The sequence below is a fragment of the Hylobates moloch genome, unplaced genomic scaffold, assembly GCF_009828535.3.
Source record: "Hylobates moloch isolate HMO894 unplaced genomic scaffold, HMol_V3 SCAFFOLD_5, whole genome shotgun sequence".
NCBI lineage: Eukaryota > Metazoa > Chordata > Mammalia > Primates > Hylobatidae > Hylobates > Hylobates moloch.
In genome coordinates, this window is record NW_026652280.1 from 15,882,550 (window position 1) to 16,026,728 (window position 144,179).

Sequence of the window (144,179 nt, forward strand, 5' to 3'; positions counted from 1 at the left end):
AAATACCTTCCATCTCTCTTCAAATGAACTGTTTCCTCACCATAATTATGCCTCCCTTTCCCTTTTGTCTCTTACTTTCTTGTACATGTTCACACTATCCCCATTCCTAAAGTACCCAGTGCCATGTGACCCACCCACCCCACCCCACCATGCAAACTGCATGCACATCTTTTGGAAGTTCAGTTTTCCTTCCACTCTGGCAACATCTTCTCAGACTATCAGCCCCCTTTGTTCCAGCGAAGATGAATAAAATTTTATGGAATCTCTCTGTGTGAGTGTGTGAGAGTGTGTGTGTGTGTGTGTGTGTGTGTGTGTATGTGCACATGTGCAGACTAGAAATAAAATAAGGTAAGGTTGTAAAAGATTTAAACAACATAGTCATTATGTTAAATATGAATATATTGAATTCTATACCCTAATAGTAGAGAACACATTCATCTCAAATGCCCATGGTTGATGCATAGAAATTCATCTCATATAAGTCACAAAGAAAATATCAGTAACTTTAACAAAGGAATAATATTACAAACAATACTCTCTGATCATATTCAATAAAACTAGAGTTTACTATCAACAACAGCAGAAAAACTCACAACATTTTCTTTCACATGGATAGTAAAAATCCTGTCATAAATTCCTGAGTAAAAGATAAAATAGAAACTGAAATTACAAGAATTTAATAATAATAATAATGACAATAGCTTCCAGTTTGGGTCAAGATATGAAAAACACACTCCACCATATTCTTTCCTGTTAATTACAACTAAAACTTCTGGACAAAAGCCATAGAGTAACTATGAGAAAACTCTAAAAGGGGAAGAAAAGAAGGAAGACTGGCTAGGAATCTCAGGACTTGAGGGGTCACCTAGTTTTACATTTCTTGTTGTTGTTGTTGTTGTTTTCCTTTACATTCCAGCCTAGGTGCCATTGCGAACCACACCCTGCAGCTATAATACTGATAGGGGCAGGGATAAAATCTCTCTAACCAGAGGTCCAGGAAGAAGAAGAATCCTTTGGATGATAATCACCGCACTACAAGCAGATGCCGCAAGAGAAGCAACACCTCTATCCTCCCCACTGGCCTGGTTGCTGTAAAAACTGTAGGGTAGAACCATAATGACAATCCCACTCTACACTAAGCAAACACAAGCAGAAGCAGCAGTGTCCTGCCTCCATCCTTTGATGGTGAGTGACTGCAGACACAGATAACAAAGCCCTTCCCCTTCCACTCACACTATGTGCACAAAGTCGTGAGGTGGGATCCTGTCAACTACCACCCTGAAGAAAGTAGACACTAGCAAAAATGTAGCACCCCTTCCCCTCCCAGGTAGAGGGTTTGAGGACAATCATAAAGAAGTGAGAGATGGAGAAAAGAATGATTTAAATTTGCATATGAAGTCCTGAGTTCACCACTGTTCTATTAATCTGTGAAAATGAACAGAATCAATAGAGCAAAAGCTTTGTTGACTAAATTATGATATAGTTTCAGATTGACTGCTGGGTAGTGCAAAAACAGGGCAGATGAGAGTAGGACTACAAAGATTTTGACAATTAAATTGCCATTAAAACCAGAACTCACCGATTATCATTAAAACCATTGCTGTCTGTTTAAAAAGTAGATTTAAACAGGAGCCAGAGTCTCATTATATAATACTCAAAATGTCCAGGACATAATACAAAATACTTGTCAAACAAAAACCAGGAAAATCTCAATTCAGATGGCAAAAGACAATCAGCAGATGTCAACACCAAGATGAGACAGATTTTAGAATTATCTGACAAGGATTTTAAAGCAACTATTATAAAAAGGCTCTAACAAGTGGTTTCAGACACTTTTATAAAAAGTGGGAAAACAGAAAATAGGTAGTAATAGCAAATAGAAATTTTAGAATTAAAAATACAGTAATAAAAATCAAAATGTACTAATGAAAATGATGGAAAAAATAAAGAAACTTTTAGAGAGATCAACAGAAATTTTTCAATCAATTTTTCTTTTTCATTTAATTTCAAATTTTCTGTTCATCTCTCTTCAAGGGCTTGTGAGACACCAATAAAACATCTAACATTATGTCATTGAGGTGTAATCCAAGTTATTTTCCCAAGGAAAAAGAAAGATTATTTGCACAAAAGTGCTTGTACATAAGTGTTACAGTAGCTTCATTCATTCACAATAGCTAACAACTTGAAACAAACCAAATATTCCTCAACAGGTGTTAAATAAAATAAAAATAAATTGTGGTATATCCAAACAATGGAATACTAGTCCTTTTTTTAAAAGAGCAAATTACTGATACACTCAAAACTGTAGATGAATCTCAAAATCCCTAAAACAAAACCATAATCTGATTTATGGTAACAAAGAGCTTAGTAGTAGATTGGGGCCAGGGCTGGAGGGAGGACAGATGGCAAACGGACCTTGGGGAGTTTTGGGGGTGATGGAAACACTCTATGAATCGATGGTGGCAGTGGTTTCCTGGGTGTGGCAATGTTTTTTTGCATTTGTCAGAGCTCATTGAATTACATTTTAAATGGATGCAATTTATTATGCATAATTGTAGTTCAATAAAGCTGACTTTTCAAAATCTTAATAGGAAGAAAGACAAGCAAAATGTAACATAAAGATCTAATTATATTACAAATATATGAAACAAACTCACTGAAAGGGAAAAGGCATGAACCTAAGTGACTTTGGAAATGAGTGGAGTTTGTAAGACTAAAGGCAAAAGAAACTGCACATAAGCACTGTGGTCCTGTCACAGGAGTATAGGTAAATAATTCTGATATCATTATACATGTACAGTGGAATGGAATGATTAAATAAATGGATGAAAGATGGTGCAAGTCAAATTTTCTCACTATTGGATCAGAAGGTTATAGATAAGCAAGAAAAAAAGGGTAGAATGATCCACAGAATAAAAATAATGAATAACAGTCTCAAACCAATAATCTATACTTTCACTTAAAGAAACTAGGACAAGAGCAAAATAAACCACAAACAAACAGAAACAAGAAAATCATAAAGAAAAGAGCAGTAATCAATAAAAACAATACAGAAAATCAATTAATCCAAAAGATAATTTCCTAAATTAATCAATAAGATTTAACCCCTAACAAGACTGTCACTAAAAAGAAAGAGAACATATAAATTCTCAATATCAGGAAGGAAAGAGACCTTCAGACTTCACAGACCTCACAGATATTAAAAGAATTTTTTTAAAACACTAAGAATAAATTTAAGCACATAAATTTAACAACTAGAAAAGCTAGACCAAAGCTGTGGAAAACCTCAAATTACCAAAACTCACCCAATATTAAACAAATAACCTGAATAGTTCTATACCTATCAAAAATTAAATGTGTAGTTTTAAACCTTCCAAAAATAGAAATCTCAAGTCCCAGATGGTTTTCTTAGAGAATTCTACCAAATATTCAGAGAAGAGACAACACCAATATTACACAATCTTTTCCAGAAAATGAGAAATAACACTTTCCAACTCATTTATGAGGCCGGCATTACCCTAACACTATAATCAGACAGAATACAAAATGAAAACTAGAGAAAAATATCCCTGATGAATATAAAGGAAAAATCCTCAATAAAATATTAGTAAATCAAACCTAGCAATATATAAAAATTATAATACATCACAACCAAGAAGGATTTATGTTAGTAAAGCAAGGCTGGTTCAATATTAGAAAGCCTGTTAGTATAATCCATTAACTCTCCAAGGAAAAGGTGAGGGAGGAAACAGTCTTTCTTTTATTTCCCACGGACTCAACTATGAGACCTAGACAGAATATGTAGATGGATATTTGAAAACTCTAAAAAGTAAATATCAACAGACTGATATGGGAAGAACAGAATTCAAAATAGAAACAAGATAATAGTGGGTTTAAGTTTTTTCCCCTCTATTATTCCCATCCTGAATAAATACATTTATTTATTTAACTCAGCCCACCCTAGAACTCTGAATTGAGTATTGTGAAGCAGACAGAGTGAAATCCAGGAGAAGCCCTCTGGTTCTGGCTTGAGTAGCAGAAAAGAGAGCTCTAAAAAGTTCGGTGGGGCCGGGCATGGTGGCTCAAGCCTGTAATCCTAGCACTTTGGGAGGCCGAGGCAGGTGGATCACGAGGTCAGGAGATCGAGACCATCCTGGCTAACACGGTGAAACCTCGTCTCTACTAAATATACAAAAAATTAGCCGGGCGTTGTGGCGGGCGCCTGTAGTCCCAGATACTTGGGAGGCTGAGGCAGGAGAATGGTGTGAACCCAAGAGGCGGAGCTTGCAGTGAGCAGAGATCCCGCCATTGCACTCCAGCCTGGGGGACAGAGCGAGACTCCGTCTCAAAAAAAAAAAAAAAAAAGTTCAGTGAATGTGGGGGAAATCTCTGCATATTTTTTTTTCTCCATTGCCTCTATGCTTTCACATCACAGTCCCCAACTGGACTTGTGTAGGTCCATGGTTATCCAGCAAGAGTGGCCTGGAATGACAGCCTCTACTCTTATTCAGCACAGGACAGGAGAAGGCTAACCATGCTGTGAACAGAGATGTAGCAGTGGAGATAGAGAAAAGTAATGGATTTATGCAAAGTTGAAAATGTGTTTAGCAGAACTTGCTGATTGGATGTGGAAGGTAATGAAAGAAGTAGAAAAAAGAATCACTTCAAGATTCTTTGGTTTATATAACTAAGTAGATGCTTTGCTTTTTACCAAAATGCAGATGACTAGAGGGAATTGAAAGTTGTTTTGATAATGTTATGTTTGAGCAGCCTTTAGATGGTAATGTCAGACAGATGGTTTTATCCAGTTCAGGAAAGAGGTTGGGGCTGGGTTGGGAAGGTAGCAATCAGCATATAGATATATCTTTTTAAGTTGGGAGATAATGAGTCATCTTGTTTGCTTTGGGAATCATCTAGTGGAAGACTAATAAATGGTGAAGGAGAAAGAGAAAGATAATTTCAGAAGAACATTCCTGCAAAATGATCCCCAAGGGCATGAGCAAAAGTTTAGCCTTCAGTGCAAACTAGACCACCTCAACATAGCATCCCTGAACTGGAAAGTTCAGGAAGTGATATGCCATGATTCTCAGTAAGTTTTATTTGTTCAACAATTTATTGAATGCTTACCCAAATGTAAGCCATGGCTATATACATTTCTGGGAAAAATAAAACATGATTCCTTCTTTTAAAAGTTAGGAAAAACAGGAATTTGGTAAACAAACATACACACTGTAGCCAAGAATGTTAATACCCAATATTTATTCTCCCTCTTTTTCTTTTAAAGGAAACTAAATTTTGTTTAGTTGAAAGAAAACTAATGGGAAATGGGAGAAGCCATTGCACCCAGTGTAAAAACAAACAAAAAAATTCCCTCCTCCCTTGCAGATGGAGAGGAATATGTGTCTAGATTCTGACCAATAGTCATGCAAGTAGAAGCTTCTGTCTGAGGCTTCCAGGAAACTTTTCCAAGAGAGGAGTTACACAGTTGTTAGGTGCCCATTTTATCCTATGCTCTTCACTGCCCTTCCATGGAATGTAGGATGCAGGAGGCAGAGCAACATCCCTGTGATTGGGGGCAGCGACACTGAAGGAAAGAACAAAGGAATTACAGAGACATCTGTCCTGATAGCCTTGAGCCACTAACGGCAAGACCAGCAACCACTTACCTAACTCTGAACTTCTAATTACATGAGAAAATGCTGTTTTTCAGCTATTTGAAGCCTGTCAAATTAATCCTAATACATTAAACACGCTATAAATAATAAGTGCTATGAAGGAAAAAAATCGGTTTCTAGAAAGAATAATGGGATGGGAATCACTTATTTAGATTGTAATGTCAATGGAGGCATTTCTAAGGAAATAAATCTAAGTCAGGATCTAAAATATAAGAATGGAGCTGCAGTGTATAAGCAGGAGAGGAAGGGAGAGAGCATTCTAGAAAGAAAGAACAGCAAAAAGAGTGGCATAGGATGAGGAAAACCGGGGACTGTGTAGAGGCTATAGGCCGTCAGAAAGAATTTGAATTTTATCCTAAATGGGAAGGGAAGCTAGTGAAAGATTTTAAGCAAGAGATGGCTTATTCTTATCTTACTTTTTAAAAAAATAACACTCTAGCTGCTCTAGAAAACAAATCAGAGATGAACAAGAGTGGAAACAAAACAAACAAGAGACAGGTTATTTGAACAGACCAGGCCAGAAATAATAGTGATGTGGACCAGGGAGTGCCATCAGAGATGGAGAAACTGTACTCCAGATAAATTTAGGAGGTAGAATCTTCAGGCTACACTGACTACACTGATGGATTTTATAAGGAAAGGGAAGAAAATGAAAAAAAAAGATAACATGCGGACTTATGGCTTTGGTAATTGAACAAGAGTTTGTAACATTTTTCTAAGATGTGGAATATTGCAGAGAATGAGATTTGGGGACTTAAGTTTGAGGTGCTTCTTGGCTATTCACACATAGTTGAATCTACGGTTGTGGGAGGCGACTATGACGGAAAAAACGAATCACAGAGAGCTCAGAAGATTTTATTTGTCATAAATAAATTCTGCAATTTGTTGATGGCCTTTTAAATTTCTGTTGATAATTTTTACATAGATGTAATTTATATGTTTACATAGTGAAAAATATATCATTTTTTCTTTGATTTATGTTTAGAAACTCCCTGCCTACTCTGTGATCCAATGCCTAATTACTCACCTCTTCTGGTAGTTTATTTTGTTTTATTTTCTTGCCTTCTGTAATTTTTAGATATGAGGTGATGGTATACATATGTAATAATAATAATAGTGGTTAATCAAATATACCACTATTATTTCTTTAAGCTCTCTTTTCCCAAAAGTTGTGTGATACCCATGCATCGCAAGCTGTTTTAACTATCTAACAGTTTATTTCTGAGCTACACTCTGCGCCATTCATCTTTGCATTTTTTTGTCAATTAAAATTGTTTAATAAGAGTATATTTCAGTGTTTATTTTTTGAGAGAAATATCTGACTAGAGAGTATAGTGGAATTATTAATTTCTATGATTTTAAAAACACATTGAGTCACATGTTACTTAAGAATAGCCTTGGTGCTTGGGAACAGCCCCTCCTGAGAGATGAGTGAGAAGTTTCCTCTTGACTCTCCACTCAGCAGCCACATGGATAGGGACAGTCAGTGCTCAAATAAGCAGAAACCTGAGTTCCTTCAAGAAAAGGCCAAACCACTTTGTCACTCATATGTTTATTTGAATATGAATTAGTCAGAAAACAATTTGTTTTTGAAATCCCCAGACACAGTAATTGGGCTAAGGCCCACAGAACAGTTGAGTCGTAACACCTTCTTAGTTTAGCAAACCAAATCCCACTGCCCTCACATTATTCTACCCGAGATATTAGGAACCATGGCTGTAAGTGATTGAGAAAAATTCACCCAAGCCGATCAGGTTAATAATCACTTACAAGAATTCAGCTCTTGGGAAAATTTGTTTCTTTTCCCTGAAGGTTGAGTAAGCTTCACTCTAGGGCCTGCCTCTAATTTAGCTCATAGCATAGCATAGAAACGGCATGCAGAGTTTCTGTTTTCATAACTTGGGAAATACTATACAATTGTATTGTAATGCAATTCTCTACAGTGACCCATTTAGTTACACAGGTCAAACTTGTTCTTTTCTGGGTCCATTGGCCTGAAATGCATTCCCAAGTCATGGAATTCTCAAAGAATAGCATGGTGAAATGTTAGGATTTAAGACATTAGAAATTTCCTTGATTTAGTAAAGTAATTAGTGCATGTTCACAGGACATGATCTTTAATAAAGAAAAGTAGCTGCAATATTCTTTACCCAATGGCCAATAATTTCTGCCTCATTAAACCCAAGTCAAAGGCATCAGTGAAAGCTGAAACTCATTCTTTAGCCCTTAACTTCCTTCTCTGACTCTTTATTATTTAAGGTACTCTTTGTAAGTGCTTCATATTTCCATCACGCTTTAACATCAGATACCTAATTTTTGGATTAGTATCATCCTTTAGGCAGCACGTGATGAATTTGACCACTACCAAAGTTAGCTTCTGGCTGTGACTTCATCAGAATTATTTTAAAGGAAGACAAAACTATTTTTAGATTGTCTCATAAATGAAAGGTGGATTACTTACCAATTTCTTAAATATTACAATATTTAAACCAGCTCCAACATAAAACCATTTTAGATTGAAAATTATTAAATACTTACATAATAACAGCAAAAATTCTAAGAACAGTTTATTCTAGTGACTAAATTACTTTCTGGACGATGTATTAGTTGTTTCCATTTGTTAGCATACCATTTCTGCTTGTTAAAAAAATAGTAGCAGGAAAGTTGAAGCACAAGACATGGTAGAGATATAGAATTTTCAACAATTTCCTGTAATAACTCAGAAAAATTATGTCAACACTCTGATTATGAAAAGCAGAGGCTCATATGATATTAGCAATGGTGCCCAATCTCAGTCCAGAGCAAGATTTTCATCTACCTTATAGTCTGATCCCAATTCACCCAAATCCCACAGTTAAAGGAATATGTTTTACGCTACACTATAGCAGCTGAAACCCCCCTTTTACTGAGGTAATCTAAAAATAGGAATATAACCTAACCTCAAGGCAAATGTCACCCATGTCTTAATCCACAATTATCTGCTAATATTATGAAGATGCAGGTAATTAAATTTAATGTTTACTTTAAAATATTATCTTGTTATATTTATGTAACTCCTGTTTTATGATCAAATAGTGGTGATCGAGAAATAAAAATGAATCCAGAAGGCATTGCTGACTCTCATGAAAGATGTCATCACATTAAATGACTCTTCTCTTAAACATTTGTACATGGAAAGTCAGAGATTAAAAAACTGCTCAAAACCACAGAAAAAGTGAGTATCAAATGTGTCAACAAAGATCAGGCTTTCTAACTCTTGTTAGTTTTCTGCTCTCATCACTCCCCCAGAGATGTCATGGCGGGGGGGGGAAATTAGGCAAATCAGATCCTTGGCACACGCAGTTCTCCTGACTGTGCCTGCAGCTAGAATCCTCAATACATATAATCTCTTCCCATTTCCTTTCATCTCATAAGCATATTCAGGAGGCCTCAGTGTCTCCAAGCACCTGATATGCATACCAATGCACATAATCTGTAAATCAGACTCAATAATAGTGGAATGTTCTGGGCAAGTGAGTTCTGAATCGACCTACAAAGACTGTCTCTCCAAAGATAAGAGAAAAATATCACAATCTTATTTTAGAGACCAGCCTGCACATTAAGCCAAAGAAGATAAGTATAGTAGAATTAATTTTAATGAATTTGCCCATTGAAATCCTTCATCCAGTGGCCTTTTCCCCCTCCAATCAATAGATTCATTCAACCACTCTGACTGAACGAATTTTGATCACAGGCATGGTGGGTGCTGGGTTTGGCACCACAGTGCAGGGTTACTGTGGAGCAGAAGACCCAGTTCTTGCCCTCTATGGGCCCACAGTCCACTAAGGGAAACAACCCACAAGCAATTACGAGGTGGCATGAAAAGTACCATAAGTGATGCTGTTTGGACAACCTGGAAATAGACGTCACTGAGTCCTAGAAGAATTAGGAACTGTTTTCTACAGAAATGTAGACCTGAAAGATAAGTTGGATTGGGTCAGGCCTAGGATACAGAGAAGTGGCCCCAGCAGGACACGCCAGGTGTATTAGTCTGTTTTTGCATGGCTGATAAAGACACACCTGAGATTGGGAAGAAAAAGAGAAAAAGGTTTAATTGAACTTACAGTTCCGCATAGCTGGGGAGGCCTCATAATCATGGAAGGAGGTGAAAGGCACTTCTTACATGGTGGAAGCCAGAGAAAATGAGGAAGAAGCAAAAGCGGAAACCCCTGATAAATCCATCAGATCTTGTGAGACTTATTCACTGTCATGAGAATAGCACAGGAAAGACTGGCCTCCATGATTCAATTACCTCTCCCTGGGTCCCATGTTATGAATTCTGGGAGATAAAATTTGAGATGAGATTTGGATGGGGACACAGCCAAACCATATCTTTCAGCCCCTGGCCCCTCCAAATCTCATGTCCTTACATTTTAAAACCAATCATGCCTTCCCAACAGTCCCCCAAAGTCTTAACTCATTTCAGCATTAACCCAAAAGTTCACAGTCCAAAGTCTCACCTAAGACAAGGCAAGTCCCTTCTGTCTATGAGCCTGTAAAATCAAAAGCAAGTTAGTTACTTCCTAGATACAATGGTGGCACAGGAATTGGGTAAATACAGCCATTCCAAATGGGACAAATTGGACAAAACAAAGGGATTACAGGGCCCATGAAAGTTTGAAATCCAGCAGGGCAGTCAAATTTTAAAACTCCAAAATAATCTCCTTTGACTCCAGGTCTCACATCCAGGTCATGCTGATGCAAGAGGTGGGTTTCCATGGTCTTGGACAGCTCTGCCCCTGTGGCTTTGCAGGGTACAGCCTGCCTCCCAGCTGCTTTTATGGCCTGGTGTTGAGTGTCTGTGGCTTTTCCAGGCACAAAGTACAAGCTGTCAGTGGATCTACCATTCTCGGGTCTGGAGGACAGTGGCCCTCTTCTTACAGCCCCACTAGGCAGTGCCCCAGTAGGGACTCTGTGTGGGGGCTCCAACCCCACATTTTCCTTCTGCACTGCCCTAGCAAAGGTTCTCCATGAGAGGACCGCTCCTACAGCAAACTTTTGCCTGGGCATCCAGGAATTTCTATACATCTTCTGAAATCTAGGCAGAGGTTCCCAAACCTCAATTCTTGGCTTCTGTGAACCTGCAGGCTCAACACCACATGGAAGTTGCCAAGGCTTGGGTCTTCCACCCTCTGAAGCCACAGCCCGAGCTGTAGGTTGGCCCCTTTCAGCCACTGCTGGAGCAGCTGGGACAGAGGGCACCAAGTCCCTAGGCTGCACAGAGCACAAGGACTCTGGGCCCGGCCCACAAAACCACTTTTTCCTCCTGGGTCTCCAGGCCTGCAATGGGAGGGGCCTCCATGAAGGTCTCTGACATGGCCTGGAGACATTTTCCCTATGATCTTGGGGATTAACATTAGGCTCCTTGCTACTTATGCAAATTTCTGCAGCCAGCTTGAATTTCTCCCCAGAAAATGGGTTTTTCTTTTCTATCACATAGTCAGGTTGCAAATTTTCCAAACTTTTATGCTCTGCTTCCTTTATAAAACTGAATGCCTTTAACAATACCCAAGTCACCTCTCAAATGCCTTGCTCCTTAGAAATTTCTTCCACCAGATATCCTAAATTATCATTTTCAAGTTCAATGTTTCACAAATCTCTAGGGCAGGGGCAAAATGCCACCAGTCTCTTTGCTAAAACATCACAAGAGTCACCTTTGCTCCAGTTCCCAACAAGTTCCCCATCTCCATTGGAAACCACCTTAGCCTGGACTTTATTGTCCATATTGCTATCAGCATTTTGGGCAAAGCCATTCATCAAGTCTCTAGGAAGTTCCAAACTTTCCCACATTTTCCTGTCTTCTGAGCCCTCCAAACTATTCCAACCTCTGCCTGTTACCCAGTTCCAAAGTCACTTCCACATTTTTGGGTATCTTTCCAGCAATACCCTACTCCTGGTACCAATTTACTGTATTAGTCTGTTTTTATGCTGCTGATAAAGGCATACCTGAGACTGGGAAGAAAAAGAGATTTCATTGGACTTACAGTTCCACATGGCTGTGGAGGCCTCAGAATCATGGTGGGAGGTGAGAGGCACTTCTTACATGGTGGTGACAAGAGAAAATGAGCAAGAAGCAAGAGTGGAAACCCCTGATAAACCCATCAGATCTCGTAAGACTTACTCAGTATGACAAGAATAGCATGGGAAAGACCAACCACCTTGATTCAATTACCTCCCCCTGGGTCCTTCCACAACATGTGGGAATTCTGGGAGATACAATTCAAGGTGAGAATTTGGGTGGGGACACAGCCAAACCCCAGTTCAGAGGTAGGAGAGAATATGGGAGCCCTTCCAGTTACCCGATGAGCTACTGGTAAAAGGCAGAGAGGGAGAAAACAAATAGAAAGAAAACAATAATAATGGAAGAGGAAAGCCTGGTACTACAATAAAAAAGAAAAGAAGGATTCTTAAAAATTGGTTTTGGAAGGAAAAAAACTACATATGCCCAGAGAGGCCTGTGTGCTCTCAGTTAAGTTCCTTTGTCATGTTCTTCTGTGAAGAAAAATAGACATTGTTTTCCAATTGTCAATTTTAATTGGAAAATTTTTAAACAATTTTAATTCTTTAAACAACAATGCTCCAGGTAATGGCATTACTGACCCTTGCCTACTCACTGTTTTTTTTAAATTCAGATTACAAATCACTTGGAAAAACACAATACATTTAGTAGTTAAACACCAGCTTTAAAAAACAAAAATGAGATGCATTAAAATATAATATAGGATAGGATAGATCAGAAGAGTAGAATAGAATAGGATAGATCATGAAGCCTACTCATAGCAGGAGCAAATATTGTTTTGTATGTATGCACCCATGCATATGATCAAGTAGAAAGTTATTAGGGGGTCATTATCAAAGTTACTTGACAGCCACTCACCAAGAAGTGGGTCCACATTTAGTGATGATTCCACTCAAGGCTTGACATCCCTTTAAAATTCTTCTTAAATATTTAAGGCTTAATATGAAAACTCTTGGACCCCACCACTCAGCACAGTTCTTGCTCTTCACACTTTGGTACACTTGGACTCTGTGAGGATGCCTGTGGTGAGCTGGGCTTTCTGCCAAAGCAAAGAGTATAACCCTCACAGTGTTCATTCTTCTTGGTGAGAGGGTAGAGGGCTAGAAGGAGGTGGGACTATCACATGCTATCACCAAGATTGTCATGAGGATTTCCTTTTTAAGCTTTATAGCAGAGACCCAGATAATATGACCTTCTGGCCTTTGGAGGGAGCAGGCCCTAAATAATTCTTTTCTTATTATAAGAAATATCCCTGAAATATCTTTCTATAGTCAACTGCTACCTCTCCAGGGGCCAGATACAGAGGATTTGAGACCAGCTGATAATAGACACATTATTCTTATTTAGAACTAGTTTCTACACATGGGTAGACTTCCCAGTGCTTCAGTGAATCAGAGAGCATCTTTAAGAAAAGGGTTCACGAATTTTTGCTTCACTTTATATTATCTGATCTTTTCTAGACAGTAAAAAATGTGGTCACTATAAAATTGAAGTCCTATCAGGCAGAAAGTGAACAAGAATCTGAGGAAAAAGATATTTGTTCCATTGCTGTTGGTGATGTCTAAACAAAGATGCTTAGTTGTGGGACTGAAAGAGAAGCTATAGAGAATCAGAATTAGAACTCAGGCCTCTAAACTGCAAATTTAACCCCACCCACAAATGTACTGAGTGTTACTACAGCAATAGCACAGAAGACAGGACATTGACTCTGAAGCTGGGGCTTCCCAGGCTCAAATCTTGGCTCTGCAGCTAACACTGTGATCTGGGCAAACCACTGACATCGTCCAATTCTCCGTCTTCTCATCTTGGACTGAAAATAGCAATAAGACATGCCGCATAGAGTTATGGAACCAAATTAGTGAGATATGTAAAATGGTGCCTGGCATGAAGTTATAATACTGCAATAAATGTTAGCTCTTATTTCTGTTGTCATCCTGGACTTCCACAGGACAGATTGTTTCTTTTATTCATCCCGTGTTATTGCCTCATCCACAAGGAGGAGCTCAATACACACTGGTTGACAAAAGGATTATAACTTTAATGTAAAAGCTGAATAAAATTTCAATGAATAATTGGCAAAACTGGTTACCTTATTTAATATTAGGAAACTTTGTTTTGGAGATGTCAGAAGATTCTTGATCATCCCTAACAATTCTTTTTTTTTTTTTTTTTTTTTTTTTTGAGACAGGGTCTTGCTGTGTCACCCAGGCTGGAATGCAGTGGTGGGATCTCAGCTCACTACAACCTCTGCCTCCCGGGTTCAAGCAATTCTCCTGCCTCAGCCTCCCGAGTAGCTGGGATTACAGGCGCCCACCACCATGCCGGGCTAATTTTTGTATTTTTAGTAGAGACAGGGTTTCACCATGTTGGACAGGCTGGTCTCGATCTCCTGACCTCGTGATCCACCTGCCTCAGCCTCCCAAAGTGCTGAGATACAGGCGTGAGCCACAATGCTTGGCCAATCATCCCTAACAATTTTACAAGATGTGAATCGCATCCTAACAAATCAGCAACCACTAAACAGATAAGCTCTCTGTTATCAACACCTTGAATTCAGTTAGACAGTCTGGGCTTCCCCTTTCTAAACCGTAGCTTAGATCTTCTGGGAACCCAGCTCAACACAAGTTGTATTTTAAACCATCTGATATATGTAGTACACAGGCTCCTTCATCTCCTTTCTAAGAGGAGAACGTGTATGTAGAAATAAAACATTTTTTTCTACACGGCAGCCTGAAGCCACCTTAACTTGCTTATAGAACAATCTTATTAGAATTGTCAGTGGAGCTCTGTCATGGGCCAAGTTCAGTGCACTAACCCCACCCAGCTTATCTCACTCAGGCCATTGCTCTTCACTTTGCAATTCTACAACATAGTAGGCACTAAAAGCATCAAAACAGGTAAAGAATGAATTCTGTCATTCATTCAACTGATATTTATCGAAGATCTACCATGCTTCCGGAATTGTTGTTGCTGAGACAACACAATATAAAACCCCTGCCCTCATGACACTTACATTCTAGTGGGGAGAGATTGCCAGCAAACAAGATAAATAAGTAAAATATATGTCAAGAGAGAAGTAAATGCTAATGAGAAAAGTAAAACAGCAAAGAGGGATTGAGAGTGGGTACTGAGGTTGCAATTTAGACGGAAGCTCAAGCTCAGAGCCTGATATCTCTAAGTGGGAATTACGAGCATGGCCAGCGTCCCAGATGGACCCCTGTGATTATGCAGGAATTCAGGTGGCATGGGAACACATGAAGAAGTGGTGAGGGAGCCTAATTGGGATTATTTGCATGAGGAAACAAGAAACATCCTGGAAATAATTTATGCTCAAGTGAGGAGTCAGAGTCAGGATGTCCATGACCAAAGGACAGGGGTTCAGGCTGGGAGATGAAGGGTGATTATGCAAGCAACCCGCCTGTCTGCTCAGGTCATGTTCGTCCGCCCACCACAGGCTGAATCTCAGGGAGAAAAGGCACCATGGAACAGTTCAAAGAACTTGTGCACCATCTGAACAAGACTGGGAAGTCAAGTCAGCCCTGGTTAGAATGACAGAATGGGATTACAGCCAACAGACGGTGAGAGTCTTGCCACCCCAGCTTCTACAACGAGCCCAGAAATACCTGACAACATCAAATTCTCAAGCCCTATGGGCAGGAACAGCAGCTCCAGGAAATCAGGGACATTTGGCCAGAAGCAGTTCTAGACATGGCAACATCAGGAGGGTCAGACCTTCAGGAACCTGGCAGCTAAGTCATAGGCTTCACCATTGTTCTGTGACCTCAGGACATGGGAGCAGATTTTACACTGAGTAAAGCATGAGGAGTTCGGGAAGAGTGGTGAATCTCAGAGAGGGTTTGGGGGAACCAGGAGAAGGAGGAGTGGGATTCGGAAGAACACACAGTTATCAGTGGGATCTAATCCAGACTATTAGTTTGTTGTTGTCTGCAAGACACAGGCTATAACGGTGATACAAAGATTTAATTAACAAAAAGCAGAATTTACAAAAACAAATCTCTGGCTCAGATATAGAACCTGGAGTCTCTAAATACTGCATGTTCTCTTATAAGTGGGAACTAAACAATGGGTCACGTGAATGTAAAGATGGAAATAATAGACACTGGGGACTCCAGAAAGGGGGGAGGGTAAGGGGGCAATGATTGAAAAGTTACCTATCAGGTACAATGTTCACTGTGTGGGTCATGGGTACATTAGAAGCCCAATCCGCAACAATTGGCAATATATTCTTTTAACCCCTGGATCTAAAATAAATTTTTAAGAGAAAAAACCTGGAAACCCTGCCAAATCCCAGTCTGGTAAATTCCCACCCAACAGTTTGCTTTTTTGTTTTGTTTTTTATTTGTTTGTTTGTTTTGAGATGGAGTCTCACTCTGTCACCCAGGCTGGAGTGCAGTGGCGTGATCTCGGCTCACTGCAAGCCCCACCTCCCAGGTTCACGCCATTCTCCTGCCTCAGCCTCTTGAGTAGATGGGACTACAGGCACCCGCCACCACCCCGGCTGACTTTTGGTATTTTTAGTAGAGACAGGGTTTCACCATGTTAGCCAGGATCGTCTTGATCTCCTGACCTCGTGATCCGCCCGCCTCAGCCTCCCAAAGTGCTGAGATTACAGGAGTGAACCACCGCACCTGGCCCCCCAACAGTCTCATTACCTCTTAACAAAGAGACTTTTCAGCAATGATGGTCAAAGATGCTTGGAGACCGTGCTGGGGATTTCTTGGCATGGTCACGTCGTGGTTATTGTGGGTGACTATGACTCACGTCCAAATTACTGGACAATTCCATCACCCAGTTAAACACCTAATGGTGCCTGTCACTGTGACACCCAAATTATCACAGATGCTGTCTGCACATAACCAAAATAAACCATGAACAGGTATTTTATCCCCACCTTCAAAATGTTCTAGTTCTGCCAAAGTGATTACTAGCATGTAAAATGCTCCTCTGTGATTTATTTCATGCAGTTTATAATGCACCTTTCCCATTATAAATATGAGCATCTGGAAGCCCAAATGACTTTTCTAGAATACAAATCTGACCAAGTCCCTATCTTAGGAAGAGAACCCTCACTCTTTGAAATTGGGTCCACTAAAAGGACCCTGCCTATAACAGTCTTCTCATGACACCGATTACCCAATTGTCATTACTACCCTAAAGCTGTCTTCTCTGCCAAAATATAAGTCCTTGCCTTATAAAGACAAGGACTGAGGCTTTGTGTTATTCACTGTTTATCTCTGTGACTTAAAATGATATCTGGGCCATAATTGGTGCTCAATAAATGTTTGTTGAAGAAATTAATCTGCTGGGTAGGGTGGTGTACACCTGTAATCACAGCTACTTGGGAGAATGAAGCAGGAGGATAGCTTGAGCCCAGTAGTTTAAGACCAGCCTTAACAAAATAGTGAGCTCTTGTCTCAAAAAATAAATGAAATTGAATAAGGGTGTCAATGAATTTTTAAAATGAGAATCTTTAAAAGTTATTTACTCTTGAGCAGTAAATCCATTGTTAGCTAGAGGTGTATGTTCCTTTTTGGGTCCTGTTGAGGCCGAGCTGGGTACCTCATTGATCTCTGCTTTCTCTGTTGACACAAAGAAGGAACAAGTGCCATCAGTGGATAGAATAAAACGGGAAGCTTCCTCTACAAAACTAAGGTACCACAGGAAGAAGACAGAGGTCAAGAGAGTATGATGTGTAAAACTACATCAGTTTTCTGCATAAAGTGTTTCAAAACATGGAAGAAAATAATAAAAGTGGAGAAAAATTAGAAAATCACTCGTGTATAGATGCCACTGGCCTGAGTTTATGACAAAATGAGGTGGAGATCTGAGAAAATAAAGACTCCTAAATATCCTCACTTGTGTTATTGAGTTAAAGGGAAGTTGGAAAAGATTCAGAACAGCCAAGATAACACTGAAGAAGAGCCAAGTCAGAGGATGCCACAACCTGATTTCAAAACTTGCTATAAACACTGGTGCACAATTGGGTGACTAGTAGAGTGTCAGGGGGTTGCTGTTGCCAAGATAACTAGGGCTTCTAACTAGCAGCCCTTTCTCCTGCTGCCTTTTGTAACCAATGGCCAATAGATACTGCAGCCTCCAACCATGGCATAATATCCAGTAGTATTTAGGTAAGGTGACCATATCATTTATCCTCCAAATATTGATCTCCTCCAAATATATTGATCTCCTTTCTTTTGGGTAAATACCCAGTAGTGGAATTGTTGAGTCATACGGTAGCTCAATTTTTAGTTCTTTGAGGAACCTCCAAACTGTTCTCCATTGTCGTACTAACTTACGTTCCCACCAACAGTGTATGAGGATTCCCTTTTCTCCATATCCTTGCCAGCATTTGTTATTGCCTGAATTTCACTTTTGAGAGTGAAATGGGAAGCTATTGATCATTACACCAGGACAACAGGAGTAGACCAGGACCGAGGCAGGAATCCCAGGCATATAGTCACCTGTTAATTCAGATATTTCAAGGGACAACACGTGGGGAAGGAAATAGATTTTCCAAAGGCAAGAGTTTCTGAGGTTTTAGTCCCCAGAAAGTGCTCCCCATTAAGTCCTCACTTTTGCCATTCTATTCTGCTCCTGAAAATTTCCGAGAAAAGAAAAAAAAGATGACAGATCTAGAAGTAGAAGGAAAAATCTAGACTGAGCAGTAAGTACACAGACACTTACTGTGCCACTGTCCAAATGGTGACTTCTTTTCACTTTGTCTTTTAAATTTACATCAAGTTACCCTGGAGGAGCCTCTGAGCAGAAACACCTCATTAAAGTTACCTTTTGTGTGCACTATGCCCTTTCCATGCCCCACTGGTGCCCTGTGACTAAGAATCTGGTTTGATGCTGCTGACTGCCTGTGGGAAAACACCGTGCTTCCTGTCCATTAGAGGTGTGGGTATGAGTGCTGTCACAGGGAAGCGGCAATTTTCCTGAGTCACTATAATATCATAGGTACCAAACATGGATTTGGGGGCTCAGTGTTTGTCCGGTAAGAAGGAAAAAAATTTATTAATAGACTCAAAAACTTTAGATGTCAGAAGAAATAAGAACAATAGAGATAAAAACAAATACTATTCATGAACAATGAGGAAAAAAATAAAGACTTGTCTTTTGTTTTTTGAAATCCAGACCAAGGAGAGTTTCTCTCCACTTTCTCTCCAACCTCCTTTTTTAAATTAAAAAAAAAAATTGTGGGTACACAGTAGTCATATGTATTTATAGGGTACATGTGATATTTTGGTACAGGCATGCAGTGTGTAAAAATCATATCATGAAAAATTGGGTATCTGTCCTCTCAAGCATTTATCCCCTCAATGCATAATGGATAAATGCACTACAAAAAAATCCAGTTATATTATTTTAGTTATTATAAAATAAACAATGCAATTATTATTGAATATAGTACCCCTGTTGTGCTTTCAAATACTAGGTCCTATCTGTTTCTTCTAACTATATATTTCTGTACCTATTAAACATTCCACCTCCTCCCCAACCCCCCACTACCCTTCCCAGCCTCTGGTCACCATCCTTCTATTCTCTATCTCCATAAGTTCAATTGTTTTGACTTTTAGATTCCACAAATAATTGAGAACATGCAATATTTGTCTTTCTGTGCCTGGCTTATTTCACTTAACACAGTAACCTCCGGTTCCATTCAAGTTGTTGCAAGTGACAGAATCTCATTCTTTTTTATAGCTGAATGGTACTCCATTGTGTATAAGTATCACATTTTCTTTATCCATTTATCTGTTGATGAATGCTTAGGTAGCTTCCAAATCTTGGCTATTGTGAACAGTACTGCAACAAACATGAGAGTGGAGATACCTCTTAGATACATTGATCTCCTTTCTTTTGGGTAAATATCCAGTAGTGGAATTGTTGAGTCATATGGTAGCTCAATTTTTAGTTTTTTGAGGAACCTCCAAACTGTTCTCCATTGTCGTACTAACTTACATTCCCACCAACAGTGTATGAGGATTCCCTTTTCTCCATATCCTTGCCAGCATTTGTTATTGCCTGAATTTTTAATAAAAGCAATTTTAACTGGAATGAGATTTGATTTGCATTTCCCTGATGATCAGTGATGTTGAGCACTTTTCATATGTCTGTTTGCCATTTGTATGTCTTCTTTTGAGAAATATCTTTTCATTTCTTTTACCCATTTTTTTCTTTTCTTTTTTTTTTTTTTGAGATAGAGTCTCACTCTGTCACCCAGGCTGGAGTGCAGTGGCGCTATCTCGGCTCACTACAATCTCTGCCTCCCAGGTTCACGCCATTCTCCTGCCTCAGCCTCCCAAGTAGTTGGGACTACAGGCACCCGCCACCACGCCCAGCTAATTTTTTGTATTTTTAGTAGAGACGGAGTTTCATTGTGTTAGCCAGGATGGTCTCGGTCTCCTGACCTCGTGATCCACCCGCCTTTGCCTCCCAAAGTGCTGGGATTACAGGCGTGAGCCACTGCACCTTGCCTCTTTTACCCATTTTTAATCAGAGTATTAGATTTTTTTCCTATAGAGCTGTTGGAGCTTCTTATATATTCTGGTTATTAATCCCTTGTCAGGCGGGTAGTTTGCAAACATTTTCTCCCATTCTGTAGGTTATCTCTTCACTTTGTTGATTGTTTCCCTTGCTGTGCAGTAGTTTTTTTTTAAGTTGATATGATTTCATTTGTCTATTTTTGCTTTGGTTGCCTGTAGTTGTGGAGTATTAATCAAGAAATTTTTGCCCACACAAATGTCCTGGAACATTTCCCCAATGTTTTCTTGTAGTAGTTTCATAGGAGCATATTGTTTAATTTCCATGTGTTTGAATAGTTTCCAGAATTTCTCTTATTATTGATTTCTAGTTTTATTCCATTGTGGTCAGAGGAGTTGCTTGATATTATTTCAATCTTTTTGAATGTTTTAAGACTTGTTTTGTGACCTAACATATGGTCTGTCCTTGAGAATAATCCACATGCTGGGAAGAAGAAAAATGTCCTGAAGCCATTGGAAAAAGTGTTCTCTAAATATTTATTAGGTCCATTTGGTCTGCAGTGCAGATTAAGTCAGATATTTCTTTGTTGATTTCCTGTCTGATAGTCTGTCCAGTGCTGAAAGTGGGGTGTTGAAGTCTCCAGCTATTATTGTATTGGAGTCTATGTTTCTCTTCAGCTTTGTATATCTGGGTGCTCCAGTATTGGATGCAAATATATATTTACAGTTGCTATATCTTCTTGCTGAATTGACCATTTTACCATTATATAATAAGCTTCTTTGTCTCTTCTTACAGTTTTTGTCTTGAAGTCTATTTTGTCTGATAAAAGTAGAGCTACTCCTGCTCTTTCTTGGTTTTCATTGGCATGGAATATCTTTTTCCATTCCTTTATTTTTGGTCTATACGTATCTTTATAGGTGAAGTGTGTTTCTTGTAGGTAACAGATCATTGGGTCTTGTTTTTCATCCATTCATCCACTCTATGTCTTTTGATTGAAGAGTTTGGTTCTTTTACATTCAATGTTATTATTGATAAGTAGAGACTTAACTCCCCCCATTTTGTTACTTCTTTTTGGGTTGTTTTGTGCTCTTCTCTTCCTTCTTTCCTTCCTTCCTGTCTTCTTTTAGTGAAGACGATTTTCTCTTGTGGTATGCTTTAATTTCCTGATTTTTATTTTTTGTCTATTTGTTGTATTTTTTTGAGGTTATCATGAGGCTTGCAAATACTATCTTACAACTCATTATTTTAAATTGATGACAAGTCAACACTGGTTGCATAAACAAACACCCACAAAGAAAACTAATAAAACTCTACACTTTCACTTTGTCCTCCTGCTTTTTAACTTTTTGTTGTTTCTATTTATGTCTTATTATACCATTTATGTCTTGAAAAGTTATTATTTTTGATTGTTTGATCATTTGATCTTTCTACTTAAGAGAAAAGTGGTATACACACCACAATTACAGAGCTTTACTATTCTGTTATTTTTTTCTTTTTTTTTTCTTTCTTTTCTTTTTTGAGACAGAGTCTTGCTGTGTTGCCCAGGCTGGAGTGCAGTGGCACAATCTCAGCTCATTGCAACCTCTGCCTCCCAGATTCAAGTGATTTTTTTGCCTCAGCCTCCCAAGTAGCTGGGACTACAGGCATGTGCCACCAAGCCTGACTGAGTTTTTATATTTTTAGTAGAGACAGGGTTTCACCGTGTTAGCCAGGATGGTCTCAATCTCCTGACCTTGTGATCTTCCCACCTCAGCCTCCCAAAGTGGTGGGATTACAGGCGTGAGCCACTATGCAGGGCACTATTCTGTTTTTCTTTGTGGTTACTATCACCAGTGAGTTTTGTGCCTTCAGATGATTTCTTCTTGCTCATTAACATCCATTTCTTTCAGACTGAAGAACTCCCTTTAGTATTTCTTGTAGAACAGGTTGGGTCTTGATGAAATCCCTCAGCTTTTGTTTGCCTAGGTAGGTCTTTATTTCTCCTTCATGCTTGAAGGACATTTTCATTGGATATATTATTCTAGAATAAAATATTTTTTTCCTTCAGCACTTTAAATATGTCATGCCACTCTCTCCTGGCCTGTAATGTTTCCATTGAAAACTCTGCTGCCAGACATTTTGGAGCTCCATTGTATGTTATTTGTTTCTTTACTCTTGCTGCTTTTAGGATCTGGATTAAGAAAATGTGGCACATATACATCATGGAATACTATGCAGCCATAAAAATCGATGAGTTCATGTCCTTTGTAGGGACATGGATGAAGCTGGAAAATACCATTCTCAGCAAACTATTGCAAGAACAAAAAACCAAACACCGCATGTTCTTACTCATAGGTGGGAATTGAACAATGAGAACACATGGACACAGGAAGGGGAACATCACACACCAGGCCCTGTTGTGGGGTGGGGGGAGGGGGGAGGGATAGCATTAGGAGATATACCTAATGCTAAATGACGAGTTAATGGGTGCAGCACACCAACATGGCACATGTATACATATGTAACAAACCTGCACGTTGTGCACATGTACCCTAAAACTTAAAGTATAATTAAAAAAAAAGAGTTGAAGGGAAAGAAGGAAAAAAAAAGATTATTTCTTTATCCTCAACATTTGGGAGTTTGATTATTAAATGCTTTGAGATAGTTTCCTTTGGGTTAAATCTGCTTGGTGTTCTATAACTTTGTACTTGAATGTTGATATCTTTTGGTAGATTTGGGAAGTTTTCTGATATTATCCCTTTGAATAAACCCCTATCTCTTTCTCTACCTTTTCTTTAAGGTTAATAACTCTTAGATTTGCTGTTTTGAGGCTATTTTCTAGATTGGTATGCATGCTTTATTCTTTTTCACTCTTTTTTTCTTTTGTCTCCTCTGACTGTGTATTTTCAAGCAGTCTGTCTTCAAGCTCACCAATTCTTTCTTCTATTAAATTGATCAATTCTATTAAAAGGCTCTGATGCATTCTTCATGATGGCAATTGCATTTTTCAACTCAATAATTTCTGCTTGATTCTTTTTCATTATTTCAATCTCTTTGTTAAATTTATTGGATAGAATTCTTAATTTCTTTTCTAGGCTATCTTGAATTTCTTTGAGTTTCCTCAAAACAACTATTTTGAATTATCTCTCTGAAAGTTCACATATGTCTCTTTCTCTAGAATTGGTCCCTGGTTTATTATTTCATTCATTTGGTGAGGTTATGCTTTCCTGGATGGTCTTGATGCTTATAGATAGTTGTCAGTGTCTAAGCAATGAAAAGCTAGGTATTTACTGTAGTCTTTACAGTCTGAGCTTATTTGTGGCTGTCCTTGAGGAAGCTTTCAGGGTATTTGAAGGGATTGGACCTGAAGCCCCATAATGCTGTCAATTTTGCAGACTCATAGAGGTACCACTCTGGCAGTCTTGGATAAGACCTGAAAGAATTCTCTGAATTACCAGACAGAGGCTCTTGTTCTTTTCCCTTACGTTCTCCCAAACAAACAAAGTCTCTCTGTGTGTGTGTCTCTCTGTCTCTCTCTCTCTGTCCATCTCTCTCTATCTGTCTCTCTCTCTCTGTCTCTCTTTCTCTTTCTCTCTGTCTGTACTGAGCCGTCTTAAACTGAGGGTGTGGTGATGCAAGCATCCCCGTGGCCACCACCACTGAGACCGTGGTGGGTCAGCACCTGAAGCCAACATACCACTGGATATTGCCCAAGGCCCTTTCCTTCACAGCAACAAGTTCCTCCAAGCTGCAGGCATGTCCAGGGATGCTGTCTGAGAGCCAGAGATAGGAGTGAAAAATCTTAGCAACTTACTTGATATTCTACTGCCACTAAGCTGTCATTCAAATCACGGTACAAAGACTTCCTTTCTCTTCCCTCCCCTTTCCACAGGCAGAGGAGGAGCCTCTCCCTGTGGTCACCACCACCACTGGTCCACACAGGTTCTGCAAGGCCACTGCTGATGTTCACTTAAAACCCAAGGGCTCATTTGTCCACTTGTGATAAATGCTGCCAAGCCTGGGACTCACCTTTCAGGGCAGTCAACTCCTGTCTGTCCTAGGGTAGATCCAGAAATGGTGTCCAAGAGCTTAGGCCTGGACTCAGGGACCCCAAGAGCCTACTTGTTGTTCTGCTCCACTGTGACCAAGCTAGTACCTAAGGTGCAAGACAAAGTCCCCATTTACTTTTCCCTCTGCTTCTCAAAAAGATGGAGCCTTTCACTATAGCCACCACAGCTGGATGTGCTTGGGCTCACCTAAAGTCAGCACATTTCAGAGCCCAAGGCCCACAGCATACTACCTGAGTATTGCTGCTGGTTATTCAGGAACCAAGGGCTCCTTAGTCAGCAGATTATGAATTCTGACAGGAGTGGGTCCTTCCCTTCAAGGTGGCAGGTTTCCTTTTGGCTCAGGTTGTCTCTAGAAATGTCCAGGAGCCAGGTGCTGGAACAGGGCCCTCACAGCTCTGCCTGGTGCCCTATCTTACTGTGGCTGAGCTGGTATCCAAGATGCAAGACAAAGTCCTCTTTGCTCTCTGTTCTCTTCTTGTTAAATAGAAGGAAAGAATCACTTTTGTTGCTGTGAGCTGCACTGCCTGGGGTCAGGGGAGGGGTGACACCAGCACTCCTTTAGAAGCTAGTGTCTCCCTAGGTCACATGCCATCCTAGACCTCTGGCTGTGAGCCCAGCCTAGCACGAGGAATTTCCTAGGAATTGCAGTCCTTGTGTCCTACATTGTCTTTCAAGCTTACCTAAAACCCCAAAGCACTTCAGCCTGTGGTGGCAAGGCTTTGCCAAGAAACTCAAGTTCCAACCACTGGGATGGGCGAATCCCCTCTGGCTAGGGCTGGTCCAAATGCTCACTTCGTGCAAGGGTGAGCTGGCTGAGCCCAGCACGGCCTTATTCTCTGCTAAGCTTTATTCTCTATTGTGATAGAGCAGTACTGAATTCAATGTAAAATCCCAAGTTGCTGCCTTCTCCCTCCCTCAAGGGCATAGACTCTTTCTCCATGTTGCATGGGGAAAGGGTGGCATCAGCGATTCAAGATTGTCTTTCCCGCCCCCCTCAATTCCTCTTTCCAGGATATGAAGTTAAAACCAGTTACTGTGATTGCTCACCTGATTTGTGGTTCTTGTGACAGTGCTTTTTTTTTTTAGACTAAGTTTCACTCATGTCACCCAGGCTGGAGTGTAATGGCACAATCTTGGCTAACTGCAACCTCCACCTCCCAGATTGAAGCGATTGTCCTGCCTCAGCCTCCCTAGTAGCTGGGATTACAGGTGCCCACTACTATACCCGGCTAATTTTGTGTATTTTTAGTAGAGATGGAGGTTTCACCGTATTGGCCAGGCTGGTCTCAAACTCCTGACCTCTGGTGATCCACCAGCATCAGCCTCCCAAAGTACTGGGATTACAGTTGTGAGCCACCGTGCCCAGGCATGACAGTGCTTTTCTATGTGCAGATAGTTATTAAAATTTGGTGTTCCAGCAGGGGAAACAAGTGGTATAGGCTTCTATTCTGCCATCTCGCTCTGCCCACACAAAATTCCCAATTTCCTTCTTTAAAAATCAATATTCTTGGCCAGGCACGGTGGCTCATGCCTGTAATCCCAGCACTTTGGGAGGCTGAGAAGAGTGGATCATTTGAGGTCGGGAGTTTGAGACCAGCCTGACCAACATGGTGAAAGCCCATCTCTACTAAAAATACAGAAAAATTAGCCAGGCATGGTGGCACACTCCTGTAATCCCAGCTACTTAGAGGCTGAGGCAGGAGAATCACTTGAACCTGGGAGGTGGAGGTTGCAGTGAGCCAAGAATCACGCCACTGCACTCCAGCCTGGGTGACAGAATGAGACTCCATCTCAAAAAAAAAAAAAAAAATGAAAAGAAAAGAAAAGAAAAAATTAATATTCTTTTCTTTTTTTTTTTTTTTTTGAGAAGGAGTCTTGCTCTTTCACCCAGGCTGGAGTGCAGTGGCACATCTCAGCTCACTGCAGGCTCCACCCCTGGGGTTCACACCATTCTCCTGCCTCAGCCTCCCACGTAGCTGGGACTACAGGTGCCCACCACCTTGCCCAGCTAATTTTTTGTATTTTTAGTAGAGATGGGGTTTCACCGTGTTAGCCAGGATGGTCTCGATCTCCTGACCTCGTGATCCGCCCGCCTCGGCCTCCCAAAGTGCTGGGATTACAGGCATGAGCCACCACGCTCAGCCAAAAAAATTAATATTCTTAATTTTTTTGAAGAAGTTTTAGGTTTAAAGAAAAATAGAGCAGAGAATATAGGGTTCCCATATACTCCCTTAGTCCCTCCCTCCCACTTTTTCCTACTATTAACATTTTGCATTAGTGTTGTACATTTGTTATAATTGATGAACTAATATTACTAGTAATTTAGATAGCTATTAACTAAATACAGTATTGTTGACTAAATTCTATAGTTTACATTAGAGTTCAATCTTTGTGTTGTATATCCTATGGGTTTTAACAACTGTACAATGTTATGCATTTTCCATTACAATATCATAGAAAATAGTTTCACTGCCCTATAAATCCTCTGTGCTTCACCTATTCATCCCTCCCTTCCTCTCCCCAGTCCCCTGACAATCACTAATCTTTATATTGTCTCCATAGTTTTGTCCTTCCCGAATGTTCTAAGTTGGGATCATACAGTATGCAGCTTTTCAGACTGGCTTCTTTTACTTAGTAATATGCATTCGAGTTCCTCCACATCTTTTCATGGCTAGGTAGTTCATTTCTTTTTACTGCTGAATAATATTCCATTACATAAATGTACCACAGTTTTTTAATCATTCAAATATTGAAGGACATTTGGTTGCTTCCAAGTTTTTGGCAATAATGAATAAAGCTGCTATAAACATTTGTATGCAGGTTTTTGTGTGGACATAAATTTTCAGGTCATTTGGGTAAATACCAAGGAGTGCAATTGCTGGATTGTATGGCAATAGCATGTTTAGTTTTATAAGATACTGACCCAAAATTCCACCTTTTATACCCATAAGCAATGAGTGACATAGTTTCGGTTGCTCCACATGCTCACCAGCATTTGATGTTGTCAGTGCTTTGGATTTAGCCATCCTAATAGGTTTTAATTCGCAATTCTTTAATGACAGATAATGTACAGCATATTTTCATTTGTTTATTTGCCATCCATGTACCTTCTCTGGTACAGTGTCCATATATTTTGCCCATTTTTAACTAGCTGTTTTCTTATTGTTAATTTTGTGTGTGTGTGTGGGTGTGTGGTTGAGGGGACAGGGTCTTTCTCCGTCTCCTGGGCTGAAGTGCAGTGCTGTGATCTTAGTTCACTGCAGCCCCTACCTCCTGGGCTCAACTCATCCTCCCACCTCAGTCCCCCAAGCAGCTAGGACTAAGTCAGGTGTCACAATGCCTGGCTAATTTTTTTCTGGTGGGGGTTAGGGGATGGGAGACAGCATTTTTCTGCTTGCCCAGGCTGGTCTCAAACTCCTGAGCTCAAGCAATTTGCCTGCCTTAACCTCCCAAAGTGCTGAGATTATAGGCATAAGCCACCATGCCTGGCCTCTTATTATTGAATTTTAAGAATTGTTTGCATATTTTAAATACCAGCTTTGTTTTTATTAGACATGTGTTTTGTAAATATTTTTTCCACTCTGTTGCTCGTGTTTTTATTCTAACAGTGTCTTTTGAAAGCAGAAGTTTTTAATTTTAATTAAGCCCAAATTACCCATTTTTTTATGAATCATACCTTTGGCATTGTACCTAAAAAGGCATTGCTAAACCAAAGGTCACCTAGATTTTCTCCCATGTCATCTTCTAGAAGTTTTGTAGTTTTGCATGTTATACTTAGGTGAATGATTAATTTTGAGATAATTTTTGTGATGCATGTAAAATCAGATTCTAGATTATTCATGACATGTGGATATCCAGTTGTTCTACCACCATTTGTTGAAAAGATTATTCTTTCTCCATTGAATTGGCTTTGCACCTTTACCAAAGACCAATTGATTTTATTTGTGTGGGTCTCTTTCTGGGTCCTTTATTCTGTTCCACTGACCTATTTGTTATTCTTTCAACAATATGACACTGTCTTGATTACTGTGGTTTTATGTAAGTCTTGAAATCAGGTGGTAGCCATCCTCTGACTTTATTCTTCTTCTTCAATATTGTGTGGGCTATTCTGAATCTTTCCCAGCTTCCTTTTAACACAATAACACAAGTGAGGATACTTAGGAGTCTCTTTTCTCAGCCCTCCACTTCTCTTGTCATGAACTCAGGCCAGTGGCAACTGTACACATGAGTGATTTCTTAATTTTTTCCCCATTTCTATCATTTTTCTTCCATATTTTAAAAGATTTTATCCACAAAACTGCCTTTGTTTCACAGATTTGCTTCATCAAAGATATCTATAACTTCTGGTCAGAGATTCCAATCAGCATGAGATATCATTGTTACTGACGATTTTGATATGTCTGCCACGAAAGTAAATGGCATTATGCAACCTAATGCCAAGTCTAATATGATGACAAATTAAGTTTAAGTGAGGCACCAAAATAAATTAGGTGCTGGCTTCCAAATGAGACATTAGACTATATGTAGGCAATCCAACAAAACTTGGTATGAGACTCTTTAAAACTTGTGCAGGTCATAAGGCAAAACATACTTCAATAAACTCTTACCTTGTCCCTCCCCGTTTGCCCATAGGCTATCTTGGGAGGTGACCCACTTTGTGCCCAGCTGCCACCAGTTGGAAACATTTTTGGAATGAAGAATGACCTGCCCAAGGAGTAGGGACCAGGTGGGCCAGGTAGGCAGGTGGGAAGGGGTGCGACCACCTGGGTCAGTTTCTCTCTCAGCTCCAACAACATTCAGATCTTTTCTCCTCCTGGAGGGTGTGGCTGTCTCTGGTAAGTCACCAGTTCATAGACTGAGATTCTGCCACATAATGTGGTTCCTGAGGAAGCAGGCACTGGGGATGGGGAGCAGAGAGGAGAACTGAGAGTGGAGGGAACACCAGAGTGTGTCTTAGTGGCTCACAGTGCTATTCCTTCCAAGAGCTGACCACTGGCCACACAAAACCAGTGGTAGCTTCAAAACTATTCAAAACTAGGTGGAAGGCAGGACTTGGCCCTCAGGCTGCAGTGTGCTGGCCACGGCCCTCAAATAACGCTAATCTAGATCCATCCTAGCAAAGCCCCAGAACCATGCTTCCATGGGATCAGGCTCTGTCGCCAGTAAAATATTTTTAAAAAGAAAAATGTATTTAAGTTGGTGCAAAAGTAATCTCGGTTTTTGACTTTAGCAAAAACATATGTACATACACACACATGAATATATTTAAAGAAATAATGACTGAACACTCTATAAATCTGATGAAAAATATTAACCAATAATGCCAAGAAATTCAAAAAACCTCAAGCAAGAGGAAGAGATCCTGCCAAAAAGGGAAGGGAACTTAATCATTACGGTTGTGGGGAATGTTACTGGGGCCAGCAGCTCACCAGCAGGAAGAGAGCAGAGAGGCTCTCTGTCCAGGGAACCCACAACAGCTCCTACAGGCAAAATGTCAGGTCCAGAGCATGACACCAGCTTGTAAATCTGCAGGACTGTCTCATTCCCTTGTCAATTTCTTCCTTATTGCTTCTCCTTAGGAGTCAGAAATAGCAGGTGGGTGAAGGAACAACCACCCCTCTCTTCTAGATCCCAGGCTTCTCCCTGCACCTGTTGCAGCTGGTGGGAGGAAAGAAGATGCACCATTAAATTAGGCTTGCAGTTAGGATCAGTGCTTCTCAAACTGTCATGTGCATACAAATCAACTGGGGAGCTTGTTAAACTGCAAGCTCTGATTCCTTCTGTGAGTTTGGGTTGGAGCCAGAGATTTTGCCTTTCCATTTCTAACAAGCTCCCATGAGACCAGCATTATGGTCCCCAGACCACCCGGGGAATGGTAAGGGTTTAGATTACTATCTGGGCCCAAATCTTTTAATTCCTGAATCTCATTATGTTTGTGATGTGGAACAATCACAGATTTTCTAGATTTTAGGTGTAACCAGAAAGCCATGGGTACTGCCAGAGTTTTCATGCCGGGGCTAAGGATGGGTCTCCCTCTAAGCAGCTTTATAGGGACAATAGGAGAGGAATGCAAGGTTGCTTTTGTGGCTTATTTCCATGGGCCTTGCTGGTTTGTTACATTGTTTATACTGGCAGAGGCAGAGTTTCTGTTAGCTCTTTGAAGGGTGAAAATTCACCTCCCTACCCCCTTGGTGCCTGTGATGGTTAATTCCATGTGTCAACTTGGCTAGATCCACAGGTATTTGGTCAAACACCAGTCTGGATGTTGCTGTGAAGGCAATTTTAGATAAAATTAACATTTAAATCAGTACACTTTGAGTAAAGCAGATTACCCTCCATAGTGTGGGTAGACCTCATTTAATCAGTTGAAGGCCTTAAGAGAAGATAGATTAAGGTCTCATGAGGAAGAGGGCACTCTGCCTCCAGACTGCCTTCAGACTCAAGCTGCAGGATCAATTATTCCCTGGGTATCAAGCCTGCCCTGCAGATTTTGCACTTGCCAACCTCCACAATTGCATGAGCCATTTCCTTTAATTAAACTCTCTCTCTCTCTCTGTCTCTCCCCACCCCTAATATATGGAGAGATATAGATAGATAGACAGATAGATAGATAGATGATAGATAGATAGATAGATGATAGATAGATAGATGAAGATATATAGATATAGATTATATAAAGATATATATATGTGTTTTATAATTGACAGTGGTGAACATACATATAGTGGGAACTTCAAGAAAAAGTCTGACATAATAAAAACCACAACACAGGACTCTATGGGCTGTTTTCCAGTCAGGACAACCCACATCTCTCTTAGCGTGTACTCTTATTCAATAAACTCTCTGGTCTCTTAGCTAAATTGTCTCTTGACCAAATCCTTTCTCTCAAAAAAGACAGAAACGGAGGACCCCCCACACTTCCAGGTGACATCCTCACAATGTTTAGGGTGAAAAGTAGATACCAAAAACCATTCTTATTTTTCCTACACCCATCATTGTTGCTTCATGTCTCTCCATGTTACCACAGTTAAACCCACTGTGCCTGTGGACTCTTGGATTATCCTGTGATGTTGGTCAGGACAGCTTCTTGTCTTTATGCCATGTGACAAATGGGCCTGGTAGACAATCACTGGGACAACCACGTGCAACAAGACAGCCATTCAGTGCAGCAAGGAAGTTGCATGCTATTATAAGTAGGTACTCTTCAGTCTTACACTTTGCTGAGATTGTTGCTTGCTTGCAATTTTATAATATTTTTATTGAAGATTAAAGTAAGCCATATTCTTCAATGCCCCAAGGAGAAAGGAAAATATTTCATTAGCTGCCACCACTGTCTATCCTAAAAGAATGTTGCCTGTCACCTAGGAGGGAAGAAATGGCTGACCTCCAGCCACCTCTTCTAAGATGGGGCTAGGGAAGGTAGAAGTGGGAGACTTCCACTCTACTCAGACTTCCGAGGAAGCTCCAGGAGAAAATATTCACCAAGGAGGCACTGAGAAAGCAGTAAATGTTTAATAGCCACTCTTATCTGATTACTGCTCCATGTTATCCTGAGTATAAAAGGAGGCTTCCTTTAAAACAAAAATCTTCTGATTGACTTATGCCTTTTTCTGTTTTGAACCTTTACTTGCTGAAGAAGAAGATGGGTAGGAGAAGGAGGGAAAGAAGGAAGAGCAGAAGGACAAGGAGGATTGGGAAGAAGAGGAAGAAGAAGCAGAAGCAGAAGCAGAAGAAGAAGAAGGAGGAGGAGGAGGGGGAGAAGGAAGAGGAAGAGGAGAAGGAGGAGAAGAAGAAAAAGGGGGAAGAGGAAGAGGAGGAGGAGAAGAAGAAGAAGAGAAGGAGGAAGAGGAGGAGAAGAGGAAGAAGAAGAGGAGGAGGAGGAGGAAGAGGAGCAGGAGGAGGAGAAGGAAGAAGGAAGGGGAGAAGGAGGAGGAGAAAATCTATTATTCAATTCAGTAGTATAATTCAATTCAATTCAAGCAATTGGCCAAAAATTCCACTGAAATATTGACTGAATTAGATTTCTCCACATTCAAAGTATCCTTTTATAAGCCATTTGATTGCTGCCATATGTTACAAGTCTTCACAGAGCTTTGAGGTATTTCATGCATTTATTATTCTCAACACAGAATTTTGAACTAAAACTCACCACATTCTATTTACATATGCAAGGAAAATATTTTAAAATCCAAGCAAAGTTGAAGCCCTTCAGCTGGTTTTCTTTAAGCAGAGATGTCAGGTCACTTATTCAAGATCTCACAGATACATACAAGTCAAGAAAATCTAATCCCTTAAAATTTTACTCATTGACTTGATCATGTCACTGGACAGCACTCAAATGAGACAGCACAGATAAGAAAGCCAGAAAGGCTTTCTGCATAAATCTACCTTCTTCCATGATTAACAAAGCCTTAGCTTCACAACTCATGAAATGGTTGGAAGAGATCCTAGACCTATTTTGCAGATGAGGAAACTGAGGCACAGAGGTGTGTGAGGTGTGAACAGCTTTTTGGCCATGGGAAAGTCACAGGATTGTCTCTGCACCTCATCTGCAACTCTGAGCCTTGCTCAACCCCATCTGATTAGGGAGAGGCAAGTTTGCCACAGAATAGGATCATGTTGGTATGAGTGTGCCTTATAAAGAACAGGAAGGGGTGGTTCGCCTTGAACTGAGCTCTCATGGGTAGGCTTTTTACAGCGATGCTGTCCCCAGTGGCTGCTGCTGCCTCCGTGCCCTCTTCGCTGACATCCAGGTATGACTTGTGGATGACTTTTGATAAATATAGGCCTTTGGTTGGTGACATTCCAGAAAGATCAGCTTTGACCTGGTTGAAGATATCTGTCACCCCTAGAGATTTTAACAGGGAATTTAGCTCATACTTAATTTCAAGTTTGAATCGGGGGAGATGTACTTCAACTTCTCTTTCCATCATGTTAGAAGAGCTGGTCCACTCATGAAACGTCCCCGAATTCAACTGCTTTTCTATCTAAGAGACAAAACACAGACAAGCCCACATGAGTCAAACCGATGACCTCTACATTAAATGTCATATGTTTTTATAACTCTCAGTGTGAGTGGTTCAACTTCATCACTTTTTCTACCTTTAATACAGTCTACTTACCTGGGAACGAAATCATACCATTAGCCATATTTTCCCTTTTCTGTCATCTGTTTCTCATCTAAATTTCATAATTAAGCTTCTCAAGTTGGTATCCTACAGTGCTTCACTCCACTTCTCCCACTATCGCCTGTGAAGTTGTCATTGTCCTGTTTCGTGGATGGACTCAACCATTTCTTCTGAGTTCTCATATCTGAAACATTTCACGACACCCTCCTTTATGAGCATGATTCTCGTTTGGCATCCCTGATGCCAGGATCCCCTTGCACGCGGACAGCTTTCATCCTCTTGTGCCCTTCTCTGTCTGTTTCTGGTAGCTGCTCCTGAAGCTGAACTCCGGGCCACCTGTGCCTCTGCCCAGCATGTCAGCTCCCACATCAATGCTCAGCTTTCCCAAAGCAGCCTCAGCATGCTGACTTCTCATTCCCCGTCCAGTTTCATCATTTGTTTGTAAACCTTTCAAACGCCCCCCTCGGGCATTGAACTCTCCAGCCAGCCCTATCCACAGCTCCAAACCACCATGCTGTGTCACATCCCATCTTTTTAATCTGAGAATTTAAAACAGTTTTGACAACTACTGCCTACCATGACAGTATAAAATCCACCATAAAATAAAGGTGGCTTTTCTTCCAAAGTATCTTTTCCTTTTGTCCTTTTCTGCCCACATCCAAGAGACCATGACTTCATGCCACAGCTCATGCTGCCCTGCTTCTAAGGCATTTGCACTGCTCTTTGCTCTGCTCGGTTTAGCAGGGCACCTGTGATTCTCCTATTTATCCAGCAAGGCTCGGACTGAAATTGCTGTACTAGGAAATCCTTTCTGACCCCTTCATTCTAATCCCATAGTCTACTTCCAGAAAACTTTCTGCAGAGTCTAAACTGCTCCCAAACTGCATTATGCCTCCAAATGTCTTTCACTCCAGTCAACCACAGGCCCTTAGGGACCTGATTGCCTCTGACTTGGCCACAACCATAAGCACACCTGTTCTCATGGCCACAGCTGCACTTCTGTTACTACAGCTCCCTCTCAATTGGCACCTGTCTCACTTCTTAATCCAAATGCGTACGTCCTGACTCTGCTCTTTCAAGAAACCTTCCCTACCACCCGACACACACACACTTTGCTCACCTGTGCCACAGTGTTCCTTCCCTACCACCCAACACACACACACACCTTGCTCACCTGTGCCACAGTGTTTTCATCTCAAGCCAGCACTCTCTGGCTTAGAAGCCCCTAACTGTTGGGCCATATCACCCATATGTGTGTCAGCTTCTGCAGGCTCCCAGAAGTTCAGCTGTTAGAAGCACAGCCTGCTCTATGCTGGGCAGCTTTGGCTGCAGCTGGGGAAAGGGGGTTGGATCCAAACTCCTTTCACTGCCATGACCATTTCTTAATGGGTGTGGTGCCCATTTCTCCACAAAACTGAGATGTTAAAAATGGTTAGCCCGTGAAAGTACATTACAATTGGCTCAGAAATACTGCCCTTGAGAGTAAAATGGCTTAATCAGATTTCTGCACACTAGGAGCCCAAATAGCATTATAACTTCATTACTATAGAAAGATGTCCCCCGACTATCAACCAACCAGTACTTGTGTGTATTTGTACAAAATATCACTTCTGCTTCCATGTGCCTTTCTCGTGTAAGAATAGCTTCTTCTCCATAAACACACTGTCCTGAAAGACAGAGGACATATGTCTCCCTGCTACTTTCACACTCCCCGGGACAATCCTCCTAAGGCTTAGATTGTGAATCAATGACTACCCTAATGTCATGAGACACACAGTGTGTCTGTGTATGTGTGTGTTAACATGCACACATGCTTTAACTGCATTATAGCATTCTTATAATTTTACCTGTTTCACATTAGCTGTGCCTACTGGAAGCAGAATAATCATGCTTAATTTGTTGTTAACATAGGGCAGCTCAAGAACTTGCATCTGCGGCTCCTTTACGAAGGCCAGTTTAAATGTTCCAATTTGATACATCATTTCCACAGTTACATTTTTACCCTGTTAAGAAGAAAAAGATTATAATTAGGTAGTATACTTACATATGTGAGTGCACATGTGTGTATACTGATTACCTTGCATAACATGGATATCTGCATGAACACTCTAAAGGCATGGGTAAAATAAAACTACAAGGTAGATTCCTTATTACTTCCCTTTGCAAAGGTTATCCATTTTTTTAATTTAAAATAAGTCATGGTTAGAGACTGAATTGTTCTAATAATATATAGAGATACCTTGGTCTACCAAAAACAAGTCAGGATTTTTAGCTAACATGATTTTTGTGGAAAAAAAAGGATATATCATTAAATCATTTTCTTTTTAATCTTTCCTCAAGAAACTCTCTATAAAAAAAAATAACACAGAGAGCCTTAGTGTGCTGCTGGAGAACATAACCACAGTATACACGGAAAGAATAAACCAATAGAACATTAAGAAAAGAATGGCTTTTCTTCTCTGCCAGAGAATCTTAGTATCCCAGGTCTCCAGTTGGGTGCTCTGTGATAAAAGTTATTGTCACTTAATAAAGGAAAAATGAAAATGTATAGAAAATACAACAAAAAAAACCAACAGAAACCTAGACCAATATTTTCACTAAATCATTAAATCTTTCTAAATTGTCCTTAAATGATTATTGTATTCTCCAACATTTGTCATCAGTCTGAAAATAAAATACTTACCTCACTTAGCTGAAAAAGACTTTTAACTGTGTCTCTTTCTTGAAATTTATTTTGCCATTGTCCTTTGAAATATATGGCATTCACCAGGACCATTACAGATGAAGGGTCAATTGTGCCCTTTCCAAAGAGATTTGTGACTTTTCCTTGTATAAAAAATAAGATAATTGTATTTGGATTTGAACTCCTGATAATAGAGAGGTGAAGAGTCATGAGAAATTTAGAGCCATTTCTTTTTAAGACTAATTGTAAATTTGAGATACCAGAAGAACTCCTTTCATTTCCTGGCCATGGAGGCTTCTTTGTCAAATGAAGTTTATTTCAGGGAATATTTAATGCTTTGTTATTTAGTCAGAAGACGGCATCCAGGAAGTAGCCAGTATATTCATGATGGATCAATTTGTCTTACGCCTAGTTATATCGAGTGATTTCTTATACATTACTGCTTATTTCGATATTATTTAATCATTTCTTGTGGCTTACTTTTAATATTTACAAGACTTTATACTTACCAGCACTTCACTACATGCAAATATATTAAGTATTTTAAAATACTTATTTTTTCAATGCACTAGAATTAGTGTATTACAAATATATATACAAAAGCACTTGAAGTAAACACATATCTGAAAATCAAGATTCATAAAATTATGCCAGGAATTGCTTTGTAAATAAAACTGATCAAAATTAAACATCCAGCCCTCTTGGTGCATTTTGATACATTGCAATTTATAAAACCTGTTTGGAATGTAATCTGTTATACAATATGAAACATAGGAATATCTGAACAACAGCTTTAAGCTTCATGAAGGTTTTAATTTTCATTGAAATTCTAGGCCTAACACAATCCTAGCATGTGATAGCAATACCTAAACTTAAGCGTACAATGTATATTTTTGGATGAAAGAGTAAATAAAGATATAAATAAATGATGAAATAACATTAATATTCTACATAAATATATAACATGTGGATCCCTAATGCACACCCATGACAGACAACACTAATCATCTTTTCATTCGTGCCAAAAAAGTTTTAGGCATTTTCTAAATGCTGGGCTCTGTTCTAGGCACTGTAGCACTAAACTCAGACTATAACACAAAACTAAATGGACAAAAACCTCTACTGTCACAGAGGTAGTGTCTACTGGCTCAACTATGGGCTTTTTCAAGTAACCTAAGTTTAAGCCTCAGACTCTCAATACAGATTTCCCAAGCAGCCACTACCAGTGGATTAGAGTTAGCACAAGAGATGAGGCATATTTTTACACCACTGTGCTAAGTAAATTAACAGATATGAAAAAATATATACACCTTTCAAAGCATTTTCTGACTTAATACAAATAATAGAATAGATACATATTTTAATCTGGTCACCTATTACTGAACTTGACATCTGTCAGTTCCTCAATCAAAAAGATACTATTGAGAGCTTGTCACTGTTAAATGATATAATGGGAGACAAATATATTAGAAAACATTGTCTTTATGCTAAAAGAAATCTAAAATAATATAAAGCTAAACTAGAATCATTAAGTGAATTCAGCAATGTTAATATACAAAAGTAAAGTATATACTTATACATCAACAACAAATAAACCAAAATAATAGATACCACCTAAAACTCACCAAACACCTCCAATACCACCTAGGATCAGTTTATCAAAAAATATACAAAACTTCAACATAGGAAAATACAAAATGTTACTGAAAGAAAAAATTAAAGAAGACCTGTATAGAGGTAAATTTCATGGTCGTGGATTAGAATTTGAAAAAAGATGTATTTTCTCTCCAAATCTATAGATTCTATGTAAATCCTATTAAAATTTCAACTGATATATTCCATGGAATTTAACAAGCCAATTTTAAAATGTATATGGAAATACAAAGGCTCAAGCTTTGGCAAGGCAAACCTAGAAGAGGATCAACACTGGAGGGATTACACTTCCAGCTTCCAAGACTTATTATAAAGCTACTATAATTGTGGCATCATCATGAGAATAAACAAATTGACAAATGAAAGAGAATGGAAAACCCAGAAGCAGATTCACACATATATGGTCATCTAATTTATGATAACATTTACATTGCAGTGTAATAATGAAAGAATTCTTTATTCAATAAGTATATGCCATAGCAATTAGACATCCACATGGAATGAAACTAATTTTAAAATGAATCCTGACTTTAATAAAACAATTAAACTTCTAGAAAATAACATATGAAAATATTTTCACGAACTAGAAAATATTTTCATGACAAGATTTCTTTAAAATCATCCAAAAAATGTGTGCAAAGACACTAACTATAAAGGAAAAGATCATAAATTTTATTCTTTTGAAATTAGAAACTTCCATTCATCTAAGACACCACTAAGAGATGAGAAAGATAAGATGCAAAATAGTAGAAGTTACTTGCAACGTAGGTATCCAGTATGTGCAAACAACTCCTAAAAATTTATCAGAAAAAAGAAAAACAGACAAACCATTCTTACAGGTAGGCAAAAGGTTTAAACAGAAACTTTACAAAGGAGGATATGCAGCATATGAAAAATTGTTCAACCATATAATTCATGAAGGAAATGCAAATTAAAATTAAAATAACTACAGTGGCTAAAGTTAACAAGACTTACACTACCAAGTGTTGGCAAGGAGGAGGGACAAATGAAATTCTCATTTCTTGTTTGGGCAAATAAATTGACACAACCACTTAAGAAAATTGCTTGGCATCTACTACAGTTGAATATATATATGCCTATGACTAGCAATTCCATTCCAAGGTATACACCCAATAAAAGTGCATACGTATGTGTACCAGAGATATGTATCAAAAATATTCACAGCAGCACTATTTACAAGAGATCCAAACTAAAAGTGTCCTAAGTATTTATTAACAGTAAAATGGATAAGTATATTTGGAATATTCTGAGAATGAAATGCATATTAATAAAAATGAACAAACCATGCAAAGTGTAACTACATGGATGACTCTCAAGAAGTATTGACCTAAAAAAAACCCACATAATTTATGATTCCAATTACATGAGATTTAAAAACAGGCGGAACTAATAAGTGGTAACAGAAGTCAGAGAAGCCTTAACATTTGGGAAAGAAGGGGCTTCTTTCTAGAAGAGGATTTAAGGGGGACCTTGCAGTGCCTCTTTCTAATAACTAATGTCTTATTTTGCTGACCTGAGTCATGAGTATATTCACTTTGTGATAATTTATCAAACAGCACACATACAATAATTTACTTTTCTATATGTATGTATATTTAGATCATAAAGTTTATTTTTAAAATCAAGATTTAAGGGATGTATTAACTAATTGTGATATGTCAATGTTATTTGGTTCCTGATTCAAACAAAAAAAAAGAGCCAACTGGGGAAAAATGAAAATACGCTGAATAGTTAACATTAAAGGATTATTTTTAATTTTTCAGATGTAATAATATTGTAGTGGTTGTATTAAAATTGTCCATATTTTTTAGAAAAACAAACTGAAATACGTGTAGGAAAATGATATAATATCTAGAATTTGCTGCAATATAATCTTAAAGAAGTGTTGGAGAAAGGGTGAGAGATTACATGAATAAGGCCAGCCATTAGTGACAAATGTTGCAATTGAGTGATGGGTAAATAGGGTTCATTATGTATTCTCTCTACTTTTGTATATCCTTAAATTTTTCCTTAACCAAATATTTCTAAGAAACATTTAAGAAATATTTAGCAATATATATGGGTTTTTAATTGTGAAAAGTAAATTTAAATTTAATTAATTTTAATTGCAGAATGCACCACACATTTATGAAATAGAAATGGTGTTCATTTGCAAAGTCACTTTGTATAGCTTCTAGAACAACTAATTGTAAGGGGTATTCCAAAATACGGCCCCATTCCTTTCTTGCTGATCTGCCTATGTCAGGTGCAGACTTCAGCTAGCTTCCTCATTAGCAAGCGGATTCAGGTTGCTTATCAACACAACACAGAGTTTAGAGACACATATTGACTTATCCTTACCATTAGTTTTATTTTCAACCCAAGCATTAATTGTTTTCCTCGTTTCTTCTGTAGACTGTTCAAAATCCACAGTTTGCAACCTGGCTTGATACCATTTCTCAGAACAGCTTAAATATTGCTATAAAAGACATGATAATTGAACAACAATTCAAAACAGTGTAAGGAAAACAAAAATCTACAACTTAATGTATTCTAAAATTCTAATGCAGAGAAAAAATCAGTTCCTATAAACAAGTCTGAGAGGAAGCAGAATACATATGTACTTATTTTTAATAAAACAAATAAATTTAACAAAATCTGAAACCCTTCCAAAAGGAATGTTCAGAAATGTTTTGTTGTTACTTCTGTCATATGATTGGCTTTCTTAGTTTTAAAGTGTTCAAAGCAAAATAACAAATTGCAATACATGAGCACCTTCTGACTCTATTCCTACTCTTTCTTCTTCAAAGTAGACATGGAAGTTACTGCTCACAGATTATAGACAGGAAAACTGAGAAGCAGAGTGGTTAAGTGACTTGCTGTTCTGAGGTCTAACAGAAAGTTGCTCCCATGATATATATCAATCTCCTCACAAGCTGCCATAAATATAATTAATAATAAAAACATTCTCTGATGTAGATAGTTGGCATTTCTGTCAAATTTATGTAAAGTATGAACAAAAATATCTTAAGGAATTTATTATTTCGCTCACCTATAACATATTATCTAAGTGAAAGTGGTGTGCAAACTCAGTATAAAGAACTTACCCTTTCTTTTAACCAAAAATTCTTACTCCCAAGCCCCTCCCATGTAGCATTCTGGAGCAACTATTGATGACCACCCATGGCCCTAGATTTCTACAGAACTGGAGACTTTCTTTTGTCTTTCTGCGAAGACAACAGTGATATCTACATGGACCCAAATGAGTTTACCATGATGCAATTCCTGAGAACTTAGGAGCATACCTCCACATCCCAGTGGGACCCAATGCCCCAACATGAACTGAATAGAATGATACAAGACTTTGTAGTATGGAAGATGTGCCTAGCGTAGAAGAAAAACAAAGCTTAACTAATGTTGTGGGAAGTCAGGGACCCCAAACGGAGGGACCGACCTGCTGAAGCCATGACAGAAGAACATAAATTGTGAAGAATTTATGGACATTTATTAGTTCCCCAAATTAATACTTTTATAATTTCTTATGCCTGTCTTTACTGCAATCTCTGAACACAAATTGTGAAGATTTCATGGACATTTATCACTTCCCTAATCAATACTCTTGTGATTTCCTAGGCCTGTCTTCTTTAATCTCTTAATCCCATCATCTTCGTAAGCTGAGGATGTATGTCACCTCAGGACCCTGTGATGATTGCGTTAACTGCACAGACTGTTCGTAAAGCCTGTGTGTTTAAACAATATGAAATCTGGGCAACTTGAAAAAAGAACAGGATAACAGCAATGTTCAGGGAACAAGGGAGATAACCGTTAGGTCTGGCTGCCTGAGAGCCGGGCGGCACAGAGCCATATTTCTCTTCTTTCAAAAGCAAATAGGAGAAATATCGCTGAATTCTTTTTCTCAGCAAGGAACAGCCCTGAGAAAGAGAATGCGTTGCTAGTGGGAGGTCTCTGAAATGGCCGCTCTGGGAATGTCTGTTTTATACAGTTGTAGATAAGGGATGAAATAAGCCCCGGTCTCCCATAGCGCTCCCAGGCCTATCAGGACAAGGAAATTTCTGCCTAGTAAATTTTAGTCAGACCGATTGTCTGCTCTCAAACCCTGTCTCCTGATAAGATGTTATCAATGACAATGCATCCCCAAAACTTCATTAGCAATTTTAATTTCACCCTAGTACTGTGCCCCCATTTGCCTTGGGGTATTTTATTGCCTTGTGAAGCATGTGATCTCTGTGACCCACACCCTATTCGTACACTCCCTCCCCTTTGAAAATCACTAATAAAAAATCGCTGGTTTTGCGGCTTGGGCATCATGGAACCTGCCGACATGTGATGTCTCTCCCTGACACCCAGCTTTAAAATTTCTCTCTTTTGTATTATTTCCCTTTATTTCTCAGACTGGCCGACACATAGGGAAAACAGAAAAGAACCTATGTTGAATTATCAGGGGTGGGTTCCCCCGATAAACTAAGAGCACAGTCTGGGCCTCAGAATGAATTTTGTCCTGAGCTGGATCCAATTGTGGTTGAAACAACCTTAAGTAACTCTCCATAGCCCAGGAGATGGACGTTTTCCCAGCCAGAATCCTGAAATAACAAGGTCCCTCTCATGACATAGTTCAAGACAATCTTCATGATGCTAATGAGGACCTTCTCACTTCTGGAACAGATGTCATCATGATCATCCCAAATCCACATTTATCTACTGGTATGTCTGGGTCACTGTTTTGAGAAGGCAAAGTCATGAGAGCAGGCATCCCAGCTCAAAGGACCATGATTGTTAATCCCTGCCACTCTAGACACTCTCCATACATCATTCCCTATATGCTTCCAGGGCAGTAAAAGAAAATACTCTCTGAATGTCTATAATACCTACCCCAAGTTGCAAATATTCTGACTATCAGAAGCTCATCATATCCAAGACATAACCTGATCTACCAGGCCAGGGAAGAACATTAGAAACTCATGGTTTCATCCAGCTTCACCCAGATGGCATTTAAATAACCCTGGTCAAACAAAAGCTTGCATTTCACCTCAGTCATAACAAAATGATGTAGCAATTAAAAACAGGAAGATGGATTTGGATAGGGGTCAAATCTAGGTTTTGCCATTTAAATATCTCTGTGACCCTTATATCAGCCTGACTTTTCAGAATCTGCTTCACAGTCTGTAGAATTAATGGAAATTTTATGCCCATATCTTAGCACAATGTGAGGATTATAGGAGACAATGCCTGTAATGAGCTAAGCAGAATGACTGGCACAGAGTAAATAATCAATAAAACCACATACGACCATGGTGTTGGGAAAGGGCATAAATGGTGTTAGAATATTGGAGCTACAAAGAACTAAGCCTAATCCTCTCATTTTAAAGATAGAAGTGGCTTGCCCGAAGTTATATATTCTAAATGGAAACAGAACTCCTGTCTCTCAGCTCACAGTCCAATGTAATTTCAACTACTTCTTGATACTCCACTATTAAGAACCTCTGAAAAAGATATGAAAAATTGATTTTGTTTTTCTTCTGGTCCACAGGGATGATTCTTACCTACTTTGTTTTGTGCTTCATCCCTGACCTTGGTTCTTAGACAGCATTAGGGATCTTGAAGAAGTCATTTTTATGTGATATTTTGGAACTTTACATGAGAGTTTCAATAAATCCATTTCACTGAAACTGTAAGTCAGCACAAAGTCAATCTCTTAATGATAAATGTCATGTGACTCTTCCCACTCTTCATCAATTTATGGTATGAAATTCAGAGGATGCCAAGAAAGTGGTTGGCCACTCTTCCAAATGGACTTACCTGATGGAATGCCATTGTCTTTGTCCCGTAGAGCCTGTTGGCAATGCTGAGGGTATAGTTAGAGTCTGGCTGGTTGATTTGAGAGAATAAGACACCAAACTCAGAATGAATTCTTCCAGCTTGGCTGCACTGAAGCATCAGTAAACAAAGAATGGTGTATTAAATTGCTTGATTTTTGCCATTGGAGAATGATAGCTATCTAGAGAGCAAGGTGTTTGCCTCTGAATAAAAGGGCTATGAATACAAGGAAATTAGTTTAAAGCATTTTCTTCCTTGGATTTTCACTAGCACATTAATTTCGCCACTCTGTAACTTTAGTTGCAGTCTGTGTGCAGAATTGTAAGTTACTGCATAATACATGTGTACTTGTTGGTCCTAATGATTTAATTCAAAGGCAGTTTTCATAAATAAAGAGATCCTAGTGGGGTATTCAGGGCAATAATTCCAGTGTTATTGCTGCCTTTGTACTTACAGAATCATTTCTCTTCTCTTTCACACTTTTTTCTATGTCTCCATTTTTCATGTGGTCATTTAATCAAATACCTCAGCCCTTCACTGAACTGATTTCACACACTAATTTGCTTCTCAGTGGTAGCAATTCTGCTAAGCTGCAGCTTTGTTGCATTTGAAAGATGGCTAAGAATTTATGGACATTATAGGCAATATTCCTATATTCCCTAAAGCATTCCCTAAAGCAGATGGTTCCTAAACTATGGACTTTGAAATTTTGGTAGTAAGTTGGGTTCCGTGAAGCTGGTGTTCTGTGAGTCTATATGCATTTATGTATTGTCTCAACCAATCATAATCAAACAGAACTATTTTCATGTAAGAGTTCTATATAATTTTGATGTCAAAATGAATCCTTCTACTGGAAAAAACTAGAGACCATAGTCCCAGAGCATGTGGATTGGGCAATATCAGGCTATGTTTTCCCAGTACATAATTATATGGCCAGGCATCAGGGTCCTTTCTCAGTCCCACTCTAGACAGAAAAGTCTAACACCACATAGACAAGACTGGCAGACTCAACATAGGGCACCGTCCATAAAGGAACAAAAAAGTTTCAGTAAGGATGGCAATAAATCAGGTAATAAAATCTAAGAAAGTTTACTATTGTTACTATTATCATTATTATATTAAACTCTACAGGCTGTAGTTATCATCAGGAAGGTTAAAGGGGGACACATAGCTGGTTCCCTCATGGGCAAAAGAAGGAGCTCTTCTACTCAACATCCAGACTATTATTTCATCCTTCTCTTAGGTTAAAGAGCATTTGACAACTCAGCAATATTATCATACCTTAGGTGAGTCCTTGAACCCTGGTTTTAATGAGTCTACAGTATGACTAAAATGAAGCACCTAGAAAAAGAAAAAAAAGGATCTTTTGGCATCAGAAGCAATGTATAGTCTATAAAGGCTGACAGTTGTAAGTATCTATTTTTCTATTTTAGATCAAGACCAATAGTGATAGCTAACATTTAATAATGTTGTGTTCCAAGTCCTGAACTAAGTCTTTACATATCTTATTTAACCTTCCCAACAACTTTATGAGTAGATACTATTGCCCTCATTTTGTGTTAGGGAAAATATAAGTTTAAGAGAGATCAAACAGCTTGCCTCAGACCATTGTCAGGCTCCAGGGACTAATCTCTTATCCCCTAGACCCTTCTGTCCCTACTGTGCTTAGGCTGTTAACTAAGACAGTACCCATCTGGGGCTGTGTAAGACCTTACATGGTTTCCCAGCATAAACAATAATAAGATTTGCAAGTATCCTAAGAGTTGTTAAGTGATATTCTCCTAGACTTTCCACTGCAACGAAAATATATGTAATGGAAAAATCTCTAATGTTAGCCTATATAACCTGAAAAGTCACCTTTCCTTTCTGAGTCTCAGTTTTCAATCTGTAAAGTGTGGATAACAATTCCTAACTGTTATGAAGTTCAAACATAATCATGAAAATCTTTTTAACTTGGTAATGTCTAAAATAGCATTATGTTTATTATAAATTTAACCTTCTAGAGGACAATAATAGTACCTTTGTCGAATTTAAATCACTGAATGAAGGGACTCTAAAAGTAAACTGCAGAGATTTATTTGTGATACCACTGATAGTGAAAAAGAGACCACGCGGCTGGGCACGGTGGCTCACGCTTGTAATCCCAGCACTTTGGGAGGCCGAGGCGGGCGGATCACGAGGTCAGGAGATCGAGACCACGGTGAAACCCCGTCTCTACTAAAAATACAAAAAAATTAGCCGGGCGTGGTGGCGGGCTCCTGTAGTCCCAGCTACTCGGAGAGGCTGAGGCAGGAGAATGGCGTGAACCCGGGAGGCGGAGCTTGCAGTGAGCCGAGATTGCGCCACTGCACTCCAGCCTGGGCAACAGAGCGAGACTCCATCTCAAAAAAAAAAAAAAAGAGACCACGCATTGCTTGTATTACATTGTTTGCATTACAGCATACTTCATTAATCAAACCATTATCAATTTTTAAGAAATATGATTTATTCATTGTGCCTTTTCTCTCTCAAGATGGCAATTTTATTGGTATAAAGATAGAATTAATTTTGCTGACCCACAGTGGGTGCATGAAAGACTTCTGGGTCCTGAACAAATCTCTGGGGAATTCCATACCTTCTCCAATTGCTCTGCAGTCTCTCCCCTGGCACCAAGGAGGACCATGCTTACAGCATAAAGCAGACTCAGCGGAGAAAAGAAGATGTTATCTCCTATGTTGTTACTGTTCAGCTCTTTGAACACATCAAGGCAAAATTCAACGTTAGCTGTGCTGAGAGAACCCATTTTTATGCTGACTGCCTGAGGACAGAAGGGAAAAAATTCTCAGAACATCACTTCAAGTTACAGATAGTATCTGGAGTTCAATTATTGTATTTCATGAGTTTAAGTATCAGGGCACACTGCTTCATGAAAAATTACATACCCTTATCACAATTTCTGAGAAATTAGTAAATGCTAGAGAGGGGAATTCACATTAGTTTTACATTCCAATGAACAGAAGATTTACTATTCCTTCAGCCAATGGTTAAAATCTATCTTACTATCATTTGTGTATATTTTTAAATAATCTATAATTGTTCTGGAGCAAAAGATTAAAAGAAATTGAATCTTTGTATTCTGAATTTCCATGCTTTAAGACATTCCTCATCCTGGAATTTGTACAGAAAAAAATCTTGAGCTACACACTATCAGCCAGTCGAGATATTTTCCCACTAGACTACCGACTTTTGCAGTGTCACAGGAGGAGAACAGCTCCACCTCAGTCATTTTTGCACAAACAAGTTGACAGCACTCGCAAAATTTCCAGCACATTTTTTATTTTTATTTTATTTTATTTATTTTATTTTATTTTATTTTATTTTATTTTATTTTATTTTATTTTATTTTATTTTATTTTGAGACAGAGTCTCGCTCTGTCGCCCAGGCTGGAATGCAGCGGTACGATCTCAGCTCACTGCAAGCTCCGCCTCCCGGGTTCACACCATTCTCCTGCCTCAGCCTCCCGAGTAGCTGGGACTACAGGCACCCGCCAACATGCCAGGCTAATTTTTGTATTTTTTAGTAGAGACGAGGTTTCACCATGTTAGCCAGGATGGTCTCGATCTCCTGACCTTGTGATCCAGCCGCCTTGGCCTCCCAAAGTGCTGGGATTACAGGCATGAGCCACCGCCCCCGGCCTTCCAGCACATTTTTATTGCCTCAGTGGGACCTCATTCCCTGTATCCCTCCATGAAAGGAAGACAATACTAACAAGTAGGACCTGCCATAAGAAAGTGGTCAGAGATCTCAGCCTGGAGGCCACAGCCATCATGTTTATGAAAATAGAAATGGAAAAGGAAAATCCAAGAGAAGAAAAGATGATGCTGGAATATGTGTTATCTTAGGACAAGAATATGTCAAGAAAGAAGAGTTCATTCTATTCAGTTCCACAAACATTGTTTGAGGACCGCTAACTGTAGAGGGCTATGACTATAAAAACAATCAAGAATAGTTTCTGCTCTCAGGAACACTTCATTCTTCAGGAGCCTCATTGCCATCAAACACTTCCTTCCTTTAACTTCTGTGTCATCATTAGCTCTTGGTTCACAGCCTGCCTCCTTGACTGCTCCTTCTCAGTCTCTTTTGCAGAATTGTTCTTAATTCTCAACCTCTAGACACCACAATAAAACAGAATTCAGATCTTGAGCCTCTTCTCTATGAACAGTCATACCCTGGGTGATCTCATCCAACCTCATTCCTCCAATGTCACTAAGATGCTATTAGCTCCTGCATTTATGCTGCCCTTGAATTCCAAACCCACATATCCAACTGCTTACTCAACATCCCCACTTGGATGTCTAATATATATCTCAAACTTAACATGTCCAAAAGCAAATGCTTGGTTTTCTAACTCCTCTCTCCAGCCTGTGTCCCTCACAGCCTTCTTTACCTCTGTAAATGGCAATTCCATTCTTCCATTCTTTCTCAAGCTAAAAACCTTGGGATCATCCTTAAGTACTGTTTCATTCTTATTCTTATTCTTATTCTTATTCTTATTCTTATTCTTATTCTTATTCTCATTCTTATTCAATCAATGAGAAAATCCTGTATACCCCGTCTTTGGAAATATTCCCCATCTGCACATTTCTCATGCTTCCCCGTTTTAACAGCATGAACGGTGCTCCTGAATTACTGAAATAATCTCCTATCTTCTTTCTACTGCAGTCTTTATCCTCCTCCATGATATCTTTGATAGACTAGTATTTTTAAAATATCAGTTAGTTAGGTACTCCTCTGCTCGAAAACTCCACTGTCTTCCCTTTTACTCAGAGAAGAAGCCAAAGTCCTTACTGTGACCAACAAGGCCCTCCATGATCTGGCCCTGGCCACCTGTCAAACCTCATCTCCTACCACTCTCCCACAAGCTCACTCCAATTTAGCCATGTAAACTCCTTGCATACCTTCAACATAACAAGTACATTCAACCTCAGGGCATTTACACTTTCTATTCCTCTTCCATGAAGTTCTTCCTGAAGATATTTGAATGGCTCATTCCAGCAGTTTAATCATCTCTGTTCTGATAGCATCTCGTTACTAAGGCTCTCCCTGACCATTAATTCTGTTTGAAATCTCAGCCCACATCCCTCCATTCCATTACCATAGCACATACCACCACCTGGCTTACTAAATATGTATTTATTATCTGATTCCCTTCCCTCTATAGTACATTACACCAAGGACTTTGTTTTGTTTTTATGTTTTATTCCAGCATCTAGACGAGCTCTATCCATAGAGTAGTGACTCAGTACATGTTTGCAGAAGGAAGAAATGAAGAAGAGAATTTCAATCCAATAAGTACTATGTGATATGCTGGTCTGCACATAATCAAGTAGAGAGGAGAGACACAAGCCCAAACTGAGAATTATAGTTAGCCTTCCTAGAGGAGATAATATCCCTGCTGCTTCTAGAAGAATGAAATAAGCGTCACCTAGGTATATACATGTAAGAAGAGCACTCCTGTCAGAAGGAATAGCATGAGCAGAGATTCAAATACCTGAAAGATAAATTTTATATTATAAATGCATGAAATAAGAGTCCAAAAGTGGTGGGCAGTGGGGTCGAAGATAGGCAGGACTGTGGCCTTAGAAGCCTTGCATGCCTCTTGATGAGAAATCAGAGATCACACCCCACATAGCTCATGATGGAGTTGGGTCTTCATGTCACCTAGTCAGAAGTTCATATCATCTTTCTGATAATCAATTTCTAAATCTCTCTCCTTCTCTTCTTCTCTCAGACAGCATATTAAAAAAAGTTGGTTGCCCACCATTCAGCCCTTCCCTTTCATTCCCTTGTTTTTTGCTAAGAGAACTTGCTTTGATGCAGATTTGATGCAGCCATGTGCTTCAGAGGAGGCTTCACCCTTCTCAGGCCCCAAGAGCAAGCCTGGATTAGTCTAAGCCAATTGAGGAAATTCTATGTCCCAAGTTTCTAGTGTAGGAGTCAGAAAGTGCCATAATTCTTACAAGAAAGACAGGAGAGGTTACTGGAGGGCTTCTAGAAAAGGCTTCCGATAAGAAGAGATCCACAAGAGGAAACCAGCCCTCTTCTTCCTCTCACAGTTGGGTTATCTGCATGTGTCTACTACTGCAGCTGCTATTTTGTGTCCGTGAGGTAGCTAGTCTAAGAGGATAAGCCAGGATTTCAGAGAGGAAGGACAGACAGAACTTGCATCCTCGAGTAACACACCATTGAGTGTACTGATTACCCAATCCTGGATCTGCCCTAGCTTGAGATTTCTTTTCATGTGAAATAATAATTTTTTCTTATTGTTTAAGCCATTTTAGTTGAGTCTTCTGTTACTTGCAGCTAAAGGAATTCTAACTCACTTCAAGGGTTTTTCTATACACCCTTGTTCACTAAGGCCAATTAGCCCACTTACTCCACATTCACCTTTCTGTAGCATAGTTACATTATTCTCTTGTTTAGTCCACCTGGGATACAGAAATATTTGATTCTTTTACCTCCCATCTTCTAGATTACAGCTTTGCCCTCTTTTAGAATCCAAGTCTAAGCATATATGCTATAGGACACAGTAACAAAGGCCAATACATATCCCTGCCAATACATATTTATCCTAGTTACTAATGTATCTTATTTCCAGTCAGTACGTATCTGAGCTGAGCTTTCTGGAGATGTGTTCTCTGGGATATGTCCTTGTTTGTCATCGATTTAGGCATTTATGTCATGCTTTTCATCCTTTATCAGGCAGAGGGAGACCAAAAGGGAATATACGTCACTTGTGGACTTTCAAAATAATGGCCCATGACATTTATATAGGAAAATTCACAAATCCTGTAATCAAAACCAGTTGCCCTAAAATAATCACTAAGGAGTAGATGCTATGCATTCCAGTTCTCAGAAAGCCCAGCACAGTGTAATAGGACCCAGCAGTTATACAGCACCAAGCCTGGACCACACTTTTCTTTGCTCTTGACAGTTTTTAAAAAATATAACAGAAGGGTTTTACTCATCTTATTTTGCTAAAATACAATTGCTAAAATAAAATACCAAGCCTGGACCACAATTTTCTTTGCTCTTGACAGTTTTTAAAAAATATAACAGAAGGGTTTTACTCATCTTATTTTGCTAAAATATGATTATGTACCTTTGACAGTATGTTTTCCTTCAAGGTGATTTTAATACAGCTCTCTGTATTATGTGTGGTAATAATAGTGTCTTTGACAGCCCTTTGTTTAGGTACTTTAATAATGAAAGCACTTCCAATCATGAAGTATATCCAAGTCAGTTGCTCTTCACACTGTGTTCTGCATTTTAGTGAATTAAGTAAGCTAGTGGAGTTGTATTCTGGAATGTAATGTAAATTTATTTATCTTAAATTTATGTCATGTTGTTGTTATAAAATCGCCTATTCACATATCATAACTATTGTAGCCCTGCAGTTACTAGAGCACCTAAGAAAAGAGTTTGGAATACACTGATAGGCCACTTATTGTTTGCCGGACACTTTTATTAGTCTGTTTATTTGTTTGTTTCTTCTTTTATAACCACAAGCATACAAGGTTGAGGTCATCACATGCTCTGGTTCTTGGCATAAGCCATCACTGGATTACAAGGCCATTCTCTTCTTTACTCATGGCCTTTGACCCAGTTCATTTCCTTTCTTCTCCACCACCATAGACACCACTTATAATTTGTTTAAGGCATATTCTTTTATTTATATGTGCTCCTGTAAAACATTGATTTCTTTATCTTATGCATTTTTAAATTTTCATAAATGAAGTCATGTTAGATAATACTTAACATAAGCTTTGGGAGGCCAAGGCAGGTGGATCCCTTGAGCCCAGGAGTTTGAAGCCAGCCTGGGCAACGTGGCGAAAACCCCATCTCTACAAAAAAATTTAAAACATAGCCAGTCGTGGTGGGACACACTTGCAGTCCCAGCTACTCAGGAGGCTAAGGTGGGAGGATCGCTTCAGCCCAAGAGGTCAAGGCTGCTGTGAGCAGTGACTGTACCACTGTACTCCAGGCTGGGAGACAGAGTAGGACCCTGTCTCAAAACAAAACAAAGCAAAACAAAAAAATACAAGTTTTCACATACTTTTCACCTAGTACTATATTTTTAAGATTCATCCATGTTATTCTGGGAATATAGTCCATACCTTCTAACTGCTGCATTCTTCTGCTTCCACCATATTAATTTGCCCATTCGTTTGCCAATGACAGATGCTCAAATGGTTTCCTTCTTCATGCCACCACAAACAGTGCCATGATGAACATCAGCACACCTACTCCCTTACACAGCTCTGTGAGAATTTCTTTGTAAAGGAAATGGCTAACTTACAGGGTTCATGTATGTCCCAGTACTATATGTGTGTTATTCAGAATCTTGAGTCTTGCAGGGTGAGTGATGATGTTTGCCTCACTTCAGAGTTGGATCTTACAGCTCTTCAAGCACTGAGCTCATAGTACCAAGAAAGAATACTTCAGGTTCAGGTTTTTCTCAAAAATCATTGGCAATACATAATTATAATTAATTCAAATGAACTTTGTATTAATGATAGTTTGAATTAGAATAATTCAAATTCTAATCAATAATATTAAAACTCTGTCTTGCCAATAGACATGCTAAATATCAAATGAACTTTGTTTATTGGCAAGACAGAGTTTTAACTATATTATTTATGTAGTGCCAAAGTGCATGGACTTTCCTCATTCATTTTCCAAAATTCTACCTTTCTGTTTGCAGAGATCTTTCACAATGGAGTATCTATGTTAACCATACATTTAACTAGTTTTATTGACAATTCCCTCTACATCTGGGTGATTGTCTTTGCATGTGCAGAGGTGTGTATGGATGGATTTATAGATTTTGGTTCATTTAATATGTTGGTCTTCCTCACTACATTGAACATTCTTTAAGGGCAGAGAAAATTCATCTGTGAAATTGTCAGTGTCTTCCACATTCACCCAGGAATCAATACTTGTTAGGGAAACCAATATTCTGGATATTTTACAACTAGTCTAATTAATGTTGCCTAGTCCATTTCAGGGAAGCAGAACTCATGAAGGCAGAAGTCCCAAGTCACCCAGAATTTTATCAAAGCTGTATATGGACCCCCAAAACAGCCCACTCATGTGGTAAGGGAAAGTTGGCTGTGTCTTGGAAAAAAAAATCTTCAAGCAAATGAGGTGTGTCATCTGGAAATTGTTATGACAGAAATGAAGAAAAGAAGGATATCTGTCACTGTAGCTGTTCGAGGTTGAGAAGAGGGATTTCCAGAAGAGACAACTCTATTTGGGATATGTGTGGAAGGGAACACATCTTATCTTACCTGAAGGGATACTGACACTAAAGGACTGCAACAGATGGAGGGTTTGGTTCTGTCCTTTTGGGGGAAATACATCTCCAAGGGTGGCTAAGACACCAGCATCTTACAATCTGTACCATATCCTGTGTACATTCTTCCCCTTTTACAAGACTCTTCTCTCGTGACCACTTATCTAGCACCTACCTCTCTTTCCCTAAATCAGAGCTGTCCTTTTACTCTCACTCTCTGCCCTACAACTTTGTGAATTTCACATATGCTCATTCCTAAAAATAGTAGGAATTTCAGAATGTTCACATAAACATAAACCATTATATTTTACCTGCATGTACAGAATACACATATTACTTAGGAGACTAATTTTAAAGCTATAAGAGGAAACTGAGAGGCAGGAAAAGAAAGAAATTGTCTCCAACACATAGTGATTAATAAGGCTAGCATAGCAAGTTAAGATCTTCTAAGGAGCTAAGAAGTGTTTCAATACACCGAGGCCACAGCATGCATAACTAGCTTGTGTTTTGAATGAAGATTAGTAAGTAGAAAATATCAATAGAGTTCCATTTTACTAAACAAAGATCTGAAATCAAGTCAGCATCTCTCAAAGATTTTTAAATGCACACTATCAATGGCATCCAAATATGCTCATGTATTTATCAAGGGGTCAGCAAAAGTCATATTCAATTAAATAGTAAGTTGCTCCTTCATTTGGTTCATTATGCAACCTGTCCAAATGCCATGGTTTACTCTTATTTATTGTCCTATTTGACAACAAGCACAGCTGAGATAATAAAGTACAGAAACATTTCTCTTACCTTTGTTGCTTTCCAGTGGTGAAGTTCAAGGTGTGGCAAGTTAGACTGGAGCTGCGTCCCTCAAAAGGAAATATAAAGCCTTCAGATTTTGCCCCTCCCTTTTCATTTGTGTCCTTAGTGATTCAGCTCTTCACCTGCTGGTTGGAAAGTGCGGCACTGAAAATGAAGTCCATCAAGAGCTTCTTTAAATCCCCAGAGCCCAGCATGGTGGCTCATTCCTGTATTCCCAGCACTTTGGAAGGCCAAGGTGGGAGGGTTACTTGAGGCTAGGAGTTTGAGGCCAGCCTGGGCAACATAGTGAGACCCTGATCTCTATTTAAAAAATTAAAAAACAAAAATAAAATTTTTCATGAGATCCCCAGAAACTCCCAAGATGGCCAGTGCTTTTCAGAGAAGTGCCCAGTTCTTTTTCTATTTATTTATTTATTTATTTATTTATTTATTTATTTATTTTGAGATGGAGTTTCACAGGCTGGAGTGCAGTGGCACGATCTTGGCTCACTGCAACCTCTGCCTCCTGGGTTTAAGCAATTCTCCTGCCTCAGCCTCCTGAGTAGCTGGGATTATAGGCACGCACCACCACACCCGGCTAATTTTTGTATTTTTAGTGGAGACAGGGTTTCATCATGTTGGTCAGACTGGTCTCAAACTCCTGACCTCGTGATCCACCCACCTCAGCCTCCCAAAGTGCTCGGATTACAGGCGTGAACCACCATGCCAGGCCCTGCACCCAGTTCTTAACCTCCTTCTGTTTTACTAAGGGAAAACATTGACAAGCCTGGCCTCTATTCAAGAAAAACAAGCTGCCTGTCAAGGAGATTGCCATCAACCCAACAAGTTGGCAGTGCCATATGCAAAATTCCAGGGATCTCCAGTGTCGGTGCACATGGTGCAAAGCTACTCAATAGGAAAGATCCCAGCTGTGGCAGATGCTTCCTGGCCTGAGGAACACTCATCCCAAGATCTTCTGGGCTCTCTTGCATGGAGCATATGTTTTTATGTGGAGCTTCAGCAATCTACTAGCAGGTAAATCCTGTCCCATAAAAAAATACAAGAGTTATGGAGTTAGTAATAACTCAAGCAAGAGTTATTCTGTGGTTTCAGTTTGAAAGCTTGGTGGGAGCAACAAGCCAGCCCTACCTAAAGTGAATTCAGAGGCTGAGTCATGATTCAGGAGTGGGGAAGAAAAATTACAGATTAGAGGTAGGAATGACAGTTAGAGACAGATCATGTTTGGGGTGTGTAGTAGGCAGAATCAGTATTATGAGAAAAGCCCAGCTTCCCAAAGACCAGTCTTGACCATGCAATCCACAGCCCAGCCTCCCCAGGTTGATACCCCTGCCAACCAGCGATGGCAGACTGCACCACACTTAAGATAGAAGAAATTCCTTTATGGCCAGTGATTTTCTCTTCATTTTCAGTGCACAATATTTCTTCTCTTAGTTCAAACTAAACCGTTCTATAAGACAACAGAACCAGAAAACATGGTTCTAAAATTATAGTCCTAATACCCATTTTGCTCACAAGGTAAAATAACTGTACACAACCAATTACACAGAACTAAAAGGGATCCCAAATCTGTCCAGTCTTTTTCTGCTCAGAGCACATGTTTTCTGACATGAGTCAATTCCAGCTGGGGGCTTTCAGGGCTTAAAAACCTCATCTCTACTATTAGGGCTGATCTTCTACCTTTCGACTTTCTTTTCATCTCTCTTTAGATTCCGTAAAAAGGGGGTTGAATTCCTTAGCTTTTCTTTTTTTTCTGTCTAAGCACTGGGGTCATCAAAGAAGATCTTTTTATGCCTTTGACCTAGATTGTATTCCTGTTATTTTCCCTGTCGGAGAGGAAGTACTTATTTCTGATTTTTCCTTCCAGTTGGAAGGACATCTATTAGCATAACACTCTTTGCCTCTCTTTATCCTCGAATTTACTCCTGCTCCCCAATGTCTTAGCCTGGATTCCCTGAAAGCAGAGTCCTAGATAAAGGCTCACATGCATGTAGTTTATTTAGGAAGTGGTGTCAGGGAATAAAAGCAGAAGAGAAAGAGGGGTGGAACAGAGATGCAAAGAAAGTTAATACAATTCTTTAAAAATTGGCCACTGGTACCTGAATCCGTGGACTTTTGGAGGAATCTTACAAAATGTGCCTCAGAGCTGTCCACCCAGAGGAAGAAGAGGGGAAGCATATACCTACACGCTTGTATCCCCGTTGGTCAAGGAAGGTCGCATGGGTGTTAACTCGGATCGCACTTGAGTGTCAAGTATGCACATTCACACCAAAGCATCATCACAAAGCCCTGGAGGTGGAAGCAAGGTGTGAGAGGAAGTGCTGCCAGATTGCAATGCACAAAGTTATTTAAAGCCTATGCAGAACTGGTGGCCTCAGCAGCAGCTAGATTAAGAGGTAGGGTGGCAGAATATGAAGTGACTAACAAAAGGCATCTAACACATCTAACCTATGTTGGTGGGTTTGGAAAGGAAATGACCTCAAGTTTTGTTGTTTTGTTTTCATAGGGAGCCAAGCGTCCAAAGGAAGTATGGATTCTCATCTATTCCTTCTGCCCTAAGTTTTCCTAGAACCAAGCCCAATTTTGAAACTCCAGTAATCCCTGTGACTAGGTTGTACATCAAAGAATTAGAAAACCTGTCATTATGCAATATATATTTTTATTCTCTATCTGCCCGATTTATTTGACTGAGTAGAGAAGTTTGGATACATATTTAAATATATTTTTATATAGGAGATTTCAAAGTTTTGCCTGGATTGTCAATTTCTCATGGACAAGTATTGTGCTTTTTGCTAAGTTTCTGGCATTTAGTAAGCACTCAATTACCATTTGCTCAACTGAACCGAGCATCTTTTTATGAGGTTAAGGGTTGTGTTTTACGCTGGGATGAGGCAAGAGATGAAGATTTAGAATGGCAATGTGGAAAATTCGAAAGGAAGTGATCAAGAACAGACAAAAGGTTTCCTCACTGACTACCTGCAAAGGCTGCAGACACACATTATCAGTAATGTAAAGTGAGAAGGATGTGCTAGCAACTGCATTTTGCTGTGATTTGCAACATTCCCACCTACCAGGATTCTCAATTCCTTGGAATGTGATCACTACAACCAACTTCCATTTTTTGCAAAAGTTTCACAATTTTCTGACAGGACATTTTCAAAGACAGTATTTTTCAATAAGATGCCGTAATTCTTACTTTCCCAGACATAAAGCAATTCTTCCAAAAGCAGTCATGTCCTATGAAAACCAAGAATTTTTAAAACAACACCCAGAGCACTTTCCATTAGTCAGACTAGCTCTTGATAGAGACTCAGATATGCAATGAAATGGAAAATATGAAGCACAGACCCAAGAAAAACCATCAACAATGCTTCTCTTTTATTTTTCAGGAGGTAGAGAGAGAGGCTTTCAACTACAATGAACAATTCTAAGTACTGGAAGCGTGGATGCTTCAAGCCTTGCATAGACCTTTATTCACTTGGAAAATTTTCCTCAGGTAAGTCAAGAGGAATCTGCTACTTGAAACAAACTGAAAGAAAACGAGCTATTTATTTTAAAAAAAAACTATAAAACTCTTCAAGAGATGCAGTTAAGAAACCAAGCAAGGCACAGGCTGGGAGAAAACATTCACAATGCAGGCCTAAAAAAAGTATTTGTATACAGAATGCACAAAAAAGTACAACTCAAAAAGTTAAATATAAATAGGCAAAATATTTATACAGGCACTTCATTAAAGAATGCATATGAATGATCAATAAGCACATAACAATGTGTCCAACATCATTAGTCAGCAGAGAAGTGCGAATTAAAAAAAAAAAACACAGACATTCCACTTCACAACCATTAGAATGAGGAAAGAAGAAAGATTGACTACACCAAATGTAGACAAAGATATGGACCAACCAGAACACTACTACATTGTTCAACCACATTAGAAAACTCCCAGATTCTTAAAAAGTGAAATATACATCTACCCTATGACCTAGCAATTCGAATTCTTCAAAGAGCCTTTCAACTACAATGAACAATTCTAAGTACAGGAAGGGCGGATGCTTCAAGACTTGCATAAGCCTCGTTACTTTCGTCTACACAGTTGGAGAATTTTCCTCAGGTAAGTCAAGAGGAATCTGCTGCTTGAAACAAACTAAAAGAAAAAGGGCTATTTATTAAAAAAAAAAACAACTATAAAACTCATCAACAGATGCAGTTAAGAAACTAAGCAAGCCACAGTCTAAGAGAAACGGCACATGTCCACAATAAGCCTTCTACAAGAATTATGATAGATATAAGGGCCACACACTGGATATCCATCAAGAGGAAAAAGCATGAATAAACTCCGTTGCATCCATACAATGGAACATACACAGCATTAAAAAGCCCCAAACTACTGATGCACGCAACAACATAGACAAATATAAAAAGTATCATGCTGAGTGAAAGAGGCCAGGACACAAAGAAGTAGACACTTTTTAGCAAAAATAATGCATGAATATGAAAACCAGATTGGTGGTCGTTGCTCTTTGGGGAGGGTTGACTGGAAATGGTTAGCAGCAGCTTTCTGTAGCAATAGAAATGTTTCATTTTCTGGTAGGGGAATGGGTTACATGTATGCATGTATTAGTGTCAAAATTGACTGAACTGATTGATTTGAGCGTTTCAATCAATTATATGTCAATATGGCGGGTTTATTTTTTTCCTTTTTTTTCAGAGGATCTTATGGAGAAAGGTGTTTTATTTTAAATTAAGCTTTTCATTTTGAGGTAAAATTGAAGATGCACTCAGGTGCCATTGTGAAAATTAATACAGAGATGCTGTGTACTGTTTAGTCAGTTTCTCACAATGGTAACATATTGCAAAGCTGTAGTACATAGTCACAACCAGGATATTGACATTAACAAAGTCAAGATACACAGTCAAGAAGCTCCTGGGGAAAAGCTTGCAAGTCTTAGCTGTCTGAGCATGGGGAGGATTTGGGGGTTGGCACTAGTCTTTTTAGATTTCATCCAGAAAGACTCCCTCTGCTCACACTAAAATTTACTTTAAATATTTCTTGTAGGACTGAAGTCAGCACCATACAGTTAAACAATGAATGGAAGGAGGTTCTTGTGGTTCTTTAATAGTTTTGTGTGTATAAATTACCTCTCCAATTTGGTGGTCTCCTCCATTTGTTGATCCCAATGAACCTCTGAATATTTATACCTTGTGCAGTGTCCTTACCTGTTTTAAACATTAGAATGTGTCAAAAGTAATGTTTTGTCAATATACAAAAGTCAATTGCTTTCCTGTATACTAGCAATGTACAATTGGAATTTGAAATTGAAAACATAGCACTGTTTATATCAGCATCCCCAAAAAGAACCACTTAGATACAAATCTAACAAAGTATGTATAAGACCTAGATGAAGAAAACTGCAAAATTCTGATCAAAGAAATCAAAGAAGATCTAAATAAATGGAATGATATTTTATGTTCATGGATAAGAACATTCAATCATGTTACGATGTCATTTCTTTCCAACTTGTTTATAGATTCGACATATTCCCAATCAGGGTCCCAGCAAATTGCTTTGTGGATATCTGAGAGCTAATTCTAAAATTTACATAGAAAGGCAAAAAACTCAGACTAACCAACATAATATTATAGAAAAAAGGAAAGTAGTTTTTGGTAGAGGGCAGATACTACCTGACTTCAAAACATACTATATAGCTATATTAATCAAGACATGTGTGTTATTGGTGAAGGAATGGACAAGTGGATCAATAGAATAGAAAAAAAAAAATCCCCGAAATAGACCTGATATGGTTTGGCTCCGTGTCCCCACCCAAATCTCATGTCGAACTGTAATCCCCCATTGTTAGAGGTGAAGTCTAGAGGGAGGTGATTGGATCGTGGGGACATTTTCCCAGTTGAGCCACTGCAGCCAGCCTCAAACTATTCCAGACATTCTAGCAGAGGTACCAGGCATGTGAGTGAGTGAAGGAGCTTTCTTGGACCTTCTAGCCCTAGCAGACACAACGCAGAGCAGAAACAAGCCATCTCCACTGTTCTGTTTGAATCCCTGACACACAGAATTGCATACAAGTAAAATGGTCGTTACATTAAGTCACTTAGTTTTAAGGTTGTTTATTATGCAGCAGCAGGTAAGTGAAACACCAAGTAAATTTTTAAAAATGTTCAAGAAAAGCTGATATTTCCTTTTGTTTCTCTTCCCTATAATGTTTGGCTCTATGCAAGTGGAAAAAAGGAGTGTGCTTTCATGTTCTGTCCATTCTACCAGAACTTTAGCTGAAGTCATTAGGAAAGGTGTACCTAGCTGAGCTAACTACTCTTATAAAATCCTTTAATATGGAACAGAGGGTGGCAGGAGGCAGCCAAATGCCTAGGCAGATAGGGACGGGTCCCCAGTGAAACCCCACCTCCAAGCCAAAGACAGTTTAAAGCCTGAAAGCCAAGCTTCAAGTTAAATCCTCAGACCAGATTGAGAACTTGTTTTCCTATTTGGCATGCTTTCCTCTGATTGGTCCCCACCCTTAACCTATTTTACATATACCTATCCTTTCCTAATTGGTTTTCTACATTGTCATGCCCACCTTCGAGTAGTGTCTTCACTTTAAACTTTTTTGCATACTCACAAACCAATCAGCATGCATTCCCCATTCTGAGTCCATGAAAGACCCCAGACCCAGCCACAGAGGGACTTTCACACCTTCAGGCAGGGGGACCATCCCCATGTTCCCTCTCCACTGAAAGCTGTTTCATCGCTCAATAAAATTCTTTTCCATCCTCCTCACTCTTCAATGTCCTGCGTATTGTCATTCTTCTTAAGTATGGTACAAGAGCTAAGGGATCGCTGAATGTGGGTACAAGCTACAACACAGGCAAGCTGGGACATGCCAGCATGGCTGAGTGGGGCCCAGGTGGGGCATTGCCAGCCAGAGATCTTCAGCTTGCAAAGCAACCAAGAAGAAAAATCCTACATAGAACTTTATGAGGGAAATCAAGGATTAGCTGATCCCATTCTGTGGAATGAGCATGTTTAGTTGACAATATACCTATATACAAAGAAGGGATGATATATAGTGGTTTCCAGCCTTCATTCCTAATTCTTTCTCACTATAAATTCATGAAAAGACTTAGTTGGGTATCCAACCAACATTAATTGATCATCTATAATGTGCAAGGTACTGTTCTAGGTAACGAGTATCCCAATTTTTCTAAGAGATATAGAATAAGGTTTTCTTTTCTCTTCTTTTCTCTTTCCTCCCTTTTCCCCGTTCCCCCACTTCTTACTTAGCTCTTTAGAAATGCAATTAAAACCATTTACCTTCCCTTCAACAGGCAAAATTATCTAACTGTGTGCTTACTTAAAAGCTCCAGGGCAGAAATATCTCCCACCAGAAGATTGCCTTGAGAGACAATAGTCAATTTATAACCAAAAGTATGCCTGCTACAAAATTATCTCCCACCTGGAAAGAATCTGGAGACAAGACCACTCTACAACCTAGTTCTGACCATGACGGTGCCAGCTCAACCACCCAGTAGGTCAAATACCAAAGCAAGTCACATGGACTCCCCATCAGCTCACTCCCCCCCCTGCATGCCATTCATGCCACATTCCCTTTTAAAAGCCAGTGCTTTCTGCTGCAAAAGTAAAGCAGTACCCTTAAGGCAGGAAGCCTATACTTCTTCCCCTAAGCTAGCTTGGGAATAAAAAGTCACGTTCTTTATACCAGACCTCATTCTTGTGCACTGGATTCTGCAAGCAGTGAGTGACTGCTTTGCACTAGCATGGTACATACCGCAAGGAATACAGCAAAGTCCCCACCATTGGGATCTTCCCTGCACGGATCGTGTGGGAAATGGTGGGATGCGCTGGGCTGGGCTGGGCAGATCGATTTTGTGACATGCAGGCTTTATAAATCCTCTTTTGCCACAGTTTCAGAGGGGTCCTAATGCTGCTGTTATAAAAATAACTAAATAATAAAAATTAAAATTGAGAAGTCCATGTTACTCATTTATTATAGAAAATTCTGAGTTTCCATCTGCAATTCAGATTTTTAATATAGTGTCTTCCTCAACTGTCTTGAAAGCTGAGTGCTTTCTTCCACAGCTGTCCAATCTCTGCAGCTAGTTACCCTTTGTCCTAGGAAACCGTTCTCTTGTCACCTACAGACCCCGAAGCTTCTGTCTGGAAAACATAGTTTCTCATTCAGCTGCCTTTTTACCTATATATTGGCTAGAGCAGCAGGAGATTGAATCTGTAATGAAATGGAAAGCCCATGTGCCCAAATTAGGCATCTCTGATAAATGGAACCCCATTAGACTCATCCTCTAATGGCCACAGATCTTGGGTTTTAAAACAGCCTTGCTGGTTTGACTTACTAAGGCTGATCAGCTTCCTGGGTTTCTCAATCTCGCAAAAAATCACCACCCCTCCACCCTAGCCTGGCACCACCCTCTGTGTTCCTATGCTCCTTAAAGACTGCATTCCACAGTGTTTGCTTTAATGGGGTGGAGAGGCAAGATTCAGCCTCTCAAAGAAAGGCTTACTCAGAGAATACATGGATCAACTGTTGGGAGTTCCTATCCATTTGCCTTGTTGTTTTTACAAACTGTGTACTGAATAATGCTGAGAACAGTAAATAGTGAACATGATATGTTGCTGTTATCTGAGGTTTGTGTGTACAATAGAGTCTTATCTGGAGAATTTATTGAGAGAAAAAGAAAAGAGAGAAAGAAGAAAGAAAAAAGAAAGAGAGAAGGAAAAGAAAGAAAGAAAGAAGAGAGAGAGAAAAGGAAGAAGAAAGAAAGAAAGAAAGAAAGAGAAAGAAAGAAAGAAAGAAAGAAAGAAAGAAAGAAAGAAAGAAGAAAGAAAGAAAGAAGAAAAAGAAAGAAAGAAAGAAAGAAAGAAAGAAAGAAAGAAAGAAAGAAAGAAAGAAAGAAAGAAAGAGGGAAGGAAGGAGGCAGTGAGAGGAGGAAGGAAGGGAGAGAGGGAGGGAGAGAGGGAGGGAGGGAGGGAGGGAGGGAGGGAGGGAGGAAGGCAGGCAGGCAGGCAGGCAGGAAGACAGGCAGGCAAGCAGGCAGGCAGACAGGCAGGCAGGCAGGCAGGCAGGCAGGGAGGGAGGGAGGGAGAGAGGGAGGGAGGGAGGAAGGCAGGAAGGCAGGCAGGAAGGCAGGAAGGAAGGAAGGGAGGAAGGGAGGGAGGGAGGAAGGGAGGGACGGAGGGAGGGAGGGAAGGAGGAAGGCAGGAAGGCAGGCAGGAAGACAGGCAGGCAGGCAGGCAGGAAGGCAGGCAGGAAGGAAGGAAGGGAGGAAGGAAGGAAGGGAGGAAGGGAGGGAGGGAGGGAGGGAGGGAGGACTTTTTCAATGCTGAGATCCAAAAGGGAGAATCTGGAACAGGGAGGAAAAAAAAATGTTGTTGGTTTTTGTTATTTCTTATTTTGGTGGGGTAGGGAGGTGGTATCCAGATCACAGAGTAAATGCTGGGTCACACAACAATTTAATTAGTGTAGTCTTGTTTAGAGACAAATATAAAATATTTAACAAATCCACTTATAAAAATAATTCAAAACAGAGCACTTGATTTAATAAATATAGAAATACTAAAAATTTATATAATATACCAAAGAAGGAAGAGTGAAAGGAGCTAGAAGTCACTGTGGAGGGATCAAAATGGAGGCATAAAGAGATGGGCAGTGAGGGAGGAGAAGGACGAAGGCAGAAGAAAGGAAGATGCCAGAGCTAACGGGAAAGAAAGAGTGTGTGAAACAACAGGCTCCAGTAGGAACAGGGTTGTGGGAGATCAAACATGGCCTCCGTGATTGATTTCATCCAGGCCAGACCACTAGTCCTGTTTTCCGGGCAATCTTGGGAAAATCCTCCTGGCCTCATATTTTTCAGCTGCAGATCAAGGCAGTTGCATCTAATGATTTGCTGGAGTCACTTCTCTGACCTGGTCTTGCCCCATCTCTGAGGCCTAAAGGTGGCCCTGTGAGTGGCCAAAGTTCAGCAGACCCATGAAAGCACTTATACTGCTCTTTGTTCTGCTAAATCATTAATTAGCTTGTATTTTTTTCTCCCTCAAAGTATATTTTGTAATTTACGCTTGCTGCTTTTTCTTCTGAGGTCCTTTTTGGGTCCAAGAGTCAATGATTCTGGAACCAACAGCTATCCGATTACCTGCTTCTCACAGCTTTTAATGTCAGCCCATAGACTCCAGGAAATGAGATACTGTGCTATTAAGCAAGCAAGAGAGTCTATAAAGCATTGAATCATAAGATTCTGTAACTGTCCCAGGTACAAATGTCAGAAGACTGGTCTTTTGCCTGTCTGTTTCACAGGGAAGAAACAAACAGAATTTCTTCTTCCAATTACATAGCAGCACAATGAATAGAGACAAGATGACAGCATTTGTAGTTCATATTTGCTCAACTTATTAAAGAACAAAAGCTCACAGAATCACTGGAACTTGCCCATGGAGGCAAAATAGTGCAAAGACTGCCAAGGTTTTTAGATTTATTGTGTTTAAATAATGGTCTCAGATTTCCTGGGCACCTTCACACAGAATCAATGTTGATATATTTGCACATTGACTAAACACATTTGATGTCTTGGCCTCTCAAGTTACTTATTTACTTATTTAATGTGTATTTATTGGCAGATAGTACAAAATGAGTGGCTGAGCACCATGAGCATGGAATCTGGTCTCATTTTACTTTTCATCTTTTACATACCCTAGGACTATACTGGTATAGAGTAGTGTACAAAACAGACTTGATTAATTAGTGATATTTTAATACATGTGTACAATGTGTAATGAACCATTCTGGCTAACATTCGTCACCTCAAGCCTTTGTCATTTCTTTGTTTTAGGAACATTCAAAATCCTCTCGTCTAGCTTTTTAACAATATGCACTAAATTATTGGTGACCATATTCACCCTACAGTGCTATAGAACACTAGAGTTATTCTACCCATCTAACTGACATTTTGTACCTGTTAACCAGCCTCCCCCTATCCTCCCCTATCTTCTATCCTTCTCAGCCTCTAATAACCACAATTCTACTCTCTACTTCACTGACCTCCATTTTTTTTAGCTCTCACACACAAGTGAAAACATGTGGCATTTGTCTTTCTGTGCCTGACTTATTTTGCTTAACATAACGTCCTCCAGGCTCATCCATGTTGCTGTGAATAACAGGATTTTATTCTTTTTTAAGGCTGAATAGTATTCCATTGTGTACAGTTACCACGTTTTCTTTATCCATTCATCTGTTGATGGACAATTAGGGTGATTATACATCTTAGCTATTGTGAATAGTGCTGCAATAACATGGGGGTGTAGGTATCTCTTTGATGCACTGATTTCCTTCTTTTGGACAAGTACTCATCAAAACAAAAATTTTTTTTTTTTTTTTTTTGAGACGGAGTCTCGCTCTGTCGCCCAGGCTGGAGTGCAGTGGCGCAACCTCGGCTCACTGCAAGCTCCGCCTCCCGGGTTCACGCCATTCTCCTGCCTCAGCCTCTCTGAGTAGCTGGGACTACAGGCGCCCGCCACCACGCCCGGCTAATTTTTTTGTATTTTTAGTACAGACGGGGTTTCACCGTGGTCTCGATCTCCTGACCTCGTGATCCGCCCGCCTCGGCCTCCCAAAGTGCTGGGATTACAAGCGTGAGCCACCGCGCCCGGCCAAAACAAAAATTTTAACTAACACAAATGAAAAGAATGTTACATAAGCCTTCCCTCCTGGCTTTTCTTGCACTCAAACCTGAATGCTTTCTTCATTTGGAAAACTTCAAAGGAGGTGACTCAGAAGCTTTTTCTCATCCGTCATTCAAAGAATCAGGTATATTTCAGTATGTTCTGATATTGCAAGCTGATCTTTTCTTAACTCAAACTTTTGAATATTTTTGTTTAAGACTGCTCTTCAGAGAATATACTATCTCCACTTTCAATATCTGTATAAAGACAGGCTGACTCAGGATCGGAAGGACAAGTCGCAGGAAGGATATTTTCTGTTGGATACAGATAAACTGTGACTAAGTCTGGACTCATCTCTGGACTAGACTGTCCATGCACTCTCAAGCACAGTTAAGACTCATGGGGCCATGTGCAGTGAGGCACCTTTGCCCTCTCATCTGCTGCTGGTTCTCACACAGAGGAGGATTCAATAGGGTAAATTACCTACCGGCTCCCGCTCCTGCTCGCCTTTCACCTTCAGTCTCCTCTTTGCTGGGCATCCATCACTGTGCTTCCTACTACCCAGTCTTGGAGTTTCTTGTGGTTTTGATTCTACCTTTTATGTATTTAATTACTTAATCATTAATGTCTTTTATACGTTTAATCATTTTGTTAACTCTAGCCCTATTAATTACATGAATGAAAATATCATATTGTCTTATCTGAAGCTGTTGAAAAGTTGAATCTTTCTGTTTGCTCTGTTCACTGACTCTAAGTCTTGGGAGATTGCCTCCTCCAGTGTTTTTGCAGTATTACATTTGGAAGCTTCTCTTCAGAGGAAGAATTCTGTGCAATCCAGGCCGAGGAAATACTCTTCAGAGGAGTTTTGTCTTTGTTTTTGTCAGGAACTCGGGGGGTATATCATACTGTTTTTTATCTCAGTTTCTTAGCTTGACAGTTCTCAAATTAACTCAGTACTATAAATTCAAAACCATGGTATTACAGTCCCACGGCTATAATTTTTTTTATTATTATTATTATTATTAATTTAAAGGCCAGGCCAAGATAATAGTGTGCCCTTTAAATCTTTCTTCCATGTGGCTAAATTGTTTTCCTAATCCAACATTTCACCAAGCATGTTGCTCATTAAAGGCTCCAGTATTATGCAGTTTCTCTGTTCCAACAATTCACCTCATAGACCACTTTTTGAATTTTGGTGTAGTATAAAAAAGAAATATGTGCAAGGCACAGTGGCTTACACCTGTAATCCCAGCCCTTTGGGAGGCTGAAGCAGGTGGATCACTTAAGCCCAGAAGTTAAAGACAAGCCTGGGCAACATAGTGAAACGCTGTCTCTACAAATAATAATAATACAAAAATTAGCTGGATGTAGTGGCGCATGCCTGTAGTCCCAGCTACTCTGGAGGCTGAGGTGGGCGGATCACTTGAGCCCAGGAGGCACAGATTGCTGTGAGCCCAGATCACACCACTGCACTCCAGGCTGGGCGCCAGAGTGAGACTGTCAAAAAAAAAAAAAAAGAAAGAAAGTAATGTCACAGTTAATTGAAAAGTCTATGAAAATTCTCCTTTAGGCCCGGCGCAGTGGCTCACACCTGTAATCCCAGCATTTTGGGAGGCTGAGGCAGGCGGATCACAAGGACAAGAGATTGAGACCATTCTGGCCAACATAGTGAAACCCCATCTCTATGAAGAAACAAAAATTAGCTGGGTGTGGTGGCACCTGCCTGTAGTCCCAGCTACTCGGGAGGCTGAGGCAGGAGAATTGCTTGAACCTGGGAGGTGGAGGCTGCAGTGAGCCAAGATCGTGCCACTACACTCCAGCCTGGCAACAGAGCAAGACTTCGTCTCAAAAAAAAAAAAAAAATTCGCCTTTGTTTTCAAACCACATATCTATATGAGGCCATATATTCTTCAACCAAAACAACACATTGCAACAGATTGAATGCACATGCAGATACATAAATCTAGCCAGACATAATTACACTAAATCAAACATTAAAGAGATTCATAAAAATGTAAAACAATGCCTTTTTTACCACTATTTTTTGTATACTGGAAAACATAGCTCTTTAAAATAAAAATATGTCGTTTACATTAACAAGCAATGGTTGTAGTTTTTTAATACTAAGATGTTATTTTATAATTTTATATTTAAACTTTTTCCGTTTAAATTTCTGATGTAGTAACTATCTTAGAAAAATGCGCATAAACAAAAGTTCTTTGAGAATTCCTTAATAATTCTGAAGAGTTTAAAGGGGTCCTGAAACCAAAATGTCTGGGTACCAGCTGTACTGTACATTTCTGCTGCATTTAGTATGCTGAACATTCTCTTCTAGCTTTCATTTCTCGTCTCTCATCTTCCTCAGTGCACCATTCCAACTCCTTTTCCTCTTTCCACCATCCGGTTTTCCCCTAGTTTTCGTCCTTTGCTTCCTTATTATTACATTATGTCTTCTCTCTCTCTGGATGACCTCCACCACTCACATTATTTTAACAACGTCCCAAATAGATGACATCCAAATATGTATCTGTAATCTGATTATTTTACCATACTCTGTGCTAGCAAAACCAGCTATCTACATCTTGATGTTTCTTAAAAAGCTAAACTCAAATATTCCCAAATTGAGCATGTGAGTGAATGGTACCATCATTAAATCCTGCCACGTAAGTCAGAGATCTGTGAGTCATCCTAGTTCCTTTTTCCCCTACCTCCCTCATCCACTACCAAGCCCTGTAGTTTTTGCTTCTTAAATATTCCTCCCTCCGTGGATTGCATTAGCTCAAAATCTCATGACCTATAGATACGTTATTGCAAATCTTCTTAATGGGCTTCCTATTACTGTTACTGGTCCTTTGTTTCTCAAAAAAAAAAAAAAGCCCAGAGTTATTATCCTGAAATACAAATCTAGTCATACCACCCACATGCTTAAAACCCTTCAATAGTTCCCCAAGGCCTTCAGAAAAAAAATTCAGGTCTTTCATCATGGCACAAGAGGCCTTCATTAGGCAATTTTTCCTTCCCAGTCTCATCACCCTTGTGAGTGTCTCTTCCTGCATTTCTTGCTTTAGCAAAACAGAATTATTTGCTTTTCCCCTAATACAATTTGCATCTCTCCTCCCTTTACTGTAATGCATGCCATCTCAGACTTAACCACTTGTTGAGCTCCTATTCATCCTTTAACCCTGAGAAGGTCTTCTCTTCCTCTGAAGAGTCTTTTGGATTGCACGAATGTCAGTTCCTGGTTTTTCTATTTGTATTATAGTTGTGCAAAATATTGTTATTGGGGGAAACTGGTAGAAAATTTCCTTACATATTTTTTGGCAATTTCCTGCTAACTTATAAGTATTTCCAAGTTTTTTTAAAGATGTTTATAGATACTTCCAATTTTATCACACCAAATATTAGAAGATGTGTATTCAAGAGTATTCAATACTTATTGCTTCATCAAGAACATTCAGAAGTGAAAAATGACATTTTCACATATGTGTGGCAGTGAGGAATCCATGACTACCAGCCCAGTTTGGAGCCAAAATGCCCTACTTCATGCTAAATTACAGTAGTCCTATCCATCACTTTTGCACCATAAGCACAAATCGCAACACAGTGGAAAAGGCAAAAGTGTTTTAGTATTATTATAAAATTAGTTGTGATCTTGTGGTCTCAGAAACTCTCAGGGATCCACAGATCACACACAGAGAATCTCTGATCGGAAAGACCAGGGTGAACTTAAGCAAAAACTATATCATTAAATAGGTCCACATTCTTTTTCATAGTCAAATGAAATTACTTCCTTCCCCATGCTATTGAGGAACGATGTTATTCTCTCTCCCGTGATCTTCTCCCCCTTAATAACTTTAGGGATGAGGAGAGGAATCTTCAGCCTTGCTGTTGCCTTAAAGTGAAAAAGCCAGAGCCCTTTCTTGTCCCCAGGAAGTCTTGTGCTGTTGAAGTGCTATTGCAGTCACTGCCACACAGTGTCACAGGCGGTGTGGCCAGCAATGTGCTGCACTACACCAATAAGGTACCGGTGATCTCTGAAACCTTTGCCCAAGAACACACTATAACTTTTGTCTGTTTTATGAAAAGCATATATTCCTTGCACATTTCCAAGCTGATAGCTAAAATGTAGCCCATAATCTAAATAATTGCAGATGATTTAATTCAGGCAAATTGTGAGTGCTGTTGTTTTAAAATAAAACAGTTCCATCATTCTTTACATGCATGCAGTGAAATCTAACCTTGTGAGATCCACCATCATTAATAAATGCACATGAAAAACCTAAGAAATACACATGAAAAACCTCTTGAACATTCAGATATTTTACATCATTCCTTTTACCTTAGTGTTGTATTTCCACCTCATTTCCTCCAAAGAATTTTCTTCTAATTTAATATACTTTTACATTTGAGAGTATTTTATTGATAACCCTGCCGTATTTCTCTGAAATGAAAGTACATACATGCACTTAAATACAAAATGTTCTTATGGCCCATGGTCATTGTTTTAAATGTTTAAAAAGTTTCATCTGGATTCAGTTATCACTATACTTGTTGTTAGTATACAATTGAAAATACATATATTTAAATTTTGATAAATAATTATTAAACATAAAAGCTAATTTTTACTGTAGTTGCATCTCTTAATGAAGTGAATGAGAAGAAAAATTTTTCTGTGGTCTTTCATTCAGGACAACAATTTGGTAGGCAAAATACTTTTTAAAATGTATTGACTCTGCATCTTAGATAGAATCTTAGATCTTAATAATAGGAGATTAAAACATTAATCGTTTTATAAGATAAAATATAATGAAGATGGCCTGTGCTATGAGTAAACATTTCATGGTAAAAACTATCTTACTTGAGCATTAGGACAAATACTTAATGCATGCGGGTCTTAAAACCCAGATGATGGGTTGATAGGTGCAGCAAACCACCATGACACATGTATACCTGTGTAACAAACCTGCACGTTCTGTACATGTAGCCCAGAACTTAAAGTAAGATAAAAATAGTAAAAATAAATAAATAAAAACTATCTTATTTGATAAAATGGTTCTTATATATTTATTAAATAATACACAGCACACTTGAAAGAAATTACAAAATGTAATGGGTTTTATTCAACGTAGCTTAAAAATATATACTCAGTAAAACATCCCAGTTAAATTTAAAATAATCAGTCACGCAACATATACTGCTTTACCTGATTGGGTATTTTTCTTATACTAGGATTAAGTATTAAGAAGAGTAGAAAGGAATTCATCACATTTAAATTCATTGGCAAAAAAAAAAAAAAACACCACGTAGAGTATTCAGTAGCTCTTGTAGATGTTCTTTTGCTTTGGTTTGCAGAGGAATGCAATTTGACAAAAGTCAAGGATTAGAGGAGGCTGAGGTATGAATGGAAAATTGTCATTGCTCCCACCACTGCCTTGTAGGCGAGGAGTCCCCTCTCACATTTTCCTACATACCTTTCTGCAGTTTTAGTTTACTATGGCAAGCTTCTAGTATTTCCGTAATTTTTTAAAAATAGTAACTTTTAAAGAAGCAAAGCTAAGCATCCCTGGAATAATATTACAAATCAAAACAAATATTGACCAAATATTCAACTTAATGCAGTGGTTTTCAGGAACAATTTTTCAACATAAACTATAATTAATGTACATGATGTTAGAGATGACACCCCTGGGACAAGGTCAAGGACAGGAGTTTTATATAAAAATAAATCATAAAGGAAGAGTTAAACAATCTCTGTTTGGAGATGACATGATCTTATGTATAGAAAACCCTAAAGCAGCTACCAAAAATATGTTAGGACTAAAATAATACTAGATGAAAGAAGCCAGTCACAAAAGGACTTACTGTATGATTCCATTTACATGAAATGTTTAGAATAGGTAAATCCATAGAAACAGGAGGTAGATTCCTGGTTTCCAGGGTCTCGAGTAAGGGAAGAATGAAGTACAAGGTTTCCTTTGGAGGTAGTGAAATTGTTGTGGAATGAGATCATGATGGTGATAGCCCAACTTTGTGAATATAATAAAATTATTGAATTGTACAGTTGAATTTATGGTATATAAATTATATGTTAATAAAACGGGGGTCCACAAAACAAGCAGCCCCCCACTCTGGTTGTCAGGGAGATATTGGATTAAATGGCCTTGGCAACAACCCTCTCCCTGGCCACAGACATTCTTCAGATTACAAGATATTCCAGGGGAAACACTGGAATGAGTCTGAAGCCAGGTGCTAAATGGAAGGACCACCGAGAAATGTTGTGATCCTGACAGGTCAAGTAACTTATTTTTCTGCTTCATTTTTAAATGAAAAATTAGAAAGCTTCCATTCAAAATGGCCCCTGTCTATTTCAATTGTTCTTCTCAGTGTCAACCTGTTAACTCAGAGTGTTAGTCTTTTCATGCTGCTGATAAAGACATACCCAAGACTGGCAAGAAAAAGAGGTTTTATTGGACTTAGAGTTCCACGTGATTGGGGAGGCCTCAGAATCATGGTGGGAGGCAAAAGTTATTCTTACATTGTGGCTGCAAGAGAAAATGAGGAAGAAGCAAAAGAAGAAACCCATGATAAACCCATCAGATCTCCTGAGACTTATTAACTATCATGAGAATAGCACAAGAAAGACCAGCTCCCATGATTCAATTACCTCTACCTGGTAACAACCTCTCCCTCCAATAACATGTGGAAATTCTGGTAGATACAATTCAAGTTGAGATTTGGGTGGGGACACAGCCAAACCATACCATTCAGCAAGATAGATAACTTTCTCACTGACCCTATGCAACAGAAAACATCTGGGATGGTTGCAACGGGCACGGGAGGTGACTGGTAGGATCACTGCCAAGGCTGAGCATTCAGGAGAAAGCAATAGAATCCTGTTCTCCATAGTATGCTATGAGATACTGAGGTACACTTCTTCAGTATCTCTTTGGACTCAGAATTAGCACTATATTCCTTGTTATACAGAAAAATTACTAATGAAATTCGTAGGATGACAAAAACTTTCAGAACTGAAAAACAGGAAATGTAAGCTTTTTAGTTGTTTGGTATTCAAAGTATGCCTAAAAGACAATGCAAAATCCAAGAAAATAAAGGTGGGGCTTTTGTTTGTATGTTTGTTTTGTTTTTGTTTTACAGCTGGAGTAGAATACAAAGGGATGGAGTTGAAACAAATGAGAGGAAATTGGAATTCTAAACTTATTCTCATTTGCATTAGAAAGGCACCTACATGTATTTCACATGAGCTGGTGATTGCTGATTTGCATTCTTATTTTTTCCCTATAGATTAAAAAGGAGGTACAATGGTAGAACAGTAATCTTGTCCTTTGTCATAAATTTTCATATTCATAAAGGTGAGTGTTAGCCTGCTTGTGAAATCTAAAGTTGAGTAACTTCAAATACTAACCACAGAGGGAGAGGCAGCAAGAGGAGAGGCATAAATTCAGGATCTCACCCTTCATTCCACAGAGACACACAGCCTCTCTGCCCACCTCTGCTTCCTCTAGGAACACAGGTAAGTGCTTCAAGCCTCTCCAGCTTAATAACATGAATTATTTTTGAGAATAATGCATCTCCTGCATTCTGTTTGATTATATTTTACTTATTCTGCCAGAGCAAAATTACAATACCTATTTCATCTGATTTGTCCTTTATCTAAATTGCTTAGTTCCAAGTAAACCAAGGCATTTTTAGGAACACAGAGGGAAAGTGCCTTGCAGCCAGAGAGTCTTGAAGGAGACGTCAGTGACGCATCTTAAGAGCTGGTTGGATGTGATCCACAGAGGTCTTCTGTTAGCATTCATTGTAAAGCCTTCCTACCTAGCTTTAGTGTAGCCAGCAATGAAAGAAAGAGGATCTATCATTTATTTAAAATAGTCTTTAAAAACAGTAACTTTGTGAGCCTTCTAATTAGGACATTAATATATTTAATATATGCACATTGTAGAAAGATTGAAACGTTAAAAATAAGGAGAAAAACTTTAAATGTCAAAATCTCACAACACAGATATGTCATTTCTTTAAGAAAATTGTACTACAAAATACCATTCCATTTATTAAAGTCATTCTGACAGGAATCTGATGCTTTTCCAGGAGTTCCAGATCACATCGAGTTCACCATGAATTCACTCCGTGAAGCCAACACCAAGTTCATGTTCGATCTGTTCCAACAGTTCAGAAAATCACCAAAGAACAACATCTTCTATTCCCCTATCAGCATCACATCAGCATTAGGGATGGTCCTCTTAGGGGCCAAAGACAACACCGCAAAACAAATTGAGAAGGTAGCTATCAGCATCATTACGTTGTCCTGTTGCAGTTTTTCTCTGCGGTTCCGTCAGCTAACACGCAGATGGTAACAGATGTGGTGCCCTGATGGGTAGCACAGGCGGCTGAGCAGGAATTCCCATAACTGTGAGACCACTGACTTCAACAGATCTTTTAAGTAAAGTTGTCTTGTCCTGTTCCATGTCTCTTCCAGGTTCTTCACTTTGATCACGTCACAGAGAACACCACAGAAAAGGCTGCAACATATCACGTGAGTCACAGAGCACTATGGTTCAGCTTTAGATGCCTGAGCAGGTCATAGTTTAAACCTGGAACTTCACAGAAACTAAGAAAAGGCCATTTTTAGGGAAAATCTTGGACAAAAAGATTGAGACATACACAGTGGGTTGGCATTTCACGGCACGTAATTATTATTCCTCCTTTCTGCGTTACTGAAAGACAGTCAGCACTGTACCTCAGAGCATAGATCTGGATCAGGATAGGCTGGGTTCAAACTCCGCTTTGCTCTTCACAAATGATGAACACAGCAGGACACAACTGCTCGGATTCTCAGTGACCTCATCCCAGAAAACTAAGGGTAATAAAAAATCTTACTCAATACATGCAAATACATGCAAACATTTACAACATTGCCTTGCCCACAAAAAGTCATAATAAATGTTATTGTTATTATAAAATAGCTATAATTATACTAGTCACAATAATGTTGCAAAAATTTTAATTTTAATTGAGTCATTAATGAGATTAAGAGGAATAAGCACAAGTCCAAGTATATTTTGGAAAATGATTGCTATGGAATATATTGGTTTAGAGCCTTACTAGTGCAAAATGCTTTGCTGGAAAGTAGAAGGTTCTAGATTTAAACAGGCTTAGGTTCAAAACTTGGCACTTCTAATTTATGTCTCTATAAAGAGGTTTACTTTCCATTCTCTGAGCTTTCTTGTTTTCACCTGAATTGAACTAAAGACTTAGAGTTACCCATGTAAAGTCCTTAGCCATGTACCTGGCACACGCTATTCTTACGTGCAGAGAATGACCACCATGAGGAAAGAGCCATAGATCAGTCAATGTGTCTTACAAGATGATACCACCAACAGGTATAACAGGGCTTCCTGGCATAATCTATTTAAAATATCCAACCTTCAACATACTCATATCCTTGATGGCTGTTAGAAGTGAAATATGGTCCTTGCCCTTCAGGAGCTGAGAGTTTAACTGGGAAGCTAAACCTAACCCTTTAAACAAACAAGGAAAAAATCCAGTGGTAGACAGTGCTGCATCTATAGTTCAGAAGAGAAAAGATTGCAGTACGTTAGAGCAAGAAGAATTTTCTGGAAGAAGTCAAACATAAGGTGGATTTTGAAGTGTATTTGAGGTGAAATACACCAAGTATCAGGGAATAAGCACAAAGGTCCTCATTGAGACTACCAGCCTTTAGGGACTGATCTAACAGACTTAGCATGGGTTTTGTATTTACACTGATACAGCAATTGAATGATCTCCTTTTTTGACATTTGAAGGTTAATAGGTCAGGAAATGTTCATCACCAATTTCAAAAGCTTCTGACTGAATTAAACAAATCCACTGACGCATATGAGCTGAAGATCGCCAACAAGCTCTTCGGAGAAAAGACATATCAATTTTTACAGGTAAATTTCACCTGGCCTACCCACCTTTCATCTGCAGCCTGATGTCTGTGTCTTTGAGCGGCCAAATGGAAGAAAATAAGGCAGATGAGCCTGGCCGACCCAGATGGAGAGCATTTACTCAGAGTGCATTAGCTCCGTTTCCACAACTCTCCCCCACTGGAGTGTCCCAGACCCCAACAATACATCAGTGAAGTGTGGATTTAGGGATAATCTTGTAATAAAAGAGGAGGTTGGGTAATAGAGTGAGTAACAGTAATAAGTAATAAGATACTATCGATAAACTGGCACTGACTCAGTCACATAGCATACATCTTGGTGGGAAATGTATGACTAATGGGATATTATTGGAATGGGCAGGCTTGGGTGAGTTCCTGAGAATAGTTGAGGAAGTACCAGGAAATACTGAATGCACAGGATGAAAGACAAAAACAAAGGTCAGAAACATCATGGTTGAAATTACTGGAGAGAAGTCTGAGAAGCAATGAATCTCCTTCAGGGAAGCCTGCTCTGCAGTTTGCAAACCACAGCATCTTCTGCTTCTGCCTTTTGCCAGATGATATTGACCTTCAGTGACCTCTTTCTTGGGCCAGCCCACACTCCCCTTTTGCATTGCCTACATGGCACCTATATAAAAATATGCATGGACAGGAGATACTGCATCTGTTCAGGGTCTGGATTCAGCTGACTATTGTTACAAATAAGTAAGTTTGGTAATATACAGTTACATAAATTACTCTTACTTCCTACTTTCTTCCTTCATATCTCAAAGGAATATTTAGATGCCATCAAGAAATTTTACCAGACCAGTGTGGAATCTGTTGATTTTGCACATGCTCCAGAAGAAAGCCGAAAGAAGATTAACTCCTGGGTGGAAAGTCAAACGAATGGTAGGAGAGCCACCCATCATAGAAACACCTTTGAGAAACCTATGCGAGTGAGCCCTGTGCCTGACACTGCATGGGGACCAGGGGTGGGGATTGAGATGGGTTTGCAGGGAGGGCGGACGAGGGCACTCCAGATGAAGGATTTGTCCAAATGAGTATGACGAGAGCCTAGGGGAGCCAAGAAGGAAATCACAGGAAGCCAATTAAATGGAAACACATCTGGAGAATTATTTGCTTGTGGCCCTGCATGACAATAGCTTTGTGGATGCCCTGTCTCCGCTCAGGCCTATTTTGAGATCATATCCTTTACTTTAAATCGGAGCCAATTTTTTATGATGAATATTTAAAAGAAAACATTAGAAAGCGTCTCTCGTCTCCTTTACTAATTGGGAAACAAGCAGCTCTCCGGTAAATCACCCTTTTGCCTCTGAGCTGGAGCTGCCTGGACCACATCTGTAGCCACACGTTCTGCAGGGATTATCACAGCTCTCTTCCCCATCAAGGGCAAAGAGCTTGACAAAGTCTCCATTCTATAGACATCTATCCTACCTCCCACCTCTCATTACAGGCCAAACTTACAGCAACTCAACATGAGAGTGAATAGGAAGATACCCCCGGAAGTAGTGTCTGACAGCACAGGACATGCATTTCATATTACAGAGCTCAAGTCACTTGTCCTAAAGAGCAATCAGGGCCTACTTCTTCTGAATCAGGACCCCGTAGTTGAAAAAAAAAAGTAGGAAGAGGAGGGAGGGAGAAAGGAAAGACACATGTTGAAAGAGTAGATTAAATCAGTTTATCAGTATTCCAAATCAGATGATTGGAGTCATTCAAACACAGAGAACCTGAACTTCTCTATCACAAGAAGTGATGTCTCCACCAAGGGTAACTTTATCCGACTGGAGCCCTGAAGAAAGCTGCATCTGGTGAACCACTGGTCAGTGAGTCTAATAATTCAACGATCAAAGTCAGTGAGTCTCAAGTAGGGATTTGGGTGAATAATTAATGATCAGTCACGAACATTTGCAAAGCATCTTCCAGACAAGCCATTTGTACCTTGTGTAAAAGACTCTTATTCTTTCCCTTGCAGAAAAAATTAAAAACCTAATTCCTGATGGGATTATTGACAACATTACCATATTGGTTCTTGTGAACGCAATCTATTTCAAAGGGCAGTGGGAGAATGAATTTACAAAAGAAAATACTAAAGAAGAAAAATTTTGGCCAAACAAGGTATTGTCTATATTTTATTTATATAGTGTAATATGTTAATACATGGAATGTTAAATATTTCTGATGGAATGTACCATGACAAGTAAAAAATTACAATTTTTCATGTCTGTTATTTTGTTGTTTTAGTCTTATAACTTTATTTAGTTAGGAATACCTGAAGAAACTATTGTTGCTAACTCATGGAATTCCTGAGTTATTTCTTAGAAGAAGAAGGATGTGTTGCTGTCTCAATACTATTATCTTTTTTGTATTGTGTTTCATACGTTATTTGTTGGATACATTGATTTATTGCAGAATACATACAAATCCGTACAGATGATGGGGCAATACAATTCCTTTAATTTTGCCTCGCTGGAGGATGTACAGGCCAAGGTCCTGGAAATACCATACAAAGGCAAAGATCTAAGCATGATTGTGCTGCTGCCAAATGAAATCAATGGTCTGCAGAAGGTAAGAACTTCCATCTACAACTCTTCCTTCTACTGCCTGATATTTTTCCAAAGATACCAAGTTTAAACAAGGTAAAAGCTTGTGACCGAGTTGCCTCAAAATAATGAAAAATTCAAAATGAGGAATGATGTCTCACCTTCATATTACAAATATTTAAGCATAGGGCCTGACACAAACTGAAGGCTTAGTTAATGATTAATTTATTAGAGTTACATGCATTGGATATCAATTTGATGATATTATTATGCAGCAATTTAAACTTGACTGGGAGAAATATATAGCAATGTGAGGAAAGTTTACAAATACACCGAGTAAAAAAAGGGAATAGAAATTTAGGAAATTAGGGAATTACAATTTAATAATTGCAATGTGTACTAAATAATGTATACAGAAAAATAAGATGAGCCTATTAAAAATTGACACATGTAGTAGGCTGTTGGCACAAGAAATAGAGATATATATAGTTCACTGTGTATGAAATAATGTAATCATGTTTTCACCTGTGTATTATACAGTTGTATACATACATATGTACACATTACATATACATAAAAACATGATTCTGTTTTTACATACATGTATATACATATACACATATAACCCAATGTATTGATAAATTCAGGACTCATATTTTACCTATTAGAATAATAATATCTAATAAAGTGAACCTTCTGTATTTCACATTTATTGCCAAAATGAGGATTCTCCACATAGTCAATTCATTGTTAAGGTATATTAGAGATCGATAGTTAGTCATATCAGTTTCTTTTTTCCATTTGTATAGCTTGAAGAGAAACTCACTGCTGAGAAATTGATGGAATGGACAAGTTCGCAGAATATGAGAGAGGCACGTGTGGATTTACACTTACCTCGGTTCAAAGTGGAAGAGAGCTATGACCTCAAGGACACGTTGAGAACCATGGGAATGGTGGATATCTTCAATAGGGATGCAGACCTCTCAGGCATGACTGGGAGCCGCGGTCTCGTGGTATCTAAAGTCCTACACAAGGCCTTTGTGGAGGTTACTGAGGAGGGAGTGGAAGCTACAACTGCCACAGCTGTAGTAGGAGGCGTGACATCACCTCCTTCAACTAATGAAGAGTTCCATTGTAATCACCCTTTCCTATTCTTCATCAGGCAAAATAAGACCAACAGCATCCTCTTCTTTGGCAGATTCTCATCCCCTTAGATGCAATTAGTCTGTCACTCCATTTAGAAAATGTTCACCTAGAGGTGTTCTAGTAAACTGATTGCTGGCAATAACAGATTCTCTTGGCTCATATTTCTTTTCTATCTTATCTTGATAATGATAGTCATCATCAAGAATTTAATGATTAAAATAGCATGCCTTTCTCTCTTTCTCTTAATAAGCCCACATAGAAATGTACTTTTTCTTCCAGAAAAATTCTCCTTGAGGAAAAATGTCCAAGATAAGACGAATCATTTTATACTGTATCTTCTAAATTTGAAATATAATTCTGTTTGTGACCTGTTTTAAATGAACCAAACCAAATCATACTTTCTCTTCGAATTTAGCAACCTAGAAACACTAATTTCTTTGAATTTAGGTGATACCTAAATCCTTCTTATGTTTCTAAATTTTGTGATTCTGTAAAACACATCATCAATAAAATAATGACATAAAATCATTTTTGCTTTACCTTTTTTCTCTCTGGAAAGGGGAAGTGTCCAGTTACACATAGGAAAGATAATTTAGAGATACATTAATTATATACAAAGGAAAATTAAAAACAGAGTAGCCCATGATGAGCCTGGAGTAGAAGGCATATCCCAGAACAGGAGGAGCCTTGTAAACCACATAGGAACTTCCTATTTTATGCTAAAGGGATAAGAAACTCATTACAGGCTTTGATGGTTGTTTGTCAAAGAGGAGCATAAAACTATCATATCCGTAACTTGAAAATACATCTCTGGCTACTCTGATATCAATGGATGAGAGGAAAGAACACTGTGGTTACCATATACAAATTAGGAAATCATTAGCGTATTGGGAGTGGAAATGGAGACAAAGAAACAGCCTGCAGGAATTATTTAGGAAGTAATAGTTACAGAAAGACATCTAAGTTTCTGACCTAGCTGACTGGAAGGATGGAAGAAAATGTTGTTTTTGAGAGAAAAAAAGACCATGGGTTTAAATTTGTAATTGTTGAATTTGAGGTACTTTAAAGATTCAGATGGATTTGCCTGGCGGGCACTTGAAGATATTGGTCTAAATCTCAGAAACATAATATGATCTGAAGCTCTAAATTTGTGATATTCAATATAAATACTTTAGAGTTACTGGGATAAGTATAGTAACCGTAGCTAAAAGCAAAGATAAGATCCTAGGGAGAAAGGATACAGTTAGAAGAAAGAAGAATCTAGAATTGACCTTGAAGTATATCAACATGTGTAAAGATCAGGAATTGATCATTTTTATTTTCCAGAAAGTAGCTTTTCTTAGGGTTCCATATTTACTCCCACAGATTCTTCCCAGTCAGTACTGAATCCCTCCTGCTTTCAGAAAACATAAGTTTTAGAGAATTTGAACAAGGTCGAAGTTTTCTTCAGCAAGATTCAGCAGTCCAAGATTAACGCGAGGAAACAAATGTTTCACCACATAACTATGAGACTTGGTCAAGTTGTAGAGGGAATTGACAGACTAGCCAGAGAGTGTATAACATGAACAATCTGTTCAGTGAATGGAGCTGAGGAAAGAAAGCAAAGAAGGCTGTGGTAGTCTTGAAGAACAGATGTGCATTACAATACTTACTGAGGTCAAATAAGGATGGTATTGAGTTTATGAGAAATAAGAAGAGGTCAGAAGTTTGGGCCAGGACCTGTGATTTTGAAGTGTACTTTAAAATGAGAAATTGTAAGGAATTACAAAGCTCAAATTCTGTCCAATAGGTGAGGATTAATTTCTAATGATTCAATGAAGCTGAAAATGGTAGAGTGGATAGTTTTGAAGAACAGATTGCTAAAATCACTTTAGACCATATCTTTCAACTATTATTAATTTTTCCAGGTTTAAAGAAGGGACTTTATAATAATGAAAATGTTAAGACAAAGGCTCAGATGCATTAGAGTCTTATGAGTAGAGGGCATAGTTGATGTTTTGTTAGGAGAATTGAAATATTTACGTATATTCTAGGCCCACCAGAAAACCAGTTACACCTGCATTGTAGCCATCTGCAAGAGACACTGAAGGGAAAGCCAAATTTTTTGTTTTGATTTTTTAAATAATGAATTAAAATCTATTGAATAAAACAGAAGATGAGTCCCTGCTGATATAAAATAAATGACTAAATTTAAAGTTTCATAAGAAATGCAAAATTTAAGTGTTTTCAAAACTAATCCCCATGGAATACCACTTTGTACCAATTATGATGGCTAAAATTAAAACTTAAAATACTGAGCCATTGCAAGTTTTGAAAAACATTTGAAGCAACTGGAACTCTCACACGCTGCTGATGGAAATACAAAAGGTGCAACCCACGTTGGAAAACAGTCTTAAATCATTGATCTACACACTTAAATTTTATTTTAATTAATTATGCCTCCATAAAGTTGACTCAAAAAATGAAAAAGAGAATTGTCCAAAACACATATCTTTAGGTGAAAAAATCTTCTTCATTAAATGTTGTTTTTAAATGGATTTTTAATTAATAAAAACTGTATACATTTATGTTGTAAAACATGTTGTTTTGAAATATGTATACATAGTGGAATGAGTCAGTAGAGCTAATTTATATATACATTACCTCACATAATTTTTTGTGGTAAGAACACTGCAACTCTATTCTCTTAGCAATTTTCAGCAATAAAATGCATTAACTATAGTCACCATGTTGTAAAATAGACCTTCTGAACTTATTTCTCCTGTTTAACTGAAATTTGTATCCTTTGACCGACATCTCCTCAATTCCCTCTCACACCCCAGCTCATGGTAACCACAATTTTGCTCTTTAATTATATGAGTTCAACTTTTCTAGATTCCACATATAAGAGAGATCATGCAATATTTGTCTTTCTCTGCAGGGCTTATTTCACTCAACATAATGTTCTCCAGGTTTACCACGTTGTCGTAAATGACAGGGTTTCCCTCCTTTTAAAGGCTGAATGGTAAGTATTCTACTGTGCATGTATATAACACATTTTCCTCATCCAGTCATTCATTATTACATAGATGGGTTGATTCCATATTTTGATTATTGTGAATAATGCTGCAATGAACATGGGAATAAAGATATCTTTCCAACATGACTGCTTTTATTTCCTTTGGAAATATACCCAAAAGTGGAATTATTAAATCATATGGTAGTTCTGTATTTAGTTTTCTGAAGAATCTTTATGATGTTTTCCATAATGTCTGTGCTAATTTATAATCCAACCAACAGAGTAAAACAAGTCTGTTTCTGCAATGTTCTTGTCAGCACTTGTTATCATTTGTGTTTTTGACAAAAAGCCATCCTAACAGCAGTGAGGTGATATTTCATTATGGTTTAGTTGTCATTTCTCAAATGATTATTGATATTGCATGTTTTCTATTGACAAATGTCTATTCAGATCATTGGCCTATTTTCAATTGGGCTATTTGTTTTATTGTTATTCAGTTGTTTCAGTTCCTTATATATTTTGGATATTAATCCCTTTTGAGATGCATGCTTTACAGATATTTTTTCTCCCGTTTATCTCTTCACTCTGCTGATTCTCATTTGTGCAGAAGCATTTTCATGGTCTCATTTTTCTAATTTTGCTTTTTTAGCCTTTGATTTCATATCCAATAAATTATTGCCCAGACCAATATCATGAAGCTTTTCTCATATGTTTTCTACTAGTTGTTTTACAGTTTTAAGTCTTACCTGTAATCTATTTGGAAATGATTTTTTATATGGTGTAAGATATGGTTCTAATTTCTTTCTTCTCTGTGTGAATATGGTTTTTTAAAACCATTTATTAAAGAGACTATCCTTTCCCCATTATATGTTCTTGGCCCATTTTAAAAAACTAATTGGCCATAAATATCTGCATCTGTTTTGGGACTGTATTCTCTTCTACTTGTTTAAGTGCCTGTTTTTATGCCAGTACAATGCCATTTTGATTAATATTGATTCATAAGTTATTTTGAAGTTAAGTAGTGTGATGCCTCCTGTTTTCTTCTCTTTGTTCAAAATTGCTTGACTATTCTAGGATTTTTGTGGTTCTATACATATTTTAGGATTTTTTTTTTTTTTGGAGTTGGAGTTGGAGTTAGAGTCTCACTATGTTGCCCAGCTGGAGTGCAGTGGTGCAATCTCTGCTCACTGCAAGCTCTGCCTCCCAGGCATATATCTCATGTTCATTACAGCATTATTCACAATAGCCAAGACATGAAATCAGCCTGTGTCCACCAACAAATGAATAAATAAAGAAAATATGATATATATACAAAATGAAATAGTATTCCACCATAAAAAAAGACAGTTCTGTCATTTGCAACAACATGGATGAACCTGGAGGATATTATGTTAAGTGAAGTAAGCTAGACACAGAAAGACTAATAATACACAACCTCAATTATATGTGGAATCTAAAAATGTTGATTTTTGACAAAGATGCCAAGGACTCACAATCAGGAAAGGATAGTCTCTTCAATAAGGAGTGTTGAAAAAATTGGATATCCATACGGAGAAAAAGGAAATTAGATCCTCATCTCACACCATATACAAAAATCAGCTGAAAACTGATTGAAGACTTAAATGTAAGGACTGAAAATGTAAAACTACCAGAAGAAAATATAGAGGAAAAGCTTCATGACATAGGTCTGGGCAATGATTTTTTAGATATGATTCCAAAAGCACAGGCCACAAAAGTAAAAATAGACAAATGTGATTACATAAAACTGAAGTTTCTGCACAGCAAAGGAGTGAAGAATTCATAATCAACAGAGAGATAAGATGACCTACCAAATGGGAAAAAGTTCTTGAAAACTATATCTCTGATAAAGTATTCTTCTTCAAAATGTAAAGGGATCTGAAAAAAACTCAACAGAAAAAAAAAAAAAAAACTTTTAAAATGGACAAAGAACCTGAACACATATTTTTCAAAAGAAGACATACGAATGGCCAGCAGTTACATAGAAAAATACTTAACATCACTAATCCTCAGGGAAATGCAAATCAGAAACACAATGAGATATCATCTTACACCCAATAGGATGGCTATTATCAAGGAGTCAAAAGATAACAAGTGATGGTGAGGATCTGGAGAAAAGGGAACCCTGGTACACTATTGGTGGGAATAAAATTTGTACAGCCATTTAGAAAACCTTATGGAGATGCCTCAGAAAATTAAGAACAGAGCTAACATATGATTCAGCAATCCAACTTCTTGGAATATATACAAAGGGTATGAAATACATATGTCAAAGAATTATTTGTATCTCATGTTCATTACAGCATTATTCACAATAGCCAAGACATGAAATCAGCCTGTGTCCACCAACGAATGAATAAATAAAGAAAATATGATATATATACACAATGAAATACTATTCTACCATAAAAAAAGACAGTTCTGTCATTTGCAACAATATGGATGAACCTGGAGGATATTATGTTAAGGGAAGTAAGCTAGACACAGAAAGACAAATACTACATAACCTCAATTATATGTGGAGTCTAAAATGTTGAATTCATAGAAACAGATAGTAGAATGGTGGCTACAAGAGGCTGGTAGGGTGGAGGGGTTGGGAAGATGTTGGTAAAGGATATGAAATTTCAGTTAAACAAGAGGAATAAGTTTAAGGCATCTTATCACGACTATATTTAGTACCAATATTGTATACTTCAAACTTGCTGAGAGAGGAGATTTTAAGCGTTCTGGTTATAAAAAAGAATAATTACATGAGATAATGGATATGCTAATTAGCTTAATTTAGCCATTCAACAACGTGTACATATATCAAAACATTATGTTCCATACCATTAATAAATATAATTTTTACTTACCATTTTTTTAAAAAATTAACTGTAAAAAAGCTTCTGAAAACAATTTAAGAACTTCATATGCCTACTACCTCAATTTGACACAAGTTAATATATTGTCATTCCTATGTTAAAATATAATACATGACAGATATAATGTTATAGGTGCTTTTAAAATGTTTTACATAAGTGATATTTGCACATTCTTTTTCATTTGTTTTCCTGTTCCTTGCTATTATATCTACAGATTTATTCTTGTTAACAAATGATGATCCAGTTCATTTATATTCACTGCTGTAGAATACTCAGCTGTATGAACCTAGCTTAACTTTTTCCTTATTTTTTTTGATATATATTTAAGTTGTTTCTAATTCTTCACCATTGGCAAGAATGCTGCAATTCATGCCTTTGTATGTGTCTTGTGAAATATAGTACATGGGTTCATCTAGGCTATAATAGAGAGAGAGAGAGTTTTTTTGTTGTTTTTTTTTTCGACAGAGACTCACTCAGTCACCCAGGCTGGAGTGCAGTAGTAAAATCTCAGCTCACTGCATCCTCTACCTCTAGGCTTCAAGCAATCCCCCACCTCAGCCTCCCAAGTAGCTAGGATTACATGTACCACCACACCAGGCTAATTTTTATTTATTTATTTATTTTGTTTTATTTTATTTTATTTGAAATGGAGTCTCTCTCTGTCCCCAGGCTGGAGTGCAGTGGCTCAATCTCAGCTCACTGCAACCTCTGCCTCCCTGGTTAGAGTGATTCTTCTGCCCCTCAGCCTCCCGAGTAGCTGGGATTATAATTGCCTGCCACCACACCCGGCTAATTTTTGTATATTTAGTAGACACAGGGTTACACCATATTGGCAAGATTTATCTTGAACTTCTGACCTTCTGAGCCACCTGCCTCGGCATCCCAAAGTGCTGGGATTACAGGCGTGAGCCACCATGCCTGGCCCTATTTTTAATTTTTGGTAATTTTAGTAGAGACAGGGTTTCGCCATGTTACTCAGGCTGGTCTGGAACTCCTGACCTCAAATGATCTACCCCCCTCAATCTTCTAAATTGCTGGGATTACAGGAGTGAGCCACCACACCTGGCCTAGGGTACATATTTAAACATAGAATTGCTGAAATAACTAGATATTGCCAAGTTTTTCCAAAATAGTTTTGCCAGTAAAGATTTTCAACAGCATTTGTGTCAATTTTATTTGTCCACATCACACTAATCCTATGTATTTAAGAATAGTTAGTATCATTTACAATAACAAAGACATGGAACCAACACAAATGCCCATCAATGACAGACTAGATAAAGAAAGTGTGGAGCTCTCAGGCTCCGCCTAATTTATTGGTTTACAAGCTCTTTGTTCCTAAGGCAGATGAGAGAAGGAGGAAGGGATGAGGAAAAGGATTAATCAGTGAAAGAGAACTCAAGAGTCATTCAATAAGATGTATAGCAGTGGTGGTTTCTGTGAATTTCTTTGAGCAAAGGCATGTGTGTAAACTACTTAAGATCTTTAACTTATAGGGACTGAAACGGGTGGGAGTGGGTTTCAGGAGGAGCCAAGATGTTTGATTATACTCCCCTGCTTCAAGGAGTGTTATCTCCCTGAGCAACCTGTGGAATACCGCTGAGCTGTTATGCTCTCAGGGCATAAAGACATGAAGGCAATAAGGAGACTTTTCTCCTCAGAGGCTGCCCATGGCTACCCATGGGTGTCTCACAAAGGGGAGACCAACTCAACTGGCACCCCAGAAACTCTCTTTCCCACAAGAAGTACATGGTATACTTGCATAGCCAAAAAAATTAAAATAGGCCATTGAAGACAGAGAAAAACAATGGCTAGAAAAGGCAGTAGGAATAAAAGAGAAGATCATGCTTCCTGGCTTCATGGTATGAGAATGGGGGAGTGAGTAGATACCCACGAGAAAAGATCAAGGGGCATGCAGCCATCGGGGAAAATCCATAGTGCAGATAAAGCAAGAAGGAAGAAGGACAGTTCTAGTAAAAGGGAGAACATCAATATAGGATATTTCTTAGCAACAGAAAAAGAAGGCCAAGAGAAATCAGGGAGAGAGTTATAAGAGATCAGCAAGGGGACAGGGTTAGATTTGGTTTGGTTTGAAAGCATATAGTAAATATGACGTCTGTCCCTGGCGGTGTTGGCTGAGAAGGAAGGAGGAAGGGAGGCAAGAGATAATATCATTTTCTCTGTGCTCCAACTGTACTTACATATGAGACAATTTCCGTCTCTGCTTTTCAAACCTTACTGGAGTTGTTTTCCCTCATGAAAACTAAGAAAGGAAAGCTTGTTAGTCTTGTTCTGAGGTTGTTCAATGTGTACATATCTATATCTGTAGACAGATCCTTGGGAATACAGTAATTGACATATATTCTGTTATTTGATGCTTGAAAAATTTCCTCCACTAACAAGTTTCCCTATAGATAGGCACAAGCACATAGTAAGAAACAATAAATAAATGTTCTCTTTAATTTGTAACTTAACAATGCTGAGAAAACTTTACAGCCTTCATAAGGAAGTGAGGTCCAGGAAAATCTAGGAGATATTTCTTAACCAATCTATAAAGGCATTAGTAATGACGGGATATTTCCTGAAAGTGTAATTTCCCATTGAGGATTTGTTTTTAATTTCTGGATTCCTGGAGCCAATGAAGTTGGTGTATGTTTATGAAATACCAAGAGACATAAGTTGGCAAGTGTTCACATGCAAAAACTTCCTGGAATTCCTGAGTTCTCTGTGGCAATATATGACATCAGGATATGTCCCGTCTCACACATCAGGATATGTCCGGTCTAGCCTGTCTATCACATGCCAGGAGAACTTTTTAGGAACATAAAAAAATGCCTGAAATGATTTCTCATTTGAACTCATCCAAGCTTTCTCTAAATTTAAGCGAACTCCTGGTCATTTTCAGTTAGTACCTTTCCTTAAGTTCAACCTTCATGGCAAACCTCAGCGCCTCAGGACATTTAGCCATAGTCTGAAATTCTCTGTAACCTCAGATTGTCTCAGCTTGTTATCCTGTTTTTTTCTTCCTTCCATTCCCAGGATGAGCTTGTTGCTTCTGTCCTATGAGATGTTAGATTCCTTTTCTTTGGTACCCGAGTAAATCCATCCTGCTCCAATAGAGGAAGGTCCATTTTTGTCTTATAGCCCTGGATGCAGACTCAGCTGAGAAGACCATTATTCATTTTTGGAATTCTTTATCTCAGATATTTCCTCTTGTTTCTTTTTCTTCTATCTTTGGACTTTTTAGTCCATCAACACCCCATTAGTCTATTCCCCAACTTAAATCAGGGAATTTATACCTCCCAATCTCATTCAGAGACTCAAAATATATATATTGATACAGAAGACCTAAGAACAACATGTCTTGGGGGTTCAAGAAACAGGCAGGTGAGAAACTTTCAGATTGGAAACACAGCTTCCTTTCTCCCATCCAGCCCCTACTTTCAGCCTATGTGTTTCTGGCACCTTGTTGTAGATGAATCTCCCTTGATTTTGTGATGTGCTGAGAAAACAAACTCACGGCTGGTGTTTAAAAGGGCCCATGACAATACCAAGTGTTGGGGAGGATGTGGAGAAATCAGAACTCTATTCACGTCGGTTGGAATGCACACTTGTGCAGAATTCTATGGAGAAGAGTCTGGCATTTCTTCAAAATGTTAACCTGGAGTTACCATGTGACCCAGCCATTTCATTCATAGGTTTATACTCAAAAGAAATGAAGACATATGCTATGCAAGAAAATGTACATGAAGGGTCAGAGCATCATTATTCATAATAGTAAAAAGATGGAAACAACACAAATGTCCATCAAGTTATGAATAAAGAAAATGTGGCCTATTCATACAATGGAATATTATTCAGCCACAAAAAGGAATGATGTGCTGATCCATGCAATGACATGGAGAAACCTTGAAAATAATACTAGATGAAAGAAGCCAGTCACAGAAGGACAAATACTGTATGATTCTATTTATATGAAATGTTTAGAATACGCAAATCCATAGAAACAAGAGGTAGATTCGTGGTTTCCAGGGTCTCGAGAGTGGGAAGAATGAAAGACAAGTTTTATTTTGGAGGTAGTGAAATTATCGTGGAATGAGATGATGATGGTGTAGCACAACTTTGTGAATGTACTAAAAATCATTGAATTGTACAGTTGAAAATGGTGAACCTTATGGTATACAAAGTACATCTTAATAAAAAGGGGGGACCACAAAAGAAAACCCGCCCTCTATTCTGGTGGTCAGGGAGATATTGGATTAAATGGCCTTGGACGACAACCCTCTCTTTGGCCACAGACATTCTTCAGATTACAAGATATTCCAGGGAGAACACTGGAATGAGTCTGAAGCCAGGTGCTAAATGGTAGAACCACTGAGAAATCTTGTGATCCTGACAGGTCGAACAACTTATTTTTCAGCTTCATTTTTAAATGAAAAATTAGAAAGCTTCCATTCAAAATGTCTCCTGCTTGCTTCAATTGTTCTTCTCAGTGTCAGCCTATTAACTCAGTGTATTAGTTTGTTCTCATGCTGCTGATAAAGACATACCCGAGACTGGCAAGAAAAAGAGGTGTCATTGGACTTACACTTCCACATGATTGGGGAGGCCTCAGAATCATTGCGGGAGGCAAAAGTTATTCTTACATGGTGGCAGCAAGAGAAAATGAGGTAGAAGCAAAAGCAGAAACCCTTCGTAAACCCATCGGATCTCCTGAGACTTATTAACTATCACGACAATGGCACAGGAAAGACCAGCACCCGTGATTCAATTACCTCCCCCTGGGTACCTCCAACAACACGTGGGAATTCTGGTAGATACAATTCAAGTTGAGATTTTGGTGGGGACACAGCCAAACCATATCACTCAGCAAGGAAGATAACTTTCTCACTGACCCTGTGCAACAGAAAACATACGGGATGGTTGCAAGGGGCACAGGAGGTGACTGGCAGGATCACTGCCAAGGCTGAGCGTTCAGGAGAAGGCAATAGAATCCTGTTCTCCATAGTATGCTGTGAGATACTGAAGTACACTTCTTAAGTATGTCTTTGGACTTAAAATTAGAAATATATTCCTTGTTTAACAGAAAAATTGCTGATGAAATTCATAGGATGACAAAAACTTTCAGAACTGAAAAACAGGAAATGTAAGCTTTTTCGTTGTTTTTTGTTCAAAGTATGCCTTAAAGACAATGCAACATCCTAGAAAATAATGGCACTTTTTTTTGTTTTTGTTTGTTTGTTTTCTTGCTTTGTTTTTTTACATCTGGAGTAGTATACAAAGGAAAGGAGTTGAAACTAATGGGAGGAAATTGGAATTCTAACCTTATTCTCATTGGTAATAGAAAGTCACCTACATTATTTCAAATAAGCCAGTGATTACTATTCACATTTTCATTTTTTCCCTATAGATTAAAAAGGAGGTACAATGGTAGAACAATAATCCTGTTCTTTGTCATAAATGTTCATACTCATCAAGGTGAGTGTTAGCCTGCTTGTGAAATCTCCTCTCCACTGAGGGAGAAGCAGCAAGAAAGTCACCTACATGTATTTCAAATGAGCCAGTGATTGCTGATTTGCATTTGCATTTTTTCCCTATAGATTAAAAAGGAGGTACAATGGTAGAATAGTAATCCTGTTCTGTGTCATAAATTTTCATACTCATCAAGTTGAGTGTTAGCCTGCTTGTGAAATCTCCTCTCCACAGAGGGAGAGGTAGGAAGAGGAGAGGTATAAATTCAGGATCTCACCCTTCCTTCCACAGACACACACAGGCTCTCTGCCCACCTCTGCTTCCTCTAGGAACACAGGTAAGTGCTTCAAGCCACTCCAGCTTAAAAACATGAATTATTTTTGAGAATAATAATGATACTGTGTTCTATATCATGCATCTCCTGCATTCTGTCGGATTATATTTTACTTATTCTGCCAGGACAAAGTTAAAATAACTATTTCATCTGATTTGTCCTTTATCTAAATTGCTTAGTTCCGAGTAAACCAAGGCACCCATAGGAACACAGAGGGTGAGTGCCTTGCAGCCACAGAGCCTTGAAGGAAACGTCAGGGATTCCTCTTAAGAGCTGGTTGGATGTGATCCACAGAGGTCTCCTCTTAGCATACATTATAAAGCCTTCCTACCTAGCCCTAGTGTAGCCAGCAATGAAGGAAAGATAAAGATGGTCTATTATTTATTTACAATAGTCTTTAAAAACAGTAATTTTGTAAGCCTTCTAATTAGGAGATTAATATACTTAATATATGCACATTGTAAAAAGCTTGAGACGTTAAAAAAAAAGAAACTTTAAATGTCAAAATCCCACAACATAGATATGTTATTTTCTTTAAGAAAATTGTACTACAAAATGACACTCCATTTATTAAAGTCATTCTGACAGGAATCTGATGCTTTTCCGGGAGTCCAGATCACATCACATTCACCATGAATTCACTCAGTGAAGCCAACACCAAGTTCATGTTCGATCTGTTCCAACAGTTTAGAAAATCAAAAGACAACAACATCTTCTATTCCCCTATCAGCATCACATCAGCATTAGGGATGGTCCTCTTAGGGGCCAAAAACTACACCGCAAAACAAATTAACAAGGTAGGTATCAGCTTCATTACATTGTCCTGTTGCAGATTTTCTCTGTGGTTCCGTCGGCTAGCACGCAGATGGTAATAGATGTGGTGACCTGATGGGTAGCACAGGGGGCTGAGCAGGAATTCCCATAACTGTGAGACCACTGACTTCAACAGGTCTTTTGAGTAAAGTTTTCTTGTCCCGCTCCATGTCTTTTCCAGGTTCTTCACTTTGATCAAGTCACAGAGAACACCACAGAAAAGGCTGCAACGTATCACGTGAGTCACAGAGCACTATGGTTCAGCTTTAGATGCCTGAGCAAGTCGTAGTTTAAACCTGGAACTTCACAGAAACTAAGAAAAGGCCATTTTTAGGGGAAAGCCTGGATGAAAAGATTGAGACATACAGAGTGGGTTGGCGTTTCATGGCACATAATTATTATTCCACATTTGGCTTTAGTGAAAGACAGTCAGCACTGTACTTCAGAGCACAGGTCTGGATCAGGATAGGCTGGGTTCAAACTCCGGCTTTGCTCTTCACAAATGATGAACACGAGCAGGACACAACTGCTCGGATTCCCAATGACCTCATCCCAGAAAACTAAGGGTAATAAAAATCTGACTCATTACATGCAAATACATGCAAACATTTACAGCAGTGCTTTGCCCACAAAAAGTCATAATAAATGTTATTATTATTATAAAGTAGCTATAATTATACTAATCACAATGATGTTGCAAAAATAATTTAATTTTAATTGAGTCATTAATGAGATTAAGAGGAGTAAGCACAAGTCCAAGTATATTTTGGAAAATGATTGCTATGGAATATATTGGTTTAGAGCCTTACTAGTGCAAAATGCTTTGCTGGAAAGTAGAAGGTTCTAGATTTAAACAGGCTTAGGTTCAAAACTTGGCACTTCTAATTTATGTCTCTATAAACAGGGTTTTTTTTCCCCATTCTCTGAGCTTTCTTGTGTTCATCTGAATTGAACTAAAGACTTAGAGTTACCCAAGTAAAGTCCTTAGCCATGTACCCATGTACCTGGCACACACTGTTCTTACATGCAGAGAATGACCATCATGAGGAAACAGCCATAGATCAGTCAATGTGTCTTACAAGATGATACCACCAACAGGTACAACAGGGCTTCCTGGCGTAACCTCTTTAAAATATCCAAACTTTAATATACTCATATTCTTGATGTCTGTTAGAAATGTAATAAGGTCCTTGCCCTCAAGGAGCTAAGAGTTTAACTGGGAAGCTAAATTTAACCCTTTAAACCAACAAGGGGAAAACCCAATGGTAGACAGTGCTGCATCTTTAGTTCAGAAGAGAAAAGATTGGAGTACATTAGTGCAGGAAGAATTTTCTGGAAGAAGTCAAACATAAGGTGGATTTTGAAGGGTATTTGAGGTGAAATACACCAAGTATCAGGGAATAAGCCCAAAGGTCATCATTGAGACTACCAGCCTTTAGGAACTGATCTGACAGACTTAGCATGGGTTTAGTATTTACATTGATACAGCAATTGAATGATCTCCTTTTTTGACATTTGAAGGTTAATAGGTCAGGAAATGTTCATTACCAGTTTCAAAAGCTTCTGACTGAATTAAACAAATCCACTGATGAATATGAGCTGAAGATCGCCAACAAGCTCTTTGGAGAAAAGACATATCAATTTTTACAGGTAAATTTCACCTTTCATCTGCAGCCTGCTGTCTGTCTCTGAGCAGCCAAATGGAAGAAGGCAAGGCACGTGAGTCTGTCTGACCCAGATGGAGGGCATTTACTCAGAGTGCATTAGCTCCATTTCCACAACTCTCCCACCGTCCCAGGCCCTGATAATACATCAGTGAAGTGTGGATTTAGAGATAATCTTGTAATAAAAGAGGAGGTTGGGTAGTAGAGTGAGTAATAAGATACCGTCAATAAACTGGCACTGACCTTCAGTGACCTGTTTTTTGTGCCAGCCCACACTCCCCTTTTGCATTGCCTACGTGGCACCTGTATAAAAATATGCATAGACAGGAGATACTGCATCTGTTCAGGGTCTGTATTCAGCTTACTATAATTATAAATAACTAAATTTGGTAATATATAGTTAGATAAATTACTCTTAATTCCTACTTTCTTCCTTCGTATCTCAAAGGAATATTTAGAAGTCATCAAGAACTTTTACCAGACCAGTGTGGAATCTGTTGATTTTGCACATGCTCCAGAAGAAAGCCGAAAGAAGATTAACTCCTGGGTGGAAAGTCAAACGAATGGTAGGAGAACCACCCATTATAGAAACACCTTTGAGAAACCTATGCGAGCGCGCCCTGTGCCTGACACTGCTTGGGGAACCAGGGGTAGGAATTGAGATGGCTTTGCAGGGAGGACAGAAGAGGGCACTCCAGATGAAGAGTTTTTCCAAATGATTATGAAGAGAGCCTGGGGGACCAGGGAGGAAATCACAGGAAGCCAATTAGATGAAAACATAGCCGGAGGATTCTTTGCTCATGTTCTTGGATGACAATAGCTTTGTGGATCCCTTGTCTCCACTCAGGCCCATTTTGAGATCATGTCCTTTACTTTAAATCAGAACCAATTTTTTATGATGAATATTTAAAAGAAAACATTAGAAAGCATCTCCCTTCCCCTTTACTAATTGGGAAACAAGCAGCTCTCCGGTAAATCACCCTCTTGCCATCTGAACTAGAGCTGCCTGGACCACATCTGTAGCCACAAGTTCTGCAGGGATTATCACAGCTGTCTTCCCCATCAAGGGCAAAGAGCTTAACAAAGTCTCCATTCTATAGACATCTATCCTACCTCCCACCTCTCATTACAGGCCAAACTTACAGCAACTCAACATGAGAGTGAATAGGAAGATACCCCTGGAAGTAGTGGCTGAGAGCACAGGACATGTGTTTCATATTACAGAGCTCATGTCATTTGTCCTAAAAAGCAATCAGGGCCTACTTCCTCTGATTTGGGACCCCATAGTTTAAAAAAAAAAAAAGTAGGAAGAGGAGGGAGGGAGAAAGGAAAGACATATGTTGAAAGAGTAGATAAAATCAGTTTATCAGTATTCCATACCAGATGACTGAAGTCAGTCATAGAGAACATGAATTCCTTCTCTATCACAAGAAGTGATGTCTCCATCAAGGGTAACTTTATCCGACTGAAGCCTTAAAGAAAGCTGCACTTGGTGAATTTTGGTCAGTGAGTGTAATAATTCAAAGATCAAAGTCAGTGAGTCTGAAGTAAGGATTTAAATGAATAATTAATTATCAGTCATGAAAATTTGCAAAGCATCTTCCAGACAAACCATTTGTAACTTGCATAAAAGACTCTTATTCTTTCCCTTGCAGAAAAAATTAAAAACCTAATTCCTGTTGGGGCTATTGGCAATGATACCACACTGGTTCTTGTGAACGCAATCTATTTCAAGGGGCAGTGGGAGAATAAATTTAAAAAAGAAAATACTAAAGAGGAAAAATTTTGGCCAAACAAGGTATTGTCTATATTTTATTTATATAATGTAATATGTTAATAAATTTAAACATTTCTGATGGAATGTACTACCATGACAAGTAAAAAATAAAATTGTTCATGTCTGTTATTCTGTCGTTTTAGTCTTATAACTTTATTAATTAGGAATACCTGAATAAGCTATTGTCTCTAACCCATTAAATTCTTGGGTTATTTCTTAAAAGAAGGATTTGTTGATATCTCAATAATATTATCTTTTTGTCTTGTGTCTCACTTGGTATTTGTTGGACACATTGATTTATTGTAGAATACATACAAGCCCATACAGATGATGAGGCAATACACGTCCTTTCATTTTGCCTCGCTGGAGGATGTAGAGGCCAAGGTCCTCGAAATACCATACAAAGGCAAAGATCTAAGCATGATTGCGCTGCTGCCAAATGAAATCGATGGTCTGCAGAAGGTAAAAACTTGCATCTACAACTCTTCTACTGCCTGACTTTTTTCCAAAGATACCAAGTTTAAGCAAGGTAAAAGCTTGTGACCAAGTCGCCCCAAAACAATGAAAAATTCAAAGTGAGGAATAATTACTCACTTTCATATTACAAATATTTAAGCATAGGGCCTGACACAAATTGAAGGCTTAGTTAATGATTAATTTATTAGAGTTACATGCATAGGATATCAATTTGATGATATTATTATGCAGCAATTTAATCTTGACTGGGAGAAATATATAGCAATGTGAGGAAAGTTTACAAATACACCAAGTAAAAAAGGGAATAGAAATTTAGGGTATATAGAATAATTGCAATGTGTACTAAATAACGTATATAGAAAAATAAGATGAGCCTATTAATAATTGACACATGTAGTAGGCTTTTGGCACAAGAAATAGTGATATATAGTTCATTGTGTACAAAATAATGTTATCATATTTTACATATGTATTATACATTTGTAGACATACATATGTACACATTACATATATATAAAAACATGATTCTGTTTTTAGATACATATATTTACATATACACATATAGTTCAGTGCATTGATATATTCAGGATTCATATTTTGCCTATTAGAATAATATCTAATAGTGAACCTTCTGTATTTCACATTTATTGCCAAAATAAAGATACTCCACATAGTCAATTCATTGTTAAGGTGTATTAGAGATCGATAGTCATATCAGTTTCTTTTTTCCATTTGTATAGCTTGAAGAGAAACTCACTGCTGACAAACTGATGGAATGGACAAGTTTGCAGAATATGAGAAAGACACGTGTGGATTTACACTTACCTCGGTTCAAAGTGGAAGAGAGCTATGACCTCAAGGACACGTTGAGAACCATGGGAATGGTGGATATCTTCAGTGGGGATGCAGACCTCTCAGGCATGACTGGGGGCCGCGGTCTCGTGGTATCTAAAGTCCTACACAAGGCCTTTGTGGAGGTCACTGAGGAGGGAGCAGAGGCTGCAGCTGCCACCGCTGTAGTAGTAGAAGAATTAGCATCAACACTTTCAACTAATGAAGAGTTCCATTGTAATCACCCTTTCCTATTCTTCATCAGGCAAAATAAGACCAACAGCATCCTCTTCTTTGGCAGATTCTCATCCCCTTAGATGCAATTAGTCTGTCACTCCATTTAGAAAATGTTCACCTAGAGGTGTTCTGGTAAACTGATTGCTGGCAACAACAGACTCACTTGACTCATATTTCTTTTCAATCTCATAGTCATCATCAAGAATTCAATGATTGAAATAGCATGCATTTCTTTCTTTCTCTTTATAAGAACGCATATAAACCTACTTTTTCTTCCAGAAAAATTCTCCTTGAGGAAAAGTCCAAGATAAGATGAATATTTTAATACTCTACCATCTAAATTTGAAATATAATTGTTTGTGACCTGTTTTAAATGGACCACACCAAATCATACTTTCTCTTCAAACTTAGCAACCTAGACACCCACATTTCTTTGAATTTAGGTGATACCTGAAATCCTTCTTATGTTTCTAAATTTTGTGATTCTATAAAATACATCATCAATAAAATACATCATCAATAAAATACATCATCAATAAAATAATGACTTACTTAAATCATTTTTGCTTTACCTTTTTTCTCTCAGGAAAGGAGAATTGTCCACTTACACACAGGAAAGATAATTTAGAAATATATTAATCATATACAAAGGAAAATTCAAAACAAGAGTAGTTCACGATGAACCTGGAGTAGAAGGCAGATCTCAGAACATAAGGAGCCTTGTAAACCACATTAGAAACTTTCTATTTTATGCTAATAGGGATAATAAGCTCATTAGAGGCTTTGATTGTTTGATTGTTTGTCAAAGAGGGGCATAAAATTATCATATCTGCATCTTGAAAATACATCTCTGGCTACTCTAACATCAGTGGATGAGAGGAAAGAACACTGTGGTTACCACATATAAATTAGGAAACCATTAGAGTATTGGGAGTGGAAATGGAGAGAAAGAAACAGCCTGGGGAAATTATTTAGAAAGTAATAGTTGCAGAAAGATAGCTAAGTTTCTGACCTAGCCAATTGCTTGCATGGAAGAAAATGTTGTTGTTGTTGTTGTTGTTGTTGTTCTTGTTGTTGTTGTTGTTGTTTGAGACAGAGTCTCGCTCTGTCACCAGGCTGGAGTGCAATGGTGTGATCTCGGCTAATTTGCAACCTCCATCTCCCGGGTTCAAGGGATTCTCCTGCCTCAGCCTCCTGAGTAGCTGGGACTCCAGGTGCATGCCACCACGCCCAGCTAATTTCTGTATTTTTAGTAGAGACAGGGTTTCGCCATGTTGGCCAGGATGATCTCAATCTGTTGACCTCGTGATCTGCCCTTCTCGGCCTCCCAAACTGCTAGGATTACAGGCGTGAGCCACCGCACCTGGCCAATGTTGTTGTTTTTGACAGAAAAAAAAAAGATCATGCATTTAAATTTGTACTTGTTGAATTTGAGGTACTTTTAAGATTCAAATGGATTTGCCTGGCAGGCACTTGAAGATATTAGTCTAAATCTCAAAAACAGAATATGATCTGAAGCTCTAAATTTGTGATATTCAATATAAATACTTCAGAGTTACTGGGATAAGTATAGTAACTGTAGCTACAAGCAAAGATAAGATCCTAGGGAGAAAGGATACAGTTAGAAAAAAGAAGAATCTAGAATTGACCTTGAAGTATATCAACATGTGTAAAGATCAGGAATTGATCATTTTTATTTTCCAGAAAGTAGCTTTTCTTAGGGTTCCATATTTACTCCCACAGATTCTTCCCAGTCAGTACTGAATCCCTCCTGCTTTCAGAAAACATAAGTTTTAGAGAATTCGAACAAGGTTGAAGTTTTCTTCAGCAAGATTCAGCAGTCCAAGATTAAGGTGAGGAAACAAATGTTTCACCACTTAACTATGAGACTTGGTCAAGTTGTCGAAGGAATTGACAGACTAGCCAGAGAGTGTATAACATGAACAATCTGTTCAGTGAATGGAGCTGAGGAAAGAAAGCAAAGAAGGCTGTGGTAGTCTTGAAGAACAGATGTGCATTACAATACTTACTGAGGTCAAATAAGGATGGTATTGAGTTTATGAGAAATAAGAAGAGGTCAGAAGTTTGGGCCAGGACCTGTGATTTTGAAGTGTACTTTAAAATGATAAATTGTAAGGAATTACAAAGCTCAAATTCTGTCCAATAGGTGAGGATTAATTTCTAATGATTCAACGAAGCTGAAAATGGTAGAGTGGATAGTTTTGAAGAACAGATTGTTAGAATCACTTTAGACCATATCTTTCAACTATTATTAATTTTTCCAGGTTTAAAGAAGGGACTTTATAATAATGAAAATGTTAAGACAAAGGCTCAGATGCATTAGAGTCTTGTGAGTAGAGGGCATAGTTGATGTTTTGTTAGGAGAATTGAAATATTTACGTATATTCTAGGCCCACCAGAAAACCAGTTACACCTGCATTGTAGCCATCTGCAAGAGACACTGAAGGGAAAGCCAAATTTTTTGTTTTGATTTTTTAAATAATGAATTAAAATCTATTGAATAAAACAGAAGACGAGTCCCTGCTCATATAAAATAAATGACTAAATTAACAGTTTCATAAGAAATGCAAAATTTAAGTGTTTTCAAAACTCCTCCCCATGGAATACCACTTTGTACCAATTATGATGGCCAAAATTAAAACTTAAAATACTGAGCCATTGCAAGTTTTGAAAAACATTTGAAGCAACTGGAACTCTCACACACTGCTGATGGAAATACAAAAGGTGCAACCCACGTTGGAAAACAGTCTTAAATCATTGATCTACACACTTAAATTTTATTTTAATTAATTATGCCTCCATAAAGTTGACTCAAAAAATGAAAAAGAGAATTGTCCAAAACACATATCTTTAGGTGAAAAAATCTTCTTCATTAAATGTTGTTTTTAAATGGATTTTTAATTAATAAAAACTGTATACATTTATGTTGTAAAACATGTTGTTTTGAAATATGTATACATAGTGGAATGAGTCAGTAGAGCTAATTTATATATACATTACCTCACATAATTTTTTGTGGTAAGAACACTGCAAGTCTATTCTCTTAGCAATTTTCAGCAATAAAATGCATTAACTATAGTCACCATGTTGTAAAATAGACCTTCTGAACTTATTTCTCCTGTTTAACTGAAATTTGTATCCTTCGACCGACGTCTCCTCAATTCCCCTCACACCCCAGCTCATGGTAACCACAATTTTACTCTTTAATTATATGAGTTCAACTTTTCTAGATTCCACATATAAGAGAGATCATGCGATATTTGTCTTTCTCTGCAGGGCTTATTTCACTCAACATAATGTTCTCCAGGTTTACCACGTTGTCATAAATGACAGGGTTTCCTTCCTTTTAAAGGCTGAATAGTAAGTATTCTACTGTGCATGCATATAACACATTTTCCTCATCCAGTCATTCATTAGTACATAGATGGGTTGATTCCATATTTTGATTATTGTGAATAATGCTGCAATGAACATGGGAATAAAGATATCTTTCCAACATAATTGCTTTTATTTCCTTTGGAAACATACTCAAAACTGGAATTACTAAATCATATGGTAGTACTACATTTAATTTTCTAAAGAATCTTTATGATGTTTTCCATAATGTCGGTACTAATTTATAATCCAGCCAACAGAGTAAAACAAGTCTTTTTCTGCGATGTTCTTGTCAACAGTTGTTATCATTTGTGTTTCTGACAAAAAGCCATTCTAACAGGAGCGAGGTGATATCTCATTGTGGTTTTGTTGTCATTTCTCAAATGATTATTTATATTGCATGTTTTCTATTGACAAGTGTCTATTCAGATCATTGGCCTATTTTTAATCGGGGTATTTGTTTTATTGTTATTCAGTTGTTTCAGTTCCTTATACATTTTGGATATTAATCCATTTTGAGATGTGTGTCTCACAGATATTTTCTCCCATTTGTGAAGAAGCTTTTTAAATCGATATGGTCTCATTTGTCTGATTTTGCTTTTGTTGCCTTTAATTTCATAACCAAAAAATTATTGCCCAAACCAATATCATGAAACTTTTCCCCTATGTTTTCTACTAGTTGTTTTACAGTTTTAAGTCTTATCTGTAATCTATTTGGAATTGATTTTTTCTATGGTGTAGGATATGGTTCTAATTTCATTCTTCTGCATGTGTATGTGGTTTCTTAAAACCATTTATTAAAGAGACCGTCCTTTTCCCATTAAATGTTCTTGGCCCTTTGTTGAAAACTATCTGGCCATAAATATCTGGGTCTGTTTCTGGACTGTACTCTCTTCTACTTGTTTATGTGCCTGTTTTTATGCCAGTACCATGCCATTTTGATTAATATTGATTCTTAAGATATTTTGAAATTAAGTAGTGTGATGCCTCCTGCTTTGTTCTCTTTGTTCAAAATTGCTTGACTATTCTAGGTTTTTTGTGGTTCTATACGTATTTTAGGATTTTTTAAAGAAATCTTGATAGGGATTGAATTGAAACCATAGATAAATTTGGGAAGTATGAATATTTAAACAATATTAATTCTTCCAATCCATGAAAATGGTACATCCTTCCAATGCTTTCTGTCTACCTCAATTTTTATCAATGTCTTATAATTTTCAGCATACAGGCCTTTCACATCCTTGGTTAAATTCATTCCTAAGCATATTTTGAACTATTGCAAATGAAATTGTTTCCTCGATTTCTTTTTCAGGTGGTTGCTTGTAAGTACATAGAAGCACTACTGATATTTGGTATGTTGATTTTGTATTCTGCAACTATACTGAAGTCATTAGTTCTAACAGATTTTTTGTGGAATCCTTAGGGTTTTCTATATAAAAGATCATGTCACTTGCAAACGGAGACTATTTAAGTTGTTTCTTTCTGATTTTGAAGGCTTTTACATTTTTCTATTGCATAATTGCTCTGACTAAGAATTCTAGTACCAAACTGAATAAAAGAGTGGGCATTTTTGTCTTATTCTTAAAGGAAAAGTTTTAAATTTTCATAATTGAATATGATTTTAGCTGTGGGTTGGTCATAGATGGCTTTTATTATGTTAAGATGCAGTCCTTCTGTACCTAATTTATTGAGAAATTTTATCATGAAAGCAAGTTGAATTTATTCAAATGCTTTTTCTGCATCTCTCAAGATAATCATATCATTGTCCTTTATTCTGATAATAAAATGTATCATATTTATGGATTTTCATGTATTAAACCATCCTTGCAACCCTGTGATAAATCCTATTTCATTATGTCAATTGATCAACTACATGTGCTATTGAATTCAGTCTGCTAGTAATTTTTGAGGATTTTTGCATCTATGCTCATCAAGGATATTCATCTATAATTTTTTTTTCTTATAGTGGTCTTGTGTGGCTTTAGTGTTTCCATATCCTGGCCTCCTGAAATGAGTTTGAAAGTATTTCCCCCACTTCAGTTTCTTTGGAAGTATGAGAAGAATTGGTATTAGTCCTTCCTTATATATGTGTTTGTTTGTTTTTTTATTTTATTATTATACTTTAGGTTTTAGGGTACATGTGCACAATGTGCAGGTTTGTTACATACATATGTATCCATGTGCCATGTTGGTTTGCTGCACCCATTAACTCGTCATTTAGCATTAGGTATATCTCCTAATGCTGTCCCTCCCCCCTCCCCCCACCCCACAACAGTCCCCGGAGTGTGATGTTCCCCTTCCTGTGTCCATGTGTTCTCATTGTTCAATTCCCACTTATGAATGAGAACATGTGGTGTTTGGTTTTTTGTCCTTGCGATAGTTTACTGAGAATGATGGTTTCCAGTTTCATCCATGTCCCTACAAAGGACATGAACTCATCATTTTTTATGGCTGCATAGTATTCCATGGTATATATGTGCCACATTTTCTCAATCCAGTCTACTGTTGTTGGACATTTGGGTTGGTTCCAAGTCTTTGCTATTGTGAATAGTGCCGCAATAAACATACGTGTGCATGTGTCTTTACAGCAGCATGATTTATAGTCCTTTGGGTATATTCCCAGATGGGATGGCTGGGTCAAATGGTATTTCTAGTTTTAGATCCCTGAGGAACCGCCACTCTGACTTCCACAATGGTTGAACTAGTTTACAGTCCCACCAACAGTGTAAAAGTGTTCCTATTTCTCCATATCCTCTCAGCACCTGTTGTTTCCTGACTTTTTAATGATCGCCATTCTAACTGGTGTGACATGGTATCTTCATTGTGGTTTTGATTTGCATTTCTCTGATGGCCAGTGATGATGAGCATTTTTTCATGTGTTTTTTGGCTGCATAAATGTCTTCTTTTGAGAAGTGTCTGTTCATGTCCTTTGCCCACTTTTTGATGGAGTTGTTTGTTTTTTTCTTGTAAATTTGTTTGAGTTCATTGTAGATTCTGGATATTAGCCCTTTGTCAGATGAGTAGGTTGCGAAAATTTTCTCCCATTTTGTAGGTTGCCTGTTCACTCTGATGGTAGTTTCTTTTACTGTTCAGAAGCTCTTTAGTTTAATTAGATCCCATTTGTCAATTTTGGCTTTTGTTGCCATTGCTTTTGGTGTTTTAGACATGAAGTCCTTGCCCATGCCTATGTCCTGAATGGTATTGCCTAGGTTTTCTTCTAGGGTTTTTATGGTTTTAGGTCTAAGATGTAAGTCTTTAATCCATCTTGAATTAATTTTTGTATAAGGTGTAAGGAAGGGATCCAGTTTCAGCTTTCTACATATGGCTAGCCAGTTTTCCCAGCACCATTTATTAAATAGGGAATCCTTTCCCCATTTCTTGTTTTTGTCAGGTTTGTCAGAGATCAGATATAGAAGTGTGGTGTTATTTCTGAGGCCTCTGTTCCGACTGTCCTGCACCCACTGTTTGGCACTCCCTAGTGAGATGAACCCAGTAACTCAGATGGAAATGCAGAAATCACCTGTCTTCTGCGTCACTCACACTGGGAGCTGTAGATCGCAGCTGTTCCTATTCAGCCATCTTGGCTCCACCCCAAACATTAGTATTACTATTATTTTTATCAGTACCGAAGAATGAATTGGTCAAAAATAAAAAAATAAAAAAAAAGAAAGAGGAGATTTGTTTATATGGTGTGATACCATTTTTGTTAAAAAGGCAAAAAAAACTGTGCACATGTATTTGTGTGTACACATATAACATATCTCTGAAGGAATATATAAGGAACAACACCATGTGGTCCAGGGCAGGGTAACTGAGTGGCTTGGTGACGCTGGTGGCAGAGAGAGTGTGCACTGCGTAAACCCTTTTCACCTTTTATATTTTGAATCATGCCAATGTATCACCTATTTAAAAATATCAATAAAATCTAAATTTTAAAAGAGTTCACTGGCTCTAAGTCTGATTTATTTTACCTATCCATCTAGGCATGGCTCTTTGCATTAATAAGCTGTCAACTCTCAAAGAACAGAGTCTGACATAAACACTGCTATTGGAATAAGTTGACTCACACTAAACAAAGCAGAGTACCCTCTAATTATAGTGCATTACTACTGTCTACAAAGATTCGCTATTCTCTATACACTGTAATTCTAGTAAGTGGTTTTGGCAACTACTATTTCCAAACATCTGGTAATACTAGTTTAAGATAATAAATCGTGATAAAGAAAACAATGCAATGAGTTCAAAGAAAAAGAGAATTGAAAGTATATTACTGACCACATTGTTTTACATACATTTATGAGTGAGATATGGTAGTTGTGATAACCAGATTGTGGTTAATAGACCTAACGTGAAATGAAAACCCCAATTTAACTTAACCTTTGTAAAGACAAATACAAATTAAAATTAAGAGTCTTAATTCTCCCTATTAAAGATAAGGGAAGAGATTCTCCTCTCCTCATTTTTATCAGAGTATTTACTTTAGAAAGTTTATAATTCTAAATATTTCCTCCTCCTTTGAAGTGTATATTAATTCATTTGAAGACTAAATATGTCTTTGTCAACTTTATGACCAAGAAATATCTTTCTCAAGGACCTGGGAACCATCTCTTTGAAATGTAAACATCAGGAGAGATAACTGCCCTCTCTCCCAGCTTCTGGAGGAGGGTAGAGCTTAACATCAGAGGGCACCTGGCTCCAAGCTGCAAAACTACCTCCATTTCTCAAGATAGGAGAAGTTTGTTTTTCCTATGTATAAAACCAATTAACTAACACAGATGGTTACCCCAATTACCAGGTGAACCTGGGATGAATTATGTGTGATAAATGGGCCTGTCAAGTCCTCTTCCTTGAGTAGTTATTGTTTATTTTGAGAACATCTATGGAATGGATTGGATCTGCTTGTCTACATAAAAGGGTGAGATTTTTTTCCTGACTTGGCCATCTCTTAGCAGATTGCCTGTGATAACATTCTGGTTCAATGCTTATTGAATAAGGAAAGCGCTTTCTTTCTCTACTGCCATTGTCGAGAGGGTTTCTGGGTTGGAAGAAGATTTTAGTTTTAATTATATTTTTCCAACACATTCCACAATTATGAAGAGGGTGTTTTGTTCCAGCAGAACCCTGTCATGAGATGCTTAAGGAAAATATGCTTGGTAATTGTGACATTGAAGAGAGGAGGCTTTGTTTTCTTACCAGCATTTGATGCATTGTGGAATGGAGAGACCCTTAGATAGAATTTTATTAAGAGGCTTGGACCTCAGTACTCTGAGGGAATCCAGGTGCAGGAGTGCACTGGGACTTCATCAAGACTGAACAGGCTCACAGGGAACTTGGAGCTTTTTGTACCTTCCCCTCCTGGTTGTCATTCTTAGAGTGACTTATTACATATCTAGGATTCATATATACATATATACACATATATATATGCATATATATACACACACACATATATATGCATATATATATACACATATATATGCATATATATATATATACACACACACATACATACACACACACACACAAGTTCTGAGATTATATATATATATATCAGATATATGTATCTCAGAACTTGATAAGTGTAGATAGATACATAGATATATCCTAGATATGTGTGTATATATATAAAATATACTTGATATGTGTGTATATATGTGCACACATCATATAGATATATATCAGCATGCTCTTCATAATTGTGGAATGTGTTGGAAAAATATGATTAAAACTAAAATCTTCTTCCAACCCAGAAACCCTCTCCATAATGGTGGTAGACAAAGAAAGCACTTTTGTCATTCTAAATGTATATTATATTCTCCATAGATATACTCAGTGAATTGACCCAGGATTAGATTTCTTCAGACCTATGTGGGTAATACTCTCAGGGGACAACTCTGTGCGGTTGGGGTGGGGAGACAACCCCACTGGGAGTCATGATACCAGGCTTCAGTTTCCAAGTTCTGGTATCACCTAGCTGTGTGCCCTGTCAAAGGATGAATTTATTTTATTTTATTTTATTTTTATTATATTATATTATATTGTATTGTATTATATTTGGAGAGAGAGAGAGATTAGAACTTTGGGGCAGCTAGAGCTCAGCTCTCTGGCAATAGCTCTGAAACTTCCAGCTCCTAAAAGTATTGGGAACATGAAAAGACTCAATGGCAGAGTCTTCAAGAAAGCAAATAAGCATCTGGTATGAAATACATTGTCTTAGGAAGAGTCACTGCCACCTTACACAGTTTAACAAATACTCAAATGATATTTTGGAAATATAAACCATTTATAGCTGGTTTTTAAAAACTGATTTTAATATTATAATTTGTTGTGTTTAGTTTTTTACTTTTAATGATCACTGAAGTAACAAATGCGTCTCAAAATTAGAATATCATATTTATAAAATAGATTTTGTTTATTCACAAGTCCCACAATGCCAACGTGAGTTTCTCTATTTGCATGTTTTTGACGTATGGACCAGATATTTGTGGGTAGGAAAAGAATAGTTCTTCCTACGAAATCAAAGCTCATCCCTTTCCCTGGTTCTAACTTCCCACTTTTTCCTATTGTTATTCAGCTCTGTTACTGTCATGACAAGCAGGCTTCCCTGATTTGGTTTAAAGCAGATTATGGTCCCTAGTAAATCTCCAGGGGACTACTGACCTCAAGACAAAGTCAGAAAATATCAATCTCTGAAATGAAAACTCTCCAAAGTTCCGTAAAATTAATGTGATGTTGTGGACCTTGTTCACTAAAATAATCTTCTCCAGAGAGAGGGTTTACAGATGAGTTGTTGGTCAGTCTTGGGATTCATGAATGAGCCCAGGCTATCTCTCTAATACTATACCAGAAGCAGGTTACCACAAAACACATCTGATCTAGGATACATTTTCATAATGATGTCTCTTTTATGAGACAAGCTCCTACAAAGCATCTTATGATGACAAGTGAAAAATAATTTTGAAAAAATTATACATATACAAAATTATATATATATATAATGGAATTTATGGTGGTTATGCTAATCAAATATTAAAAATTTGCATATGAGGTAGTATTGCTATAGTTGTAAAGTTTTCCTTTTGTATTGCTAATTACTTTAGGCTTCTGTTTCTCATGGTTTAAATGAAGGAATTGAATAGATGTGTTCTAACGTTCCTTCCAGCATTCTATTTGTCAATTCCTTCCTTTAAGAAACCTTTTAGCAGGGTATATACTTCTTCATCGGATAAGTAAATGAGAGCACCACAAAAAACTAAACTTTTAATACTTAAAAAAAATTGATGGTACATTTGAGACAGGAAGACAACAGCTATATGAGTGAGCTTGGAGGCAGATTCTGCAGCTCCAGGTGAGCCTAGAGATGACAGCAGACCTGGGGACAGCTTGACTACAAACTCCTGAGAGACCTGGAGCCGTAGGCACCCACCTAAGCTCTGGGAGATTCTTGACCCCCAGGAAATGTGAGATCAGAAATGTTTATCATTTTTAGCTGCTATATTTTGGGGTATTTTAAATGCACCAATAGACAACTAATACAAAAACTAAATTTTCAAATTTTAATTAATTTAAATGAATGTAGCCACATATGGCTGGTGGCTACCCTATTGAACAGCACAGGTTTAAAAATCATGCTTGCTTTCTATTACATCTTTCTATTCAGAAATTCAGAGTCTCAAAAAAGGCAAAATAATATAATTCCAACTGTATGTCCCTGTGGGTCCACCATATCTATGCTGAGGGGTCAGGTCACCTCTATACTTCTAGTGAAAAAGTTGTTGGAATTCCCCCAAGACTTTTTTGTTTTTTTGAGACACAGTCTCACTCTGTCACCCAGGCTGGAGTTTAGTGGCGTGATCTCAGCTCACTGAAACCTCTGCTGCTTGGGTTCAAGCGATTCTCCTACCTCAGCCCCCCAAGTAGCTGGGATTACAGGCACTTGCCACTGCAGCCTGCTAATTTGTTTTTTTGTTTGTTTGTTTGTTTGTTTTGTTTTGTTTTTGTTTTTGTTTTTTGTATTTTTAGTAGAGACAGGGTTTCACCATCTTGGCCAGACTGGTCTTGAACTCCTGACTTTCTGATCCACCCAGGTCAGCTTCCCAAAGTGCTGGGATTACAGGTGTGAGCCACCATGCCTGGCCTCCCCCAAGACTTCTTTAGGCAGTAGGAGAATGGTACAAAATAGAAACTTCAAAAGAATGAAGAATGACCAAATGGTAATATGTGGGTAAATATAAAAGATATTTTGCTCAATTTTAAAATATGAGTGACTAATTGAAGCAAAAGGAATAGAAAGGTATTACAGGGGCTATAAAAAATGTAGAAATAAAATCAATGACTACCATAGCACAAAGGATGAGAGGGTGAAATGGAAGTGCACTGTGGTAAGGTTTTCACATTAAAAATTAAGTTGAATAATACTGTTTGAAGGTAACCCTTAATAAGTTAAATATGAATATTGTAACCTGTAAAGCAGCCATGAGTAGGCCAAGAGTGGAGATGAAATAGAATACTAAAATAGTCAGAAAGAAGTCAGGAAAAGAAGAAGAGGGGAGCAATGAACAGATGAGACAAGCAAAAAATAAATGGCAATATGGTAAATTCAAGCCCAAGCTCAATGATAATTACCGTAAATATTGTTGGACACTCTGTTTGAAAGACAGAAACTGTCAGACTGCATTACAAAGCAAGATCCAATGGAATGGAGTCAGGATCCACTTTTGATGGTTGACTGCTGACAGCATCAAACCCCACCTTCTCTCTCTCCCTCTGATCCGCATGTGCTTGGGAAGAAAGCCCTGAGGCTCCTCCCTTGGTACCTGCGGGGAGTTCAAACCAAGCAAGCCCTGACCATTACAGAAACCCTCACCCCAGCCCCAGCCCCAGCCCCTAACCACAATAAAAGCCAAAGCCAGTTGACCCTCCTGACTCTCTCAAGCCTGCTTGGGAATCTTCTCTGCTCTCCCCAGAAAGCCTCATTACATGAGTATTAAATCTCTTCATACCCTTCTGGTGCATGTGTAGCATCAACAGCCACAACACTCAACCAATTTTAGGTGGGTGGGGGGATCTATCCTATCTTCACGATGTGACTATAGCATCCAAATATATAATGTCTATGTGAAAATTCACTTTAAATGTAATGGCACCTTTAAGATAAAATTAAACATGCAAAAAGAAAATACCATGCCAACACTAACATACGAAATCTTGAGTAGTTACATTCATATCAGACAAATTAAATTTCAGGACAAGGACTATTATCAGGGATAGTGTGGTATCGAGATAATGATAGACATGGATTAGTAGAAAAACGAATAATTCAGATATAGCCTGTATATTTACATGTCACAAAGTGTCCAAGGTAATGAATTCATTAGAAGAAGGAGTCTTTTCAACAAATGACCGTAAAACAATTGAATATCTGTATAGAAAACAGTTAATACCAACACTTACTCACAAAAATTAACTCAAAATAACTTATAGGCCTGAATATGAAAGTTAAAACTATAAAACCTCTAGAAAAAAAGGATAAAAGTCTTAGCAAAATTAAAATTGGCAAATATTTCTTAAGACAGAGAAAAGCAGAAAACATAAAATAAAAAGTTAAAGAATTAAGCTTCATGGAAATTTAAAACCGCTCTTCAAAAACATTATCAAGATGCAATCTGGCCGGGCGCGGTGGCTCAAGCCTGTAATCCCAGCACTTTGGGAGGCCGAGGTGGGCGGATCGCGAGGTCAGGAGATACCACGGTGAAACCCCATCTCTACTAAAAATACAAAAATTAGCCGGGCGTGTTGGCGGGCGCCTGCAGTCCCAGCTACTTGGGAGGCTGAGGCAGGAGAATGGCGTGAACCCGAGAGGCGGAGCTTGCAGTGAGCCGAGATCGCGCCACTGCACTCCAGCCTGGGGGACAGAGAAAGACTCCGTCCCAGAAAAAAAAAAAAAAAAAAAAAAAAAAAAAGATGCAATCTATGGATCTCACACAGGCCTTGTATTTAGAATACATTAAAAAAAAATTACAAGTCAATAGGAAAATCAGCAAAGTAATTTTAAAATGGGCAAAGATTTGAACAGATATTTCACAAAATAAGACATGCATATGGCCAATAAGCATAAGAAAAGATGCTCCACATAATTAGTCATAAAAGAAATGCAAAAATTAAAACCACGATGAGATGCTATTTAAATTATAGCAAGTAGAATGGCTATAACAAAGAAGGCTGACCATACTAAATATTAGAGAGGATACAGAGCTGCTGGACTGCTTGTGCATTGCTGATAGTAATATAAAATGATAGAACCTCTTTGGAGAACACTTTGGCAGTTTCTTATAAATTGAAGCTTACACTTATCATATGACCCAGCAATTTCACTGTATCTACCCAAAAGAAATGAAAACATGTGCCCACACAAAACTTATGCCCACAAATTTTCATAGTAGTTATTCATAATAGCCAAACACTGGCAACAACATAAATGCCCATCGATGAATAAACAAAATATGCTTTTCCATATAATGGCATACTGCTTGTCAATAGAAAGTGACAATCTACTGACATCCACAAAACATTGATGAATGTCAAAAACATATCACTGAGCAAAAGATGTCAAACACAAAGAGCTACATACTATATCATTCCCTTTGTATAAAACCTGAAAACTGGCTAGGTATGATGGCATGTGACTGTAATCCTAGCACTTCGGGAGGCTGAGGCAGGAGGTTTGCTTGAGCCTAAGAGTTTGAGGTTACAGTGAGCTACGATCACACCACTGAGCTTCAAGCTGGGTGACAGAATAACTGCTGTCTCTATTAAAAAACAAAAAACACACAAACCTGGAAATGGCAAATCTGCTCTGCAGCGATGAAAAGCAGACTAGAGGTTGCTGGGCCGAGGCTGCATGGGAGGTTCCCTGGGAAGCAGAAGAAGTGAACTTGGAGGATGGTGTTCTGTATCTTAGTCACTGTGGTGTTTTCATTCCTGTATTCATTTGTCAAAACTCATCAAATCCTAGCCTTTAATGGGTACATTTTATTTTACATAAATTATATCTTAACAAAGTTGATTATTAATTTTTTTACATACTCCTGAACTTTTCCTTACAGAAAAATACCAAATAATGCAGATATTCTCCCTTTCAGGAAATGGAGCTTAAACCCTCCCCTAAGAAGGTGGGCTGGACTTCATGACTTGCTTTCAAATAATATATAGTATGGAAAGGAAAAAATAGAAACTTTATATTGGAAAAACCTGGCAAACTCTACCTTAACCAAGTGATCAAGGTTAACACCCCGGTGATGTCATGTAGATACCGGGGACCCCTTCATATGATGAAATGAAAAGACATTTCACCTCTGTGATATCCTTTCCAAAAACCCATGACACTTCTCTAATCATGAGAAGATAAATCAGACAAGCCCAAAATACAAAATACCTGCCCAGTACCCCTCAAAACTGCCAAGGTCATGAAAAACAAGGAAAGCATGAGAAATTGTCATTGATCCAGGGATCAGAAGAGACTAAGACATGACAACTAAATGCATAGTTATACCCTGTACTGTATCTTACAACAGAAAAAGAATATTGATTTTTTAAAATGGTAAAATTTAAATAAAGTCTGGAGTTTAGCTAATAGTAATTTTACTAGTTTTTTATTACTGCATAACAAATTACAACAAATTTGTTAGCTCACACCTGCATAGCTTTGTGAATTTATTAGCTCATCAGATGTCAGGGCACAGCATGATGGAGTTCTCTGTTCTGTGTCTTACGAAGCTGAAATTAGGCTATCAACCAGGCTGTGCTCCTTTCTGGAGGCTCTGAAGAAGAACACATTGCCAAGCTCATCTGAGTTGCTCCCCATATTCATTTTTTTGCTATTGCAGGCATGAGCTCCCCATTTCCTGGTTGGCTCTCAGCACGGCCTCTCTTAGCAGCTAGAGGCTGCTCTGAGTCTTGCCAGTGGCACCCTCATCTTCAAAGTTAGCATGAGAATGTCACTCTTGTCAAAACCCTCTCAGGCTTTGCATCTCCCTGACTTCCCTGACTCTCACCTCTTGACCAAAATTTAAAGGGCTCATAGGATTGGGTCAGGTCCACTCTAATAATTTCTCTGTCTTAAGGTCAACTGATTGGGACCTTAATTACTTCTCCAAAATACCTTCACAGCAACAGCCACAGGATCATTTGATGGAATAACTAGTAGAAGGTGTGCATAGATCAAGGGCCTTGACTCTTAAGGGCCATCTTAGAATTCTGCTTGCCACAGTGATGTGCCAGTGTTGGTTTATTCTTGATAAATGCACTACAATAATTAGCAGAAACTGAAAATGAGTGACTGGCATATGAAAACTCACTCTACTATCTTTGCAACTTTTCTGCAAATCTAAAATGACTCCAAATAAAAATTTATGTAAAGAACATTCTCTTTTAAAAATCTAGTTAAATACCTCATCTCTTTCCTACTGGGACACAAACTGATAGAATTACTGCATTCAATTACTATAAACAATTATAGAGGAAGGAGGAGGATGACGATGAAAAGGAGAAGGAAAAAGAAGCAGCAGCTAACATTTACTGAGAATTTTTTAAGTGCCAGGCATTTTCTTAAGCACTTCGTATAGACAATCTTATTTAACCTCAGAAACAACCCTACAAGGCACTACTTTATTGGGTGATCTACCCATTTTACAGATGAAGAAACTATGATAGAGACGGTTATATGGCTTGCTCAAAGTGACATTATTAAGTGGTGGTGGAGCTAGAAATCAAATTCAGGTAATCTGATTCCAGAGTCCTCATTTGGAAGCATTTCCCCATTGGACCTCTCATGCATATTCCACATGTTCCACAACACCAGCCACTCTGTCTTTCCTCAGAAGCTGATCACTTCCAAAGAATGTAACATGGGCAGTAGTTTATATTTGACCCAAATACTTCTGTAAATGTGATTATCACCATAGAAGCCAATACAACATTGCCCTAAATTGTCTTGCAAAAAAGAATGCTCAGAGCTCATTCTGATGAGTTTCTGTTTATTAATAAATACATTCTTATCCATAGAATTTGATCAACTACAATAATGTGCCTACTGAAATATTACCAACCTACCTTGAAGCAGATGTGAATTATACAATTCATAAACCATCTCTCGGATGTAAACAAGAAGCAAGAGATTCTTTTGAAAACTATTACCAAAGAAGGCCAGGCACGATGGCTCAAGCCTGCAATCCTAGCACTTTGGGAGGCCGAGGTGGGTGGATCACAAGGTCAAGAGATCGAGACGATCCTGGCCAACATGGTGAAATCCCGTCTCTACTAAAAATACAAAAAATTAGCTGGGCGTGGTGGTGTGCCCCTGTAGTCCCAGCTACTTGGGAGGCTGAGGCAGGAGAATCACTTGAACCCAGGAGGCAGAGGTTGCAATGAGCTGAGATTGTGCCACTGCACTCCAGCCTAGCGACAGAGCAAGACTCCATCTCCAAGAAAAAAGGTAAGAAAAGAAAACTATTACCAAAGCTGAAACAAAATTTTAAGGTTTAACTCTGAGATTTACTCTTCTTATTCTCCCTGTAATAAATGGTTTTCTATCTAGGCAAACTATAAGGCAAAATTTATGTTCTCTAAAAATATGCTAGCTGTGCCATTGGCACCCACCCCCCCATACATAAAACAAGTGAAAATCTTTTCAGTCAGTTCCCCAATATAACTAGGACTCCAGCCATGCCCCAGAAACAGATTCCAACCTGGCTGCTATTAATAAGTTTTTATCTAAAGATGCTGTGTATTCCTCAGGCTTCTTCAGGTACCCAGAATTGAAGCCTAGCTTTAACTAGCTTAACCAACTACAGACATTTGCTGGCTGGTAGAACTGTGAAACAGGGTGGATCAGGTTTCGTGTGTGTGTGTGTGTGTGTGTGTGCGCGCATGTGTGTATGTGTCAGCGGGTGGAGAAGATGAGATTCATCCCTTGGCATTGTTTCTCAGTATTGGTCTCATCTTCTACTGTATAAGGGAAAGCTTCCTGCACCATGAGAAGAACAGTATATGACTTCAGGAAATACCTAGATTACTTTATGTCATCTAGTAACCTCAAGGAAAGAGGGCTTCAGTCCCATCATGTTTATATGAAGTCCAAGGCCACATTCTCATCCCTTAGACAGAATACTGTGGCTGAACAGGGACAGTGATTGGCCAGGACTGAGCCATGTGACCAGTCGAGGTCCTTTGCAACTGATTAGCAACCTTACCAGATTAGTGCCAAGTGGCACCAAGAGAGGATTTAAACAGCTGTTCCTCTGCTGTTTGCCAGATAGGATACTGCTCAACTATATCACCTGACAGTTTCCTGATATCCTCCTTTTACCACTTATGGACACGCCCAGCTCCATTGTGGACACTTGTAAACCCAAAGAAAGAGACCTTGAATATTTGGTCAAGAGAGTGTGGAATGAAGGGGACCCATATCTGCAGCTGGTGGGGGAAGCACTGATGAAGGCCCTGAACTGTACTTGTGGTTAGTAACACTCCTGCTCTATCTGTTTACCTGTTGGCCCATCCTTACTGCATTTTCATTCACTGCACCTGCTAAAGGCTTATTACTCACAACTCAGATGAATCACCTCCACTGCTTCATTACTGCCTTTTTTAATGGACTGAGAAGGGGGTGGCCACCTAACTGGTCAGAAGCAGAAGAGCTGGTTTGGCCTTTTCATCCTAAGCCTGAGGTGTCTTGTCGCAATACTCAGGGGTTTTATGAATGTAGGGCACTGAAAGCCTCTTTGTTCCAGCTTTGAGCCTCACTTTCCAGTTCTTGAGCTTCAGAGATGTCACTCAACAAAATGCCCATGAAAATTAATACTTCCCCACTTTTTAAATTTCCTTAAAACATTTTGTATTGAGGCTTTTTTATTATTTTAACTTCTTTTTGTTTAAATGTCCCCTTTTGAATATCATTTTAAACACACAATCTTTTTTTACTTTTTTATTGTATATCTCTGTATACAATCTGATGTTTTGATATACATGTACATAGTGAAATGGTTGCTCTAGTGAAGTAAACTAACATATATCCATCATCTCACATAGTTATCCTTTTTGTATGTGTGGCAAGAGCACCTAAAATCTACTATTTTCACAAAAATCTCCCTATATAATACATTATTATTAACCATCATCCTTGTCTTGTGCGTTAGAGCTCTGGACTCATTCATCCTACATATCTTCAACTTCGGATCCTTTGACCTATATCTCTCTATTTTCTCTCCCTCTCCCTGCATCTCCCCAATCCCTGATAGTTACCATTTTATTCTCTTTCTCTACGTATTTGACTTTTTTAGTTACACATTCAAGAGAGATCTTACAGTACTTTTCTTTTGGTGTATTACATTTCACTTAGCATAATGTCCTCCAGCTTCATCATGTTGTGACAAATGCCAGGACCTCCTTCTTTATTAATGACAGCCATAAAAAAGAAGGAGATCCTTCATAGATAGATAGATAGATATCATCATATCTTTATCTACTCATCCACAGATGAACACTTCAGTTGTGTCCATATCTTGGCTATTGTAAATAATGCTACAAAGAACATGGAAGTGCAGATATATTTACAAGGTAGTAACTTCATTTCCTTTGGGTACTTACCCAGAAGAGTGATTGCTGTGTCTTATGGTAGTATTATTTTTAATTTCTTTAGGAACCTCCACACTATTTTCCACAATGACTACACCAGTCTACATTCACACCAATAATAAATATGCAATCTCTAAAGATGCAACCAGTTTCAACTAACTGTAGATATTTTGCCAAAATTAAACATGACCAGACTGTCACAACTTAGCCATGAGAGCCTCCTAACCTGGCTCCTTCATCCTTTTAGCATCACCAATTTTTCTTACAACACAGATTACAAATCCCTTCTAAATTTTTTCTGCCCAATACATGGAAGAGCTATCTTCCAAAAGATCCTCATTCCTTTTAGTGAATAATGCTGTGTGAGACTAAAGTCTAGGTGCTGGAAATCATAAACGATACTGCTGTGGTATTGAGTGGTTGTGCTAATAACAGACCTGGAGAAGGTGCTCAGTATTCACCTTGCAAACAGCTTTCAGCAAATTACAAATGTTTAGCCCACAAGCAGCTAAAAACTTAATAATAAAAATGATCAACAAAGTGCTGGAATTAACCATAATATACAATTCATTCTTCAGTTAACTTTACATGATTCAAAGGATAGACCTATTTTACATCACACTATAAAGAACACATTAAGGTACTTGTAGGTTTATTTGTCCATTCTATGAGGAAATGCCATATAACAATTAAGCTAAATTTCTATTTGTCAATTTGGTGAGAAATAAACATTCAAATAACTTAGGCAAAATGCAGAAGAAAAGATACATATAAAATTTAAAAACATAAATTTAAAAACACAAAATTATATATTTTTCTATAAGTACATGTAGATATATTCTAGAAGTAATGCAAGGAAGGTGAGCCCCATAATTAGGGCTTACCCTGGGAGAGTTCTTGACTTCACCCAGGAAGGAATTCAAGGATGAGCCAGTAGTGTCAGCAAATTTTCTTCAAGTGGCAGTGTACAGTAGCAGCAGAGGTACTGCTGCTTGTGGAGCAGGGCTACTCCATAGGCAGTATATGCAGAGTTAGCCCTCAGAGGCAGTTCTGCAGTCATTTTACACCCACTTTTAGTTATATGCAAATTAACAGCTGGATTATGCAGAAGTTTCTAGAAAAAGGGTCGTAACTTCTGGATTGTCAGGTTGTTGCTATGGAAAGGGGTGATAACTTCTGGGTGTAGCCATGGCAAGGGTAAACTGATATGGCACATTGGTGGGCATGTCTTATGCAGAGGTTCTTCCAACTCTTCCCTGTTTTAGCTAGTCCTCAATTTGGTCTGATGTCTGAGCCCCACTGCCAGAGTTCAGTCTTGCCTGCTGAGTCATGTCCAGCCTCCTACCTCAGAAGTGTGAAGCATAACTGGTGTTACAAACACCATCTTCAGAACAGTGATTAACTTTCAATATTGAGGAATAGAAAAAGTACAGAATTGGATTTAGCTGTATATGTAACATTTCCTGTCTTTGAAAAGAGAAATTGAAGCAAATATGCAAAATGTAATTATCTGTTGAATCTGCTGATTATACTGTTTTCTATTTGTTTCTGTTTTCCTGAAATATTCATAGCTAAAAATAATTTTAAAATTGTTACCAGGCAGAAGAAAATGTTTTAAATAAACAGCATATAAAAATATTCCAAAAATAATCTTCAAGGAGCTGATGTTGTGCAACGTTAAAAGGAACTGAGAAGAGCAATTTTCATTATGCTAAAATACTGTAAATAACATATGTGCACTAATTAGGGATTAGGCAGGAAAAAAAGGACTCACACCAGGTATTGCAACAGAATGAATTTAACATGAGGAATTCATAAACAGGTGTTAGGGAACCCTGAAGCAACAAAACAAAGTAACTGTAGACAAGAATGACCACTCTAAAAGTGAGGGAACAAACTCTAATGTTGGGAATATCAGAGCCTAGAAATTTGGTAGAGGATCTCTATGGATCTGGAACTCAGATTTTGGAGGAAAGGGCACCACATAGTTAAAGCTGATGTATCTAAAAGGTCATAATAAGGTTAGGAGGACTAAAACCAAGCTAGAGATTAGAACTACCTACACTTCCAGGAGAGAAGAACCCTTGCTGGAGTAAGGTTAGAGATAGAGATAGGAGCAGGAAGAAAACAAATAGAATATACCTGGGCACAGTGGCTCATGGCTGTAATCCTAGCATTTTGGGAGGCCGAGGTGGGCAGATCACTTGAGCCCAGAAGTTTGAGACCAGCCTGGGTGACACAGTGAGACCTCATCTCTACAAAAAGTACAAAAATTAGCCAGGCATGGTGGCACACACTTGTAGTCCCAGTTTCTTAAGAGGCTGAGGCAGGAGGATCGCTTAAGCCTGGGAGGTTGAGGCTGCAGTGAGCCAAGATCATGCCACTGCACTCCAGCCTGGGCAACAGAGCAAGACCCTGTCTCAAAAAAAAAAAAAAAGAAAGAAAGAAAGAATAAAGTATCTCCTCCTACCTTACAGTATCCCTATACTGCCCTCTGAGATTTTAACAAGAGTACTCAGTTGGAACATGAAAAGTGAGAACTGATGGCTTCAAGTTAGTTTTATTATTCAAAATAGTTTGGGAACTTCTTGGGGATTTTCTTAGAGCCATAGCTTAGAATTTGTACTATCCTCAGTGGAAACAAACTGAAGAATTTCGTTTTCTGAAAATCAACGGTGATCACTCACAATCATTTTAGGATAAAAAATTGAATGATATAAACTAGAAAATAATGTTCACATGTTCTTTTAAAAAGGCAAATTTAAAAATTTTGCCATCTTAAAAACCCTTTCAGAGAAGAGATGGAGATATAAAAAAATCAAGCAAACTGATTACCAAAAAAATACATTATGAAAATGAACAATGGCCACATGTGTGCATACAATCTTTGCTTTAAAATCAATGCATTATTGGAAAGTTCTATAATATTAATTATAAGTCTTTAGAATATTAATTATAAGTCTTTAGAATAAAAAAGACCTATTTGTTTGTTGGGGGAAAACCAACAAACAAATAGTAAGTTTACAAAATGTAGGTACAATTTTAGATGAAATTATCTGGAAGGGGATTTTCCAAATTAATGCCAATGTAAACTGAATACTCAAGATAGTCAGAAGTTAAATAGAATTTTAAATGGACTCAACAAAACAAATATACATATTAATGAGCCAAAGAGAATATGTGATCATTTATTTAGATGCACAATAGGCATTTTAAAAAAATCAATTCCCATTAATGTTAAAAAACACATGTATCATGAGTTCATGGATACTTTCAGAACTTAAGAGAACATTTTATATACTCAGCCTGACAGCCAGCATATTTTTTTAATTAATGGGGAAATATGAGAGGCAGTATCATTAATTCAGAATATAGACAAGAATGCCCACTATCTTTACTACTATTTACCATATTATTAGAGGTATTAGCCATGCAATCAGAGAAGAGGAAGAAAGTAGAGCCTTAGAAAGGAAGAAATAAAAATCAATTTGAAAATTATGTATGCTATATTTGATATAGTGTGATATAATTAAATATCTGGAAAACACAAAATAATTGATGAAAACACTACACAAGCAATAAAATAATTTTATAAGATAATAGCTTATAAAACTATAATTACAACAATTAATAACCTTTATATATACAAACAAAAAATTGGAAAATGAAATGTAAGTCATGATAGCAAAAAAAATACTTAGGCATAAGCTTAACAAGAAAAATCTTTGTATTTATTGTCAACTGATTTTTGATAAAGATACAAAGACAATTCAAGGCAGAAAGAATCATCTTTTTGAGAAATGGTTCTGTAAGTGTGAAGAGACAACCTCTTGATTGGGAGAAAATATTTGCAAGTCATATATCTAATTAAAGGTTAGAAGAAACTATCATCAGAGGCTACAGACAGACAGCCTACAGAATGGGAGAAAATTTTTGCAATCTATCGATCTGACAAAGCTCAATATCCACAGCCTACACAGAACTTAAACAAATTTACAAGAAAAAAACAACCCCATTAAAAAGTGGGCAAAGGACATGAACAGACACTTCTCAAAAGAAGACATACAGGTGGCCAACAAACATGAAAGAAAGCTCAACATCACTGATCATTAGAGAAATGCAAATCAAAACCACAATGAGATACCACCTCATACCAGTCAGAATGGCTATTATTTAAATGTCAAAAAACAACAGATGCTGGCGAAGTTGTGGAGAAAAAGGAACACTTTTACACTGTTGGAGGGAGCGTAAATTAGTTCAACCATTGTGGAAGACAGTGTGGCAATTCCTCAAAGACGTAGAGGCAGAAATACCATTTGACCCAGCAATCCCATTACTGGGTATATACCCAAAGGAATATAAATCATTCCATTATAAAGATTCATGAACATGTATGTTCATTGCTGCACTATTTACAATAGCAAAGACATGAAATCCACCTAAATATCCATCAATGATAAACAGGATAAAGAAAATGTGGTACATACACACCATAGAATACCATGCAGCCATTTAAAGGAACAAGATCATATCCTTTGCAGGGACGTGGATGTATCTGGAAGCTGTTATCCTCAGCAAACTAATGCAGGAACAGTAAACCAAATACCACATGTTCTCACTTCTAACAGGGAGAAAGAATAGGTAATGGATGCTGGGCTCAGTATCTAGGTTATAGGATGGTCTGTGTGGTAAACCACCATGGCACATGCTTTACCTATGTAACAAACCTGCACATCCTGCACATGTATCCCTGAACTTAAAATAAAAGTTGAAGGGAAAAAAAAGGTTAATATCCAAAATATAAAAATAACAAACAATAACAAGAAAACAAAAAACCCAATTTTAAAAATGGGCAAGGAATGTGTATAGACATTTCTCAAAAGAAGACATACAAAATGGCCAATAGATACAGTAAAAAATGTTCAACATGACTAATCATTAGGGAAGTATTCTCAGATTTGATACCAAAAGCCTGAACCTTAGAAGATATTAATGGGCTGGGTGCAGTGGCTCACACCTGTTATCCCAGCACTTTGGGAGGCCGGGGTGGGCGGATCATGACGTCAGGAGATTGAGACCATCCTGGCCAACATGGTGAAACCCCATCTATACTTAAAAAAAAAAAAATACAAAAACACAAAAATTATCTGGGCTTGGTGGCACATGCCTGTAATCCCAGCTACTCAGGAGGCTGAGGCAGGAGAATCACTTGAACCAAGGACTCAGAGGTTGCAGTGAGCCAAGGTCACGCCACTGCACTCCAGCCTGGTGACAGAGATTGACCCGTCAAAAAAAAAAAAAAAAAGATATTAATGATAAGCTGAACTCCAGTCACCCTATGAAAGATCCCACAAAACTATTGAGATACTAATTCACATTCACTAGGATAACAAAAATCTAAAAAGAGTAGAATAAGTATTAGCTAAGATGTTGAGAATTGGAACCCTCATGCATTGCTGTGGTATTGTAATATGGTACAGTTGATTTGGAAAACAATTTAGTATTTCCTCAAAATGATAAACATAAAGGTACTAGTAATACATGACCCAGCAATTCCATTCCTCGGTATATACCCAAAAGAAATGAAGATATATATCCACACAAAAACTTGTTCCACACAAAATGTTCATAGTAACATTATTCATAAGAGCCAAAAAGTCAAATACAAATGTTTGTTAACTAATTAATGAATAAACAAAGTCTAATGTATCCATACAATGGAATGTTACTTAGCCAAAAATGGAATGAAGTATTGATTCATACTACAAATTGAATGTAACTTAAAATCGTTAGGCAAAGTGAAAGAATCATGTTTCAAAAGGCCACATGTTATATGATGCCATTTATATGAAATGTCCAGAATGGGCAAGTTCATAGAGACAGACAATACAATATTAATTTCTACGAGTTGGGGAAGAGAGGAATGGGGAGTGATTGTTAATGAGTATAGGATTTTTTGGGGGGTGTTATAAATGTTCTAAACTTAGACAGTGGAGGTGTCTACACAACTCTGTGAATACACTAAAACCAATGAATTGTACTTTAAATATGCAGATTTTATGGTATTAAATTATATCTTTTAAAAATTATTATATGTGTTCTAAAAGACTAATAATAAAATTAAAAGAAACCACGGACTGAGGAAATGTCCACGCATCATAGATTTGATAAATTAAGGACTTGTAAGCCAGAGTTTATTAAGAACTCTTTTAACTCAACAAAATGAGAAGACAAGACAGACAACCCAAATTAAAAATGAGCAAATGATTTGTATACATTTCACCAAACAAAGTCAAACGAATGGCCAATAAGCACATAAAAAAATGCTCAACCTAATTAGATATTACGGAAATGCAAATTAAAACCACCATGAGATGCCACTTTGTACATACAAAAATGACTGTAATCATAAAGACACAATCCTGGATATTGGTGAGGATTTGAAGACACTAGTTTTAAACATTCCTGGTGGGAATATGAAATGTCATGTTGGAAAACAGTTTGACAGTTTCTTACAAAGCTAACTATTGATTTGTCATATGGCCCAGCAATTTCTCGCCTAGGAATCTCCCCAGCAGAAATGAAAACATATGTGAACACAAAGATCTTTATTTACATGTTCAGAGCAACATTATTCCTAACAGCCAAGAAGTGGGAACAATCCAAATGTCCCTCAACTGGTGAACCTATAAATAAAATAGGTCTTTTCCACGCAATGGAATAGTGTTCGGCAATAAAAAATTAAGTGTCAATACGTACTACAACAGATGAACCTCAAGAACATCATGCTAAGTGCAAGATGCCAGACACAAAATACTACATGTAGTATGATTCCATTTATATAAGATGTAGAAAGAAAAACTCATAAAGACAGAAAACAACTCAGTGGTGCCTAGGACTGGGAATATTAATAGGTATGAGGAAACTTCTTAGGGTCATGGAAATATTCTAAAACTGGATTGCGGTGATGCATAACTCTAGAAATTTACTAAAAGTTAATGAATTATAAACTTACAGTGTGTACATTTTATGGCATGCAAATTGTAGTTTGACAAAGCTGTTAAAAAATAAGCCAGTTATGTGATCTTGTTAAAACCTGGAGGAAAAAAGTGAAACAAGCCAATAATTAAGAGCATTAGGAATAGATGCAGAGCTTTTCAAAAAGCATCTTCAGAAAATATCATTTGGTAATACTCCTACCTCACTCACAAAAAAAAACCCAGAAAAATGTAAATGGAGAAAAAAAGGGAAACTTTTCTAAAAGTTATTCCAAATATTTACCTTATAAAGTCTAAAAAGTTGAGAGAGGAGGAATACTGATCAACTACATCATTTATCTTCTCAAATACCACATTTATTACACAATATCAAAATGCTTATGCATCTAACAATGGATGATGTTAGAATGGAAGATGAAAATACGGGCATCCTCTCCATCTGGTATATTGTTTTATTTTGTCCTGGCATTGGAGGTTTAATTAATGTTTTGCTACTGTATTCCTAAATTCTCTTTCCTATGTGCGATTTGCCACAATATCTGTCGGGGAATAGTAACATGAGCTGAGTAAACTATTGTTTTATTTTACTTGTGTATTATAACATGTCAAAATACTAGAATTACAGAGGACCCCCAAAATTACTAGTTCGTACTCTTTACTGGAGAGACTTTCTCTCCTTTCGTGTGCACAAAACTACAAGATACCGATTTACTTTCAAAGGAAACCAAGGGGAGATTATCAGTGAGGTTTGGTTTGACTCACCTTACGCATGGCACAAAGAAAAGGACATTTCACTTTCAAGGATGGTTATAAACACACACATTATTGGAGTCATTAAATCATTGATTTGATGGCCACGACTGGAAATGCAAGTGAGACAACATTTAAAAGAATGGACGATTTTCATAATCATATGAGTAACACTGGTAGTTGTTTTTCACTAAAAGCAGCAATGCCATGGCAACGATCAACTTAAGGAGAAGAAAATCTGCCGAAGAAGAGGATGCTGTTGGATTCATTGTGCCTGATGAAGAACAGGAAGGGATGATTGCAGTGAACATTTTCATGACCTGGGGCGGATGTGACAGTAAAGCCTATGCCAGTGGCAGCTGCAGCCTCGGTGCCTTCCTCAGTCACCGCCACAAAAGAACTGTGCAGGAACTTCTGGGCGTGCAACCCGGAGCCTGACGACATTCCCGAGTAGTCGGCTTTGTGCTCACTGAAGGCATCGCCCATGCCCATGGCAGCCAGGACCGCCTCTAGGTCATAACTGTCCTCCACCTCAAACCGGGGCAAGTGCAGATTCACCCTTCTTTCTTCCATATGCCCTGGACTAGTCCACTCTACCAATTTCTCAGGACTTATTTTATCTATTATCTGTTTTCAAAAAAAGAAGAGTAGAATGGTATGATTATCAATAAAAATCTAAAACAGTGTAACACTGATTTGCACCAGTCAGAAGTTATTAATTTTAGTAATATTAAAGTGGAAATTTTATTTCACTAGATTGTTGTCTTTATACTGCAGGCGGTTGTCTTATATTTCTCCATTTAAATTATCTGTGTATATGTGGAAATCCAATAGCATTGAATACATTTTTAAAGATTAAAAATAAGTCATTTCTTATTTTATCAACCTAGTATATATCTCATTTTAACTACCTCTCCTAGTCTTTGAATGCATATATATTTACATAGTTGCAATCACAGTGAATGTCCATTTTATTTGATAAAAAGTAAACTTTTTCACACTACTGCATATCTCTCCTATCTTCAAACAGCTAGATAATATTCTTATGAAGTTGATAAATTTTTCCCAATATTTAGCTATTCATTCACTTTACACACATTTAGTCTGTATCAGGCATTGTGATAGATTTGATAGTTACTAAAGATATAAAAATAATAATTATGATGAATTTCAAACTGGGCATTCCAGTGTATTTAATACCGAAATAACTGATTTGACTCAGAAAGGCAATTTTTTTCTTCTGCATTATTTCTTTGGAGTAATTCCCACAACTGGGCTTTTTGAATCAGAAATACTCCTAAAGCTCTCAGACATATATTCATTTTGCTATCCCAAAATATTTTCCAACTTAAAATGCTACTAGCAATATTTCACAGAAGTAGCACAGCACCTGGTAGTATAAGAAGATAGCAGTTATCATTTGTTGAGTGCTTTCTATGTCCTGTACCCCTTCTAAGCTACGTTTCTCTAATCATTCCAACACTGCGGCACATTAAGCACCATGGAGCCGTCTTCAGAGATGGGAGAGTATTGAAGTTCAAGAAAGTTAAGAAGCTTCAAGGGTCAAAAAGCCACTAGAGAAACAGGATTTGAAACAAAACTCTCCTGATTTTCAAAATACAGGACACTAGTCACAACTTATTTATTATTTATTTATTTATTTATTTTTGAGACGGAGTCTCGCTCTGTCGCCCAGGCTGGAGTGCAGTGGCGCCATCTCGGCTCACTGCAAGCTCCGCCTCCCAGGTTCAAGCTATTCTCCCACCTCAGCCTCCTGAGTAGCTGGGACTACAAGCGGCCACCACCTCACCCAGCTAATTTTTTGTATTTTTAGTAGAGACAGGGTTTCACCATGTTAGCCAGGATGGTCTCGATCTCCTGACCTCTTGATCCGCCCACCTCAGCCTCCCAAAGTGGTGGGATTACAGGCGTGAGCCACCGCACCCGGACCTCACATAATTTTTTTAACCACAAAATGGGTGAGACTAAATCAATGGTGTAAGGATGTAAGAAAGAAATTCAAAAGCTCCAAGAGCCTACTGAACAGTGTGCAGAATTGGTTGTATATATGCATATGTGATTTTTTTTTTCCAGGAAAGGGGTCCGTAAATATCAACCATTTCTCAGAATGGTGGGTGATCTTTAGGACTCCCATATAATCTTAAATGTTCATTTTAGTTCATCCCAAACATTCTAGGATTAGTTGTTCTCAATAAACCTGACCCATACTATTCAATGCTCCCCAGTACACATCCATCTGTAGCTGCTGGAGAGTGAGAAACACTTTCTATTTGACACCGCTGGCCAACAGCTCCTACTCAGAAGCCCTGAGACAAAAAGCCTTAGGAAATGAAAGCAAGAATAAGGAGATGTAAGCGTTTACCTTCTCCAGGCCATCGATGTCGTTGGGCAGAAGCACAAACATGCTTAGGTCATTGTTTTTATATGGAATCCCTAGAATTTTGGCCTGCAAGTCCTCCAGGAAAGTGAAGCTAAAGGAATGGCTCTGTGTCATCATCTGTACAGATTTACTTGTGCTCTGCAACAAATTAACAGAGCACACAATATCAAAGGACATAAGACCAAAGGCATTAAGGCAACCAAGTTAGTTCATCAAAATAATTAGCTCAATCTAAAATAAAACCCAATATCAGAGTCTCAGAATGAGCATTTACTATCTACCAGTATGCATCTGCTCAAATATAACTTTAGATTTTTTGGGGGGGGTGGGGGATGGAGTCTCACTCTGTTGCCAGGCTGGAGTGCAGTGGCGTGATCTTGGCTCACTGCAACCTCCACCTCCTGGGTTCAAGCAATTGTCCTGCCTCAGCCTCCCAAGTAGCTGGGACTACCTGCATGCACCACCACACCCAGCTAATTTTTATATTTTTAGTAGATACGGGGTTTCACCATGTTGGCAAGGATAGTCTCGATCCCTTGATATCGTGATCCACCCACCTCGGCCTCCCAAAGTGCTGGGATTACAGGTGTCAGCCACCACGCCCAGCCATGAATTTAGACTTTACATTCCATGTGTAAGCACATCACGAAAATAAATTAAGGGCCATACCTTATTCATCCAAAATTTCTCTTCCTTAGTATTTTCTTTCTTAAACTCCCTGTCCCATTGCCCTTTAAAATAAACCGTGTTCACCAGCACCAGCTTGGTAGAGCTACTAATAGAGCCATCTGGGAACAAGTCCTTGATTTTTTCTGCAAATGAAGAAACAGAAAAATGTTGGCCCATCTTCCAAATGGCAAGTAATATGTATGACAGATATGATGCAGATGGACTTGACTGATCATTAAAAACCCAGCCAAGTCAGCACCTGAGGGCCTTGCTGACAAAGGGTTCGCTGGCAGAATCGACGGGGAAGTTCTCATTTTGCCCATTGCCTATTTATCCCACTGGATAAATTGAGGTTCATGGTTAAGAGTCCGGACTCTGGGGTCAGATGCCTCTGTTAGCATCCAGTTTGCCTCTTACCAGCTGAGTAATCTTGGGCAAGTTATTTAAACTCTCTGTGCCTCAGTTTCCACATCTGTAAAATAGGAATAAAATCTGCCTCATAGGGTTGTTGAAAGGAGCAAATGATTTAACACATGTAAAGCTCTTAGAACACCATCTCACACATAATAAGCACTCTGTGTTAGCTATTATGCTTACCATTCAATGTAGTTACCACCTGATATTGAGGGATTACTTATTATATTGGAGAAGGAGTTGGTATTTTTGTCTCTGAGTTCAGCCTATCCCACAATAAATTCTAAAAAATACTGTTCAACCAATTTTTGAAAGATCCTATTTTTTCTGCTTCTTTCATTTCCTTTCTTCAGACCAAGCATGAGGGCAAAAAAAAACACATTCTGAATAACAAAGGTCTCTCTGATAATTGGTATAAAAATGGAATCTGAAACTCTAACACTAAAGTATCAGCTATTGCTCCCCAAGGTGAATTTCCACATTAACATTTCTGTGTAGATTTCTCATACCAGGGGATGAGAAAGGAAGAATGGGATAAGAAACTTGTCAAATCCTCTGCTGTGGGGAGGGCTGTAGGTTGTCATTATCCCTGCACGATGCTCAAGTGAAGATGAAGACTAGGTGGCCCCAGCTGTGGATGGGAACGACAAGTCTTGATGGGAGAGCTGCGTGTTTCTCATTTAACACAGACAGAGAAAAACTCAGGAAGAAAGGCTCTGATATAAAGGAAAGAATGAAACCCAAGACAGGCATCATCCCATTTTCAGGACTCCCAATATATTGTGATCCAAGGCTATGTGTAAACAGTTCTCCAGCAAGTGTTTCCATGCATTTGGCTTCATGCAGTCCCCCTACTGGCTCCCCTTGGCCGCTCCACATTTGCTGAAATTGCTCCACCATCTGCAGTGCCCTCCCTACCTCCTAGGCCCAGGCTTGCCCTTCCAACCCTGCAAAACCTATCTCAAGTCCCTTCCCAAAGCTTGTGCACCTCACGCAGTGACAAGTCCAGGGCTTCACTCACAGCAGGTTGTCAAGAAGTGTTTTTTGTTTGTTTGTTTGTTTTTGTTTTTTTGCAATGAATGACCCACCCATACTCTACCATTTGTTTTGCTTTCAACCCAGGAATTAATCTTCTTTCGACTTTCATCTGCTGCGTTTACAAAATCAACAGGTTCCAGAGATGCATGATAATATTTTTCAACATAATCTAAGTATTTCTTTAGGAGAAACAAGGAAGGAATAAAAAGAGGTTAAAACTCAATTTATCAATTGCCAACATCTCTAAATAAATTTATGTATACATTAGGACGACTAATACAGTAAGACAAATTTTAAGGCCCTGGGCATCTCACATTGAGTTCCTGCATGCACATTTTTATGCAGCTATTCTGGGGATGAGGCAAAAATCAGGTTCAGATTGCCAGGACTGAAAAGAAGCTCCCTGCAGTTCTGAATGTCTGTAGATCAGGATGGAAAAGTACTGCAGGGATGTGGCCAGAGCCAGGCAGCACGACTTCAGGACCCACAGTCCTACCAGGGCCATTTGGCCATTCCAGAATACCACTCACAGATATGGTAGGCACAGCAAACTTACTTGAAGGAAGAGGTATGTTTTCTCCCCAAACAGCCTGTTGGTTATGTTCAGTTCATAATCATTAGTGAGTTTGCTTATTTCAGTCAAAAACTTTTGGAATTGTTGATGTACTGCTTCTGTGTTCTCAATCTTGAAAATTAAAACAAAATCTCAACAGGTTATCTTGGCAAAAGCAAGCCTAGATTCTCCCCTAAGAGGATGTGGCTGCTGCGTCTCTCCCTCAGTTTGTCAGCCTCAGGGGTGATCCCTGTGTTTGATGTGGCCCCTGGATATCAGGTGGTCTTTACCCAAGTCATATGATAATGTGAATTATGACCAATCGCAGCTCCAGAGAGAAGCCTTCTCTGCCAGCCCAACACCACAGATCTTGCTTTTATAACTCAAGTTGTGCGGTTTTTTGGTCTCAAATAAAAGTACTCACTAAATGTTCAATAAGCTTGTTCTTAGCTCCCCACAAGATTCTAAGCATCTAAGGAAAGTAAATGATTTCCCCAGACAATTCTCATCTATTGAAGTTTGGAAATTTTTCCAGATAGTGAATAAGAAGAGTGATTCCTAATGGTATGAGTCACTACACATTGGGCTGAAGTGAGATTTATCCTTGTCTCCAGGGGGAAAAAAACTCTTCTGAATATTTTATGTAGGGCCCGTCAGTTTTCTGATTGAAGGTTTCATATTCTATGTTACCTGAACAGCATATCTAGAATGTCATTATTTCAACATATAAATATAATAAATATTAATTAATATTAATTATATATTATATATGATACCTATTTCAGCAAAAATAATATATTAAAATAAATATTTTGTATTCTTTTCTCATACTAAATTATTGAAATATAATATGCATTTTATACCTGTAGCACATCTCGATTCAAACTAGATATATTTCAAGTGTTCACTAGCCACTTGAGTAGCTACTATACTGGATAGCTTGGGACTAGATAAACTCTCGCCCAGGCAAATTAGGAGGCTTGTATTAAAAAGGCCATTTTTGCATTGTTTGTAGAAGGAAGGAAGGAAGGAAGGAAGGAAGGAAGGAAGGAAGGAAGGAAGGAAGGAAGGAAGGAAGGAAGGAAGGAAGGAAGGAAGGAAGGAAGGCCTGCCCCATCAACAGAATAAATGAGGAAATAGCTATAAAAATGAATCAAATAGGGCTATAAGTATCCCCTTAAAACAGATGAATCTTATAAACACAATGCTAAGCCAAAAATAATCAAGTTCCAAAGAATAATGACAAAAATATGTGGTATGTAATGAAATAATAAATACGTGGGAATAATGAACACCTAACCCACAATAGTGGGACTTCCTCTCTCAGGAGAGGATGGGGGTGTGCTCAGGGAAGGTGTTATACATCAGCCTAAGGGGCATCAGCTGATTTGGTAATGGTTTATTTCATACACTGAAAAGAGGGGTTAAAGTGTGTTTATTAGGCCGGGCGCGGTGGCTCACGCTTGTAATCCCAGCACTTTGGGAGGCCGAGGCGGGCGGATCACGAGGTCAGGAGATCAAGACCACAGTGAAACCCCGTCTCTACTAAAAATACAAAAAAAAAATTAGCCGGGCGTGGTGGTGGGCGCCTGTAGTCCCAGCTACTCGGAGGCTGAGGCAGGAGAATGGCGTGAACCCGGGAGGCGGAGCTTGCAGTGAGCCGAGATTGCGCCACTACACTCCAGCCTGGGCGACAGAGCAAGACTCCATCTCAAAAAAAAAAAAAGTGTGTTTATTGCATTTTTCCCTATACCTTTTGCACATATGTCTTGAGATTTTATCAGCATTTTTTAAAAGCAAGATTGAGAATACTCTGAATTTAAATAATAATCAAATGGGTACATGCCAAGCCAGTCTCTGGACAAATTATTAAATGAGGAGATTGGAGTAGATGACCTCTAAGATGTATTCTAGTCCTAATATCCTTTCAGTCAGTAATTCTATTCTCTTCATACCTCTGTGGCTCCCAGGAAAATTCTGGGGAATGGGCAAAACTGCTAGACAATGTGTACGTGTAAGCTGTGCCTTACACAAAGCTGAAATTCAATTCCCACCCCAGTCATCTAGCCCTTCACATTGGAATAGGGCAGCTATCCAAAAGAATGAGCCGTTTTCTAATTTGCACAAAGGTTCTACATGGGCTATCATGGCTGAGAAAGAATGTGCTCTGAAGACAACTGCACTCCTCAGTTGAGGGGACACTGCAGTGGCCATATGACCCAACTTGGTTGCGCAAACCCTGAAAGGAAGCCTGACTCTCCACAGGTGCAAATGAGCTACCCACAGGACCTAGCCTTTTGGGGTTGTGAAATGAGCAGCTCGTATTGCTGGGTGATCTGAGCCATGGTTTTATGAGGGTCTGGAATTGCACTATGACTACTGTCAGAGCATCTGTGCCCTTCCCAAGAGTGCTAACATCTGATCCTAGCCCCGACCTAATGGGCTTATTCCTTTCCCGTGTTTGAGTAGACTCTCCTTTGAGTGGCGAATACAGGAACACTGGAGCTGGAAAAGACCTCAGGAAGTCATTGTGCCTGTACTAATTTTTTAAATACAACATCAGCAGGGGGTTAAAAATATGAGTGGAGTTTAGCAATAATATCACCTACTGCTACTACTGCCGCCACCACTGGCTCAGTTACCAGATGCCTCTATTGGGCACTTTACAGAGGCTGAAAGAAGATAAATAACTTGCCCAAAGTAGCATCACTCTTAAGTGACTGAGCCAGGACTTGAACCTAAGTCTATTTAACTCCTAAACCCATCCCCTCTGCTATGGGAACTTTTCCGTCTATTAGCCTTTACCAGTTCTATCATAGCGGTATTGTCCATTATACCTAAGGTCTCTTCTCAATACTAAGGGGTTATTATTATTATATAATCCTTACTACATTATTTGTCCACAGTGATTGCTATTACTTAATAATAAAGCAACAATATTGCTTTCATGCCTTTCTCAGTCCTTTTCCCCAGAGAACCCACACCTAAAATGCAACTCTGTTGTAGTTTGTAAAACACATCTCCCCACCTCTTTTCCTTCAGCCTTTATTCTTACCACCTCTTTTTCTTCAGCCTTTATTCTTGAACTCTTCATGTCTTTTTCAGAGTGAAACACCTGGAAGAGATAGAAAATATTACCGTGGTGCTCAGAGAAGAGAAAACCTCACACAGAGTCAGTCAGGGGAGAGTGGACGCTTGTGAAAGAAACCTCGGTGGTATACGAGGTGACATTCTTTCCTTGCAAAATCATGAAAAGGTCTGTGTTTACCTCTGATTTTTCTTTTTTGTGTGTGTGTGTGATGGAGTTTCGCTCTTTTGCCCAGGCTAGAGTGAAGTGGCATGATCTTGGCTCACTGAAACCTCTGTTCCTGGGTTCAAGAGATTCTTCTGCTTCAGCCTCCCGAGTAGCTGGGATTATAAGCACCTGCCACCACGCCCGGCTAAGCTCATGCCTGTAATCCCAGCACTTTGGGAGGCCAAGGCATGTGGATCACCTGAGGTCAGGAGTTCGAGACTAGCCTGGCCAACATGGTGAATGCCCATCTCTACTAAAAATACCTCTGATTTTTTTCTAAGGAGCTCGTATTGGCTTATGTGTTCCTCTGTTCATCTTGGATGTGTCATTTTTACCCTTGTGGGGATTACATCACTTTTTCCATAAGTACTTTTCATGCTCTGTCTTAATTATGAGTGCAATGGCTTTGGACAAGGTTACTCAACCAGTCCCTACTCAAAAAAATTTCAAGCATCTGGGAGCAGTTGGGGAGATGGTATTTGGAAAGGGAAGAGGGCTTTCCTGATAGATCTGAAATTGCTCCCTGTCTTGAAAGTCTTTGTTTCCTGGTCCACAGGTCAAGATGAGCATATTTTTAAGATAATGCAAGAGGGCTGACCAACCCCCCAAATGAATTTGTGCATAGAAAACAAGGAAGCCCCCGACTGCACCCAACCTCCTCCAACTGGGAAGCGGTGGCTCCTCGGGTCCCCAGGAGGAGCATGCCAATGGCAGTCAAGATGCCCACAGGGGAAAAGAAGATGTTGCCATCATTTGTTTTCTTCAGCTCTTCAAAAAGATCAAACCCAAGTCGAGTGCTGACGGCGCCGAGTGAATCCATGATGATTTTAGCAAGATCTAGAACAGCAAGAACAACAATCAAAGCTGAACATTTGAATTACTCTGTGTCAGGGGAACCCTTCCTGCTTCTATTCCTCTTCTCGCATCGATCCGGAATATAGTGATTTCCACCCTCTTGGTGAAAGGTCGCTGCTGCCTGCTTCTCACATCCTCTCTTGGCCTTCTCTTGCCGGGAGACATCAATCAGTCCGCTGGAGTCTTCCAGCATCCGGTGGTGCTCAGTTCTTATTTCCCCGGGGAGCAGGGTTAATGTTTTAATAGCTTTATTCTCTTGTTCTCTGTCTGAACCTGCCTGCCTCTGCCTCCGCACAGCCTCCTCTTCATGGAAGCTTCCCCACGTAGACCCAGCCCTTGTCCAGGCAACACCAGTTTGTCCAGATGTGGGGTCCAAGCTAAGGCAGGGGGGTAGGCACAAGAATCTCCATGGGCCTCAAGTTCAAGCAGTGCTCTCAGATCCAACCTTAGCAATAATAAAGCCAAGACTTGAATCCTTATCTGATACTATTTCTCAATTGATTCAGAATTCAGCCCAGAGAGTGACAGGATTGATTACATCTCTTAAACCCCTTTCCCTAACTGCATAAAAACTTGACTCTGGGTTGAATTTTTTTGAAGCAGAAACCGCATATCTCTGGTCATGAATTATTAGGTGGAGATAAAAGGATTTTCTTTTTTTATGCTTTTCTGTATTGTTTTAGGCTTGTACATGAGCTTGCATTACTTTTGTCCTTTCACAAAAATAATTTTTAAAGAGCAATTAATATTTGCCAAAAATAAATAGGTAGAACTGTTTTTATGTTTGCTTCATTATCAACTACTTTATAACTAGTAAGTAAAGGCTTTAGGAGGAATCCTAAAACAAGAATAAGACTAATGAAAAATAAAGTTTTTTAAAGCCCAATACTTTTGGGGCCTTTTGCCCTCAAGGGCTCATCCCTGCTAACGCATCCCACATCTGATATCAAAGCTTCCATTTCAACCTCAGGTTCCCTTGTAGAGATCCTTTACAGGTTAACTCAGAAATAACATGGATTAATTTACTGTCAAAGAAGTTACACTGTCATGGCCATTAGGAACTAAATTAAATAAAACTACCTCCAGAAAGTCTATGCACAATAAAAGTAATTCTTTCAAACGACAAACATCATCATTCTCAAAATACAGAGGTCTTAAATTGGAGCCAAAATAAGAACTTACCTCGGGTTTTTGGAGAGATGGTGGTGGCTGGGCAAGGAACTAGGAAGCATAAGTCAATTATGTAGCTGGGATTCTTAATTTATAGTTCTCCACATCTGCTTCAGCAGTGGTTTTCCACCTTGCGTGCACCTTAAAATCTCCTCGGAACTTTAAAAAAAATCTATGCCCAAGCCCCACCCCAGACGAACTGAGTCAGCATCTCTCAGGTGGAAACCAGGCATCAGAATTTTTATCACCCCAGGTGATTACAATGTGCAGCCAACGCTGGGAACCAAAGGTATATAGCCTGATGAAGACACACATTAAATGCATACTTTACTTACTACAGATGGACAGAGCTGTGTCCTGACAAGTCATTCTCTGTAACAGAGTTATTTTTGCAGTTGCATTATTTAGGAGTGCCAAATGCCAGGAAGAAAATGAAAGAAAACTATCTTGCTACAAAAGAACAAGAAAAAGGAACAAGAAAATTTGGGTAGGCAGCCACACACAAGCGAGCATGCACGTGTACGCACACACACACACACGCACACACCTATTATTCTCAAGTATTCCGTCCATTAATTGTAAAATATCTCATTTTAATTCATCCAATAAACATTTATCAAGTCTATTATGTACTAGGTACTGCGTCTAATGCCAATAACTCATAAGCACTCAATACCCTCCTGATTTCAGGAAAACAACACCACCAAAAAAACTCAATAGGAAATTACACCCCCCAGATTCCAGTTTTTCCTGCCAACCCTGGAGCATTTCTACTGGCCCTACCAGTTCGTTAAAAGAAACAGTGCTTGGATTAGTCTTAGCTTTAATCTTCAGTAAAGGGCGTGGAGATTTGCCATCGTTGCTGGGCAGCAGCTCCTAGAAGGGCGTCTTAGCTCTTCCTTCTGCCTAGAGGAACACCTCCCTAGATACACAGGCTCGAAGGGCATATGGGTCATGTGTGCTCCAATCTCCATACTCACAATTTACTTTTTTCAAAATATTTTGATTGCTACTCTTTAAGCAAACTCAAAGCCACATTTAATTGATTTGCTTTTTAATAGGCACTGAGAATCTTGCAAATTGAGTAAGGTTTAGAAAGAATTAACACTTAGTTAACCCTGGATGCCGGTGAAATGGAAATGTTATTTTTTTAAAATGGCATAAAATCTCTGAGTCGGCCATAATGCTTTATGTTTTAATATCCATATCAGTTTATATCTTCTTATTTCTTTCTCTGTGGCCCCTAGACTTCCTGTTCTATTACCCAGCTATTTCCACAGGCCTTCTGCTTTTTGCTAAAGCTTTTTCTCTACCACCTGCTTTCAACGGGAAACCTGGCATGTCCTGAGGACTACTACATCCCATAGTCTTTTCTGGGAACAGCCACTCATATCTTGGGAAAGCAAAGTCACCATTCCTATTCTCCCTCACACTCCCTCTTCTTCCAAGTCTTTCTTCCTTCAGTCACCTTCAATGCTCCCCTTTGGAAACTTAGACCATCATGCTGTGCTGCTCTGTCTCCAACCACGGGCCCCTACGGGACTCTGCATATGGTCTTCCTGTCCACCCCAGCTGCTACCGCCACCCTGTACAACTTCACCATTCCTGTTGCCAGCGCCTCTCACTTCTCAGAACTTCACCTTCCCTCTCTTATAGTAGCCCACTCACACCAGGAACTGCTCTTGTTTAACACTCAAGCACCTCCATCTCGTGACAGATTCTCATCCTTATTCTCTCTAAACCTAATTTTCAATGCCTTCCCAACCTCTTATCACAGGACTCCTCCCTGTTCTGTTTTATCCGTCTCTTCTTTCTAGGATCAAAACTGCCCCAGAGGTGGAATATACGTTGATGATTAAGAACCATTTTAAAAATGATTTCTATGCTAACAGGTGAGGAGAAGAAATAGTTATCCCCTGAAGCAGAGTATTGACAGGTTCCCAACCCTGTTCCATAGCTCACAGTTTTGTTCCAACCTCTGTGTATCTGTTACTGATACTGACTTGTAATATTTTTCTTCTCCAAGCATATAATCTTGTAGTGGATGCTGTCGATGCTCCCACCAGATTTCCTTAACCTACCAGCACGCCTGTTACCCAGTTGTTGTTTTCCCTTATAATTCACAGATGGCCTTTTCTCGGCTAAAGGAGAGCTGCCTACGTGGGAAGCCAGGTACCACTCCATCCTCCGCGCCAGGGCACACCTCCAGCATGACTCACTGGCATAAGGGCATAAAAAGACAGCCCCTGGCTGGGCGCAGTGGCTCACGTCTGTAATCCCAGCACTTAAGGAGGCCAAGGCGGGTGGATCACCTAAGGTCAAGAGTTCGAGACCAGCCTGACCAACATGGTGAAACCTTATCTCTACTAAAAATACAAAAATTAGCCAGGCGTGGTGGCACATGTCTGTAATCCCAGTTACTCAGGAGGGTGAGGCAAGAGAATCGCTTGAACCCAGGAGGTGGGGTTTGGAGTGAGCTGAGATCACGCCGTTGCACTCCAACCTGGGCAACAAGAGTGAAACTCCACCTCAAAAAAAAAAAAAAAAAAAAGACAGCCGCCTGGGTAAGACTAACTTTATAGTGCAACTTCTCCACTAAATTTATAGTGCCACTTCTCCTCCAGACCTCCCCCACGAGATTAGACTGAAGCCAGTCTTTAGCAGAAACCACATGATTAATTAACATTTCCCCTTGCCTTGTTCTGCTTCTTTCAAACAAGCACATTCCCCATCACACTCTTCCCAAAAATTACCTGAAAAATCCCTGTCTTTGGCTCTGCTTCTAGGGTGCTTCACCTATGACAAAAGTGTTTTGATATCTAGCCCAATCCGTCATTATTTTTGCTTTCCAAAAATTTATTTGCAACCTTGCATATATTCTCTTTAGATATAATTTTTAATTAGTTTATCAAGACCTATGAAAAACACTTTTGGGGCTTAGATCAGGACTCTTTAGAATTAATATGTTAAATGGGAAAATTTTTCATCTTTACATAATGAGCAAGTAGTATGATCATCTTACATGTCCTTCAATAGTTAATAGAAAGAAATCACGAGGAGAGAGACAAAGGAGAGAGAGACAACAAGTTTTCTCTTTGTGATGAGAAACAAAACAAGTATGCTCACCGTCACTGCTTCCACTCAAAATTGAACCAGAGACTCTGGCAAGTGCAATAAAGCAATTAATTAACTGATTAATTAGATAATTATTTAAAAGGTAAGATAATTTAAAAACAAAAATAGAATCATTCACAGAGGAATTGAGGCAAATGTTATGAGAATTAAAAAGTGAGTTTAGCAAGATTGCTGAATACAAGGTCAATATAAAAACTCAAGTGTTTTTAATATACTAGCAACACACAGTTAGAAACATTTTAAATATATAATTTAAAAGAGTATAAAAAAGTTATGTGAGGCTGGGCGTGGTGGCTCATACTTGTAATCCAGCACTTTGGGAGGCCGAGGCAGGCAGATCACCTGGGGTCAGGAGTTAGAGACCAGTCTGGCCCACATAGCAAAACTCCATCTCTACTGAAAATACAAAAATTAGCTGGATGTGATGGCATGCACCTGTAATCCCAGCTACTCGGGAGGCTGAGGCAGGAGAATTGCATGAACCAAAGAGGCGGAGGTTGCAGTGAGCCGAGATAGCACCATTGCACTCCAGCCAGGGCGACAGAGCCAGACTCCATCTCAAAAATAATAATAATAATAAGCTATGTGAGGTAATACTATGTTAATTAGCTAGATTTGGTCATTATGCAATGTTCTATACTTCAAAACACCTTGTATGTGATAAATACATATAATTGTATGTCAATTTTTTTAAAATAATGAAAAAAGCATCACATAACTAGTGAATATGAAAGATGTTTAAGACTCCATATAGAAAAAGATTAAACATAATTTAGAGAAATTAAGAAGACTGAGTAAATAGAGCAGTATATTTTATTTGTGATTTAACTGACTCAATATTGTAAGGATGCCAATTTTCTCAAAATTAATCACTGCAATCTCAATCAAAATCTCAGGAACTTCATTTTCCAAAAAATTGGTCAGCTGATTCCAAATTTATATGAAATAGCCAAGGGCTAACAACAGCCATGACACTGCTGAAAGAGAAGGAGGAAGAGGTAATACCTGCTCTGTCAGATAGCAAGATTTATTATTAATTGTCAGCATGCTTTTTGGCAAAGGATAGATCAGAACAGAAGCCCAGAAAATTACTGATGCATGTGTGCACCTTGATTTTGTTCAAGTTTGTTGCAGAGCAGTGGAGAAAGAATGGTCTCTTCAATAAATTATGTTGAGTTCTTTGGATAATTACATGGGGGAGAAAGGAATTTTAACTACTACGTCACATCATATACAGATTTCCATTCTAAATGGATCACAGAGCTAATTGAAACACAAAAAAGCATTTACAATAACAGTAAAAATTACCAAACTGAACAACACAAAATTTAAAAGCTTTTATTAATCAAAAAACACTGTCAAAGTTGGAGATATATATATATATACAAAGTTGGATATATATAGATACACCCCATGACCTAATAATTTCACCTCAGATATTTACCCAATATAAATATGTGCTCATGGGCACCAAGAGACATGTTCCCATAGCAACATTCATAATAGCCAAATACTGGAAACCCAAATGTACATTAACAGCATAACACGTAAATAATGGTATGTTCACACAATGAAATCCTATACAGCAACAACAATGAATGAACTAAAGGTACAGGCAAAAAAAAAAAAAAAAAGATAAATATCTCAAACAATATTTTGAACAAAGGAGCCAAGTGTAAAAGAATGCACCCTGTATGATTCTTTTTATATAAAGTACAAAAGCAGACAAAACTAAACTTCAGTTGACCCCTGAACAACACGGGGTTAGCAATGCCAACCCCCCTTGCAGTTGAAAATCCAGGTATAATTTTTTATTTTTATAATTTTCTTTTTAGAGATGGGGTCTCACTATGTTGTCCAGGTTGGATTCTGGATTTGGGCACCTGGCTTCCAGCAATCCTTCCACCTCAGCCTCCTGAATAGCTGGGACTACGTGCATGCATCACCGTGCCCAGCTTGTGTGTGTGTGTGTGTGTGTGTGTGTGTGTACATATATATATACACACAATAATACGTTAATAAATAATATTTTAATAATATATATTTTTATTTTATTTATGTACATTATTAAAATAATATATATTTTATATATTAAATAAATATTTTAATAAAGCTATTAAATATTCACAATACTGTTTTAATAAAGCTATTAAATGTTTGTCCTTGATTACAAGAATCATGTTGGTGATATACAAAACTTGTAGAAAACAAACGAAGCATAAAGAGGGCGAAAAATCACCCCTAGTTTACAACCAAAGACAAAGATTACCAATGTATAATTTTTCACTCCACAAAAACTTAACTACCGATAGCCTACTGTTGAACAGAAAACTTACCAATAACATAGTCTATTATTACATACTATGTAATACATGTATTCTATGTATTACATACCGTATTTCTTACAACAAAGTAAGCTAGAGAAAAGGGAATGTTATTAAGAAAATAAACAAAAAAGAAAATATATTTACTATTCATTAAGTGGAAGTGGATCATCAATAAAGTCCATTCCCGTCATCTTCACATTGAGTAGGCTGAGGCAGAGGAGAAAGAGGGGCAGTTGGCCTGGCTGTTTCAAGAGTGGCAGAGGCAGAAGGGGTGGAGAAGGCAGAATGGGAGGGAGCAGATGCATAGACTTGGTGCAACTTTATAGAAATATATCATCATTTCTGACTTTCTTTTTCACTTCTCTAGAGATGTTTCCACATGGTACCAATCCTGCTTCCATAATTTGCTTTAGCTTCAGTGCCTGTGTCGTCAAAGGGTCCATGTCTAAAAAGAATTTAAAAGCAGCCTTGAGTAATCAGAACCTTTCTGCCGGATTGTCTAATGTCAATTTGTTTTCTGGCTTTTTTTTTATGTCTTCTTTCTCACCATCTGGAGCTGGTTCAGAAGCACTCATCTCCATAAAATTGTCTTCTGTTAATTCCTGTGGTGTGGAATCTATTTACTCTTGAATTTCCCCAAGATCCATATCTTGAAATCCTTCATCCCCTACCTTTTTTGTGTGTGTGTGTCATATCCACAATCTTTTTCATAGTTTCCTTGATTGGTTCTGTCGTAAATCCTTTGAAGTCATGCACAACATCTGGACGCAGTTTTCTCTAGCAGGAATTTATTGTTTCAGGCTTGACAGCTGTCATGGCTTTTTCTATAATAACGATGGCATCTTCAGTGGTATAATCCTTCCAGATTTCCAGAGTGTTCTTTCTACTGGGGTTCTCTTCTATAGCGTTGGCAATACTTTCCATAGAGTATTGTGTGTAATCATTTAGAGGCTGAATTAGAGACACTGTGTTTCATGGCAAGGAGATAACTTCAACGTCTTTGATGTTGAGCTAATGGGGTTCTAGGTGACCAGGGGCATAGTTCAATAGCAAAAGAATTTTAAAAGTCAGTCCCTTTCTGGCAAAGCACTTCCTGATTTCAGGGGCAAAGCATTGATGAATCAATCCAGAAAAAGAATTCTCATATTCCAGGCCTTCTTTTTGTACAACCAAAAGACTGGCAGCTGGTATTTGTCTTTTCCTTTCAAGTGTTGGGGGTTAGTGCTATCAATAAAGACAATTTTTATTATAAACCCAACTGTATTTGTACAAAACAGTAGCATTAGCTTATCCCTTCCTGCCTTAAGTCCTGATGCCTGCTTCTCTTTCTTACTAATACATGTTATTTATGGCCTTTTTTTCCAGAATAGGGCACTTTGATATGCTTCAAAAACATGGTCAGGTAGATATCCTTCCTCCTCAATTATTTTATTAATGGCATCTGGGAATTTGCTGCCTCTTGGTCATAAAAAATGTTATCTTGACATTTTTAAGCCAAATCTTTTTCTAAAATAATCAAACCATCCTTTACTGACATTAAATTCTCCAACTTTAGATCCTGCACCTTCCTCTTGCTTTAAGTTGTCATACAATGACTTTGGTTTTTCTCTAATCATATTGGAGTCTATAGGTATGCCTTTCTTATAGTAATTCTGCCCCCATATAAAAGCTGCATTTTCAATATAAAATGAAAACGTGTTTCTCAAAAATAGTAAAGTTTTCATATCTCCTGGTGTAGCTGCAAAGACAGCTTTACGCATTTCCTTTTCTTTTTTTACAATGGTCCTGATACTGGGTTCATCTATCTTGAAATGGTGGGAAAATGCAACTGCAGACCTCAATCTATGGTAGATATCAAGGAATTCAACTTTCTCTTGTAATGTTTTTGCTTTTCTCTGTTTCTTGGGCACACTTTCAGCATCACTGGTGGCACTTCGTACAGGTCCCATGATGTTATTCAAGCTGTATGGTATTGCACTAAACATGATGAAAAATACACAAGAACTGTGAAACATCACTTTTTATTGTGATACACAACTTACTGGACAGATGAGCTGCTCATGCAGAGATCACTGTCCTCACACTGTGCTTCAAACAGATACTTGCAACACTTGAGCTCACTGTAATAGCAATAGGAATTGGCTACAAAATTATTACAGTAATACACTATGTATTACAGTTAATTTATGCAATTACGACTTAACACTGCATCTTTACTTTTGTTCACATTTCTCTTAACTGCAAATAGCACCATGTATGACCATCTGTAAGTGTTCGTGCACATAAGTTTTGACACATTTTAATTTTTTATAATAGATTTGTACATATTTTATGAGAGTAAATTATAAAATAGGCTAGTACCTACATATACTTTATGCCTTCGTGACATACCTTTTTCTTAATATTTTTGATATTTCTAGACTGTACAGCGATTTGAAAAATCTGTGATTTGAAAAACCTGCAAGTTTTTTCAAATTGTTCCAAATCTCCAAAATATTTTCCAGTATATTTATTGAGAAAACTCTGAGTACAAGCGGATCCATGCAGTTCAAACCTGTGTTGTTGGAGGGTCAAACCTATAGTGCTGCAAGTTAGCATATTGGTTACATATTGAAGAGGATGAAGAAAATCATAACTAAAAAGGGATGTGGGGGAATTTTGGAGCAATGGTAATGTTCTATTTTTTTAATCTGGGTGGTGGTTCCATGGTTGCTCACTTTGTAATAATTCCTTGAGCTATATGTATACATTTTAATATTTCCATATTTGTGTTATTCATCACAAGAAAAATAAATTTGTTCAATTTATTTATAGATATTTTATCACTTTGATATTCTTGTGAATACAGTCTTTGGGTTTTCCATTCATTCATTCAGTCAGTCAGTCAGTCAACAAGTATTTCCTGAGCATCTACTATTTGCCAGATATTGCTTTAGGTACTGAGGTAAAGCAATGAGTAAGATGTAGATTAAAAGGTCCATTCTCTCATTAAATTCACATTCTTTTGGGGTGACACAAACAATAAATAAACAAAAACAAGATAATCTCAAATAGAATTAAGTGCTATGAACTGAATAAGGCATTGTGTTGGTGAATAGTTATTACTGGTGTATAAGAAAAAAAATTTGGATATCTAACAAACCATCTTGAAGAATATTCTTTTATGGTAAATTATAAGCTTATTCGCTTAAATTTTCTAGAAAGATGATCATAAAATCTCTGCATAATGGTTTGGCCTCTTTTTGCCAATATTTATTCCTCTGATGGAACTATTCTTCAGTATAATGGAGGACACCTACTTTCAAATCTCTCTACAAAACTCAGGTGAACAGGCATAGCAGTAAGACACCATTTTAAAACTGCACTTCACTGCATCGACAGAAGAGGGCACTCTTGCACCAAGAAAACAGTATGGCACCCAACTCACCTTCATAAAGTTGCCTGTCCTTTTTAGTCCCAAAATCCTGCACATTTAAGTATGAACAAGAAAAACTACCCAACAAATATGTAAAATTACTATACAAAGGAAACGGTGAAAATTAAAACCTTTAGCTCATGGAGATACTACCCAAGAAATCAATCATGAGGGAGAATAAAGCTGCAGTGTAACACTAGCTTATGAACTAAATATTGTTTGGAAAGAGATTGTGAACGTGAAGAACGTTTCAAGTCATAATTTTAAAAACTCAGAATATATATGAATAACAAAACAACCACAGAAATAAAGTACTGTAGTGAGATATGTCTGAATTAAATAGAAATGATAGAAATAACAAAATCACCTCAGAAATGTAGACTACCAGTTGCCTACAGAAGAAAGTACAATAAAGAACATACAGAAGAGAAATAAAAATAGCCTAGAGAACAAAGACAAAATAGAGAAGAATAAAAACATAAAAGAATGAAATAAAGACAGGCAAAGAAATCTAAAATATGTGTAACCATAGTCTCTGAAGTACAGAAATAAAACAGTGGAGTAGAAATTATATTTAAAGCCATAATCCAAGAAACATTTCAAAAATAAAATAAATCCCAAATCTGTATATTGAAATGGCCTACAATGTACCTAGGAAAACTGACCCTGAAAGATAAAGTCTAAGACATATTCTGGAAAATCAGTCTTAACATCTGCAGAGAAGAGAAAAAGAGGGAGAGAGAAGAGAGAAAGAGAATGAGAGAGAATCAAGTCAATATAAAGAAAGCAAGTTAACATCAGACTTCTTGAGAACAACATAAAGACCAGTGGAACAATAAAGAGATTCCAAGCCCAAACCAAGAATTTTATATACCAAAAAGTACTCTTTCATGAATGGTCTTTCAAGACCATAAAGAAACTATGTTAAACAGTCAAGAACTTAGAGAATATTGTACTTGTTAGCCCTTCTTGAGAAATCTACCAGAGGATGAGCTTCATCCAGTAACCAAAAAAAAAAAAAAAAAAAAGATTGAAGAAACTTTAGCAAAAGACTGATAGCACAAATATATTTTATTATAGCTCTAAGACTAAAGCAAACATGTGACTAAGAGTAGGAAAGTAATATATAAATATTCTATGTTTATATATTCTATGCCAAAGTAAAAAAAAATGACCAAAAATGAGAGGAAATGCTAGAAAGAAATTAGAAGGTAGAATATAAATCTGTTGATTATTACTCAGGCAGTAGATGGGTGTCAAAAGATACCCCTTAAAAATGATAAAAGCCTAAGTAAATAAAAGAGTACGGTGAGGCCATTAGGTCATAATAGAGTATAAAAATAATGTCCAGAACAAAAATACAAACTGTCCTAAATATCACAAGGAAAAATTAAAAAGAGAAAAAATAGTAAAATCGCAAGACAATATGATTCTAAAGTTCATATGGAAAAATAAACAACAAGAATAAATAGGAAACCATTGCAAAGGAAAAGCAACAAAGCTTCCATAATTAAAACACTGATGTTGGTACATGAATAAACAGACCAAAGGAAGAGGCTAGTAAATCCATCA

At 38.3% G+C, this 144,179-nt stretch overlaps 4 protein-coding genes across 7 annotated transcripts; 2 read left to right on the forward strand and 2 right to left on the reverse strand.

Annotated features, from left to right (window-relative positions):
- Positions 1–32,375: 32,375 nt before the first annotated feature.
- SERPINB11 (serpin family B member 11) lies at positions 32,376–54,453 on the reverse strand. Of its 2 annotated transcripts, XM_032151679.1 has the most exons (9): positions 54,380–54,453; positions 53,723–53,878; positions 46,201–46,383; positions 44,868–44,927; positions 43,569–43,697; positions 40,113–40,230; positions 36,099–36,241; positions 35,263–35,418; positions 32,376–33,274 (listed from the first exon to the last, which is right to left on the reverse strand). In XM_032151679.1, exons 3-9 carry the CDS (start codon positions 46,366–46,368, stop codon positions 32,870–32,872), a joined length of 1,179 nt encoding a protein of 392 aa, XP_032007570.1. In that variant the 5' UTR covers positions 46,369–46,383; positions 53,723–53,878; positions 54,380–54,453; the 3' UTR covers positions 32,376–32,869. The 2 variants fall into 2 exon arrangements, with proteins under 2 accessions (XP_032007570.1, XP_032007573.1); XM_032151682.2 differs by lacking the exons at positions 36,099–36,241; positions 40,113–40,230; positions 54,380–54,453 and having other exon boundaries at positions 53,723–53,769.
- Positions 54,454–72,914: 18,461 nt separating this feature from the next.
- SERPINB3 (serpin family B member 3) lies at positions 72,915–79,601 on the forward strand. 2 transcript variants are annotated; one of them, XM_032152097.2, is made up of 8 exons: positions 72,915–72,963; positions 73,542–73,732; positions 73,930–73,986; positions 75,257–75,385; positions 76,155–76,272; positions 77,360–77,502; positions 77,797–77,952; positions 78,737–79,601. In XM_032152097.2, the coding sequence occupies exons 2-8, from the start codon at positions 73,568–73,570 to the stop codon at positions 79,139–79,141; spliced, it is 1,173 nt and encodes a 390-aa protein (XP_032007988.1). In that variant the 5' UTR covers positions 72,915–72,963; positions 73,542–73,567; the 3' UTR covers positions 79,142–79,601. The 2 variants fall into 2 exon arrangements, with proteins under 2 accessions (XP_032007988.1, XP_032007989.1); XM_032152098.2 differs by having other exon boundaries at positions 72,916–72,963; positions 77,860–77,952.
- An 11,115-nt stretch (positions 79,602–90,716) lies between these two features.
- LOC116468488 (serpin B3-like) lies at positions 90,717–96,638 on the forward strand. The gene is made up of 8 exons (XM_058439754.1): positions 90,717–90,762; positions 91,348–91,556; positions 91,754–91,810; positions 93,094–93,222; positions 93,685–93,802; positions 94,892–95,034; positions 95,320–95,475; positions 96,231–96,638. The coding sequence occupies exons 2-8, from the start codon at positions 91,392–91,394 to the stop codon at positions 96,636–96,638; spliced, it is 1,176 nt and encodes a 391-aa protein (XP_058295737.1). The 5' UTR covers positions 90,717–90,762; positions 91,348–91,391.
- A 26,919-nt stretch (positions 96,639–123,557) lies between these two features.
- On the reverse strand, positions 123,558–132,525 carry SERPINB13 (serpin family B member 13). 2 transcript variants are annotated; one of them, XM_032151684.2, is made up of 7 exons: positions 132,361–132,525; positions 131,439–131,525; positions 128,414–128,542; positions 127,919–128,036; positions 126,406–126,548; positions 125,719–125,874; positions 123,558–123,962 (listed from the first exon to the last, which is right to left on the reverse strand). In XM_032151684.2, exons 1-7 carry the CDS (start codon positions 132,523–132,525, stop codon positions 123,558–123,560), a joined length of 1,203 nt encoding a protein of 400 aa, XP_032007575.1. The 2 variants fall into 2 exon arrangements, with proteins under 2 accessions (XP_032007575.1, XP_032007581.1); XM_032151690.2 differs by lacking the exons at positions 127,919–128,036; positions 128,414–128,542; positions 131,439–131,525; positions 132,361–132,525 and adding an exon at positions 126,665–126,728.
- Positions 132,526–144,179: the final 11,654 nt, after the last annotated feature.

What these genes read in the sequence shown, in the direction of transcription:
- LOC116468488 (XM_058439754.1), top strand. Translation starts at nt 91,392, where the DNA reads ATGAATTCACTCAGTGAAGCCAACACCAAGTTCATGTTCGATCTGTTC. An exon ending in AGACATATCAATTTTTACAG is followed by an intron (nt 93,223 to 93,684) that starts GTAAATTTCACC and finishes CGTATCTCAAAG; the next exon opens with GAATATTTAGAAGTCATCAA. An exon ending in AAATCGATGGTCTGCAGAAG is followed by an intron (nt 95,476 to 96,230) that starts GTAAAAACTTGC and finishes CCATTTGTATAG; the next exon opens with CTTGAAGAGAAACTCACTGC.
- SERPINB11 (XM_032151679.1), bottom strand. Translation starts at nt 46,368, where the DNA reads ATGGGTTCTCTCAGCACAGCTAACGTTGAATTTTGCCTTGATGTGTTC. An exon ending in GGTTCAAGGACTCACCTAAG is followed by an intron (nt 43,698 to 44,867) that starts GTATGATAATAT and finishes CTGATGCTTCAG; the next exon opens with TGCAGCCAAGCTGGAAGAAT. An exon ending in GTCTTTTTCAGCTAAGTGAG is followed by an intron (nt 35,419 to 36,098) that starts GTAAGTATTTTA and finishes TCTTCTTAACAG; the next exon opens with GGTAAAAATGTAACTGTGGA.
- SERPINB13 (XM_032151684.2), bottom strand. Translation starts at nt 132,525, where the DNA reads ATGGATTCACTCGGCGCCGTCAGCACTCGACTTGGGTTTGATCTTTTT. An exon ending in CCGCTTCCCAGTTGGAGGAG is followed by an intron (nt 131,526 to 132,360) that starts GTTGGGTGCAGT and finishes TATCTCTTCCAG; the next exon opens with GTGTTTCACTCTGAAAAAGA. An exon ending in ACATCGATGGCCTGGAGAAG is followed by an intron (nt 123,963 to 125,718) that starts GTAAACGCTTAC and finishes TTTTGAAAACAG; the next exon opens with ATAATAGATAAAATAAGTCC.
- SERPINB3 (XM_032152097.2), top strand. Translation starts at nt 73,568, where the DNA reads ATGAATTCACTCCGTGAAGCCAACACCAAGTTCATGTTCGATCTGTTC. An exon ending in AAAAGGCTGCAACATATCAC is followed by an intron (nt 73,987 to 75,256) that starts GTGAGTCACAGA and finishes TGACATTTGAAG; the next exon opens with GTTAATAGGTCAGGAAATGT. An exon ending in GGTGGAAAGTCAAACGAATG is followed by an intron (nt 76,273 to 77,359) that starts GTAGGAGAGCCA and finishes TTTCCCTTGCAG; the next exon opens with AAAAAATTAAAAACCTAATT.